This window comes from Pristiophorus japonicus, chromosome 12 (genome assembly GCF_044704955.1).
Source record: "Pristiophorus japonicus isolate sPriJap1 chromosome 12, sPriJap1.hap1, whole genome shotgun sequence".
Lineage (NCBI taxonomy): Eukaryota > Metazoa > Chordata > Chondrichthyes > Pristiophoridae > Pristiophorus > Pristiophorus japonicus.
In genome coordinates, this window is record NC_091988.1 from 178,061,498 (window position 1) to 178,205,676 (window position 144,179).

The window sequence follows — 144,179 nt, forward strand, 5'->3', positions numbered from 1 at the left end:
TTAGTTTAACATCTGTAGTGGGGAAAATGCTTGAAGCTATCATTAAGGAAGAAATAGCAGGACATCTAGATAGGAATAGTGCAATCAAGCAGACGCAACATGGATTCATGAAGGGGAAATCATGTTTAACTAATTTACTGGAATTCTTTGAGGATATAACGAGCATGGTGGATAGAGGTGTACCGATGGATGTGGTGTATTTAGATTTACAAAAGGCATTCGATAAGGTGCCACACAAAAGGTTACTGCAGAAGATAAAGGTATGCGGAGTCAGAGGAAATGTATTAGCATGGATCGAGAATTGGCTGGCTAACAGAAAGCAGAGAGTCGCGATAAATAGGTCCTTTTCAGGTTGGAAATCGGTGGTTAGTGGTGTGCCACAGGGATCAGTGCTGCTACCACAACTGTTTATAATATACATAGATGACCTGGAAGAGGGGACAGAGTGTAGTGTAACAAAATTTGCAGATGACACAAAGATTAGTGGGAAAGCGGTTGTGTAGAGGACACAGAGAGGCTGCAAAGAGATTTAGATAGGTTAAGCGAATGGGCTAAGGTTTGGCAGATGGAATACAATGTCGGAAAATGTGAGGTCATCCACCTTGGAAAAAAACACAGTAAAAGGGAATATTATTTGAATGAGGAGAAATTACAACATGCTGCAGTGCAGAGGGACCTGGGGGTCCTTGTGCATGAATCCCAAAAAGTTAGTTTGCAGGTGCAGCAGGTAATCAGGAAGGCGAATGGAATGTTGGCCTTCATTGTGAGAGGGATGGAATACAAAAGCAGGGAGGTCCTGCTGCAACTGAATAGGGCATTGGTGAGGCCGCACCTGGAGTACTGCGTGCAGTTTTGGTCACCTTACTTAAGGAAGGATATACTAACTTTGGAGGGGGTACAGAGACAATTCACTAGGCTGATTCCGGAGATGAGAGGGTTACCTTATGATGATAGATTGAGTAGACTGGGTCTTTACTCGGAGTTCAGAAGGATGAGGGGTGATCTTATGGAAACATTTAAAATAATGAAAGGGATAGACAAGATCGAGGCAGAGAGGTTGTTTCCACTGGTCGGGGAGACTAGAACTAGGGGGCACATCCTCAAAATACGGGGGAGCCAATTTAAAACCGAGTTGAGAAGGAATTTCTTCTCCCAGAGGGTTTTGAATCTGTGGAATTCTCTGCCCAAGGAAGCAGTTGAGGCTAGCTCATTGAATGTATTCAAGTCACAGATAAATAGATTTTTAACCAATAAGGGAATTAAGGGTTATGGGGAGCGGGCGGGTAAGTGGAGCCGAGTCCACGGCCAGATCAGCCATGATCTTGTTGAATGGCGGAGCAGGCTCAAGGGGCTAGATGGCCTACTCCTGTTCCTAATTCTTATGTTCTTATGTTTGTCCTGGACAATATTTATCCCTCAATCAACATCACTAAAAAAAGATTCTCTTTATTACATTGCTGTTTGTGGGAGCTTGCTGTGTGCAATTTGGCTGCCCGGTTTCCTACATTACAACAATGACTACACTTCAGAAAGTACTTCACTAGCTATGAAGCACTTTGGGATGTCTGTTGGTCATGAATGACACTATATTAAATGCAAGGCTTTCTTTTTACTGCACCTGTACTATGTTCTTGTGTGATATTTTTGTGCAAATGTTAACAGGGATGTAGCACAAAGGAGCTGGAAATTCATCAACCTTCCGTTGTATTTTTCGGCGGTATTTCGTCGTTTTGGGCGGAAAATGGTGCAGCGGGAAATTCATTGAAGTCTTCCGCCGCCGGTTTTGAAATACCACTGGGGAGCGGACTGCCGGCGTGCAAGACTGGAAAAAGCACTTCCGTCCGAGTTTGGCCACAGCGGTGACCCGTAGATGGGAAAAACAAACCGAGGAAAAACCTGTCGGAGCAGCCCTTGGAACGACGGTAGGTATGAAAACCTATAAAAGAGTAAGTTAAAGTTTTTATTTTTAAATTCTTTTGCAGCTATTCACGAGAAAAGGGTTTTGTGAATGTTTTGCGATTGAAAAAATTTTTTGGAACAATATTTTCTGAGTTTTTCACCCTCCCTAGGCCCAACTCGCAGCAGTAATCGGCCTCGGACTAAAGTTGGCGAGGATTGCAGTTCCCGCTGCGAATCATCGTGCAATGCCGATTTTTCCCGCTGGGCGAATTTTTTCCCATTTTTTTCATGAATTTTCTGCCTCGAAATCATAGTGGAGTCATAGCGTTGTTTTTGGCAGTAAGCCGGTGGTAGCGGTTTTTCATGAATTTCCAGCCGATTAAGCAGTCATATGTGAACTTTGTCAATTGGAATTTCTACTCTGATACCAATTAGGATACAATATGCTAATTATGGATTGTGGCATACTTTATTATTCAACATCCGATTAAAAAAAAAAAAATTTACACGAAACGTAAAACTTTTTATTTTGTTTTTAAGTACAAAAATAATACTAGGAATTGACATACTCGTGTAGAGCTTTAACTGCCGGAAACATATGTCGGGAATTCAGGCAAGTACACCCCACAATCCTCCATCAATTAAAATGAATGGATCAAAATAGTTTTTGTCCGCATGTGTATGGGGGGGGGGGGGTAGAAGCATCGGTTCTGTACGTATTTACAGCCATGCAATCCTTGGATTACTGCATCAGCCTAGATTTGTGTGCTCAGGTCTCTGGAGTGGGACTTGAACCCACAATCTTCTGACTGAGAGATGAGAATGCTACCAACTGAGCCAACACCTTTTTTACATTTTACAAAATGATTTTCTAACTGCATCAGTTGACGATAACTCCCATTTATTTTCCTGTATTTTACATCTGGTTTTGACCATAAAGGTTATTATACATGTGAGAACCTCATTAGGCTGTGGGCTATATGCCATTGTAACAACACTGTCAAGCCTGACCCAATTCTCATTTCACATCTACATTTCAAGTGATGGGGAGCAGAAAATGTTGGCTCAATGTTCCCTTGCAATAGCCCAGGGCCACTGAGCCCAATTGCACTGCTGTAGATGCATTGATGGAAGAGGGAAAACCAAACTCGATTACAGAGCAACCCAGAGCATATGAAGGAGTCTCAGTGCCTTTTGCTTCTCAATTAAATAAGACTCTCAGATTATGTCAGTGAATCTGTGTGATGTGCTCATGTCCTAAATGATAATAAATGTCTTTTTAGAAATTAAATGATCTCACACACAGGAACTGGGAGATATGACGAGTTAACACTTCGGGCTTCCGTTTCTGGGACCTGGCTTGGAATCAGCCTGGATCGAGTGGACAACAGTTCTTTATCTTGGTTGGCTGTAAGAGCCCTGTGCTAAATGAGCAGCCCTGCACAACTTTGCAGTCTCTAAGGCCCCCAATTTTGCCCAGCACTGGGCACCGTTTTTTTCGGGGCCCAGTGAATTTTTTGGCGTCGAAGCTCAGTTCAAAGATTCCAGTGTCGGGGCGCCGGTGTCTACTACCAACACCAGAATGTTTGGCGCCAAACATTCTGCCGTTGGTGTACCTGTAAAAGGTTCCGTGCCATTTCTTCACATAAGGCAAACTTTCCCCACCACCAAAATTTGAAAAACCAGCGCAGAGACCCGAGAAACACCGTAGGGAAAACCCTTACCTGCAGTTAGAGAATCGATGCTGGCCCACTCCTATCTCTGGCCAAAGGGATTCCCTGACTCTTACAAATAAACTTTAAGGTAATTTAAAAACCAAATACTAACTATATGCAGGTATAAAATTAAAAATAAATATAAACTTACCAATATTGATGCTACTGCGATGAAAAATGAATGGCATAAAAAATAATAAATCTTTACCTTTTTCTATTGATGTTCTCACTGCCCAAAATACTCCAAATAATTAAGGGAAACCTTCAATAATGAAAAATCAGCATACCAATCGAAGTCGGCTTCTTCTGGTATCCAGTGCAACCTTCTCCCCACTCTCCTGGATGTCGAATGCAGCCGCTGCTAGCCCAGGCCGAAGGTCCTCCACCCACACGGTCCACTGCTAGCCCAGGCCCAAGGTCTGCACACAAAAGACAGTGCAAGACACGACAGGCTCAAAGGGAAGCAGCAGTGATCTCTAATAAAGGTGCAGCATTACATTCAATAAAAAAAATAAACCCACCACAAATCTTATGTTTTTATGGAGTATTGGCGTGCTTAGGTGGAAAATACATAATTTATATTAAATATTCCCACCACAAATCTTGTATGTTTTTGATGGGAATTGCTTGGGGACATGTCCTAGAAAAAAGTCCATGCAGCGCCTGTTTATAAGGCGGGAAGGAAGTGTGCACACAATTCTTTCTGGAAGTATGCTGCCCGCTATATTGGGTAGGGAAAAAAAAAGACTGAAGCGGGTGTTAAGCATATTATTTGCATATGCAGATGGCCTATTGGAGGCCCCCTCTCAAAGATTGCCCTCGGGGACACCAGACATAGGGATTGCCTGTTAGACCCAGCCAAGAAGGAAAGTAACTTAAATAACACAAAATGCTGGAAATCTCAGCAGGTCAAGTAGCATCAAGGAGGAACAGAGTTAATGATTCGGGTCTGTGACTTCGCCAGAACTGGACAAGTTTGAGATGTAACATATTGCTAAAGAAGTACAGAGGCAGTGAAAGGAGGGGAAAGAACAAAAGGGAAGGTCAGTGATAGGGTGGAAGGCAGAAAAGATTAAAAGACAAAAGGGATGATGGGCAAAAATGAGATGGTAATGGTACAAGTTAAGAAACAAAAGATGAGTAGATGGGGTGTGAATGGCGCAATCTTAACCGCACCAGCCACGATCTCCCTGCGTTCCCCAGCCCTATTCCCTAGAACCCCGATCCTGGGCTCCATTTGCTTGAGGGCCGATGTAACACCAGCAGCACTCCTCTTCACTGACAAACTCTCATTAATAAGCTGGCTCCATTATAATGTGGTCCAAGGCCCAATATCTGGGGAGGTGTGGGTCTCACCATTCAGATGCACCTGAATTTCTGGGCCCTTTGAGAGTTAAGGAATTATATAAATACAAGTTTTTTTTTCTGACTGGACCAGCAATTGCTTTCTCTACCCTCAGCTTTAGCCTCACAAATAAAACTTACTTTTCCATCAATCTCAGAGGGAATCTTGTGCTGCCAATTTCTAACGCGTGGGTCTTACACATTTGAGGGCAACTCCAAAGTAAGCTTCTCAGATTCTGGTAAACACGTTTTCCTGGCTGCCAGCCTTAAAAAAATCTGGTCGGTTTATTTGGACGCATAAGGTGCCTGCTCCAGGAGCCAGTCATGGAAGACAAACATCGAGGCAACTTAAATATTGAGATGCCATTTTTCCCAGCAGTCACACAATATCACATCTTGTTCTTCTCTAGCTTGTGTTTGGTAGCAGCTTTACTGAATTACAAATGAAGAAAATAATTTCAACGTGTTTCTATACAGAGGCACAAATTTAAGATACTATTGAACTAAAATGGTCTAAATGGATAGTTTCATCCCACTGTATTTATAATTACATCACTTGGCAGTTTTTGATTAAAAAATTCAGTCGATAAAGCACAACTGTTGTTAGCCAAGATTCTATATAAATAAATTGGATCACTTTTTATATACATCTGTTCTATTTCTTAATTTAGTGCTTAAACTACTAAAAACAAGGTAATGTCAATTGGGTATCCTTACAGCCAACAAATTAAAAAATGCATGTAAAATATCAGTGAAATAAAAATATATTTTAGGAAACTTTGCCAAGCCGCCTGCTGATTAACAGGCATCTGTGTCAGAGACAGGGATACTTAACACAATTCATTCGAACGTCTTAAAAAAATGATTCTCTGTTATTAAGAGGTTAATGTGCTTTAAAAACACTACTTGGAGCCCCAGCCCTATTACCAAAATAACAGGAAGGAACATCAAACTATTTAGAAGAGGCGGCTTGTGGGTTGCTATGGTGACATCATCTGGATGAGTTCATTTCCTAAGGAAAGACTCAGCTGTATCTTTGTGCCTTTAGTTTGGTTTTTGCAGTTGAAGGACATTTTGGATCGTGTTCAGAAATGTGCTGAAGCCCTGCGCTTGTTGATTGAGGCACATGAAACAATTCTTTTGTTGTAAAGCCCCATTTCCAATGGCAGCAGTAATTGCATCATACATAACACACAAGCAGCCTTCATTAAAAAAAATGTGCTTTATTCTGAGATTTGTGAAAGCATTTCCGTTACGTGGCATTTTCCATTTCAAACCACAAGATCCATTTCCAGGGCCACCATTTTACAGTGAAGCCAGAGTCAAATTCTGTTTTTATTACACAGAGTTGCCTGGTTCTGACTGGTGCTCTCAGGATCATATTCCACAATACTGTTTATAAGTTGGCCCATTGGTTTATGTTGCTGAAACAAGTCCTCATGCCTTTATTACACAGAAGTAGGGGATTTTCTGTGATTATTTTTATTGGCGTTGTGGCTAACTGGCATATAAATAGCAAGCAAATAAAAGAATGAGGGAGGAGTAGTGGCTTGCCTTTGAAATGGGTGAAAAGGCATTTCTGGTGGACTTTCCATTAGTTTTGGTGTAACAGAGCAAAGCGCAAAGAGCATTCTCTTGTGTTATAAAACAATTCCACACTCTCTGTTACATTTCCTGGCTCTGCTTTTAGCCTACTGAATAAGTGAGCTGTGGTGACAGAACAATGTGTTGTTAGATGGGGCATTGCTCAGACCCCAGTTGATTTTTGACTCCCAAGATCCATAATTTAGATCAGAAAATAATGGTGACTAAAAATCAGCCTGCCAATGCACTGAGAAATATCTAAATATATGTTTTAGGAGGTGAACGGAGAATGATGCAATAGTAATTAAAATTATGGGCACAGCATATTTACAGTATCCAAGATTCTAGCAAATTCGGGATGAGCTAAAGGTTGAATTTTGGAAATCCCCCTTTAAAGGGGCATTTCCTGTCTACAGATTTACTGAGACCAGTAATTTCTGGAAGAGAAACATCTGAATCCTGCTGACAGGACACAGGCTCCATTAATGTGTGGAGATAATATTCCAGCATTCCTAACAAAAAAAATAATTTCATAAAAACAAACACTTAAATTTCAACAGGAATATTTTATTAAAAAAACACATTACATCGGTATAAGTTCTTGTACTGTGAACTCCTTGAATTGAGCAACCTTTTCTTTATGTAACCAGAAATATCTATGGCTATAAAGCAGCTGCCTTAAAATTCTACTCCAAAATACCCGAATGAAAAGCTTTCTTTCCTTTGTAAAGAATGCTTCTTCAATGTTTTTCCAAGACATCAAAATAACATTAACCACAAGTTTCACAAAGAGAACACAACAATTAATACATAATAAACAAATTGTAAACACTTCATTGTTATGTTGCACGGTTTTCTTGAGATTACAGCAAAAATGTTAAATTAGTTTTAACTTGTTTCTGTAAACAAGCCTCATTCTGTTTGAAATTTACAGGCAGTTTAAATAATTTACCACAAATTGACATGTCTTGGAAATCACTAATAACAGCTTCAAATTAACCATATTGTTTGGTTCAATGTTGTTTCAAGGAGGTGACAGGCTTTAGGTACTGTGGACATGGCGCAAGCAAAAACATGCAGGTGAAGTATTATGCCATCATACAAAGACTGTTAAAATCTGGCATGGCCAGAATGACCTTTGGGTGGATCTTTAAATCATCTTCAGGTATAATGCCTCCAATTCTTTTTGGCATTACTTTAGAACCAATTACAATAATGATTCTTCCACAATTACAACAAATATTACCTAGCTGTCCTTTTGGGGTAAACTCTGCTACAAACAAGAGGTCTGTACAAATCGTCACTCCATTTTTTTTCTTTCAACATATACAGAGATAGTAAGCTCTTAAAACGGTTTTTAACGCAGATTAAAAGTCACAGTTTGTACTATACAGTTTCAAAAAAACAAAGTTTTGTGCATAGAATGTAAACTCAGAAAAATGTATAGAAAAGAGCAATTCATAATATTTCATATTCCTCAGCAAATGCTACATAAAATAAAAATAATCGGTACATATTTCTACAATGATTTCCAATAATTTAGAGTTTGAACACTGTCCACCCAAAAGCCATTGTATCTATGCCAACACTCAGTCCTTTATCTGCCCTGCATTCTCTAATGCATAAACTAAGTACAAATACCTAGATATATGTTTTTCTTCAGTTATTATACACAATTTATTTTTCTATGAACAGTATAAATAATTAAAAGGCATTTTTACAAACATATGCTGAACTTTTTATATTAAAAGGTCACCTAAAAACAAACATTTAAAAATCTAATCTTACATTACAAAAATTAAAAAATACTAATGTTAAAAAACTTAAATATATCAAGGATTGAAAATGACCATCAGATATTTGAGGATTTAAATAGTTTTCATATATACACACGACAAAGACGTAGAAAACAATGAAGCTTATAAAACTGATATACATTAATAACTTATCAAGTGAAGCATGGAAAGAGCAGGTAACTCAATGTTGTCTCACTGCTTTGAGAAGAGCATTTGTAACTACAGCCTTCCCAACTTAGTCACTTAAATCACAGCTCGATAATCCAACAATATTCTTGACTACGCGCAGTCACTGGACAATTAAAGTAAAATCTAAAACAGATACAGTATATGCAAAATGTGCCAGATTGATTGGTAAAGGCTGTTGGATTATTAATCCTGATTTAATTGGGTGAAATTGTCTTAAAATGCAGTGGTTGTCAAAATTAACTGACCTTTTTTTTCCCTAAACTTTGAACATCTCTGTCCTTAAAAGCTATCCAAAACTCTAAAATAAAGTTTGAACATAATGAAAACCTTCCCTGTGTGACTATGTATAAATACAATTCTACATTGGATGCAGCAGCATCCAACTAAAAATATGGCCTTTGATTTTTTATTGAACATCTGGTAAACTTATGAACAGTGGTTGTCCATGTTCTACTCATGCATGATATTTTTAATATCTAATGTATCGACTGTAACTAGACTAGACAATGCCAAGTCTCTCAGAAATTATATGAAATCACACATAATTGAATCATTTCTCTCAGAAGACGATGATGTAGAAAGCAAATAGTGAAGAGAATGTTCACCACCAGTTGTAGATGTGCATTAAATAAATATATCAAAAGGGAAAAGTAAAGTGACTAACCTTAACTGTAACACTATCTGGGCATTAATTACTTACACTGGCAGTTAGAAGATAGACAACGGAGACAGATATATTGGGGCGGGAGATTGACTGAGAAGGAAACAAATTCGGGTAGGAAGCGTATTGGGAGGCAGGCAGATTGAGTTGGAAAAGGGAAGAGAAGCTAAATAAGGGGAGTAATGGAAAACAGAGCCAGACTGACATGGATAAGGGAAAGTGCAGCCAAAGGGAAGAGGGAAGAAATGGAAAGGGAACCAAGAAAGGGCCAGGTTAGGAGGGATTGTGATGAGGATAGTTAAATTAGAAGGGAGAGTATGGAGCAGTGTTTAAATAGGAGGGTCAATAGGAAGATGGAGCAGGGGGAGACAGAAGCCCTAATATTAACTCGGAGCAGGAGTCGAGCAGAATGGGATCGAGGCAGGTGGTAAACCATCCTATTCAGCAGTGAGAGGCCTGGGAGATTCTAACTCCTGGGTCTCATCTGCATAGCCCATCAGTCACCTGTCTACAACTGGCAAGAGGCAGTAACTAACCGGAGCATGGGAGCACAATGTCAGGTGGCAGGAGGCCGCCGCTGGAGACCGAAGAACAGGCCTTGACATTCAGGGAAGTCACGGGGAGGCAGTTTGGGAGGGCCTCGCATTCGGGTAGTGGGGGGGGGGAAAGGGTGAACCTCAGGGCAGGGAAGGCCTAAACTTTCCATGTTGGGCCTGAAGAAGCAATCCTGCTCCTCCGGCCCCACAAGGTAAGTCATAAAAAGCAAAAGGATTTACTTTTTGGGTCTCTTCTGGACCCGAATGTGGGGAAAGCCACGACTTTCTCCTGCAGGTGTCTGGTTAAATTAGCAGTGGGCGCCGATGATGTCATTAGAGCTTAATCTGCATATTTAAAGAAAGACCCTGCCAATTTCCAGCAGGTGTCCCTGTTTGCTCAGGAGAACCTGTGGGATGTGTTTGGGATGTCAGTGGGAGAGTCCCATGGCGATTTTAACTGCCTGCCTGGCAATGTTCCCTTTAAGCAGCGTGGCTACACCGCTCCCGGGTCCTCCCGCGCAGACAGCTTGCCGGATTTCCAACGTGAAAAACTGTGCATGTGTAATGGTAAGGGTAGCCAAAATAAAACCGATTGGGATGGGAAACTGGAAAAACAGCCAGATTGAGAGGGGTGAGCATAATGAAAAACCAGAGGGAGAAAGATAATGGCGAGGGAAGTTAGCAGGAGATAGAGTGGGAGGGATAACAGCAAGGGAAGACAGATTTAGAGAGCTAATTCAAAGGGAAGCCAGAGGAAGATGGATTAGTGGGAGTAAGTACCATGGAAAGCTGAGGGGAATAGACTGGTAGGGATGAACATCATGGGAAGCCAGGAAAGGTCACACTGAAAGGGATAATGGTAAAGGGAGCCAGATTTATAAAAGAGAAGGATCACGAGATGCCAGATTGAATAGAGTAAGGATCATGGGAAGGCAGAGGGAGAGAGGAAACGATGAGTGCCAAAATGAGTTAGAATGGGAAGGGAAGAAAGATTGGGCGTGGTAACAGGAAGTACAGCAGCATAAAACAGATTGGGAAGGGCAGCAGCAAAAGAAACCAGCAGAAAACAGGGGAAGTAGTCAGAAAATTGACGGGTTAATAGTAAGAAAACCAGCGGAAGAAATAAAAGGAAGCCAGAGCGGAAGTAGTAACGGGTACCAGAAAAAGACAGATGGTTAGTATCATCAGAACCAGAGAGTGTCAGACTGGAAGGGGCAATGATCAGGGCAGCTAAAATGGGAGAAGTAATAGGGGATGGGAACCGAGCTGATTGGTAGGAATAAACATCATGGTAATAGAAAGGGGAGACAGATTGGTAAAATAAGCATTACGGGAAGCCAGAGGGACTACTGCATGATTACAATGGGGACTACTGTACTATACTATTACTATAGTAAGGGATGTCAGAGGGAAATAGAGTGGGAGGGTAAGTGTCAATGGGAGCCAGGGAAAGAGAGATTGGCACAGTAAAGGCACATGGAGCCAGACACGGAGTGGAACTAATAAGGGAAGCCAGAAACAGTTTGAGGGAGAATGGAAAGGAGGCCAGACTACAAGGGGTAATGGCAATGGCCACCAGAGGAAGACGGACTATTCTGGTAAGGAGCAAGGGAACACTGGGTGGAGTAATGACGAGGGGAGCCAGATGGGGATGTGTAATGGGAAGGAAAGTCATATTGAGATGGGCAAAGGGAGGAGAGCTAAATTTAAGTGGCCAAGGGATGGAGAAACAGAGTGAGTAGAGGCAACAGACTAGGAACCAGAGCTACATTTGTAAGAGGTATGGGGAAGGAGTGCTAGGTTGAAAAGGGACATGGGAAAGGTAGCCAGACTGGGAGGGTAACAACAAGTAGAAACAAATTGGAGGACGCAAGAGCATAAAACTTCCGGAAGAATTCTAGTTTGGGGGGGGGGGGTTGTAATTTGGTTCCATCAGGTCTCCACCACTCTTAAGGTTTCCTTCTGATGCAGCAAAGGTAGATATTTCTGCCTGCCCCAATTACATCACTCCAGCAGTTTAGGAATGTTTCTGGAAGTGTTCCAGGGCTACCCCAGGAATTCTGCCTGAAGAGCCTCCGCTAGGCCCAGCAGAACCTATGTTTGCTGAGAGCAGGTGTAGGTCCCATTCTGGGCAGACAGTGGAGAAGGCAATTGGCAATCAATCCCAGCAGGAAGCCACTCCTAGTTTCCTGTGGCAAAGTGGAGCAAACACCTCTGCAAGTGCAGAGTAAACATCCCAGATACTTCAATGATCCAATTTCTGGTATTTGGGATAGGATCATGAGGAAGCCCAAGTTGAAGTCCTGCTCCATTGCACTGACGTTAAGGCCCACGGAAGTTTTAAGCTGAAATGTGCTGCCAGATTGGGATGAACAATAGGAGTGAAGCCGATGGAAGAGTGTATGTGATGAGGAGTGTGGAAGGGGAGACAAATTAATAGGAGAAATGGGCAGCCAGATTGGGATGGACAATTGAAAAGATGCCAGAGTGGGAGTAGTGAGAAGGGAAGCCAAATAGGGCAAAAAAGTAACAGAAGCTAGATTGGGTGGAGAAGTGGGAAGGGAGCCAACTTGGTATATGAACCAAACTGGGAGAAGTAAGTGAAGACAGACAAGTGAGAGACAGATTGAGAAGGAACATTGGCAGGAGAAGCAAACAGAAGGGCCATGATAGGGGAAGCAAATAGAAGGGCAGTGTGATGGAGCCAGAGGTTGGCGCTGTGGGGAGGGGGAGGAAATGGAGCAGACCATTTGGTAAGGACAGTAACAAAGGGAGTGAGAGGGATAGGGGGAAGAGACATGCACATTCAAACAAGGACTAAGAGGGGAATCAGATTGGAAGGGTTAATGGGAATGGAAATAAGGGGAAAACATATTGGGAGCTAGAAGGCAGGACAGACCAAAAATGTGAAATAGGCTGGTAAAGGGAAGGAAAACAAAGCAGCAATAAGACTGTGAGAAATTAAAAAGGAATCTAAAACAGCTGGACTGAAAGGGACAATGGAAATGCAAATTAATCTTCTAGGAGTAATTACAGGGCAGGGGGTGTAAGGGGCAATGAGAAAGAAAGCCAGAAAAAGACAGTGATTGAGGGAATCAAAAGGGAAGACAGGCAGGAAATGGGAGACAGATGAAAAGGGGCAATGGCAAGGAGAACCAGGGAGAAATAGACTGGCAGAGAGTGTAGGTAGAAAGATTGCTAAGGATAATGACAAAGGTAGCCAGGGAAAGGGCGGTTGGAAGGCAAAATGGTAACTGGAAATAGGAAGGGAAGCCAGACAGTAAGGGAAGCGCAACTGAATAGTGAATGAGAACGGGAGAGGTAATGACAACACAAGCCTGATTGAGAGGGCCAACGCAAAAGTCAGACATAGGTAGCTAGATATGGAAGGGGCTTGACTGGGAAGGTGGGTGGGAATGGGAGCCAGACTGGGAGGCATTTTGGGAAGGAAAGAAAAATGAGGAAATGTGTTGGAAAGGGGAAACAAACTGGGAAAGATGATGAGAGAACATTTAAACTGCGCCAATCAGAAGGGGGACCAGTTGGGAGAGTTAATATGAAAGGGACAAGAAATGTGAAGAGGAGCCAAAGAATGCAGATGAGGAGGAATAATAAGCAAGACTGGCAGACTGGAGGGGGAAATGTTCAGGAAAGTCACAGTAAATGAGAAGAAATTACATATGGAGGGGTAAATGGAAAAGGAATACCAGAGGGACACAGATTGGGAAAAAAGTGGGAGCTACAAAAAGTGGGATGGGGAATGAAATGAAAATAATTTGGGAGAAATGGAAGGCAGTTTGGGAGAGGAGAATGGAAAGGGTGGTCTGAGGAAGCTAGTGTGGATGGGATCATGAGAGGCAGACAGGTTGAGATGAGCAACAGGAATGGGGAATATAGCTGAAGACAGAAAGGAATGGAGTTGGAAGGCACAAAGTGATGTGACAGAAAAGGTAAGGTAATCTAGGGGAAAGGAAGGGCAGACAAGTCTGAGGGAATAGGAGAAGAGGGAGGAGGGGGCAGGATGCTGGGCGGGCCACACATAGCCCAGTCGCAGGCTGGAGTATTTTTATGAGGACAAGAGGATCATTCCTGCTTCTCCCGATCGCACAAAAATAAGAGATATAAAGGGCTTTGGGCTGTTTTATGAATTAACACCAGTGGCCCCTATAAGACCCACTGGTTAGGCCGCTCACTGCATCAGGTGAATGCTGGACGTCTAACAGGAGGTAAAGGTGCCCCCCTATCCCACCCAGATATTCAAATGCCGACAGCTGGTTTTTTCAGTTGAGAAATGGGCAGGCAGCAGTTGAAAAATCGCCCACCTTGTTTCTCTGGGCAACCCTGTGCTGTGACACTCAACAGTTGGACAATCAGGAAAATGAAGTCCCTTCTTGCCTCACTCGGATGGTTATGCTGGGCCTAGGCCTACTTCAGGCACAGACCCTTGTGGGATGTTGAGCGAATGCGTAGTGTGGCAGGTCATCTGATGCAACAGATATGTATAGGGAAAAGTAACATTTCCCTCCTAATTCAACAATGCCGAAATGCAGTATTCTGTACAATCTATTATAAAGGTTCTGCAATAATCTCCCTTAGATCTTTTTTTTTTTTAAGACTACATCCAGGGTAATAAACAACGAGAAAAAAAGACCAGCAACAATGGCCTAGAAATTCTAGCGCGCCCATAAAACGGGTACACTCCTCGCTCTTGAGCAGAGAGGCCTGAGGCGCACATGATAGTGGGCCTCATACCTCAAGATCATTGAGCTGGCGAGCTGTGGACACCTAATAAGCTTTCTCAGGCAGCTCACAAGCAGAGTGGACTCAGAGCGGTGGCCAGCAGTGGCCACACGTGGTTTTAATGTGGGGTATGGGGGAGCACTCCTGCCCCTCACGGCTCCACATTAAAGTGTGTATATTTGAAACGCCTACTTTTTTGTCCCTTTAAGAACCGCCCATTAGGCCGCATATAGGCCTGGTTTTCCTGAACATAACTGGCTTGGTATTGCAGAGGGGGCCTCAAACAGGTCATAGGCCCCTGATTTGAATATGCAAAGAGTCTAACACCTGTTGCAGGCGTAGGTCCTTGATGTCAATGTTTTTTGTCTATACCAATATGACATGGCATGGTTGTGGTGGATATTGAGCATTCACACTGTGCCCACTATATTGTAGACTTAGGAGGCCGTTTAGTGTCTGAAAAGCGGCACTGTGTGGTCAAATTTCTAGGCCGTAGTCTTCACTGGTCATTTCCCCTCCCCGCCCCACCGCCCCCAAAGTACTTATCTGCCACTAATCTCTGATTATTGCACAGCCTACAGTGCAATTCATTTGGAACATATATAGAACTCATAACATGCAGTATGTCACAAAGCAAGACGTGGCTCTGATACTGTAAGTTATGAAAGTGAAGCTCAAGTGGTGTCTTTACACTATTTCAACTTCAAGAAGCGTTCCTGCTCTGTAACACACAGCTGACTGTTTCATTCTTTATAATATATAGAATATTGATTTAGTCTTTTCCAGTTTAGTGATTTCCATTAAAAAATATGTGTTACTAATACAGTGCTTCATCAGGATCAGCAATGAACGACTGGTCCTGTTTGTGTACCAAGCTCTTAGGCCAGATGTAACGTGGGGATTTATTTCATTACCGCAATCAATATATTATCCACCAGACAAATTACTTTTGCAAAACAATTCTGAAAATGGGAGCGAAAGGTAATCAATGATTGGAGCCTGCAACTTACAAGTACTTTCCAGTCTGCCAAGCTCCCTATTGAACTATGATTACACCCATGTTTAACTGACAATTACAAGTCTGTTTCCTTAAAAGGGACACACTGTTAGCTTCTCAAACAGTATGGGGTAAAAATCTGTTTTGAGCAATAGTTGAAAACAGGCGGTACTGAATCGGCCACCTATTATACTCACCATTGCCTTCAATCGAACTGAATATGAAGCAGGGCATATAACCCTCTATCACTCTCTCCCTGCCCAGGTCGAATGTCTTCCTTCATATTCTCTGACTCACTGACAGCAATGCCACAGGAGATCTAGCAGTTTATAATAATCTTTATACATATTAACATGTTGCACCTAAATCTAAGGCGATTGGTGGATGGAATCGCTCCAGGTTTCCAAATGTGCAATTTGAAATGTGGGTCATCAATATTTATTCCTTCTTGGTTAAATATATTTGTGGAGCGGGGCAATAGTGATCGAGGCCCGAAGCACCTCCCTTGCCTCAGACACATCTATAGATCACAAATGAGAGTCGGGCAAAAGCAGCACACAGATGGGAGGATATGTTTGCCAAAAGAAGTAGAGACTGTCATTTGTCATAATCTAGCTAAACAGTCTTGCTGTTGTATGAATATCTGTGCACTGCCACTACAGAAATGACTCAACCATTGTAACCTAGATCTCTCGGATTTTCTTGAAAAAAAAAATCAATAGGTTGCTTTCCCTCCACAGTTTGTATTTTGCAATCTACAGTGACCACGACACTAAAACCCGAATACTTTTTCTAAACATCTCCTAGAATTTCACTTATGCCGTCAGATAAAGCGAAAGTTGCAGAGATTATTTTAGCACACAGAGCCGTCTCCTTGCCCCGAAACATGGCACAGTTCACTGCTCAGCCTGATTTTTCATCCGCCATGCTGGGATCTGAAGGCAAAGATCGCGATTTACACTGCGATAATGAATGGCGAGCCGATGATCTGGACGGAAAGCAGGAGGTGAGTGACTGAGATGTACAATCACATGATGCTTCCTGCACAAGAACATGAATGAAATTCAATATCAGTATTTACACGCCGAACAAAGGTAAATCTTGCATAATAAACACCTTTGGAATCAGGATAGAAATTTCTTAAATGTTAATTCAAAATCTACGCCTAGAAACTAACATTGGTGATAGCAGACGAAGCGCTTTAACAAGCGGACATGACATTTCTACAGCTGCTATTTTAGCAGAGGTATTAACCCATTCAAAACAAATGTGTTTATGCTGGTTTTAAACTAGCAGAGAAACGCCACACAAGTGATGCGAAGATCACCAACACCAATTTTATCAGGCAAAAATGTAGTGCTCATTCAGATGAGGGATGTTATTGCTGGGGAAAGGAAAACCTCCCATTTCAGGGACTCATTGACAGCATCATAGATCCCGAGGTGAGAAACAGTCCGCCAGGTGAAGAATAAAGTTCCCTCCACTCTGCTCCACAACGTACCTCAAACTCGGAAGAATACGCCCCAAAAATGTAACATGTTTTTCACTTCCCACACCAACCACCCCATGTCCTCTCCGTGATTATGCCAATTAGTGCTGAAGTAGGAACAGTTTCTGGGTTACAGGCTCATAGCCATTTGGAATGGGTTTGAGAGTGACTGTCTAAATTCATTGCCCATAGGACTCTTATAGTCACCAGACAGAGGAGCCTTTTATCACTTCTGAACATCATTAATTTCTACCCAAGATCCAGAGAGGAAAAGCACAGAGGTCAGTGTGTCGAAATCACAGAGCTCCTGATTTTCTCCACCAGATCCATGCTCGTGAGCAAGATTCCACATCGGAAGCCTCGACTCGCTTAATTTACTCTTCAATATTTTTACACCCATTCCAATTTTCATTAATTCAATTTAATCTGTATAGTAACAAACAACATGCAGTTTATTTACAACATGCGTGTATTAAAAGGTATATTCAGCTAGCTTAGTTTATTTGTGGGTAATAGTTAATTAATAGATGACTTTTGACTTTTATAAATCCATAAAAAGTACTAATTGGATAGCCCTTCCACAGAGTCGGTATAGGCAGTGGGCAGATGGCCTTCTGTGCTGGAACATTCTATGATTCTATACTCGTCTAGAAATCTCATTCATTTTAGAAAAAAACAGGAGCACTTCTGTTTAATACTAGTGGTTGTGGAGCAGAGTTTAAGAAATAATTTAATGACATATTTTAATGAGATGGAACTCCTACGAAAACGCTTACCTCTAACAGACCAGAAGCTCCACAAGCATCCCGTGTGTCTGGATCTTTAGCTCCCTGGGCTGGAAAGGGTGGTGGCGGTTTTTGGTCCTCCTTGTTTGGCTGCTTGGGAAGCCTTTTGTTTATAATTCGGGAAACACTGTCTACCTGTGCATGGCCCGGTGGAGCAGACAAATCGATCTTTCGGACACATTCTTCAGAGACTGGATCTTTTGCTGCTTTGTCAGTGCCATTTGTTGGACTCTGGGACCTGCCACACACATTCCTGAAAAACTCCTGAACAATCCCATACCTTGATGTATCGCCTTTTGCTTTTGTTTCATGTTGGCTTGATTTCCAGACCGAGTCGACACTTCCAGCTGTGTGCTCAACAACATTAAACAAACTGGACAGTCCATCATTGATTGAGCTAAGCACTGGACTATCCCTTGTAGTAGTTGACCGAGCCCAAGCTGACTCATTCTGTCCTCTATGAGACATGGCCCATGGACTTCGCTCCCTTGTATGGTCGATTTTTGACGAGCTTCTTCTTTGCAGCTTTGGCGAGCCATATTTAGGTGAACAGCAAGGACGCTCAAACTTAGTCGGCACCTTTTCCAAAGATGAAGAGAGTTGTTTGCTACGGGAACTCTGGGTTGGCATCAGTAAGGAGCCTCTTGATGCCCACGAGCGGTGCAGACTACTCGAGATCGATCTTGGACTGTCCGTCTGCAACCCAACACTAATACTCCGGGCGGTCTGAGTGCCCACACTGATAACTCCAACAGTCTGGCTTGCAGTATCATTAACCTTCCTTTCCATTGAGCTCGTACAAATAACATTTCTGACACAATTGGCCACCTCCTTCATGTCGTCACTCATGTTACCTGATATTTGCAGATCACGCAGAGCAGACGGAAACCCAGTACCAGCAGCAGTAGCAGAAACGGAAACAGGATGCTCTCCCGCATCACTTTCCAGCAGGTCCCCGTGTTTGGAAAAGTTATTAAACCACCTGTTGCACATGTTCTCCGAATGGAGCTCTGTATCCCCAGTTTGTTTGGGTTTTGCCATGGTGAACAGAAAGCCTGGTTCAATCATAATCTTTCCTTCATTGTTTTGAACCAAAGAACCATCCATCCTGCGCACTACTGGTGGACTGTAGTAAATCCGAATGCCGGTCCTGTCTGGTGCGGTGTAACTCCTCTGCATTTGTTTTGTGTTGAGATGCGGGTTAACCAGATTTGCTGCCATGGTGAAGTCCCAAGATGAAATCACAGGCATTTCCACATTTGACTTCTCGATTAATGATCTTTCCGATTTCTCGTGTAAGAATTCACCATCATTATTCATGTGCGCCCAATTTTTCTTGTTCAGCTCCTCAAGATCCGTTAAACTTTTTGGCAAGGGTTCAGTGGTGGGAGGTAAATAGGGAGATGTGTCCAACAAGCTCTCAAACTCAGACATGGAAGAAACTGATTTGGCCCTAAAAATAATGCGTTGGAAAATATGAGTTATATTTTCCCTTTGTGAAATAAAGAAAGGGCTAAAGCCACATCACCCACTGGAACAAACCAGAGTGCCAACCCAACTTATTTTCTAGCTAGGGTGGTAATATTTTAATATACCAGGAGAATTCAGACATTCACAGCTTCGGAAAAATACATATCCACTGGCTCAATCATGCAGGGGCTTCTTGACCAATAATCAATCATGGATGACAAGTTTTTCCATTCTTAGAAAAGGGAATGAGTCATAAATAGCCCCATCAACTGTGAATCCCAAACAAGGGTTGACACCTATGCCAGTGAAGACCAGGTGTAAATTGAAGGGCATGCAGTATATATGAGGGGAATAGAGGATAGACTGCTGTACCAATGAAGGCCGGTGTAAATTAACTGAAGGGGATGAAGTATGTATGTGGGGAAGAGAAAACAAATTCATCTACATGTGTGTGGGGTTGATGGTGATGGAGGGAATGAATTACCGGGAAATGTATTGTGTTTGGGTCAATGTTAAGGGTTGCTTCAGTCTCATTACTATCACTCCTCAATCCAGGACAATGACTAGCCCACTGCCTTTAATTAACACAAAGGAGGACCACTATTATTCCTGTGACAGGTTGAGGGGTGATCTAATTGAGCTGGTTAAAATATAGAGAAACAAATTCTGCTGATAGGGGAATCCAGAACAAGGAGGTATAATCTTAAAATGAGAATTAGGCCATTTAGAAACGAAATCAGGAAGCACTTTTTCTCACAAATAGTAGTAGAAATCTAGAACATTCTCCACCAAAAGGCTGTGGATGCTGTGTGAACTGAATTTTTCAAGTCAAAGATTGATAGATTTTGGTTAGGTTCACAGGGTTGGGGCTAATCTATTAGCATGGATACAGGATTGGCTGACTAACAGAAAACAGAGAGTCTGGATAAATGGTTCATTCTCTGGTTGGCAACCAATTACAAGTGGGGTGCCGCAGGGATCAGTGCTGGGACCCCAACTATTTTATAATCTATATTAACGACTTGGAAGAAGGGACTAAGTGTAACGTAGCCAAGTTTGCTGACGATACAAAGGTGGGAGGAAAAGCAATGTGTGAGGAAATCACAAAAAAGGACATAGACAGGTTAAGTGAGTGGGCAAAAATTTGGCAGATGGAGTATAATATTGGAAAGTGTGAAGTCATGCACTTTGGCAGAAAAAAAATCAAAGAGCAAGTTATGACTTAAATGGAGAAAGATTGCAAAGTGCTGCAGTACAGCGAGACCGGGGGAGGTACTTGTGCATGAAACACAAAAGGATAGTATGCAGGTACAGCAAGTGATCAGGAAGGCCAATGGAATCTTGGCCTTTATTGCAAAGGGGATGGAGTATAAAAGCAGGGAAGTCTTGCTACAACTATACAGGATATTGGTGAGACCACACCTGGAATACTGCGTTCCATATTTACGAAAGGATATACTTGCTTTGGAGGCAGTTCACTAGGTTGATTCTGGAGATGAGGGGGTTGACTTATGAGGAAAGGTTGAGTAGGTTGGGCCTCTACTCATTGGAATTCAGAAGAATGAGAGGTGATCTTATTGAAACGTATAAGATTATGAGGGGGCTTGACAAGGTGGATGCAGAGAGGATGTTTCCACTGATGGGGGAGACTAGAACTAGAGATCTTAGAATAAAGGGCTGCCCATTTAAAACAGAGATGAGGAGGGATTTCTTCTCTTGTTGTAAATCTGTGGAATTTGCTGCCTTGGAGAGCTGTGGAAGCTGGGACATTGAATAAATTTAAGACAGAAATAGACAGTTTCGTAAATGATAAGGGGATAAGGGGTATGGGGAGCGGGTGTGGAAGTGGAGCCGAGTCCATGATCAGATCAGCCATGATCTTATTGAATGGCAGTGCAGGCTCGAGGGGCCGTATGGCCTACTCCTGTTCCTATTTCTTATGTTCTTATATAAAGATATTAAGGAATATAGAGCAAAGGTGGGTAAATGGAGTTGAGGTACAGATCATCCATGATCCAACGGAGGGAATTGAACAGCCTACTCCTGTTCCTATGCATCGGAAATGTCAATTTTTTGTCCAAGAACCAGCTCAACAGAAATAAAATGTGGCTAAAAGGTAGTTAACCGTTTCTGTGACAAAATTCAACACTTACTATAGCGGAAAACTGGAAAATTAGAAGAGAATCTATCAACTGGGGCCTATTTTATACTAAATTTGACTATAATTACAAGTTAATTCCTTGCTTGGCAACAGATACTTCACACAAATATAGATAAGCCCATTTTTACCGTTGCAAATTAGTTCCCTTAGCCTCTAATTCATCAGAAGTTTCCTTTTCATTATTACTGTGTTGCAGCAGCTGAAAAATATAAAGAATGTGACTCGTAAACAATTGTGTGGGAATTTGCAGGGTCTGCTGAATCCGTTTTAATTTGCTCATAAATATACGGACTGTCTCTGCAAGTCACTCTAGCTTAACGTCGGAGAAAAACCACCCCCTCCCTGTGCCAGCTTGACAATAGCACCCTTCTTTGTACCAACGTCACCAGGACCCTGCAGGTCTTTGATCTTCTGCCTGATGTCGACGCTGTGACAATTACATGCAGCAGAGGGTGGGGGAAAGATTTCGCTCATATGCTATGTGCAATTAAATTGTAAACCCATTTGAAAAATGCAGAGGCAATTTTCCACCACTATTTCATTATTTTTTAAAATCCCGTTTAAAAAGGAAAAATATGCAAATTATGGTACGAACTGTAAACACACCAAGGTTCTGCGGGAATTTAATTTATCCAAAATCATGTGACTTTGGGAAAGGGGGGGGGCGGGGGAGGGATTTAATTCCTCTTTTAATTATAAACAAGACAATGTCTGTTTTTCGCCATCATTAATGAGCCACTAACAAAACTGCATTCTCCGAAATCTCTCAGTTGTTAATGACAGAGAAAAACAATCTCATTTGTTATTACAAGAAAACATTCTCAAAATGTATTGTATCTAGCAGAACCACATTTACATTCTCTCCATCTACATTGTAATCTTGAGTCTTAAATTCAAATTTCCATTCTCCGAATCAATAACTTGCATTTATATAGCATCTTTAATGTGGTAAAACACCCCAAGGCTGTGTCACAATTTTACTCCTTTTTCCACACAATTTCTCCAAATCCTTTAGATAGGAGGAGAGATTTTTCTTGTTGCATCACCTAGGTAAAGCTCAGTCCCCAGGCACGGTGAAGAGGAAAATAAGGCAGGGGCCCATTACACCAGGTCTCTGCCCCCACTAATCTACGTTGGGATTCCCTTTGCATTCCCAGAAATACGATAAGTGAGTATGTGTCTAGAGTAAGCGGCGGCTCAACATAATTAAATAAATCTGGATCAGCAATGGTAACCATGAAATTACCGGATTGTCATTAAAAACCCATCTGGTTCCCTATTGTCCTTTAGGGAAGGAAATCTGCCATCTTTACTTGGTCTGGCCTACATGTGACTCCAGACACACAGCAATGTGGTTTGACTCTCTACTGCCCTCTGAAATGGCCTAGCAAGCCACTCAGTTGTCAAGAAGCTGGCTCACACCACCTTCGCAATTAGGGATGGGCAATAAATGCTGGCCTTGCCAGCGATGCCCACATCCCGTGAATGAATAAATCAAAAATCAAAAATCATGGATACGAGGTGGGAGGGATATTCCCAGCCTCTCAGCTGACTGTTGGGTACCATAGGAAGAAAAGCTGGCCCCAGGAGAAACAAGGCACTGGGGCAGCTCAAAGATTGAAACTCAGACTCGGGCCATTTGATAATTAAGAGTTTCTAGCCTTGCCTTCATGACAATCTTTAGGCCTCAGGGCCTTCTAATTGCTTCTTTCTGGCAGAAGCTGGAAGGACCCGATTCCAATGGCCAGGAGCAGAGATGATTTCCTGCTTTCAGCCCCAACTTCACAGCATGTCTGTTTGTATGTCTTTATATAAAAGTGGTATATGTGGGAAGTATTTCTGGTTCAGAGCAGGAACGTCGTTACAGGCTGTCAAGTGGCACGCAAAGTATACCATCATCTCTTACAGCTCATCATCATAGGTAGTCCCTCGGAATCAAGGATGACTTGCTTCCACTCTAAAAGTGAGTTCTCAGATAACTGAAGAGTCCAATGCGGGACCTACAGTCTCTGTCACAGGTGGGGCGGACAGTGGTTAAAGGAAAAGGTGGGTGGGGAACCTGGTTTGCCGCACGCTCCTTCCGCTGTCTATGCTTGGTTTCTGCATGCTCTCGGCGACGAGACTAGAGGTGCTCAGCGCCCTCCCGGTTGCTCTTCCTCCACTTTGGGCAGTCTTAGGCCAGGGATTCCCAGGTATCGATGGGGATGTTGTATTTTATCAAGGAAGCTTTGAGGGTGTCCTTGAACCGTTTCCTTTGCTCATCTGGGGTTCGCTTGCTGTGTCGAAGTTCCGAGTAGAGCGCTTGCTTTGGGAGTCTCGTGTCGGGCATGCGGATGATGTGGCCCGCCCAACGGAGCTGATCGAAGGTGGTTAGTGCTTCGATGCTGGGGATGTTGGCCTGAGTGAGAACACGGACGCCAGTGCGTCCATCCTCACAGCTTCACATACATAGGTCTACTGTACCATGCACAGCTATCTGGGAAGGATAGTAGAACGTGCCTAAGAAGGCTGATGTTTAGCAGAGAGACTGTGAGACCTATGCCATCTCTTTCAGGAAGATCTCCAGATAACACCCAACAGCCAAATGACCATGAGATTCACCTTGGCCCTTATTATTCGAAATAATTATAAATAAATATGCTGAGCAATGTTCAAATTAATTGCAATGCAATTATTTCATCCATTGCTTGGCGTGTGAATGCTGTCAGCTTGATTATAACACGGTGCTGCCCCTTTGTGACTTGTTTCAGACATGTGGCATCTAACCTATCACTTGTAATTAATTCCTTGTGGAAGGGTAAGTGTGCTGCTGGCTGCAGGATCTCGCGAGTCTGTTGGGACTTTGGTGACCTTGGACCTCCTTGGGCTGTACAATGGGAAAGCTCTGCATCTCAATCAGCTACATCCACTGGTGTCCCTCCTTGTACCTCCACCTCCTCCCACACCTGCTGCACCAGGCACTTCCAGGGAGGCGGCAATTAGAGGTTGCATGTGCTTAAACCTGGAACTTGCAATCTGTCAAAATGTCTTCTGACAGATCGCACGCATCCTGGGAGAAGGGCCTTCGTGGGAAGCGATTTGGACTATTTGCCCAACTCCTGCCCAGTGAATGTCCTTCAAACTCTTACGCCTGGTAAAAGCAGGTGTAAGGCTTGTCCATTAAGGTCAATTTATTTTTACCCCGATTAAAACATATTAAAAACATTTCAAAAAAATAAATGTGTCTAAAACATTCAATTTCAATTAATTTTAAATATGTGAAGTATTTTTCTTATTTATTTAAAATGTGTGTGTTTTGGGAGTATCCCCATTCATAGAAATGTGGGGGCCAAGTTTCGGCCTGAGTTGCTCCTGTTTTTTTGGAGCAACTGGTTTAGAATGGAGTATCTTAGAAATTTGAATTCTCGGCATTTAGTTTGCTCCAGTTCTAGTCAGTTAGAACAGTTTCACTTTGGAACAGAATTTTTGTTTCCAAAAGGGGGCGTGTCCGGCCACTTGAGCCTGTTTTCAAAGTTTCGGCAGTGAAAACTTACTCCAAACTAACTTAGAATGGAGTAAGTGAAGATTTTTGTACGTTCGAAAAAAACCTCGTCTACACTTTAGAAAATCAGGCGTAGGTTACAAATCAGGCGTAGGGAATGGGGGGGTGGGGCAGCGGTGGTTGATAGAGTATTCAAACAGGCTCATTTAGACAGACTGTGAAAATTCACAGATCCCCAAGTCAAGGCTGCTACATGCAGTTCGGCATGTTGCATTAACTCATCAATCAACTTGACATTTTCGGACCTTGGGTAGTGAGCCAATAAGGTCAAAGAAGGCGAGTTTTTTTCTGTAAATTGATCCAGGTATAAAATACAGCCATTTTGACCATGTGTCTCAGTAAGAACAAAGACCTGGCTTGAAGCTAAGTAGTTTGTTGCTCTCTGCCAAGATTAAAAAGTTAAAACTACCATCGGAGTTTGTATTTCATTGGAAATTAAGAGATCTAGCAGTGGTTTAAAGGGAAGTTTACAAACATTAAACACTTCAGTTTTACAAATAAAGAGCCATCATCAATAATAAATACATCAATAAATCAACCAAAAATTAATTAAAAAAATCAATAAATAAAACAAGAGAGTGTGTTGCGGAGGTCCGGGGGGAGGGCGCGGAGGTCGGGTCCGGGGGGGGGGGGGGGGGAAGAAAGAGAGCGGAGGTTGGGTCGCCGGTGGGGGGGGGGGGGGGGGAGGAGGAGGAGAAGAGCGGGGGTCGGGTCGGGTGGGAGGAGCCTTATCCACGCAGCCCCAGTGAGGCCATTCGGCCAGGACTAGTGGCTGCGTGCTTCGGGCCCCTCCCTGCATGTGCAGAGGTCCCGGCACTGTTTTCAGCACAGGGACCTGACTCCGCCCCCTACAGCTCCTGCTGCACTGCACCGAGGGCCAGAGGACCTGCAGGGAGGTGGAGAATACGGAGGGTTTTTTTTAGGCGCACTTTGTGGCGCGGAAAACGGCCGTCCAGGTCCGGGCTGCGCCGTTTTAGGCGCGGCCCGAAACTTGGGCCCGTGGTCTCCGTAGAAACGGAACTCACCCTTACTGTGAATGGGGATACGCCATTTTCATTGGTTGGTCCATCCCACGTGATCCCAGGATGCACATACGCTCCTGGAATATGTGTGCCTCTGCGCTGGGCTGTGAATGGGGGCCTCGAAGGGCAAGTCTTCGTTCCTCCGGGACCACGGAGTACATTCGTAAATATTTTTGTGGTCGGAGGCAACCACCCGCAGGAAGCCTCCGACCGCAATTTCAGGGCCAATGTGTGTCCTCCAGTAACCACTCTGCAGCATAGCTCGCAGGGCCTGGACAGTAAAGCTGTCTATTCGTAAGCTATAACATGCCATTCTTCAGTAAATTTGCTTAAATAATTTGGCCAGGACTACACAGTGCTTGTTCAACTATTTAAGTACCTCGTAATTGCAGATAAAAATTAGGATTATTGCCAAAAATAAATGTGGCTGATCTGCTGCGACTCAATGTAGCAGTTCTCATCCTATCCAAACTGCCATCGCCCCACAAAACAATGAGCACGGAGAACAGAGATAGTTTTTAATGATGCTACAAGTGTGGAGAATGCTGAATACATTAATGGACAGACTTTATAAACTAAGTGCTCTCCATGCAGAGCTTCACACAATGGCAGTGCCTTTCAGCAGCAAGTGCATCCCACATGATTTTCTCTCCATTAATTGTAATGGATGGAAAATTGTGCGGCCCACACTGACCTTCACGCTGATTTCGGATACGTGCTCGGTGTCGGGAGCACTAATTCCGAAAGTCTACACCCATAGTAATTGTTCTAATGAATTAGAAATTGATTTGCTTTAACAAAATATTTTCTTACAAGAAATGAAACTAAATCTACGACAAAGAATTGGCAGAGTACTGGTCCATCACACCAGAAGAGCAGTGAAAGCACAATTAATTAGCTCTTCCTTGAGATGAAATTAAGATTATGAGGATAAATATATGTATAGTAGATCAAATGACATATGGGACACAACATAAATAAAGTCTGTGGATACAACCGGCCGGCCACGGCTGAATAACCAGAATTATAATGTCACATTAATATCCCAGCTTTTTTACCTCGGGAGACATTTCACAAAGCTTTATTTTCTTGGAAGGCTCATCTCTCTCAGGAGTAAACTAATAAGGACAGGTCCGTGATACACTGCGCAAGGTTACAGAAGAAATTAGCTTGGGGGACTGTGACCGTTTATTCATTCCAGTTTTAAATGTTCCTCCAATAAATGTGGATAATGCTGAATATATTCCATTTGTGACACCATAATAAATCAGTGACTAGAAATAGGGAAACCACCAATCTTTCTGTTTGTACAATTAAAAACAGATTTTTGAACGATAAGGGAGTCGAGCATTATGGACAGTGGGCAGGGAAGTGGAGTTGAGGCCAAGATTAGATCAGCCATGATCTTATTGAATGGCAGTCTCGAGGGGCCAAAGTTTGAGGCTATGAAAAAGATACACTCTCATAACTGCCTGGTGTTGGATTGTGACGGTGTTCTTGCAAACTGTTTTATAAGGCTGTAGGGCACAGCTGTGCACTCTCAATTGCATGGCACTTATGCCATGCAGCCAAGGAGCAGAAAAACGGCATTCTCCAGGGGAGGCAAAATGTGGGAGTTAAGGGATGCTCCTGGCCAAAACTTTTCTTTTCTTCAATACTGCCTCATGGAGAGCACTGGCACAGGCATGCTCCCTCAGTGTCGAATAAATAAAGGGGATCAAAATAAGACACTAGGGGGCCGAAATTCGGTGTCGCCCGCATTGAGGCGGTGACACCGCCTGGTCGCTAACACTGCCTTAAAGTACGATATTCAGTTGTTTCACCTGAAGAGGAGAGTGGAGTGCTGAGAGAGGGGTTCCACACTCCTCTGCGGGCTCTAACGGAGTGATAGCGCAGGAGGCCAACTCACTTTTTTGGCGATAGGATGGCGGCATCCTAGCGCATGAGGAAGGGAAAAAAAAGCTTGTGGAAAATATCAGTGACCTACACCCACCCACTTCTGCCACAAATAAATAGTAGTTAAAAAAAAAAAAATGTTTCACCACCACCTCCTACGTTGCTCATCGGACAATGCCACCCCGGATCATCGATATACCGACTGCTTTCCCCTGCTGGTCACAGCGCCAGGCGCTACGGTAGGGAAAAGAGTGAAGTTTGCGAATGGAGCAATACGGGACGTTGCACACTCGGGGATGTCACCGAGTGGGCTGCTCTAGAGAGCGCAAACGGTCAGCGCTGCCACAAAAACTTCACTGAAGTTTGCGGCAGGCGCCGACAGCATGGCGCTCGCGCGAGATCCATAACGCCCCATTAACACCCCTCCGGGGCGCTAACAGGTGGTGCTAACCCAATAAATTTCACCCCCTAGATTTTTTTGAAAGAAGTTAGGGAGACAAACAAAATTTTAAAATTGCAGAATTCCCTGTAATGTAATTGAGCAGGTTAAAAAAAGGTTTCTTTGAATGGTGACAATAAAAAGCACGAAGCATATCTGATATTGTCATTATTATTTATCTCCATACAGTACTACTGGGACAAATATGATAAGTGGCGGAATACATAGGCCGCAAGAATCCTTGGGACGTGACTCTGTCGCAGTTCGCGGGGTCAGCGAAAGGGCACCTAATGTGTATGGGGCAGGAGGGCGTATCATCATTACTCATCTGCTCCATGCAGCCAGAAAATCTGACACCTCCCCTCCATTGAGGAGGGGTTGCCTGGCCTCCTCACGGGTCCCCCATGGCCCCTGGGGGACGAACAAGATGTTTTAAAAAAAGCTCCTTGCTGTGAAGATCCAGGCTGTTGGCTCAGTGGGTAGTACTCTCGCCTCGAGTCAGAAGGTTATGGGTACAAGTCCCACTCCAGAGGCTCGAGCACAAAATCCAGGCTGACACTCCAGTGCAGTGTCGAGGGAGTGCTGCACTGTTAGAGGTGCCGTCTTTCGGGTGAGTCGTTAAACCGAGGCCCCGTCTGTTCTCACAGGAGGACATAAAAGACTATTTCAAAGCAGAGCAGGGGAATTATCCCCGGTGTCCTGGCCAATATTCATACCTCAATCAACATAACAAAAACAGATTATCTGGTCATTACCACACTGCTGTTTGTGGGAGCTTGCTGTGCGCAAATTCACTGCCGCGTTTCCTACATTATAACATGGACTACACTTCAAAAGTACTTCATTGGCTGTAAAGCGCTTTCGGACGTCCGGTGGTCGTGAAAGGCGCTATATAAATGAAAATGCAAGCCTTTCTTTAAATGCCCTACACCCACCTACTCCTGCCATTCTGAGGTGGGTACATCCTATCTCAATCAGTATACCAGCCACCAGCCCAACACTGGGTCCCAAGTGAGCCAGAGAAATCCTGTCCCTTGCTCCGCCCTCCTCCACACCAATATTTGTCTTTTAAGGGGCGGGTAGAGACTCTTACTCGGCATACATGCCGGAAAATTCCAGAAACCTGCCGCAATCGGGTACCTTGTGTTTTCTGGGGAGTTCCGCTGTCAAAGCTAGCGAACCCACTTGTATTTTTTGGGGGCCATAACATTTACACAGGTTTAGAGACACCTTAAAAACGTTAAGATTTTTAGGACACATTAAGAAGCTGTTTTGCACAGACCTGATTAATCTTGTGCTGCATATCCTTCAGACGCTGCTCGCTGCGGCTCTGCTCATCGTTAAATCGGTCCAGTAACTCTAACTTCTCTTGACTCCAGTTCTTTTCACTGGTTTGAAGCTGCTGTGTTAGATCCATAACGGCAGTGTAGGACTCTGCCAGGAGCTGCTGATGTTCTTCCCTCTCCCATTCCAAGGCAGTCTTCAGATCACTGGGAGCTTTCTCAGAGGCCAGTTTGCCAGCCCTACCTTCCAGCTGTTGGGGGACACAGATACATATTCAGTATCATAGATTGAATTTCCAGCAATTTTTGCACATTTTTCTATCCCCTGATTTTGAGGCTTAATAATACAATGATATTTAAAAAGCTAGGTCTGTGCAATTGGATGGAAAATAGTTTATCTCTAGTTCGAGTTCCAGTGCTTCTTTTCCTGTATTGTATTTTTGGAAAATGTATAATAAAAACACATTCTTCAGTTTACATTTCTGAAATGACTTTAACTCAACTTTTTTAAACATTTAGCTGCAGTTCCTATAAAAATATACTTCAAGCGGTCTACTTCATTGATTCCCACAAGTCTGATGTGCACATGCTAGATAAGGAACTGAGGGGTTAATTCGGTGAATGTGCTCCCAGCCAGAAAGCTACAAGGTAGCAGCGATAGCGCTGTGACATTGTGGCTTCACAATTCTCTGTCCTATGCTCCCCAAAGGGAATAAATTGTTTTCACAATGATGCAGTCAAACATCACTTGGTTGTCATGGTAGCCAAAAATGAGAAATCCTAGATTATTTTACCTTCTGATAATTGTATTCCACCACCAACCGCCATTAAACCACACTGCAGATAATGGGGCCAGATTTTGATGCCAAAATAACAGTGAGGCTAACGGCGCTCGCCGTTATTTAAGTGCAAATGGTACAGGAATTTTAGGTGAGGGCAGATGCGCAGTTAACTGCGCTTACCCAAAGGTTGCTGTCCGAGATGCACTGCTCCGCCATTGGCTCGCAAAAACAACATCCCGCTGTCTGCCTCACCAGCGAGAAGCATTGAATGTCGTGAAGTTGCTGTATTGGTGCGGTAGATACGAACTAAACTTGCCACAGAAAGCTAAGTTTTGTCCATTCCGGTCTAAATAACCTTTCAACTATATGATAAGTGTTATACACTGCCAAACAACTGGCACTAAAGATTTGCTATTGTGTAGAGTCTTATTCTTTCCGGTTTTAATTGTTGTTGGAGATTTTAAAAATGTCAACAATTTTTTTTTTTTTACTTCTTTCTGTCTCTTTTTCTTTCTCTCTTAATCCAATCTTTCTTTTCCTCTCTATTTTTTTTCTATGCCTGATTTGACATTGAATTCACCCACTTGAATTTACACTTCCTTCTCAGACCTTGTGCTGTTAATTTCACAATCCTGCAATCTGATTGGTTCAGGAGATGCACAGTTGCTTGCCCCAGATGCCCGGTTTCCCTCAATGCGACATTATCAGCTTGCACCTTTCAGCAACTTGACACCCGCAGAATTTAAAAACCTAAACGGACAAGGACAAGTCTCACTAACGGCAAATTTTGAATTAGCGCTCCCAGATGGACATAACTATTGGAAAGCGGTGATCAGGCACTATATAAATGCAAGTTTTTTTTTTCTATTTTTATTTCTACCCAATACGAGTTAAAAATTCCAAAATATTAATGCAATTCTGTAAAAATGAACACAATCCGTCCCTAGGGGTTTATTTCTCACAAGAAAGTTCGCCAGACAGTACACAGCATAAAATTTCCATTCCCAGGGTGGATACATGCAGCTGTGTCTCTCGGTCAGCCTAATGAAGGAAGCTGTGGTCTGCTGAGCTAAACACTTGTAACAGTATGCTTTAGTTACATCAGCCAACATCTGCATGTCACTTTGTAAATCAGTACAGCTATTACTAGGAAAATGAAGGGGGGGTGGGTTGGGAGAGGTGTGGTGCCAAAAAATCCAGCATTTCTCTTAAAGTCAACAATTTGCAGAGATATGCAAGTGTTTTGCAACTTTAGATTTAAACAAACATCTTTAACATTGGCCCTGAAATTGCGGCCTCCCCAGGTGAGTACAACGGGCGCACGCGCCCGAAGAGGCCCCTCAAGTTACGGGTTTTAGGAGCGCGAAGCGCATGCGCCTGAAACTGGCACTTACGATCTGTCAAAATTTCTTTTGATAGATTGTGCGCCTCCCTGAGAGAAGGGCCTTCGCGGGCAGGGATTTGAGCTATTTGTCCAACTCATGCCCAGCGAATGTCCTTCAAACTCTTACGCCCGACTTTTAGCACCACCGCTCTGCCTCCCCCTTCATTTTCCTACTAATAGCTGTACTGATTTACAAAGTGACATGCAGATGTTGGCCTGCTTTTACCAGCAGAAGAGGTTTAATAGATAGAAAAAAATAAATGTTATTATTTATTTTTATATTAAAAACCCTGTCTACGAATACAAGTTTATTTTTGACACTATTAAAACATTTTTTAATTCAAAAAAATAAATTTTTCTCAAATATTTAATTTAATGCAATTTCTAAAATTATGTTTGTGTTTTATTTAATTTTAGAGATATTCTTATTGATCTTAATGAGAGCTATTACTGTGAATGAGAATACCTCATTGTGATTGGTGGTCTGGCCCACGTGATCCCAGGATGCCTGTACGTTCCAGGAACACATAAGCCTCTGCGCTGGGCTGCGCCTCTAGGCCTCGGAACACAAGTATTCGTTTCTCCGGGACCACCAGGTACTTTCGTGAAAAAAATGTTGGTTGGAGGCATCCGACTGCAATTTTTGGCCCATTATTGATAACTGTCATAAATGCTGCACTCGTCAAATGTCCGCATTGACAGTGATATTAAACTGTCACTATTTAAGTTATCCCATCATTCTATGGTATTTGACAAAATCAATTTGCTACATACCAGGCTGCAGCAAAATTGTGATGGTCTGAGAAACATGGGGCCTGATTTTGATCTCAAAATAACAGGGAGGCTAATGGCGCACGCCATTATTTATATGTAAATGGTACAGCAACTTTAGGCAAGGGGCAGACCTGCAGTTAAATGTAAACATTCAAAAGCAGCTGTCTGAGTTGCGCTACTCCACTTTTAACTTCACGAAAATGGCATCTCGCTGCCTGTCTCACCATTGAATTGCACGGGATAACGGGAAGTTACTGCATTTGCGCAGTAGATACAAACTAAACTTGTCACACAAAGTTAAGTCTTTGGCATTTCAAGTCTAAGCACCCTTTAACGATGTGATAAGTGTTAATTAATGCCAAACTTTGGCCTCTAGCCAACCTGCTCCAGTACAGCTACAACATTGGCATCTACCCAATAATGTGGAAAACTACCCAGGTATGTCCTGTTCACAAAAAGCAGGACAAATCCAATCCGGTCAATTACCGCTTCATCAGTCTACTCTCAATTATCAGCAAAGTGATGGAAGGTGTTGTCGACAGTGCAATCAAACGGCACTTACTCAACAATAACCTGCTCACCAATGCTTAGTTTGGGTTCCTCCAGGACCACCCGACTCCACATCTCATTACAGCCTTGATCCAAACATGGACAAAAGAGATGAATTCCAGAGGTGAGGTGAGAGTGACCGCCCTTGAGATCAAGGCAGCATTTGACTGAGTGTGGCATCAAGGAGTCCTAGTAAAATTGAAGTCAATGGGAATCAGGGGAAAAACTCTCCACTGGCTGGAGTCATACCTAGCACAAAGGAAGACGGTTGTGGCGGTTGGAGACCAATCATCTCAGACTTAGATTTGCATTTAGACTTGCATTTCTTATACAGCGCCTTTCACGCCCACCGAATGTCTCAAAGCGCTTTACAGCAAATAAGTACTTTTGAAGTGTAGTCACTGTGGTCATGTGGGAAAACACCAGGACATCGCAGGAGTTCCTCAGGGCAGTGTCCTAGGTCCAACCATCTTCAGTTGCTTCATCAATTACCTTCCCTCGTTCATAAGGTCAGAAGTGGGGATTGTTCACTGATGATTGAACAGTGCTCAGTTCCATTCGCAACTCCTCAGATAATGAAACAGTCCATGCCCGCATGCAGCAAGACCTGGACGACATTCAGCTTGGGCTGATAAGTGGCAAGTAACATTAACACACAAGTGCCAGGCAATGACCATCTCCAACAAGAGAGCGTCTAACTCAGCACCCCATGATATTCAATGGCATTACTTTCGCCGAATCCCCCATCATCAACATCCTGCGGGTCACCATTGACCAGAAACTTAACTGGCCCAGCCACATAAATAGTGGCTACAAGAGCAGGTCAGAGGCTGGGAATTCTGCGGCGAGTGTCACCTCCAGACTCCCCAAAGCCTTTCCGCCATCTACAAGGCACAAGTCAGGAGTGTGATGGAATACTCTCCACTTGCCTGGATGTGTGCAACTCCAACAACACTCAAGAAGCTCGATGCCATACAGATCAAAGCAGCCCACTTGATTGGCACCTTAAACAAACACTGACTCTCTCCACCACTGGCGCAATGTGGCTGCAGTGTGTACCATCTACAAGATGCACTACAGCAACTTGCCAAAGCTTCTTCAACAGCATCTGCCAAACCTGTGACTTCTACCATCTGGAAGGATAAGAGCAGCAGGCGCATGGGAACACCATCACCTGCAAGTTCCCCTCCAAGTCGCACACCATCCTGACTTGGAAATATATTGCTGCTCCGCCATCATCGCTGGGTCAAAATCTTGGAGCTCCCTCCTTAATAGTACTATGGGAGCACCTTCACCACATGGACTGCAGCGGTTCAAGAAGGTGGCTTACCACCATTTTCTCAAGGGCAATTAGGAATGGGCAATAAATGCTGGCCTTGCCAGCGACACTCACATCCCAGGAACGAATTTTTAAAAAACCTCTCAGTCACTAAAAATTTACGGTTACTCATGTGGAGTCTCATTCCTTCAGATTTTAATTGTTGTTGGAGATTTAAAAAATGTCAAATTTAAAATGTAAGCTTTTTTGAACTTTTACTTTTTTGTCTCTTTTTCTCACTATCTGAATCCAATTTTCCTTTCCCTCTTTATTTCTCTTTCTGTATTTGATTTGACATTGAATTCACCCACTCTAATTTATATTTCCTTTTCAGTCTTTGTACTGTTTATTTCACAATCCATCAATCTGATTGGTTAAGGAGATACACAGTTGCTTGTCCTGTTTACTTGGGTTCCAGAATCCCTGTTTTGCTCGCTGTGCCATCATCAGCTCACACCTTCACCAACTTGCCTCAAAAAAATTAAAAAACCTAAACAAGTCTAACTCACGGCAGAATCCGTTAGATGCCCTGCTACAGCAAAATCTGGGCTATGGAATCAGTACCTTAGCATGTCAGCAAGTGCAGCTCAATAATATTTAAATCTTATTTTGCGAAAAAAGGGTCTATAGAGCTCGCAGAGAAGACTGCTCAAAATGGCACTTTAAGAGTCATATTACAGTCATCTTTAGCAACTTAACAGAGCAGATTGCAAATGAAACAAATGAAATTAAGTTAAATATTCTTTAACCTCACAAACCTATACTAATATTGAAGTAACATCTGTTGACTTGCATGGATGTACATTTGTTTAAAAATGTTCCGAATGTAATAGACTTTGCCGCATAAAAATGACCTGAAAAAGTAATGTCATTGGTTGGGAAGTGCTTTGGAATGCTCGAAGGATATGACAAATCATTACACAGATCCCAAAAATTCTTTCTAGAAATTACTATTGGCAATATTAGTGAATGGTACTTACTTAATGGGGTTACGTGATGTTGCTCTACCTGCTATTTTAACACGGATGTGGACCTGTACATTTTAAATGGGTTAATGCCACAGCTGAAATGGAGGGCAAAGGAATATTGCACGAGCACATTACACGTCCATTAAAATCACTAAGCAGTTTCTTGGCTACAGCTATTTGTGAAGAGTCACTGAAAGGAACTAGAGACTTGAAGAATGAATCTACATTGAAGATTTAAAAAAAAGCTGAAATACTGATTCAGGTTTCAAGAATAACCCCAAAATATACAAATTAAAAATATATGATTATAGAGCAAAATTCAAGTGTAGTGGTTATGTTGCTGGAATCATAATACAGAGAACACAAGTTCAAATCCCACCATGGCAGTTGGAGAATTTGAATTCAGTTTAAAAAATTTGGAAATAAAAAGCTTAGAAAAGTGACCATGAAACTGTCAGATTGTTGTAAAAAGCTCAACTGGTTCACTCGTCCCTCAGGGAAGAAAACCTGCCGTTTTTACCCAGTCTGGCATATGAGACTCCAGTCCCACACTGGAAGCTCTTAACTGGCCTCAGAAGTGGTCTAATAAGTCACTGTATTAAAGCAGGGAAACTACCGTTGGACAATAAATGTCGGCCTTGCAACATTCTCGAGAATGAACATAAAAAAATGATGGACAGCAAATAAAAACTTCACAAAACAGAAGAAAAGCCTGGAGCCTCTTTCATCACAGTGGATACAACTGCTTACTGTAAAACGTATGTGTCAGATCCACTGAGAGTTTCCCCCACATTCATTTTACGCAGGCGGGAAAAATCTCAGATCACACCATTGTGCTAGTTTCACCTTGAGATTTGAAGGTCATGAAAGCTTGAACTATATCAGATTTGATGGTAATCATCTAAAGGATTGTTACCAACCTCTCAGCATTCTGATCTATGCTATAGAATGGGATGTGTCAAAGGGATACAATGGCCTCTATATCTCGAGAGAACTATCCTCAACACTGAAGTCTCAAGATTCAAACATCCACCATCAATAATAGTCTCTGAAGGACTGTGGAGTGTTATCCCCAAGTTTGAGTTTAGTGTCTCGTCCAATTATAATTACAACTGTCCAATGTGAAGTACTGCACAGGAATTACTATTTCAGCTTCTAAGGGAGGCATTTTCCAAGTTCATGCTAAAGGTCGCCAGCTTCGTCTGTTGGCTGTGTACATCAGAAAACTTTCACAAAGCTATGAAGCAAGTTTACTCTGTGTTGAAGGGCACAGAAAACAGCACTTTAATCACTCACAAAGCTCAGATCCTACATAGGCGCCATAACCTTTTGCCAATAGATTAAACTGATAATCCAGCATCACAAATGAAGCAGTGAATCAACAATCAATGCATGAAAATGTGGATAGGCCGCCCATATTAAGAAACTAACAAGTTGTTCAAGATGGCGAAGAAACTTCCTGGTCCTGGCAGCACACCAGCAGAGGCTCAGAAACATGGGGAATGTGTTCTCCCCAAGCAGCTTCATTCATTCTTTTAGTTAATCTGGCTAGAACCTATCATGCAGTTGTGATCTCGACTCACCTTTACATGCAATCTGGCTTTAATAGTGTCAGCACGTGAAAACCTTTGACTAGTTTCATGTGCACCAACTCAAACATGTAAATGGAAGGACCATGTACTAATTAAGTGATTAGTGTGGAAAGTCAATTCACATGCATGCAGCTGTAATTTTTGCTTTCCTTTAAGTTAAGCTCGATCCATTTGTTAACATCCATCACAACTCATTCGATTTTAAAGGCCCCCTTTAGAAATAGTTATGGCAACTATCAATAGTATATATACTTGATATTCAGAATTATGTTCATTCAAATGAACTCTTTGAATGAGTTCTTTCTCAGTGAAACAAGGGACATATCATAGTTCGGTGTCCAAGCTTGCTAATTTTCTATTATCATAGTAAAGCTTCGAATGGGCCAAGCACGAGACTGACCTGCTTAAATAAAAGCAGATAGAAGGGCAAATGTACCTTAATGCCCCTGCATAGTAAAAAGAGAGTACACAAACCTTGGGACTGTTGACATTGAATGCAATAAGAATGACCGTGGATTACTGCCAACACAGGGTAACTATCTCAAATGCTGTTCTCAATTTCTGCTTACCTGTGCAACAAGACTTTTGAGCTCCACCTTTTCTATCTCCCAGGCTGATTTGGCATTTGCGAACTGTAGCTGGAGCTCATTTGTTCGCCTCCTTTCCTCTTTTAACTCTGTGCAAAGGTCCTTTAAAATCATTTTAATGTCTCCCACAACTCTACTATATTCATTTGACTGGAAAATATAAAAGCTTAAAATATTATTCCTGTTAAAAAAAAACATCTTTGCTATAATGTACATGATCTTGACAAAACTGACAATTATTAATATAGCTACATTTTAGTTTAACAAATGTTAACATTAGCAAAACTGGTTGCCTTTATCAAACTTAATGATGCTAAGATTGCTGTAAATTGGCCTGTATCACAGACCTATTCTAAGTTACAATAACTTAATAAACAACATCCCGAATGACCATTTATGAGTGGATCCTTCTCGGCATCTTTTGAAAATTTTACAGATAAAAGAGTGATATTCCATAGTTTATTTGGACTTCTAGAAAGCTTTTGATAAAGTTCCACATGCAAGACTTCCAAATTTAGCTAAAAAAAAACCCACAGGAATCCAGGGTAGAATAAGGGAGGGGATAAAGAAGTCTGCTTAAAAAATAGAAAAAACTGTTCCTACAAGTCTATCACTATAGAAACTGAATTTAACAGCATAAATGTTGGAGAATGGTCATAGAATCCAAATGAAAAAAAGCAATGTAAAAATGGCTATGGAGTACTTGTGAAAGGTGCAACATCAGACTGGGCGAATGGACAGACTACCCCAGGAATCAACGTTTCTAATCCATACACGTAATCAGGATTCCAAAATTAAATGCAATTGTGTCAAATTTGCTGACAACGTTGAAAGAGAAAGAGGTAGCAGTGAAAGACACGCATGACGATTTAGACTGATTAAGCAAATGATAAATGAAATTTATCATCCTGCCAGCTCAGTAATCCACCATACAGTGCAGTCACGCAGATGATGCAATGATCCAGCGCTCTGCAGCTAAGAATGTTAGAGCACCAGTATGCCCTTGTAGGACATTTTTCAACACAGCTATAACCTCTTAAAAATGAACCTATTAACACAATGATAGACGATGCTTTAGTATACAGTATGAAAATTGGAATGGTGATAATGAACTATATTGTTACTTAATTCACAAAACCCGTGGGTCAAACCCTCTTGAGTAGAGTCTATAATTGAAATCAACTGTGTATTTTCAATAGAAAGAAGCTCAAGTATTTAATTTTGGATAGTGTGGCACAGATAGTGAACATCCCTTTGCGTTGCTGTAAGTGGTTACTTAAACATTGGTGTACCTGCTTTGGGCGTGATGAAAGAACAGATTTCTCCACTGGGAAAGTCAAAGCCTCTTCCAAGGTTTTCTGAGATTGATCATCTGTTGTCATGGTCTTATTGTCCACTTGGCAAGGGGTCAGCTCCTCTTCTTCAATCAGCAAATATAAATCTTTCACACTGTTGACCTGCCAAGTGCATCGAAGCACAGGGATTGTTTGACTGAACGGCATCAACAGACATGAACCACACAGCACAGTGCAATGTGACACACTGACAATAGTAGTTAAGCTTTTGTTATGGTACACAAATGTGAGATTTTAAACAATCAATTTTAAAGGAATGGAGGACACAACTTAAAAAAGGGGTAACTTTCTGATTTTACGCTTCTCGGTGGCTACGCTCTCTTGCCAAAAGTGCACATCAGAAATTTCAATGCACATAATTATTCACCCATTCTGGTCTGAAGATTGTGCACTGTACACACAGGACTTTCTGAGGTGTGCTTCCCACTGGGAGCATGATTGGGTTTTTCTTGTTCAATTTGCTATATGTAGACTATGAGCCCAATAGACACATTCTATACACTGTTCCTCTAATTTATTCTAAGATTTACTTTGCATAAACATATCCTTACTATTTGGATGAGTTGATCCTAAATTATATTAATATAAAATTACATCTGTGTTTATTGCATGTATTTTATAGGTTTAATATTGCACTGTAATTGCATTGTAATGGCATGGGACTTTACAAGAGTATAATCTCTGGAAGAGCAGATAATTAATTTTTTGAAAAATTTCAAATATTGCACCTCTAGTAAATCATCCCCATCATTGTCCATCTTCTTGCCACATTTCCAGTGTTTCAAGAACCATTTCAGCTTCATGTAGAGCAGGAAAAGGTTTTGTTTGAACTGATCAGCTTCCTTCACAAACAGGTTTTTCTCCTGGCTCCAGAATTTCTGCTCAAGTCTGGTCTGCAAATTCAGGCTCTGCAGCTCAAAATCTCTTCGCACAAGTGCTTTTTGTTGCTCCTCTTTGAGCTATGGAAAGCAGTTAAAGAACCAGTGAAAATAAAAACTTCAATTTGATTATCAGTGAAGCAGACCATGTATGTCTCCTACCAGCAACTTGTATGTTTGTGTCATGGTTCACTGTGCACTCACCCACAGCATACAAAACAGCTGTGAAAGTTGATGTGCCTCATTAGTCTCATCAAATTCCATAGTACTTCTTTAAGTAGCTCAAAAAACATTTTTTTTCTTTGAAAAACAAGCATTTCCAGTTCCTCCTTTTAATCCCCAGATACTGTGTTGAATTTGCCAGTTTTGAGCTGTGAATGTGACATGTGCCCCAAGGCTCGGTTAATGGCTCCATGTAATTGGCAACTAGGAAAATCAGCAAGGTGACTCTTCCTCTAACTTCCCTAGCTTCTCCCTGAAGACCTGACTGCACAAAACCTACACACCGTGCAACTGCATAAATACGGTATCTTTTCTATGATTTTCTTTCTCACTTTCCTAACTCATTGTTCAGTGGGTGCTCACTGCCCTGTGGTACCTGAACCAAATGCCCATGCTTTATAAATGAGCTTCGATGGAGAGTGAAGGACATTCAAGTGGGGTCACTGGATAAGAGTTCCGGCTTGCTTTATCCAACTATAGCACCCATACTGCTATCTTAACAGAGACCAGTGAATTCAGCAGAGACCAGATATTGAACCTTCTTGTTCTGTACCACATCAGTCATTATTTCTGTCTCTTTTGTATGCAGCAGAATCATAGACAGGCACAGCACAGGAGGCTGCCATTCAGCTCATTGTGCCTGTGCAGGCTCTTTGAAAGAGCTATCAATTAGCCCCACACCCCTGCCTTTTCCTCATAGACCTGCAAATTTCTCCCCTGCCAGTGTTTATCAAATTCCCTTTATGAAAAGGGGTTAGAAAAGCTCAGACTCTTTAGTCTTAAAAGAAAGGCGAATGTGAGGGGATCTTATAGGAGGTATTCAAAATACTAAGTGGAATCAAAATTACTAGGCAATATTCTAAAGCACGATAGCAGGAAAAAGGTACATAGGTACAAACTGGTAGACTGATTTCTAAAGAAATATATGAGCTAACTGGCATTACTTATCCTTATTTATGTCTGTGATCTTTGTTTTTAAATAGTGCTGGATGGTCCAAACTACAATTGCTGAATTCCAGATCCTACAGGGACTAGGGTTGATCAATAGAAAAATGTCAAGATTTCTTGTATTGGAGTCCAATTTGCCAAAGCAAAATGTTCCATATAAACAGAATTGAATTCAAGCAGGAGACTCCAGTTCCAAACCCTCGAGGGTTCTCTGCATTCCTCAGCTGACCATCTGCGTCTCTGCTCCTTTTGCTGGAAAATATTATTGCTGATGACAGGGTTCAGTAATGCTCCTGCCCCTCACTATCAAACCAAATTGCTCGGAACTGGCACTTTCCCTGCCTTCATCCAATTTTTATCTGCCTCTATAGTGACAAGGTTCCAGTGACACCATGGTGTTAAATGAACCGTTTCACTGGAAGCTGGGGCAGCATTTTCTTCTACCAGCATTCTCTAGCTTTCTTTCACAGGAGGAAGAGAAAGAGACAGAGACAGGCAGAGAGAGACCAGAGGCACACAAATAGTGGCAACTGATATTTTATAACCAGTAGTGCAAGCGAATCACGTATCCTGTGTATCCTGAATAAAAAATGGAAGACAAATGCACTTTACCTGCATATGATTGTAGGGCTGATCAGTGTATCTATTTAGCCCACAGCTGACAACAAGCATTTAACATGGACAATCAAAGTGGTAGATATGTATGTTTTTAAATGTAGAACTGTCTAACAAAATTCCCTGCAGTGTGTGGTTTTGGACTTGAAAATGAGGAAAACAGGAAAGTGTTCAATTTGTGACCGTGCACGTTCCACAACTGAATACCTATGAAACTAGCACTTTGCTGAATAGCTGTTACAATGATTAACTGGGAGATGAGAATTTCTCTGAAAATGACCTTTCCCCTTGGTTGCATGTTGTATCTACACGAGAAAATTAATTGAATGAATTACTAAACAACTCTAGAATTTGAACAGTTGCAATTTTCAAATGGTAACATTTTATTTCCTTCAGCATTTCTTTTTTGAATTTCACTTTAAAGCTCAAATTCCAGTGTGCAAAATTCATAATTGTTCCTTTTAAAACTGACCTGTGACATTTTCTGTTGAAATCTCTCCGCATCTTCATTCCGAAGCTCCCTTTCCTGAACAAGCTGCTCCTGCAGTCCTCGGATAGTTTCTTTGGCTTCAGATAAATCAAGTTGGAGTTCCTTGACCTGCTTAAACAAGGAATCATAGAACAGTGAGTTACAGTAGGTCTAAGGATATTTTGAGAATTACTTTTCCCCCACAATTTTCTCACACTGTCACATAACCTCGCTCAGCAAAGAGGACACGGTAGTGTCGGTTACAAGAGTTGCCACAGCGACTGCAAAGAGGTTCTCGGATTATACAAACGAGTGATGACACTTGTGCTGAGATAAACCTTCCCATTTAATGACCAGCTGGGAACGAATGGCAGCTCCCGCAGTATAGTGCGATACGAGAGTTGGAATGTGAACCTATGAACATCTGGTAAAATACACAAAAGGTATAGAGAACAAAATACATTCAAACAATTGCCTGCAAAATCGTGGAAATGGAACTTGGATCCTTTTAAATGATGCAAGTCTCCACATAAAGGATAGAAGCTAAAATCAGCACGATCATCATTCAAACGCTTAGGGAATGACTTGCCGAGTATGAATTGAGAGCTGAAAACCTCATCCACCAGCCGCACATAACAAAAATCACTGAGCAGCGCACATGCTTTCTCAATACAAAGCTGCTGGATAGTACTTGGAAAATTCCCGTTTTATACACTTATTATCGAGTTCTTCCCTCCATTATTTTAACAGTGTCATTTACCCATTATATTAAATGTTTTAGCGCCTCTATTGAAATAGAGGGAAGTAATTTGAATAACTGCATCAAACGTTTGTACACAAACAACAAAGGCAATGAATTCTATCCTTTTAATGTTTCCATAATAAACCCGAATACACACCATGGATCTGTGCAATGTGAGTTTCCCCCCTGATATTTTTAACTTTTACACATCTGTTTGGATACTTTCCCCCCCCCCCCCCCCCAGAGATTAGTCCATTTCCCTAAAATCAATGCTCTCGACTCAACAAATTCAGGAATATTCAAAACAATGGAAAATATGCATCATTTTATTTAAAAATTTGATGGAAAGGTTTTAGATAGCAAAATTTAAAATTAATTTTACCATGCAAAACAGAATGAATTGTACATACTGCCCCTTGGCGACATCATCAGAAAACAGTTTCCACAGTTACATTGACAACATCCAACTCTGCCTCACCATCACCTCTCGCAACCCGTCCACTGTCTCTAAATTGTCAGACTGCTTGTCCGACATCCAGTTCTGGATGAGCAGAAATTTTCCTCCAACTAAATATTGGGAAGACTGAAGCCATTGTTTTCAGTTCCTACCACAAGCTCCGGTCCCTAGCCACCAACTCCACTCCTGTCCGTAGCAACTGTCTGAGGCTGAACCAGACTGTTCGCAACCTTGGTGTCTTATTTGACCCGAGATGAGCTTCCGACCACATATCTGTGTCATCACTAACACCGCAATTTCCATCTCCAGACATTGCTCCACTCCGCCCCTGCCTCAACCTATCTGCTGCTGAAACCCTCATCCATACTTTTGTTACCTCCAGACTTGACTATTCCAACGCACCGCTGGTCGCCTCTCACGTTCTACCCAAGTAAACTTGTGGTCATCCAAAACTCTACTGCCCGTATTCTAACTCGCACCAACTCCCATTCACCCATCACCCCTGTGCTCATTGACCTACATTGGCTCCCAGTTAAGCAACACCTTGATTTTAAAATTCACATCCTTATTTTCAAACCCCTCCATGTCCTCGCCCCTCCCTATCTCTGTAATAATCTCCTTCAGCCCCACAAACTCCCGAAATGTCTACGCTCTATTTCTGCCCTCTTAAGCATCCCTGATTTTAATCGCTCCACCATTGGTGGCCGTGCCTTCAGATGCCAAGGCCCTAAGCTCTGGAATTCCCTGCCTAAATCCTTCTACTGCTCTTTCTTCCTTTAAGACGCTCATTAAAATCTACATCTTTGACCATCTGCCCATATATTTCCTTATGTGGCTCGGTTTCAAATTTTGTTATAGAATACTCCTGTGAAGCGCCTTAGGGAGTTTTACTACATTAAAGGCGTGATATAAATACAAGTTATTGTTGAAATACAAATGAAAAATAGATCTAATTTTCTGGTCTGCATCGCTGCTGATGCCAGCACGGATTGGGCAAGTGGCAGCCTTCAAATTGTCTAAAAGGCTTTCTGCCCATTCCTTGACTTGGTGGTGTAAGTGCAATTTCTGTCTGAACCATATTGGGCTCAGAAATGCTCTGGCATAAAATAGCAAAGGTCTTCAATAAGAACCACAACATTATTATAATGTATTCAAAATACCTTAAAGTGTAATTTTCCGAGTTTTTCATTGTGAAAGTAGAGTGCAATGACTGAGCCCATGTAATGTGGCTACAGTTGGGAAGGCTTGTTCTGGACTTCAAAAAATTGTGATCCTAAACACGTGTTAGACTATTTCTTGCTGTACTTTCAATTCTTACATTTATGCATTAATCTTTGTGCAATTTTTGATTATGCCTTAGTTTCTTGGGGTTTTATTTGGTAATATTTTTCATGTTTTCATTTCTGGGTGCTGCAATTTTACCTGCTGCTACCCAAGTTCAGACCATGTGGATTCCTCTGGGTTTTCTTCTCTCTCAGCTTGTTTTGGAGGAGTGAGAAGAGGATTTGAGGACAGATGAGAGGCAGGTCTGGTTACAGCTGAAGTGTGGTGGAATACTCTCCAACTGCCTGGAACGCAGTTGCAACTTGATCGAAACCATTGCTACTGGACTCAATATCCACCCCCTCCACCACCAGTGTAATGTGGCTGTGGTACGTACTATTTACAGATGAACTCAGCAACTTGCCACGCTGACATCTGTGAGCTCCACTACGGAGAAAGGCCAGTGCAGCAATGCCAAAGGAACACCATTACATCCAAATTCCCCTAAAATTCGCAGACTCTCCTGGCTGGACATTTACCACCATTGCTTCATTGGTGATGGGCCAATATCCAGGAATTCCCCTCCTAACACAATTGTGGGAGTGCCAACAGCACAAGCAAGGACTGCAACAGTTCAAGGTGAAATCTCACCACCACCATCTCAGGAGAATTAGGGATAGGCAATAAATCTGGGTACACCTGAGAAGATTGTGTTTTGGTTGCTCTATTTCAGTAGGGAGACAATCATTGAGTTATACCATATCCCCCCAGTTTGACATTTGGAAAGGAATATCTCTGCTGGTGGCTGCGAAGCCCCTAAAGGTCTTGACCAATCCAAGCCATGTCAGAGATGTATGCCAACGTTGGTCAATCAACATTGCACCAAAGCATATAATGGACAACAGATGTGTTGTCACTCAGAAATGTTCCCATGGAAAGGCAGCACCAACAAGATGGAGTCCTGCACTTTATCCATATGGCAGATTTCTCCAAAGTGCAGGATATTATAGATATCATGCATTTGGCTATCCAGGGTCCCAATGATCATGAACAGAAAGAGGAACCATGGGATTAATGTGCAGGCGATCTGTGGAACTTGCACACAAAATTAAACAGTATATATCTGTTACCCTGATAGCAGTCATAATGCCCTCATTTTAAGACAATCTACTGTGTTACCATTATTTGAAGGAGAAGAAAAACTATGGATGACTCCTAAGTGATCATAAGCACCCTGTTCAATCCTGGGTATTGACCTTAATGATATGGTCAGAAACCAGAGTTGAACAGTAATATAATGAAATACATGCTGCCACCAAAATCATTATGGAACAAATGCTTGATTAGGGACTGTTTGTATTATAGGGTCGCTTAGATGTCAAAGATCGTGTTGTACAACTTCTTATAAAGAGAGGAGATCCTATGGAACAAATAGACAAGTGCCTTGGCTGCAACCAGTGGTAAAACAAGCCACCTAGCCCAAGTCCAAAGATCAGTTGCAGCCAGGAAAAGTCATGACAGGCTCCATCAGATGACATACTCGATACATGGGAGGAGTAAATGAGCTGGCTTGCTGCTGGGTTTCAACCCACTTGTAAAATTAGTTGGCGTGCTAAATGGATGGAATTCTGGTCTAATGCATCTCCACCCAGTTTTCCAACACTTGCATCCACTTTACATGTTAATTGGGCATATCCGACAAGAATGGCTACCTTGTGTGTTGTGTTGCAGAATGTGACTGTGTGACAGCGAGTAACTAAGGGGAGAAAGAACAGGAACAGGAATATGCCAGCTCTATGCTTGGGGGAGGCCACCCTCATGTTGTCTATGGCCTCTGGTCCCAGGATTTGTTGAATGGCTTTCGCAAATCTGTTCAAGGGCGTGAAGTTGTGGGCCTTCCTCCTGTATAAATTTATTCCCTCTTGTTATGTGAAGCCTTGTCCTGCAAGTAGATAAACAGTGTTGAGATTTAGAGGTTTGAAGAAGACAGACATTGAATACCCACCACCCAACCTCCCATCCCCACTCGTATGGGAGTCAACAAATGTGCATTAAGCACCTAACTTTTGTTGGAAGCTTGCTTTGGGCTGGAACTTTACAGATACAAGATTAACAATAGTTCCAGTTTTCACAATAGTAGTTACAAAATTTGCCTTACAGCATCATGTGAAAGCACCTTGGGTTTGTTGGAATGCTTTGCGTGTAGCCTTAGTCAAGCGGTGACATGCGGAGAGGAAGCTCTTTGTGGTAGGCATACTTTGTCTGTTTACTTTATCTAGATAGATGCTGGATAGTCTTACCTTGGTGCTTCTCCCGAGGCTGCCACACTTGCTCCTCATCTGTTCCCCGCTCTTGTGGATGTTGGGAGACCACATTCACCCTTTTGGTCACCTCCTCTCGCGCAACGGACGATAGGCAAACATGGCAAAACTCCCTTCCTTCTCTTGCTCCAGCAGCACCTCCAATGCCGTGTCCAAGAACGGGACAGTCCTTTTCCTTTCTTTCCTCCATGAAACTGAATAAAATACCAAGATTTGCTGCAACAGATTTTGTGGCTGCCCAGAAGAAAATAATCTGCCCTTTAAATAGCAGCAGCAGCCCTTGAAGAACTACTGTTGGGGAAGAAATCCAGCTGCCTTAGCTTCCAGTACCAGGTTCAATCAGCACTGGGTACTCATAATAAGTACTTCATTAGGACAGCCTCAGAAAATTGCGCGAACTTTACACAAACTGCGGAGTGTAAACTTGCTGCAACCTGGTCCAGCACTGGAAATTCTATCCTCATAGCCATGATGTGCAACCACCATATATCACACCTACAATTTCATCCGCCTAATTTTCACAACTCTACTGAAGGAGGTGATTCATGATGGATATAGTTCAATGGTCACAGAGCTCTCCAGATCCTTGCCCAACTAGCTATTTTTCATACATGAGGCTATTCAACTATGAGTGGTATCACAGGTTGGCACGATCCCAACGTGCCCATTGTGAGTCACTGTATAGTAATCAGGAGTGGCTCGTTTTATTCCTTTTCTGTAACATTACCAGTGCTTCTCTACAAGAGATCCTCTAAGCCAGCATAACCAGGGCATGAAACTGGGATCTACCAAGTCTGAATGGTACAGGCACGGTAACATTCCTGAAATCTGAGGTTCCTTCTAGACACTTCCATTTTAACAAAGTTTTATTCCACACCATAGGAAATGGATCATTGCTGAATGTTACAGTAATCACCTGAAATTTCAAAACGCTGCAATGCTTACAATGCTCCATTCCAGGAATATAATATACTAGCAGATCTCCCATGACATTGTTCATGGATGGCGTTGAGGATTGTGATATTTAGCTGCTAACCTAACCCGTCCTTTAAGGCCATTGTGCAGTCATGTTCTTAAGTGAATTAGAGGATAATTCTGCTTACATGTTCAACTAGAGGATAATTATTTTCTGGAGATTTTCTGAATGTAAATTCTTCGTTCGTGCTCCATGTCAGAAAGAACAGCAAAAATAACTTGCTTTACTTCTCTTTTATAAAAACAGATTGTTTTGCATCTGTAACAAAGTGTGATCTCTGAAGTGTGGACTCGTCAAGCCTTACATCTGTCTGTGTCTATGTAATACATTAAAAGTCTTGCCTATAGTGCATGCTATTGCATATAGTGTACACCTTCTGTAACACTGGTGTAATGCTACTGTGTCACTTTTAATCACAGAAAAATGTATTCAAACCTTGGCAATATTACTGTACCACAACTGTTCTGTACCACATTGATTGACTCCCAAACCTCACACCCAGTTTCCCCAGAGAACAGCAATCAATATGTTAAAAAACATTAAAAACCACAAGCAACTCCAAATTAGGTGTAAATGCAGGAAAGTTTAAATTTATTTTAAAATAACAATTCTTGCAATTAGGATAATTTACAGTTTCTGCCTCTTAAACTTAGTTTTCTTTCTCACTGTTGCAAAGCAATGTAAAAATACTATTTGTGTCAGCTTTCTTTCCTTACAAAACATACTATTTCCACACTGTCTCAATTTATTAATTAACCCATCAATCAAATAAACCTCAGTTTCTCATCTGTAACCAGAACTCTAATTACATAGAAACATAGAAAATAGGTGCAGGAGTAGGCCATTCGGCCCTTCTAGCCTGCACCACCATTCAATGAGTTCATGGCTGAACATGCAACTTCAGTACCCCATTCCTGCTTTCTCGTCATACCCCATGATTCCCCTAGTAGTAAGGACTTCATCTAACTCCTTCTTGAATATATTTAATGAATTGGCCTCAACAACTTTCTGTGGTAGAGAATTCCACAGGTTCACCACTCTCTGGGTAAAGAAGTTTCTCCTCATCTCGGTCCTAAATGGCTTACCCCTCATCCTTAGACTGTGACCCTTGGTTCTGGACTTCCCCAACATTGGGAACATTACACAAATTAGGGTCGCATTCCCTAGAATTTCGAAGGTTCGAAGGTACTCAAAGTTTTCAAGATATTTAGGGGAACAGATAGGTAGAGAGAGAGAAATTACTTCTGCCGGTTGGGGATTCTAGGACTAGGGGGCATAGTCTATAAATTAGAGCCAGAACTTTTAGGAGAGATATTAGGAAACATTTCTACACACAAAGGGTAGTCGACGTTTGGAATTCTCTTCCGCAAACGGCAATTGATGCAAGATCAATTATTAATTTAAAATCTGAGATTGATAGCTTTCTGTTAACCAAAGGTATTAAGGGATATGGGCCAAAGGAGGGTATATGGAGTTAGGTTGCAGATCAGCCATGATCTCACTGAATTGTGGAACAGCTCGATGGGCTGAACGGCCTACTCCTGTTGCTATGTTCCTAAGTGAACCCAGCATTCATTTCAAGAGCAATTACATCTTTCAGCCTGAAAAGAATAAAATTCTATTTTATATGGTAAATGGTTCTGTCCTCATAAAAAAGTGAATCCCCAACTTACTTTGAGATGTGCCACAATAGATTCACTAGTACAGGTTGAACCTCTCTTATCCGGCACCACCCCTCGTCTGGCACCATTCCTGGCTGCCGGGTGGCGTATACGCAGATACATTTTTATTGGACTCACCAATATTTTCTCCTCCCCTGAAGACGGAGACTCCTTCTCGGTCCGATTCTGAAGACACTGATTGCCGAAATGGCCTTGAGGGTGGGTATTCAAATTGGTTGAGGGGGGGGGGCAGGGGGAAAGAGGGGTTCAACCTGTACTACAGTACAGTAATTATATTTTGAATGAAATTATAAATAAAAGCTTGATCGGTTATTTTATTCCCTGCTGACATCGGGGATATCTGTATCGGGGCTGGCTGGGGCTGGGGGCTGGCAGTTGTAAAAGACGATAGAACATGTGACCTCCCCTCATCCGGCAAAATCCCTTATCCGGCACAGGCCAGGTCCCGAGGGTGCCGGACAAGGGAGGTTCAACCTGCACTATTACAAAGGTGATCCATTACACTTCCGACACATTTTAATTGTTACTCAAATTTCTCGGTCGCTTCAATAAAACTTAGGACACAAAATGCCTGAACCAGAATGTCTCTCAATTAATTACTGGAGAAATTCATTCTGTTTTACTTACCAGGAATTACACTTTTTAACCTTAAAACATACACACACACACACTTTGAGAAGAATAAACATCCTCTCACTTACCATGAGTAGCTCCATGAGAGATTTTCTTTTTATATATTTGCACTAATGATGGTGGATGTTGAGAATAGTTATTTCATATTTTCCATTATTAACTAGTAATTTTATTATAGACATAGATGATGTTATAAATTTACCTCTGTAGCGTAGGAGTTACTTTCCTCACGGCTGTAGATGTTATACTCCTTGGCATTTTCCTGATACTCCTCGGTGTCGGCACTGGTTACACAGATCTCCGGCGTAAGGCTCCCATCTTGCGGCCAGTCCACTTGATCCCTAAATTCAGGCTGCTGCATGCATGGGCAAGTTAATGAAAACAAAACAAAGGATAGGGAAGGAACAAAGAAACAAAAACTGGGTATAGTAAACATTGAAAAAACTACAAGACAAAGAAAAGTATGAAAAGGAAAAACATCTTTATTACAGTGGCATATGAGAGTGTTGTAAACAAAATTAAAAAGACAATGAGCAAAATTATGGGCTGATTTGTTTGAAAAAAAGAGAAGAGAGAAGAAAAAGTGTGCAAACACCAGTCACGGTGCACATGCAGTGAATGATGCAGGGATTAAACCAGCAACATGCAGGCAATATAGAGCTCTGATTCAATCAAGGGTGTGCATGCACTTCTAGGAAACATTCTCGGAAGCAATAAAAAGTCGTGAACCCAAATCGACTAACTACAAAAGCATCAGACTGATAAAGCAAAAAAGCCAATATCCAGCTTACGCTACTTGTGTGATAGTCAAATTGTGAGATAACAAACCCAATTAACACAAATATTCCATTGCAAGTGTTTCATTTGCACTTAATGAAGTGTCATTGTAGAGTACAGAAACCTTGGTAAGATGCAGTTTACTCAAATGTTTTGTGCTAAAAATTTGAATTATTCAAACATTTGAATGAAACAACATAAACACAGTGGCGTGGGAATTTATTACAAAACTGAATTCAGATTTGAATTAAGTGACTTTGAATTAAAAGAAGTAGACTGAAAATCTCATTAACAGCATCTGCTAGTCTCTACCATTTTGTTTATTTTAATGGGTAAATCTAAATGACCATAAAGAGAGCTATAATGATTAGAACAGCCATAACCTCAGCTATTTTGTTTTACAGATTTTTTGGAAGCTAATATACATTTGGTCACACAATGATCGCAGGAGGAATAGAGTATTTTGTACACAAGGTTTGTACTTTAGTTTCTAAGGTTACATTGATTTTAGCATTTCTTCACTAAAATCAAAAATGTTATTTAAAACTCCCTTTATCTCTACCAACATTCTTCTGTGCTCTTCTGAAGGCACTGACTCTTTGCTGTGATACAATTACATGGGTGCCATTCACCCTCAACTACCTTGCTCAAATGACTATTATCCATCTGTGGGTCTTGACAGTCAATGTTAAGTCAGGCTATTTGAACATGAGGGTGGTTCTGTCCTCACTCAATGTCCACACATGTGGACTTCCAGCACAGGCCACTAGATAGTGATCAACAGCATGAACCATAGGTGATTTACCATCCTTAACCAATCACGATGCCTCACTATAGTGCTCGCTAAATTCAGTTAACTCACAAAGACCATAGACAAACTTGGACTTTTCTACTCTGTCTCATTCAAAGTAAACCTACGGAGATACTGTGGAGCCATGAGACTTTTCTGGAATTTTCCTAAATTTTACTTTAGGACACTTTCAAAATTTGAAGTTCTGAAGAGAAAGGAAGCCTTTCAAAGAGTGAGGTTGAGGCAGGATATTGTGTAGAGGCAATATTTTGCACGCCACCAATGTGCGGTTTAGGTTTTGAGTGCCATGATTCTTAAGAAAACTCATCAAATAAAGTGCACCTTTGAAAAAATATGGGATCCCTGGTCTGCACTGAGTTAATTAATCGCAATGGTGGAGACACTAAACTTCCACTTAAGCTAGATACTGCCTTTTAAGTGCAGTGACATATGCGTGTCTCAACTGTTATTCTGCACAAGTTAACTATTTCATTTCTATGGGGCACAATTAAAAATGTGGCCGAATTTCCCTTCGTGTCCTAGTTTGTCAATGATATAATAGGAGTAATGTTCTGGGACTTTCCATTTCACTCTACTGACCAGTGCAAAAAAGTCAGAGCAGGGGTCCTTTAAATTAATTCTCTGCTTCCATAGGGACTGATTATATTTCAGCTAATTGTAACAAATATACTTTTCTTTTGTGCCAGGACTTTGCTGGGTAGAGCCTGAGAATTCTAATCCCAGCCTAATGATAAAGGACACAAATAATGACTGCATTTATTTTCAACAACCAAGACTGTTTTGGTTCATTAAACAAAAATAACAACTTTTTTGCCAAATTGATAATGTAAAAAATCATCTTTATTTGTACAATATTTTCTGAAAAATACATTAAAATTTAACCTCTTTGGGCTTACAAAGACAAGTGCTGACTGAAACACCATTCCTAATCCCATGCCAGATATTAAGTACTGGTCTGTGTTCCCACTTCCTATGCTCATGGTTGATCGGGAAGCTTCAGGACCCAATTTATGAAAACACAAACTTAAATGCAGGATGTGCACAGGTATGAAATAAACGTGATGTACATCAAGGGAATTCAGGTTTTGATGTACAAACACAGGAGCTCACTTTACAAGTCTGCAGTCCTGTTATAGAGCTTTGCCTGGTGGGAGTGTGCATCAGGAATTCAGGCATGAAGGACAATGCGCGCAAATTCCAGACCTGCACTCCTGTCGTGCGGAGCTTTGCAACACAAGCACAAACCTGTAAAATGACACTAGCACATTCTACAAGCAAGAAACTTACAACTTTACAGCAACAGGGTTCAGATCAATCCATTTGATATCAAACTGCTGGTAACTCAAATAAATTACCATCTAAAGCAAAAGCTCTAATAATTAAAACAATTTTTAATTTAACAGTAACATTGGACCTCAAATGTTATTTTGCCAACTACAATCATTACATCTGTCAAAAGTTTACTGACAATTCCTGGCAGGCCACTAGAAATGCACACCTTTCATGTTCAAACACATGCATCATTTTCTTGTACCTTGCACATTTCATTGGTACAAAGCTCTATGCTGATAAAAGGTGTTTGTTGCATGCAATGAGTTGTTAGCTTTTCTGTTGTTAATGTTACTAAAATTTAAAGTGAGGAGTAGTATTAGAAGACTTATTACTTTGTTACTACAACTGTGTAGCATGACAAACCAGGATGTTGTCACAGGGAGCAAGGAGAACTGCGAGGAAAAAGATTCTCTTACCTTTAAATCGGCTGCAAATTCTTTTCCCACAGAATCCATGGGCAAGTCCTGAGACATTGATGTCATTGTGGACAAGAAGCTCGCTGACTCGGTTAGATGGGGCAAAGGGGACAAGCTCCTGCTTTCTTCTCTGATGCTCTCACCAAGGCGATCAATTTTCTCGGTAACAGAAGCCAGCTCGGTCTTTAAGCCAAGAAGTCTTGAATTAATGGCGCTCATTAAATTAGGATCATTGACATTCGCGGCTTCATCATTGCTTTCACTGAGGGACTGCTTTGGTAAATCGATGGTTGAACAAAGTTTGGCATCAGAAATTAAGCCACTTGTGTCAGAAATTAAGAGATCAATGACTTCACTAACAAGTTCGGCTTGATCTTTAATGCTGAACAGAATCTCAAGATCTTTTGTTCCCAACAACCTAGCAGTAACATCATCGTTATCAGTGATTCTGCTGCTCCCACTTCCAGAGGTTCTCTCTTGGGTTTCCTTCAAATCATTTTCACCTCCAACTGGTACTTCTCTCCTGGGCTGTGGTGACGAGATATCGGCAGAGTCACTAACCTCAGTGTCAAGCTCTCTGCAGCATTTTTGGCACTGGTAGGATGCCAAGTCATAACGCTGAAGGTTTGAAACAAGCACACGATTCTCATATTCCAGCTTCTTGACTTTCCCATTGAGGTCACTGATTTGGAGTCTTGCTGCCATGAGCTCTTCCTGGGAAGGTTCGTTTAATGACGGACAACTATCTGACCATGTTGACTCCTGATTGGACTCAGATTTGTATCTATTTAGTTCATTCATGAGGTGCTTATTTTGGTCCTCTAATTCAATTAAGGATCGCCTTAGAAGCTCCGCCTCCTCTTCCACAAACTGGAGGTGACGCCTGAGTTCCCCAACATTCTCCCCAAACTCGCCGTAGCTTGTGCTGGTAATTCCCAGTCTAATATCCTGGCTGGAGGGTTCTTTCTCACAGTGACCTTTCAGATCGTCCATTTCAGCTTTTAGGCCACGGTTTTCAACCTCCAGTTCCACTGTCCTTCTGCTCAAAATGTTGGCTTCCTCCTCCACCAGCTTTAGGTGCAATTTTAGCTCAGCTTCTCTTACATGAGGAGACTCACCGATTTCACCAATGGACACTGCATTGTCCAAATCACCATAGAGAGAGCTGTATTTCACCAGCTCTTCCCTCATGCTTTCATTCTCCTTTACTAACTTAGTCAGCTTTTTGCACATCACAGCGGCTTCCTCTTTAGCAAAATGGAGCTGGCATTTCAAATCAGCACTGTCCTCCTATTTTGAATGAAAAAGAATGAATATAAATGTACATAGTCAGAAAGGATGCTAAAGAACAGTAGTTCAGAATATGCGGTCACACTCTACTATTTAAATTGCGAAGCAAGTTTGATGGCAAACAAGAGCAGCAACAAGCTACTTCGAGCAATGTTGCAACATGAAATGCACCGCTGCCATTCGCATTTTGCAGTTTCCTGCTATTATCAAATAAGTGCAGGCTAGGTGCTTTCTGGCCAACAGGCGGGGAGGTGGGGAATGAATCAGAGGGCAAATCATTCCCTGGATACTGTTCCACACGTTCTACTAGCTGGTTTCAAACCAACAATGGCAGGAGAAACAGAACTGGGGTAAGAAGGAAGGTAACAGAGCAAGTACCACCCTCAAACGAAAACACAAAAGGAGCATTGTGCAAAACCTTAGCTGCAGTATTCTTAAAAGGATAAAAAATAAATCTGTGTAATCATGTATCCAAGGAACAGTAAGCTATAATCCAAGGATCATGGGCTTGTTTTAACATGCTAAACCGAAGAGAGGAGGCTGAAAGCACTGCCAGCCAGTTACAGATCGCACAACATCTCCAATAACGTCTGACTTTCTAGTGTGAGAAATGACTCCTTTTTAAATCTGAAGGTATGATTTATTTTCCAAAAGACCCCTGGCACTTTCTAGAGTCTCCCTACATCAATTATCATCTTCCACTAATAGGATGGACAGATTACCTACATTGCCACCAATGCTGTAAATCTTAATGAGGTGCAGACTGTTGTCAAAGGGCCATGGTTGCATTTTAAGGACGTTTTCAAACAGCTTGCTGCTCCAGAAACCGCTGCTTTGGAGCCATCTGACTTGCCACCAGCAAGTTTTGAACTGCAGCAACACAGCCGTTATACTCGTAGTCAAAACCTTTGTTATGTGGTATTCATAAGAACATTATTTCCAAATATGCACACACAGGCCATGCCTATCATGTCTGCGCATTTCAGTTTGAAGTCGGCCATTTTACCAGGATGACAATGACACTTAAAGCTCCATGAAATAGCAACCTGCCATTGAAGAAAATACCTCAGACAACCGTTGCATTATACTTCTGTTACACTGGCCTGAATTGTAAAGGAGAGGTTGGTTGGGCGCGGGTGTGGGGGTTCGGGAGCAGTCAGGAAACCCAGGAGAACGGGTTTCCTGCAGGCCATGCCGAATTTAACGGCAGGGCTTGATTTGCATAGGAGGCCTCTGTTTCCCACCTGCAGCCAGCCTGACTCAGAGTCCGCAGAGAGGAAAGAGGGAAGGATCGCATGGGGGGGGGGGGGGGGGGGGGAGCACTGGCCAGAGGAGTGGAGGGGGGTGGGGGGGGTGAGGTGTTGGGAACAATTGGGGGACTGGAGTGGAACAAAGGGGGGGGGGGGCTGGAGGAGGTCTGGAACGATCGAGGTTTCACGAGGCCTGCAAAATTCAACCAGCCAGAATCAAATTTAAAATGGAGGTTAAATCTGAGGCATGCGAGCCTCATAATATTTAAATGGAAGACCCGCATCCTGGGAGCAAGTTGGCTACCTGCCCCTTGTCCCGCCTCCGCTAAATCCGGTGGTGAGCAGGTTCTGGTCGGGATTTAGACTTTTAACACTTTAACTTCCCACCCGACCCAAACCCACGTTTTTGGGGGTTTAATTTTTCCCCCCCATTACCTTATTCCGCAGAGGTTTTCTCTGCTATTTTACTCCCATTTGAATTCAAAACAGATAAACTTACTAGCTTTCCGAATGAGCTTGTACACATCTACAAACAGAAAGGAGGACACCCAAAGCATTGGTGGTGTCTCTTATCCACTGAACAGTTAAACATTTCCACTCTGATTTTATACAACTGCAACAACTTGCAAAAAGCCACTGCTATCAAATCACAGAACTCCCGCTGTACCTGTGGTATGGGCTTCTTTTCTGGTTTTGTAGCAACACGACTAGTTCTTTTCTTCAGGGAGCTCTGAAAGAACAATAAAGGAGGTGTTTTTATTACATTTGTAACCATTTGAGTATAGGCTCATTTCACAATATGCAATCTGTGCCAACACCACGGAACCAGTGGGCATTGCTAGCTTTCCACAGCACACATTTCAGAAAATAGCTGGCAATCACACGCTGAGTAATTAATTAAGTCACACATCCTATTCCCTTCTTTCATTAAATCCTAACTTTTTAATATCATGTGCATGCAATTATATGCAACACACAAAACCACTTGGAGAATACCAGCCAGTTGTAAACTGCATTGTTTATGCTATTGAACATAGAGGAGATGGAAAGACTGAAGGGCTGAGAACTTTATTTATAAAGCATTCACTCATCACACTCCTGAAAGAAAAAAGACCACCATCATTTATCTCAGGTTGTTTATTTGGTTCTCCGATTTATGGAACCCTTACTATGGTGCATTGATCATGTTGGATACAAGGGCACAAGTGTGCACGGGAGCCGGCAATTTGGACTGACTCAGGGTCAATCCAGACCCATTTGACCCTGGAGAAACCACAATCGTCTGACTTGGCCGCCAAACTGGCCTGAATTGCTAGCTGTTCTCACTGAAATCCATAAAGCCGTGCTGGGAAGCATCAGGCTGCTCCTGTAACCTGTCAGAGTACTGCAGAAAAAAAAGTCAGTGACTAAAACAAAAGTCTCCTTAAACCTAAAAATATATTATAATAAATGTAAGATAGTGTGGTTATTTAAAAAAAATGGAGGTCTATGTTGTGCTGATAGCATACACCTTTCCCTTTCCGGTTTATTATTATTTCACCTACTGGGAATTTTACTGATTTATAATGGAAGGAAAAGTCATTTCAAATGTGTTGCAGGTAGCATCTGTTCATGTGTTTGATGCCCGACTGTAAAGTGACACATTATCTGTATAGTATTGAATAGCTTTATGCCCAGTACTGCAACAAGGCCATCAATCATAGTTTTCTGATCAATGGATCAAGCTGTTTATGAAGAATGCTCGTTTCAGTTATCAGTGGGAAAATTATAGTATTTTATTGTTATTCAAACAAAACAATATTCTACACATAGCCAAGTTTTCTCACTTGACTACCCATCACCCCAGTGCTTGATGATATACATTGGCTCTTGGCCCACCAATGCCTCAATTTTAAAATCCTCATTTTCATGTTCAAATCCCTCCACAGCCGCACCCCTCTGCATCTCTGTAACCTCCTCCAGCCCTACAACGCTCCAAGAACTCTGTGTGCCTTCAATTCTGGACTCTTGTGCATCTCCCATTAAATTCACCACACCATTGAAGTCCGTGCCTTCAGCCGTCCAGGCTCCAAGTTCCGAAATTATCTCCCCAATCTTCTCCACCTGTCTCTCTCTCTCCTCCTTTAAGATGCTGCTTAAAACCTACCACCTGTCCTAATGTTTTCTTCTTTGGCTCAGTGTCAAATTTTGTCTGATTACACTCCTGTGAAGCGCCTTGGGATGCTTTACTATGTTAAAGGCGCTATATAAATACAAGTCACTGTTGGTCAGAGGATTGTTAATAGGCTTCGTACTGTTAACTAAAGTAGCCTAGAAATAGTAATACCAACTGTTATATATGTAAACTTGTAAATACCATGTTCAACCACCAGTGGGCTCATCCCCTGGAGTTCCAAGGGATCCCACAATCCCTTGGGAGCACCTGTACATAAGGAAGCCTCAGACTGGAGGGGCATTCAGATCTGTAATAAAGAACTACGGTCACACCTTACTTTGAGTTTGCAGTATCTGGTCTGACTCTTTGTTCAAGACATAACACCAACCAAGAAAGGAAACCATAGCCATTTATCTGTTTTATTTTGAAGCTTCACTGACAATTAAAAAGAACAAATTAACCAACAGAACATATACTATTACAAAAGCCAGAAAAATCGTCACACCCTGAGAAATACATGATGAAAATCTAGGACAATTCACAATGGACACAACATTTGATGCATTTTGCCAGATGCTAAATGACCATCTCATCTCGCTGGTTACATGGCAACATTTTTAAGATGTCAGCTGGCTCAAATCCCAGTAATTGCTCAGCTTTCCCCACGCATTCTTATGCAATGATGTTAAAGTGATGCAGGCAATAATTTCAAGCTGAAATCTATTTGCTTGGTCTCTGTTTAACATCGAGTTGCACACATAGGAACTAGTCATGCAGCAGAAAATATGATACAACCAGATTAGGAAGTCTACTTCAACAAATAGAAAAATTGTACCACTTGCTATTTTACATTATACTTCCAGAATGTTTTTTATTTTAATTTTTTTTTAAAAAAGGTACACAACCAACATTTTTTAGTGGTTTTAAAACATTAAAAGGGTTTGAAAGAATAATGCTTCATGACTTTGTTTGAGGATGTTAGTGATAAATTAGTTAGTGGCACCCCCTATAATTTAATTAGATATTCTGAACGTTTGTGACAACGTTTTATATGAAAGACTGCCAATTTAAGCAAAAAGCTATAGGAATCCTCCCGACTGCCTTCCTGCTAGGTTTCCCATTGGATTACCCGAGAGTCTCCTGGAAAGGAGCGTGGATATCCTGAGTGCTGTTGCTAGCAGTTTGGGTGATCTTTGCACTTTAAGTTTCCTTCTACAACAGCGCCCTCACCCCGCTCTGTGACATCACTGGCTGCCACTGCAGACAGCGCTCCGGCTCGGTGACGTCACTGCCCTCCCCCTCCCCACAGTTGGGACCAGTTGGTGTGCCAGGAACAGTCAGGAGTTAGGGGAAGAAGGGAGTGCTCGGGAGACTGTGGGATGCGTTCTGGAATGAAGGGTAAAAAGACAGATGGGAGATTGGAAGAGAGAGGGAGACTGGAGGTAGGGGAGAGAGAGAGAGAGAGAGAGAGAGAGAGAGAGAGAGAGAGAGAGAGAGAGAGAGAGAGAGACTGGGGTCAGGATGGGGAAGAAAGGCAGAATGGGGGCTTAGGCAGAGAAGAATATTGACACCCAAAGCAGGCTTGATCCAATTTCTAGACCAGTATCAAGGAAAAGATCTGAAGCAAATATGTTTTGCAAAGAGACAGGGGTTAGGATTGAGGGAGGGGGTAAACTTGCAGCTAAAACTTTAACAGCATGAAATGGTGGGTTTATTCTCAAAACATCAATGCTTGCCAACCAATGATGTGACACACAATACAAAATGAAAAATTATTTTACACAGCACAATTGCCCTGACAAAGATGAATGAAATGAATAATCCTCTTACAGATGTTTGCACTGCTAAACAGTCAGTTGTCGTCCTCCCAGCATGTGCTATTCTCTCAGAAGATAGTAACGTAACACGCTCCATCATTCAAAGATCCATTTATTTTGTGGTCTCCAATGCTAGAGAATTTTTTATCTAACTAATTAAGGGCAAGTCCATTGGCCCACAGCAATCAATTGTGTCATTTACAGATGCAGATTTGTAAAGAAGCAACAATACTTTTGCTTCACATTAACCATCTGGCTCTTGCAGAGCAGGCAACTCAGCTTCATCTGAACATAATCAAATTTCAATCATTAAAATACTACAAGATTACCAGACCCCAGAGAGACAGATATGGAAGATCTCTGCACAGCCACCAGTACTAATGGACAGAATCAGCTGCATATCCTAATATGGAGGATGCTGACATTTTGCTGGAACATATGCCCTATTAGTATAACATTAATGCCCAGAGCTGAACAAGAAAATGGCACAGTATCAGTTTCCAGCTGCAAAGCCCAAGTTGAAGACTACAAAATCTGCATGTGGTGACTTGAAGTTCAGTCTGCAATTACAACGTAAATTCGGCATGAAGTCTTTTTGGCTGAATTTATCTTGCCTCTTTTGCACTGATGCACAGTGGTTTGGGGGTCCGTGGCGACAGGAATGTGGCAGTGTAACTCAATAGTCTGTCAAATGTCCTTAAACCGTGGAGTGATTTTAAACCAGGTGAGGGAACAATTAAAAACCACCCAGCGTGGTCCTTTTGTTTTAAACATAAAATGTTGTCAGGACCCAACTGAAATGTTGACTCTGCAGCCTGAATGGGAAGCGGCTTCCTTCCAGGCCGCTCAGATTGTGGCCAGAAGAGGCCCCAAAAAGTTAACACAAATGAGTTAAAATGTTTTCCTTGTGAGCCCAGGAGGAGAAGTGCTTCTTCGCTCCCCTCGCCTCCCTTGCTGCAACCCTCGCCTACCCACTGCCTGCCCAACAACCCTCCCGACCCACTGCCTGCCCAACAACCCTCCCGACCCACTGCCTGCCCAACAACCCTCCCGACCCACTGCCTGCCCAACAACCCTCGCCTACCCACTGCCTGCCCAACAACCCTCGCCTACCCACTGCCTGCCCAACAACCCTCCCGACCCACTGCCTGCCCAACAACCCTCCCGACCCACTGCCTGCCCAACAACCCTCGCCTACCCACTGCCTGCCCAACAACCCTCCCGACCCACTGCCTGCCCAACAACCCTCGCCTACCCACTACCTGCCCAACAACCCTCGCCTACCCAACAACCCTCCCGACCCAGACTGCACGACTGTCACGGGTCAACCTCAGCAGCTGATTCCACCACTAACCCGGTCGTGGTTGGTGGCCTCCCGGATACATGACTTTCCGCCAGTTGGCCAGTGGCATTTAATTGAAGCCCAGGGGTTAAAATACCCCGGGCCTCATTTCTGGAGCAGCGGGTGAGTTTTTAAAACTCACACTGGTGCTCACCTGCCAAAAACTGGGCCGGAGTTAAAATCAGTGCCTTTGAGAACTCAAAACAATATGGCTCTGTGGAAGGAGTATTGCATTTCTTGTGTTAAATAAGAAAAGGCGGGAGAACTGCAAATTAAAGCACCATCACATTTCTACATCACAGTAACATCAAACAGTCAGAATATAAAGTAATGGAAATGTCAGATGTTAAGGACAATGCATTAAAAATACTTTGCTGTATAAAACTTTGCTACATAGCAGTTACCTTCAATCATAATTCATTGTGTGCTTTGGGATGTTGTGATGACGTGCAGTAGTGCTATACAGATGCAAGTTCTTTTGTTCTTATCCTTACAATAAGCCTATGCAGCACAAAGCTTTAGCTTTAATACAACATCGACACCTACCTTCTCGAATAAAGCATTTCAAAGGGCATTATCTTGAATTCTGGATTCTTGCTTCACTTTAGATCCAGACCGCTGACATTGGGGGGGGAAGGGGGGGGGGAGGGTTAGACCCCTGCTGAGAGGGAGGGGGGAGGTTATTCCACTGCTGAGGTGGGGGGGGGTGGGGGGTGGGTGGTTATACCCCTGCTGCGAGGGAGGGGGGGGGGGGCGGTTCTACTCCCGCTGAGAGGATATGCTAATGAACATCAAGCACTGCTGCTATCATGTAAACTTGATGGGAACTCGATTCAATTTAGAATTACAGCTTCTAGATTGGGGTGTGCACAGAATAACCGTGTGACACTCAATGAGAGCAGTCAGACATGTCATACATGACCTCTCACCTAATGTTGGTGCACACATCCACTTTAGTTAAATGTCAGGCAGTTGGGTACTATGCTGGGCACAGGACTTTTATACTATGGCCGTGAGACACACAGGGGAATACGCATAACATTCAATGCATTTCTGACTGTTGCTTTTTTTTTTAATTCAAATTTTTATTGAAAAGGCGTAAAGTTTATCTGCTTTTTATCGATACCACCTTTGCCTTCCACTGGAACTTGGTGAGGTTTTGTAAAGATAAAAGGCAAGGGATGCACTGAGGAATGCAACGCTTTGCTAATTCAGGAAACCAATATCAGCATTTACTACTTCCGGGTCAGGATTCAAACTCAAGCCCCAAATTGTAAAAGCTAAACAACCTAGGATCAAGTTAAACATTCTTTCATTTTTTTTCCCAATCTACCTGTTCTATTTTAGGAACAGAGTCAGCTGTTTGGCACATCAACTCTTCAATGTATTTTTCACTGTATAAACCAGTGAGTGGTGATGACATTTTGGGAACGGTCTGGAATAGAGTAATGAGCTCAACGGAGTAAGGTAGACAGATTAACATCCGTGGATAGTCACTATCCTGGGGCGTTTCGCTGATCTCGTTATTTCCACTGTGCTGGTCAGTTGAGCTCCTTCCCACCTCAGGAATCAGACACTTCTCCAAGCCAATCCCTGGTGAAGTCATGAAGAGTTATTGTAAAAGCAAAACTATTCCTCAGGCATTAGTCTTGTGGTGCTTGGTACCAGTCTTAAATCGAAGGCTGCACAACATTCACTTTGACGGTCGTATGTTCCACGGGCTTGTGGCAGAAAAAAGTGGCTTCACCACAACTGAGAAACAAATCTTGCTGGTGCTATGAACAAACATTGTGCCAGTATGCCTACTGAAGAGGGCCCACAAGCCCTTAGGGACATCCCCGGGAGCCAGAAGAGTAAGTCTGAGGGGACATCAGTATTTGCCATGGCCAATGTTCCTCCTATGGCCGCACACCAATCAGGGGGTCCCGTGCAGGCTGCTCACCAGCTGCTGCTGATAGATATCGCGCATGCACGGCTGCGCAGCAAATTTAAAGGGGCCACACACTTAGACTGCAAATTAGAGGGAACATTGGCCACGGCCCTTGTAAACTGCTACCCAGACAAAGTAAGACAAGCCACAGTTAGTCACCCTTATGTGCAACATTACTGTACCAACATGCATCTCTATGCTGACAGACTTACTATATCGATGTGCGCTCCTGTAGTTACCCTGTAAACGAAACATGCTAAGTGCACTAATACCGGTATATAAAGCAGTGTTTGAATTAAAAGAGACAGCTAACAATTCCAAAGGGTATTAAAGTTATAAAAATTTAAAGTCGTTTTAATATTCAAATCTTTTGAGTGATGCTCAAACAGTGAATTTCCCTATTTAAAAAAAAGGTACAATACTGAGCTTACAGGAATTTCAAACATTTGATCAGTCAATGGGTTGAAATCCTAAGTATATTTTGAGGGTGCATCATGTTCTGGTTTTCTCTCCTGGTCCCCTTCACCTCCTGCAGCCAATAGAGTGGCCCAAAGATGTTCTTCTACATTTCCACCAATGCCTGTTCTGTGGTGACTGGCAGGAAGGACACAATGGCCCAGTGAGCATTTCAACCTCTAACCGTCTCTCTCTCTCTCTCTTGCTGTGGGGAAGTCCCTGGCTTCTGCTGAATGGCTCATTTAGTAAGCCAACAATGTCGATTTTTCAAAGAGTATAGTCAGATGTGCTTTTTTAAAAATTCTCTCCGTTCAAATAATGACTTTGCCAAGCCTCAACGTTATCACCGAAGCAGGAAAAAAAATCTCTTCAAAATAAAACGCAAGTCAGAAAGATGTAAATGAGATAAAGTATGTGAAAGCTTTCAGAGAACAACCCCTCATGGGGTTAGTTAAGATTATCAAAATTGCACTGAATTGAGCCAGGAAGTGGTGTTAATCAGGCATGTTTTGTTAGAATAGTGCACCGAGCCAGAATGGGTGTTGGACTGGAAAGTTCGAGGAAGTTCCATTGATTTGCAGCCTGTTTATTAAACACAGGAGATTTCCTTTAAACTGCAAAGGCCATTTCCTGCCACAAAAACAATTCAGTGTTGCTTCCAACCTGATCACTGCTTGAGGCGACAATTAGATAACTTTTGTTTCAAAAGAGGGGAATATTATAAACATCCTCTTGTTGTAGTTTTCTTATTTTCTACTCCAATGACAGTACTGTCTGTCCCATGGTTGCTGCTTTAAACAATGCTGTTTGGAGAAAGTAATTCCACAAGTAAACACCAGTCTGTGCACAGAAATTATATCACACTCATTACAATGAGCTGAATATTCTACTGGCATATAGTAAAGGCTGGTGATAAAAGTCATTGGACATCTAGGGCCCAAGTTTCCACACGATAAAAAATGGGCGCCCCTCCGAGCTGGGCGCCCGTTTTTCGCACCTAAAACGGCGCTGGAAAAAAAACTCGCGATTCTGGAGAGCCCTGCAGCTCCTTGTCTGTTTGGCGCGCGCCCGGGGGGGGCGGAGCCTACACTCACGTCGATTTTGTAAGTGGGAGGGGGCGGGTACTATTTAAATTAGTTTTTTTCCTGCCGGCAACGCTGCGCGTGCGCGTTGAAGCGTTCGCGCACGCGCAGTGTGAAGGAAACATTGGCACTCGGCCATTTTTGTAGCTCTTTGTAGCTGTTTAATTTTTGAACATTTTTTAATAAAAGCACATTGCCATCAGCACCGAGGCTTCCCTTCTCACTGCCTCCTTCCCGCCCGCCGTCTGGAACGGCTTCCTCCTCCCCCCCCTGCCGTCGGGAACGAACGAACGAACTTGAGGCTGCCTGAAGCACTTTCACACAGGTAGGAAGATGGTTTATTTAATCTTTTCTTTGCTTATAAATGTTTATTCAGGTTGGATTTATTTGTATAATATTTGTAGAAGTAGAAATAAGGATTTATTGTAGAATTTAATGACTTCCCTTCCCCCCACCTCGTTCTGGACGCCTAATTTGTAACCTGCGCCTGATTTTTTAATGTGTAGAAAAGTTTTTTCAGTTCTACAAAAATCTTCACTTGCTCCATTCTAAGTTAGTTTGGAGTACGTTTTCACTGTGGAAACTTTGAAATCAGGCGTCAGTGGCCGGACACGCCCCCTTTTGAAGAAAAAATTCTGTTCCAAAGTAGAACTGTTCTACCTGACTAGAACTGCAGAAAAAAAAATGTGGAGAATTGCGATTTCTAAGATAGTCCGTTCTCCACCAGTTGCTCCTAAAAATCAGGCGCAAATCATGTGGAAACTTGGGCCCTTAATGTGGTCCTGTGACAATTTTCCTTTCACTACGTTAACGGGGATGTTAAATGAGTTAACCTCTCAAATAAAATGTTGCATACATGAGGGAGAAGTGACTGGAAGGATAAGGGGGTAGGATGGACGAGGTCATTAGAGTGGGAGGAAACTCATGGAGTATAAACACTGGCATTCACCAGCTGAATAGCCTGTTTCTACGATTATTAAAATCGGGCCACCACCAGGGAAATGATGTCCAGCACAAGTTAAGTGGTGGGAAAGAAGTGGATAAGCCCCCCATTCTATTTTAACTGCCCCCTTGCCTAGTTTCCATCATAGTGTAATAGCCACAACGCTGGATAAAATGTCTGATTTTCTTTTAAAGTGAAATTATTCCAGTTATTATTTTTTTTTAAGTTACAGACATTCTGACTCCAGTGTTAACAAGGTATTTTCTGTTGGTGGGGAAGGCTCTCTGTACATTACAAAATTACTAGCTTTTTTCAGTTTAAAAAAAATTGTTGGACTGAATTTATATACAAGCCAATCAGCTGGAACATATTTGCGTAGAAGAAATGTATCTATAACCGGAAATGCATTCATGAGTACCATTTTTATATTGAAAGTAATAGATTATATAGAATAATCAAGAAACATTTGTGTTCGTACAGTAGCACAGGATACTGCAGTATGAACACATGACAACAGAGTGGCAGGATGTAAATTTAACTTCTCCTAACCCTTCTCACACTCTCTTGATCTCCCAGTGTCATCTGCACTACGACAAGTATCCCTGAGCAGGCATCAAGCCTGTTGTAAAAGGGAAGGGGTTGGAACAAAAGCAGAGACAGGGAGTTTTGTTTTGGATTGTACTTCTAAATCTACTGACAGGTGGCCAAAAGCAACACTGGTGGAGGGTGGAGAGTTGGCTACCAGACTTGCCCAATTGGACATGGGGAGGTACATGCCGAAGGGACCAGCAAAGGAAAAAAAAAATCGGAGGGGTCGAGAGCAAGTAATGGGCACAAAGAGAAGGGAGTGCAGCTGCTCAAAAATGAAGCAATGCTCAAGTTATGCAGCATACAAATTAGGCTTTACAGTGCATTGTGATATCCAAGAATTTCAACCAGAAGGAAAAAAAAAAAGAGTATGAAACATATGCCTTTTGGATCTCACTCAGTCACGGAGAAGGCTCATTCATTTTTGCATACCAACAGGTCATATAAACAAGAGCTGTGTTGTAACAATAGGACTCATCTGCATAGAAGGTGGCACTAAATGTACAACCTGCTCGTGGTCCTGTGTGCCACCAGGCAAGGGGCAATGTTCAATTTGGTAATGCGTAACGTACTTCATTCACTGGGATTTTCCTGTCTTTTTTTCCTCTGTTGCAACCCAGGAAATCCTGCATTGCTGGCAATGCAAGGGAAATTTAAACATGGCATTTTGTTTTACTCCTGCTGAATAACAATCCTTTTGCACATTATGCCACAAATGTTACATTAGTTTCAACAAACGTTGATAAAAATGTTGTATTTCTATTGCATGGATGAAGTGATGGAAAACATATTCTTAAACTGTATATGATGAGAAAGAAATTCATTGCAAGAGGTTAGACTGTATACGGGAGGGATGGGGAGGGGAGCAGGATATTTTATGGTAACATATAATCTGAGAAATAAATGTATAGTTAATTCCGGATTAATGCGTGCCTGATCCAAGCATCATATTTCAATTCGCTAAATTGTTTTCCATTTACTCTTGCAATAACAAATTTCTGACCAAAGTCGAAGATTTTTTCCAACCATCAGTTTCTAAAGTTCAACATAACAAGTTACTGTTGACAGTGTGATCCCACAAATGCTTAATGCATTTGGACTCAATTCATCCCTTTGCTATTTTAACTCATTCATTTTAAGTAGGATCACATCTCTGTTTAAATAGCAGGGACAGAAATTTGGTACAGCAAGTTAAGGATATGCATGAAAACATTGCCAGCAGTAACTTCCACAATTGTATTGTGATATTTAAACTGCAGGCAGTAGCACTATTTTCTAAACCTTATCACTTGACATCCTAGAATTTTTGGTCATTTTTCGACAGACTGAATTGTTGATTGACTATTTATAAAGACTGTGGTCGAAGGGTTTGCAATTGGTTATTTTTATCTGCTGTTTACAGAATCCAGAGTTAAACCATACAATTACATGGCAAACCAATCATGTGTTTGTCAGGAATTGACTGCACTGCTAGTCCTGTGACTTACATCACAAAGCTTGTATTCTTGATCAGCTCCGCTGGGCAGACCACATTGTCCGCATGCCAGACACGAGACTCCCAAAGCAAGCGCTCTACTCGGCTCCGCTGGGCAGGCCACATAGTTCGCATGCCAGACACGAGACTCCCAAAGCAAGCGCTTTACTCGGAACTCGTTCATGACAAACAAGCCAAAGGCAGGCACAGGAAAGGTTACAAGGACACCCTTAAAGCCTCCCTGATAAAATGCGACATCCCCACTTACACCTTGGAGTCCCTGGCCAAAGACCGCCCTAAGTGGAGGAAGTGCATCCGGGAGGGCGCTGAGCGCCTCGAGTATCGTCGCCGAGAGCGTGCAGAAATCAAGCACAGGCACCGGAAAGAGCGTGCGGCAAACCAGACACCCCACCCATACCCTCAACGACTATCTGTCCAACCTGTGACAGGGACTGTGGCTCTCGTATTGGACTGTCCAGCCACCTAAGGACACATTTTAAGAGTGGAAGCAAGTCTTCCGCGATTCCGAGGGACTGCCTATGATGATGATGTATTCTGTACTCAATTTGTTGATGTAAAGATGAATGGAAGACAAGTATACTAGAAACTCACCAAATAAATATTTACAAATGATAAAAGTCCCGTTAAATAAACAATATATACCGAAGGATTATTAAGTTGGAGAAACAGAAGAGAATGTGCTGAAGTAGTACAGAAGTGATAGAAAGGCACAGAAGGGAGACAGAGAGGCAGAGTGGATTGAGGAGATAGAGAAAAGAGGAGAAAGGACAGGAGAGGGGGAAGAGAAAAGAGGGAGGGAGGAAAAATAAAATATAAGGGAGGGATGTGAGAAAGAGAAGACAAGGCTGAGAAAGAGAACAGAAAGAGAATGAGAAAAAACAATGATGAGCGAGAGAGGTGAGGAAACAGAGAGCGAGAGGAACACAGAGGGAGAGATGAGAGAGACAAACATAACTTATATTTATAGAACGCCTTTAACATCCCAAGGGATGATGATGATAGAGAAATGCAGACACCGAAGGGAAGGAGTTGAGCGAATAGAAGAAAAAGGATGAGATAGTGACACACACGGAAAAGAGGAGTGAGACACACACAGAACGGAATGACAAAGTTGTTTTTCAGACTTACTAGTATCAGTGCCTTTAGTCATGGGGGCATGAGAGGCTAAGAATATTTTGGTGGAATTGGTTGGAAAAAAAATTGAATCATTTTTTTTATTTGTTTTGATTGTTAAGGATGACAAGTTGCATGAATGATCTGCAAGAAAACAGCTTATAAACACAAGAGTAAAATCCATTTTTGCCTCAGGATTTTGCTCCAACAAAATTAGATGTACAAGTCATTGAAAGTAGGCATGCAGGTACAGCAGGTAGTTAAGAAAGCAAATGGCATGTTGGCCTTCATGGCGAGAGGATTTGAGTATAGGAGCAGGGAGGTTTTGCTGCAGTTGCACAGGGCCTTGGTGAGACCACACCTTGAGTATTGTGTGCAGTTTTGGTCTCCTAATCTGAGGAAGGACATTCTTGCTATTGATGGAATGCAGCGAAGGTTCACCAGACTGATTCCCGGGATGGCAGGACTGACATATGAAGAAAGACTGGATCGACTAGGCTTATATTCACTGGAATTTAGAAGAATGAGAGGGGATCTCAAAGAAGCATATAAAATTCTGACGGAATGGAACAGGTTAGATGCAGGAAGAATGTTCCCGATGTTGGAGATGTCCAGAACCAGTCTAAGGATAAGAGGTAAGCCATATAGGACCGAGGTGAGGAGAAACTTTTTCACGCGGAGAATTGTGAACCTGTGGAATTCTCTACCACAAAGTTGTTGAGTCCAGTTCGTTTGATATATTGAAAAGGGAGTTAGATGTGGCTAAAGGGATCAGGGGGTATGGAGAGAAGGCAGGAGTGGGGTATGGAAGTTGCATGATCAGCTATGATCATATTGAATGGTGGTGCAGGCTCGAAGGGCCGAATGGCCTACTGCTGCCCTATTTTCTATGTTTCTAAAACCCTGTGTAATCTCAATTGGAACAGGCAGATCCAGCCTTGGTTTAATTTCTCATCTAAGGAATAGCACCTCCAAGAATACAGCAGTGCTACAATATTGCCATGGTGTATCAATCCAGAATACTTACTCAACTAAAGAAAACAAGTTCCAAGTCTCTATGCAGCAGACACCAAGATCACATCTTGTTATAATTAAACTGCTACCTGATCATGAGAAACTGACCCTTCTTATTTGGCTCATGAAAAGAAGATTGCAGCACAGTCATGTTGAGGTGCAATAAACAGTCCACTTAAATGGTTGAGATTAAGCATGCTTTCATGCAAGGCTGTGTGTAACTGCAGCTCCAGCCCATAGCAGCTGTAGCCCTTGTTATGCCCATAAGGCGAGAGTGTTTTTTTTTATAAAAGTGAAGATCTTTTTGTTAGTGCTATGGAATGAAATGGCAAGATGGTGCCCAGTGTGATTGGCACTGCATCGTGAGCAGGACAAGGGTGGCCCACTGTAATCCCCATGATCATCAGCTGGTAATTTCAGCTTTACAACATCTAGATGAAGCTCTGCTCTGAGAAGGGGAAGACAAATAAAAGGGAGAGTTAAGGTAATCTGCCGAGAATAATTAAACATTGGGGGCGATTTTCAACCGCCTACCAGTTTGCTGCCTGAAAAACGGGCTTGTAACAATGGACAGTGAGGGCGGGTGCACCTTGGGTGCCCAAGGCCTGCCTGATTTTGTTTTCAAAATAGAATCAGGCAAGCCTGTAAATGTGCTCACAACATTCCTGCTGGGGAGAATTCTGAGGTGCTAGGAGGACTGCTCTTCCTGATCCGACAAAAATACTGCAACTCACTGGTGGTCGCAGTGTGGAGCCTCATTGACCATCAGCGCACATTGAAAATTCACCCGCACACTGCACATGACTTTCTGACCAATCATTTTAATGGTCAGAAAATCGTGGGCAACACACACTCGAATTTCTGATATGTGCTTTTTCTCCCCCCCATGGGAGAAATGGTCTTGTCATTATTTATATAGAATAGTTGTAAACATGCTGTTTATAAAGCGAAGATGCAAAGTTGCAGCCAGAATCCAATTCATACCAAGGTAACCATGGCTACATTCTTTTGATATATTTTGATTACATTGTAACATCGTATGCATATTTTAGTGAACTGCCTTATAATTTTTATTTATATTGGACATATGCAACATGATTCTGCATCCATTCATCCTTCAATAGACTATAATTTAGGACAACAAATGCTACAGATGCCTGTACTGCCTCAATGATGGCTATTCTCTTCCTAAGATATTATTAGTCAAGAGACCAGTGGTCAAGTCGAAGTGCCAGTGGAAAAATTGCAGCACTTTTAAAAAAAAAATCATTCATGGGATGTGGGCGTCGCTGGCAAGGCCAGTATTTATTGCCCATCCCCAATTGCCCTCGAGAAAATGGCGGTGAGCCGCCTTTATGAACCACTGCAATCCATGAGGTGAAGGTTCTTCCACACTGCTGATAGGGAGGGAGTTCCAGGATTTTGACCCAGCAATGATGAAGGAACAGTGGTATATTTCCAAGTCAGGATAGTGTGTGACTTGGACTTTAAATACGAAATGAGCAGTTTTACAACAGACAGGAGTAAAATCTGCGGCTAGTAATCACCCTGCAAGGGCTTATAAACACCTTGATACATTATGCATGATGTGTGAACATAAATGAAAGAGGAACCTGCTGCTAAATGCATGAAAGATAAAAACCAACGGTCAGGTACCCAGGAGGGAAAAAAAACACTTGCCTCTAAAGGATTAAAGATATTGTATTTAAGAGCTATAATCCTCCATTTTTTTGATTTTATGACTCAGGCTTCTTGTTTAAATTAAAAGCTCCTGGAAAAAAATTATGCAGCCTATGTAAGATACAGAAAATTCTAAAATAAATAAGGACGAGACTGCTGCCATTGGCACGGAAGTAGTTGCGCATGCGTAGTTCCGCATGCGTAGTTCCAGTGGTTGGTTTGGTTTGGTTTGTTCTCCCACAGATTAGTGAGAAAGGAGTGGGTGGAAATTTCAGATATTCAGTCTGTGATATGACTTGAAGGTGATATTAGGATGTTATCAGCTTGCAAGAGTTTTATTCTAATCTCACAGAGTGTGTATATCGCTATCGGGTCCTCCGTCTGTTGTGGTTTGCACACGCGCCTGGTGAACAGAATGCAGGCGCAGGAGGTTGGGAATTAATCGGCTGGGAAAAGGATCACTGAAAAAGAGAGAGTAGAGTCAGTGCGGAGAGAGAGCGCGAGCAACGCTCGACAAAGAGACTGGGGAGGACAACGGGAGGGAGGGCAGAGAAAGAACGCGCGAAGGGAGAGAGTGGCAGTGGTGTGATTTATTCATCAGAATGAACTGTTAAAAACTTCCAGTACAGTTTAATGAGGATGTTGTCGGATTGAGAGTTTTATGTTACTCTCGCCGAGTGTGTTTATTGCTCTCGGGTCCTCCGTCTGTTACTCTCGCCGAGTGTGTTTATTGCTCTCGGGTCCTCCATCTGTTACTCGCGCAGAGTGTGTTTATTGCTCTCGGGTCCTCCATCTGTTACTCTCGCCGAGTGTGTTTATTGCTCTCGGGTCCTCCGTCTGTTGTGGGGACTGTTACTTTTTTTAATTTGGGGCCTGACATTTATGAGCAGCTTCTGGTGTCTTCCTGTTCATTGGTAGCAGTCACTCCGATAAACAATGGGGGCAGAGTCCCTCGAGTAAGATGCAAAACTGTTTCCGTCATTCTGAATCCTCATTACCCACTAGAACCACAAACTGTTCAAATTTTATTCAGCGCTACGACAGACTCCATTCTGAATTCGGCTGAAAGGTCTTGACCAAATACATTCCAGGGACTGTCGGAGGATAACTGTTGCCATCAATGATTAGTTGACAAAATGTTTTTATTTGGTGGCTTTCACCAAAGGCTTAAAATATGGTGGAAGAGGAAAAACAGGTACAAGCTGAATTATCGATGTTAGCTGGAAAGTTAGTACAGTAAAACGACTCCTGATACTTGAGTAAGTTTGTTATTGTAGGTTGAACCTCCCTTATCCGGAACCCTCAGGACCTGGTCTGTTCTGGATAAGGGATTTTTCCGGACGAGGGGTGGTCACATTAAATTGGATGGTACAGGTCCTGAGCAAGGGGATATCGGGGCTTAAAGATCATGGGGGGGGGGGGGGGGGGGCGTCGGCGGTGGATCGCAGGGTCAGGCCAGTGATTGCGGGAGTCGGCAGCAAGGAAGGACTTCAATTTGTTCATGTCGGAGTTCTGTGCATGCGCCACCCGGTGGCTGGGAATGGTTCTGGACGAGGGGTGGTACTGGTTGAGGGAGTTCTGGATAAAGGAGGTTCAACCTGTATTTGTTTTAGCATTATAGTGCAAGAGCTGAAAACTGATAAAACAACCATTTTTCTGGGCATGCCAGCAGTCAAAAGGATAGTAATACTTACGTTAATTAATGTTAAATGTATAATTACAGCCATTAGATCATAAATGATGAATATACATGGTCATCAGCCCAAGTTGTAAACATGTTTCCTTCTGGTTTCCCAAGCCTAACCAGCAGTACTTACACAAATGCTATCAGTGGATGGCATGAAATGAGGAGGATATGTGGACTTAAGCTTCTTTTTTAAATTTTTAGTTGGATCATGAATTAGCAGAAATCCTATCAGTCAACAATAGCAGAGAAAAGCCATGGGGAGCATCTACTCTTGCAGCATTTAAAAAGAGCTGGTACTTTTTAAATATAGAATTACATAGAATATACAACACAAACATGCATTCAGCCCAACTGCACCACATCGAGCCTCCTCCCATCCTTCCTGATCTAACTATCAGCATAACCCTCTATTCCCTTCCCTCTCTCATGCGTATCTAGCTTCCCCTTAAATGCATTTAATTCTAATAGTCGGGTTCTATTATATGTAAAATGGACATTATCAGGCAGATTCTACAAAATCACAGTCCTAGTGGGAGGCCTCGCTTATTGGAATGCACATTGGGATAGAAAATATTGGATTAAAGATCATGGGGAACGCGCCGGTGATTTCCCAATACACGTGCCCAGAGGGCAAGACCCCAAGCAGTGGGATTTTGAAAAAAATCAGTCTGTACAGGTCTATATGATCATGTGCTGCATTTCAAAATGTCCTGTGTCAACAAAGAACAGCGTTACCTCTTTCATTTTGTCCACTTCACTCTGCAACACCTGCTTGGTGACGTCCATTTCAATTAGCGTCTGCCGAAGATCTTCATTTTCTCCTTCTAGCTTTATTCTTTTCTTCTCTATAGCTTCCAGTTCATTGTGAAGCCTTACAGACACGTCTTTTGAAACCTGTATAGAAAGTCAATACAGTATTCAGAACATGCACTGGCATCCTGCCTTTTAAAAAAAAATAATGCCTCATAAAGCCACACTTGTTTATTGCAGAGCAATTAGTCTTAAACCCTTCGAGCCCCCTAATTGAATTTCATGAGGCATGCTGTCAATGCAGGCATTTTTGAAGTTCTCATACACATACTGAAATTATTTGTTCCAAAAGGTTCATTCGAAGGATTTTTATTCTAATGCCAAAAACTTGTTGGAAAGGTGTGTTGTTGCATTTAAATAGCACTACAAAGATATGCATTTAAAAATTTATTTCAGGGAGACATTGAGAACTTCATGACATCATTCAAAATCATTCTAACTACGTGAGTTGGCCAAGCTGAGTGGCATGTTTGACATGTAAAGAATCAGACCCATGCCATACTGATCTTTCACATGTTCCATCCTAAGATATGATGGACCAACAGTCATTCCTGCTGCACCATCCAGCAGTCACCAGCTAAACCCTTATGCTACTCAAACACTCTGTTATGCTGGTCAGTTCTTACTCTCTCTGGTCACTGGAACGTTTTGAGGTAGAAATGTGCTCTGTGTCAGTGGAGACAGAAGGCATTGCTCATTTCCTCTTGTGGAGCATAAATTTAGCTGCCACAGAGAAATCCAGACTGAACCACCGTAACCACCCACTTGAAATGGGGTGGGGTAATTAGGAAGCTGGGAAAGTCTGCAATTAGAATAGGATGATAAAACGTGGCAAGAAATCGGTCACATGCACAGAAGTTAAAGTAAACAATACCAGTAAAGTCTAGCAATTCTAGTGAGTTTCAAAAGGTTTTGGGTGGTAATATTGAAAATCAGGATCAAAGTCAAACTAAGTTGGGCTCTGTTCCTAGAAAATGTAATGTACAAGACTTCTGCAATGCTCTGTACACTGACATCCTTTTTAAGAGTTAAATGGAGCAATAAACTGTACAGGTACTGTATCAGACCATTGTAAAAGCAGATGAACATTGTGATTTGATCCTGTTAACATTTCAGATATATCGTTTTGTGTCAACTCAACAAAGTTAAGTTATGAGTAATAGAAGATCATCCAGCTCATACCATCCTTAAGCTGAAGTAATGCATTGGAAGTTGTATCTTCAAATAATGGAAGTGCTGAGCCACCACAGTTCCATGCGGAGTTGGTCGAACTAAAAAAAAAACCTTCTATGACCAGTAAATGATGCATCGCATGGCCAAGGGCCGAATGATGACATATGCACTCAAGTTGAAACATTAACGATTGTACAGAAAGTGTTCCTTTCATCATGCAATATGCAGAAAGTCACATATCAATACCAGTAACTGTAGTAAATGAAATGCCGTTGTGAAAACCTCACTAATTTCTAGCGTGGAATTATGAAACTGGAAAATGAACCAGCTCTTTTCCGATATATAAATGATTGTGCTTGCCAAAACTCATAAAATTGTACAACACATCCTTGATCCTCCAAGTTGCATTTTGGCTTCAGATTTTAGATGTTATTTCATTGGTATTATTGATAGACACGTCTATTGTTTTCCACAACTACACAATCTCATCTGCAATCAGTCGGCTAGCCTGAAACATTCCAAAATAATCTAAAATATACAGCTGAATGACTTGCAAAAAAAGTAATGGATCAGTGTGCTGGAATGGATACCTAGGCCCCAAGTTTCCAAACGCGGTGAAAAAGGCGCACCTCAGAGCTGGGCGCCTGTTTTTCGCGCCGAAAACAGCGCCGGAAATAAAATGCGGTATTCTCGAGCTCGATGTCTGCTTGGCGCGGCGCACAGGGGGCGGAGCCTACCACTCGCGCCGATTTTGTAAGTAGGAGGGGGCGGGTACAATTTAAATGAGGCTTCTTGGTGCCGGCAACCCTGCGCGTGCGCGTTGGAGCGTTCACGTATGCGCAGTCTGAAGTAAACATCGGCACTCGGCCATTTTTAAAAGTGCTGCAGAAAAAGTGAAGATTTGTTTCTTGGACCCCTGCAAAGGCTTGTATTTTAATTTTCTTGATATTTCTGTGTGTGAGGGAGTGCTTTTAGCAGCACTGCTGAATAAATCACCTGCTGAAATCAGTGAGTTCAGCTTTTCACTGCTAAACTTGCAGAACCGGTGCCTGCAAATTAAGGACTGTGTGTTTGGAGAAATAAAAGTGCCAATTCAACTTTGCAATGGATCAACTTCCACCAAGAACAAAGAATTTCTTGCATGAGGAAGCAAACCATTGCATAATATGTGGTGCACCCATTCTGCAAATTTAAATATAAAGATGTCGATGTGGCTGCCTCTCCCTGTCCAAATGGCCTCAGTCAGTCCCCCTCACAGCTCGAAGGCTGCTGTTGCTCCCGACCAGCCACTGACGCCGCTGCAATCCCATGGCCGAATGGCCTCAAGTCCGTCCGGGTGCTGCATCTTTGCGGGGAATGAAGGCCTGCCTCAAGCACCGCAGCTCAGCTCGAAGGCTGCTTGCTGCCTGCCCCTGCCGTCGAAAGACACTGACGCCACACCGCTGCCTGAAAGGCCTGCCTGAAGCACTTTCACACAGGTAGGAACATGGTTTATTTAATCTTTTCTTTGCTTATAAATTTTTATTCAGGTTGGATTTATTTGTATAATATTTGTATAAGTATAACTAAGGATTGATTGTAGAATTTAATGACTTCCCTTCCCCCCACCCCCCTCCACCTCGTTCCCTACGCCTAATTTGTAACCAGCGCCTGATTTTTTAAAGTGTAGACTAGGTTTTTTTCAAGCGTACAAAAATCTTCACTTGCTCCATTCTAAGTTAGTTTGGAGTACGTTTTCACTGTGGAAACTTTCAAATCAGACGTCAGTGGCCGGACATGCCCCCTTTTGAAAAAAAAATTCTGTTCCAAAGTGAAACTGTTCTACCTGACTAGAACTACAGAAAACTAAATGTGGAGAATTCCGATTTCTAAGATACTCCGTTCTACACCAGTTGCTCCTAAAAATCACGAGCAAATCATGTGGAAACTTGGGGCCCTAGTCTCCAGCATCAAACCAGACAGAGCGGCAATCGTCTCCACTTGAAAGTTTATGAATGCCTTAAAGCTGAGTGACACTGTGTTTGAAAGCTAACCCTTCACCTCTAATAAATCAAGATGTTTGTAGGTCTGATGCTGTGTTGCAAAAAGAAATGCAGGTATTATATTTTGCATTCTCTCCCAACACATTTTGTGCTTATGGCAAAGAGGCAGTTTCCATGAGCAGACCTATCAACCAGAGTAATTGAATAGGTCTTTTTCAAGGTCTGATAATCCGCATATGGTAACATTTAAAACACTATTTCTAGCCTCAAACTACTTTGGATTTAATTTACGCTCCACCCTACCTCACCTCACAGGAGTTGACTTCAAAGTTATGGCTGAAACTTGAAAAGATTCCATGGCATATAATTTTAATTCGGTCTAGAGCTCTAAACACCATAGATTGAAAATGCATGTCATTCATGTCTAACACCACATAATACAGATTTGATAAAGAAGTCATAATAGTTCTTAATACAGTTTGATTGTTTCATCCTAAAGTTTTGCAGATTATCAAACTGTATTAAGAGCTATTACTTATTGGTAGAGTGGTTTGATCTTTGTTTTCTAAGTAATGCGCCCCCATTATATTTTGCTCTGTATCAGTGCTTGTGTGTGAATAAACCTATTGATTTCAGTTTGGGTACTTGGGTTTAATAATGTGGTATTTACCACCTTTCAAAGGGAAATGGGATGAAATGATGGGCATCCAATGTGATCTCCAGTATAACTAGGGAATAACTGTTAACCCACGGCATGCTATCCCATTTATGGCATGGGCAATGGCGCAGATTTTTAGTTCATAAGAAACTTGTTTTACTTCAACTCATAGGTTCCCTAAATGCAGTAATTGTGTTTTAACATAAATCAACACAGGGGGCGTGACTCCACTACGTAAACTGCCCATCATTAGAAGCTAATCGATGGCCTCAGAAGGGCCAAAAGTTGTTGGAAACAGACCTCAGGTTGTGTGTATTTGCATCATTAAGATTTTCTCACTTAAAACGGTCAGATCAGTTTAAATGCATCTCTATTTTAACAAATATATTATGTTACACATCAATAACGTCTCGGTCACTATAAAGCAGAAAGTTATCCAAATTACTCTGAGCAACATGAGAGATTCATTCGTTTTAATAAAATGTGTTGACATTAGGTGAGTTAGTTAGAAAACTTCCTGGGAACTAAGGTTTAGAGTCATTGTGGCACATTTGGAGGCCATTTGGCCCATCGAGTCGATATATTTTTTTAACCAAAAAAACATCCGATTTATCAAAGACAGTAACCACACAAAAGGGATACACACACACACACACAAAATTTTATTCTAAGTGAAACCCTTTTTACCCCAATTACCTAACCTAAACTCAACTTTTCCCAACAAGGGAATCATTGGGATAAAAAGTATTTGAAAGCTGCTGAATTCAATTAGACAAACACACAAGGAATTTGAAGCTGCAGGAACAATGCACTGACCGGCTGCAACATGCAAAATTGTTTTTTTATTATTCACGGTGCTAACATTAACACACGCGATTGATATAAAGCACCCTTGATAATTAATCCCTGGAGAGCTGCCACCCACATGATGTAGCTTCACATGTACAAAGCCAAATTAAAGCTGGCAAGATTCAGTGAACACTACAGAGCGGACGGTAATGCAATTCATATACCTGTCACTCCATGTTCAATCAAAAACAGTTTTTGCAAATCTCACTTCCACTCTTTGCAGCGTGAATGTGCAAACAAGCACCACAAGATGTACAGCAAGATATTAATAAACTTACACCAGAATTTGTTTCACATTTAAGGTCAAGTTTCATGATGCTTACTGTTACTTCAAAGTATCAAATAAATCATTGTCCCAGAATTTCCTGGAACTTTCGGCATCACTGCAGCACAAGAGTGGCATAGCATGTTTTTCAGTGAGAAAAGTTTGTGCATTACTGTTTTACACTTAAACATTGGATAACATTCGTGCCACACAAGTGCCAGACAACAACCATCTCCAACAAAAGAAAGTCTAACCACTTCCCCATGACATTCAATGGCACTATCATCACAGAATACCCCACCATCAACATCCGGGGGGGTCACCATTGACCAGAAACCTAACTGAACCAGCCACATAAATACTGTGACTACAAGAGCAAGTCAGAGGCTGGGTATTCTGCCACAAGTCACTCATCTCCTGACTCCCCAAAGCCTTTTCACCATCTACAAGACACGAGTCAGGAGTGTGATGGAATACTGTCCACTTGCCTGAATGAGTGCTACTCCAGCAACACTCAAGAAGCTCAACACCATCCAGGACAAAGCAGCCCGCTTGATTGGCACCCCATTCACCAACATAAATCATTCAATCCCTCCATCATCGGTGCACTGTGCATCATCTACAAGATGCACTGGAGGGGGAGCCTGACCCATGTGGGTACTTTCCTTTGCTAGAGCCCAATACTGGAGGACTTGGATTGAGCAGTTGGTGACAATTAAATCCTGTATGTAACAATGCATTTGACCGGCTTGAGCATCATGGAAGCTGAAATGTCTCAAGTTGTCCTGAATCGATGTTTGCTCCACAATGAAGGCAGATATATGTCCCAAATTCAGTGAGGAAACACTAGCTGCTGGGAGGCATTACCTGGAGTCCAGTATGTGACCATGAGATGCAGGGTTTGGTGCTTCCTGTGATTGGCTGCATGGTAAGCAGTTGCTTTGAAAGCTCACCTTCAGTTGGTGACGGCAGATATTGTGCATCCCTGTTGTGCCGAGAAGAATGGCGGCAATGCACGAACAGATTTTATTTGAGGAGTTGTGGCCATCATACGACTCAGGAAGAATTCTGGGTGCCTACTGACCATCCAGTGAGAGCGGAACCCCGCAGCAGTCTAATGACCAACTAGTGGCTATTCGCCTTGCATGAGAGCATTTTCAATTGTTTATGTGAACACAATTTAATTACCAAAGGGTTGTGCAATATTGCCCAATAGTTGTGGTATGGTAGAATCTGTCCTATTTACTTTGCTGGAAGAATTCCACAGAACTAAAATATTTTTTTTAAATGGGCATGCATATGCTTGCAATGGTTTTAATGCTATTGTACCATCTTGGTGGCTGGAGAAAGTACTTAGATGCTAGTGAGCACAAAGCATCACAGGTTTGAATGAGTGGGTGGAGATGCTGAGACAGCCTATGGTCACTGCCTTTAAAAGTGCCCCAAAAAGTTGTTTTTTTACATGGGTCTTCGACCCTCTGGGGCAACAGTTCCACTTTTATGTTGGTAGCCTCCACTTCAGTAGCAGCTCTAACAGCAACAGTGATGTAGAATAAAAATTATGCTGATTTTTCTTTTTAATTTAAATTCATGTCAAAATTTGGTTTCCAGGCAACTGGCTTCCAAGAGGAACCTGACAGCTGCTAAAAAAAAAAGCATGAAACCCATTCTCAGTGAGTTAATCATATCCAACATTTTTGAAAGGAGGGTTAGACACTTCAATGCACAATGTTATCAGTCACACCCAGTAAATATTCCTGAGAACTTATTTATCACAATGCAACTTCCTGATCAAGCTCATTCAACCATTCTTCGGTCAGCAAACATTGCACAGGAAGACAGTCGATAAAATGATTACTTCATGACAAGATGTGACACTTAAAACATGACAAATTAATCTGACAGAACGTTGTAGTGAGGTACTGTACAGATGGCAGTCCCTTTAATATAGCCCAAGAATATTCAGGGAAAAATGCTGAACAAAACTATATATATGATATAAAATAAATAAATAAATACCTTCACATCTTGCTCTAAACTTCGGATTAGTTCTCCATCAACGTGGCCTGTCTGAGCTACTCTTAGGCTTCTTCGTTCAGTCTTTCGCAGGCGGTACTGAAGGATCCGGCAAGTCTTGTTTGCTCGGTCTAGTTCTTGACGAAGTTCCTGCAACTGGTAAACATCTTCTTCCAAATAGATATCCCTCATTTCCAGCATTTCAGCTCGAAGTTCCTCAATTTCATCCTAACATCAGGAAATATTGACAAATGTCATTAATTTTTCGCACCAGGTCTTTTAAAACAGCAGGGCAGCAAATGAAAAGTAAGTAATAAATGCCATTACACTCCACATAACAATGAGTTTGACAATGAATGTTATGCAGTATATTATTATTTTACATCGGTTGTCAATTTCATTGTTCAAGTGAAGTATACTCAGTATTTCTGATGAAAGAAATAAACAAAATCTTATAAATAAAACATTCAGTCCTTTTGTGAATGGGAATGAAACATCCAAGTAACATTAAATTTATTATCACTCAAATAACTGATCCTTCTTAATTGTTTAAGTTATTATAGTGTTTTAACAGTTGAATTTGCAGAGCACAATTGTAAAGAAAGGGATACTCCAATACATTCAGAAGTAACTGCAGCATTTTGTAATTGTCCTTTGAGATTTTAGTGCAAGATTTAATAAGTTTTACTAATTTTGACATTTTAAAAAATAACTTCAGAACTCAAGGCCCCGTCACTTATTTGCAAAATCCACAGCTGGGTAAACAGCTATGAGGAGGATAGATCAGGAACTTAGGAGGTATCATTCATCATGCATCAAGCTCCCTTCCCCATCATTCCATAGTTTTCTCCCCTGTGATATACCACTAAATAAACAAGCACATACACCGCTAACACAGTGCATACAAAAAGCATGGGCAGATAATTTAGTGGGATGGAACTGCTTTAGTACCCGTTTCAGAATGGGCTAACTGAAAATCTGTCATTCTGGAAATGCAACAATACATAAAATGAGCGTTTGCTTTTGGAAAGCATTTCGAACAGTTAACCTATTGATTGCACTTGCCAATTTTCTATGTGCTGGATGGAAAGATGAATAGCAATGTAATCAATTTTAATAAAGTAGGCAAATAACCATGATAGGTTGTAGCTGCCCGAGTCTTAATTACATGATTGTGCAGCGTGTGTCTTTTACAAAGTGTTATTAATGCACTGATGAACAACAAGCAAGTATGAGCATTACATGCACAAAGTCCCACTGAGAAAAGTGCCCCATGAGAATGGATGTCACTGCCTCCTGTGATTTTCCCAGCTGTAGTCAGAAAGCAAGTCAGCAAACTAGAATTTATTCGGAAAAAAATCATAATTATTTTCAGCCTCTTCTGTTTTATATTAAAAGGTGTAATCATAATCTAACTATGGCTGCAACACAAGTGAGTTTTACTGTTTTTGAAATGAATTCTGAAGAGAACAGAGAAGTGTTATGCACTGAATTCCTCCAAATGACAGGAATTCACTATTACACATTATGCAAACAGTCCTGAAGTGTAGATTTTCCAGCTGCTTGGTGATGCCAGCTGTACATACATTTAGGCTGTGTGTTGGGAGCAGACGGGATATAAATGACCATGGGGGAAGGATCAAATGACTCGTCCATGTCACTTCCTGTGGGTGCAAGGTGGGATTTCAATAACGAGTGCAGGGTTAATTGATGAGGGCTGTCCCACACTAAGCTGTAAGTTTGGCAAAGATAGATTTCATATGATTAGTCGGTGAAGACTGCATTTAGGTTTTATCCTTCAGTTTTAGATAAATTAAACAGCCCTGATCCTTTAAATTGTGTATGGATGCTAGAATTAAATTTCGGATTTTAGAAAAAAGTCATCTTCACAAACATGCTTTAAAATAGTAATTTGCATCTTTTTTAAAGCCTTGCTCTCTTCTGAGTAGCACATTAAATTGACATAAGCTCATCATTCTGTGTTTTTTTTGGCTCTCTGAGGATGTGGGCAATGCTGGCAGACTGCATTTATTATTCATCCCGAATTCCCTGGAGACACTGGTAGTGGGTCTTCTCCTTGACTGCAGCCCTTGTAGTAATGGAGCTCCCACAATGGTGTAAGGTTCCCCCCTTGACAATGAAGAAACAGCAATATGTGTCTTAAATCAGGATGCTGAGAGACTTGGACATATTCGGCAAGATTGCTGGCAGTGAGAGCTGATAGCATCGCAGCGAGGGCAACGGGGCATCTGGGACCTCGAGGAAAAACAGGACAAACAGTGTAGCTCCTTAACCAATGAGATTTAAGGATTGAGAAATAAACAGAGGACTAAGAAGGAGAGTGAATTAGAGCCCAAAATTGCCCAGGAGTTGCTCCATTTCTTTTGGGAGCAACTTAATTTTTCTGGAGTATCTTAAAAATCCCCATTTGGCACATTCAATTTGTGCCAGTGTAAATGAGTTAGTTAGGATTTTTTTTAGTTTTGTTTCATTCAAAAAGGGACGTTGCCACTCACCTATGTCCGTTTTAGTTATTTAAGCCAGTTTGGACAGCTAATAGTTGCTCCAAACTAACTTAGGCCAGCGTATGTGGCCACTTGTGGCCGCACAGAAAACCCTTGAGAGTTAAGAAATTAGCGCAGGTAGGTACATAATGACTTGACTAAAGAATGTGAATAGGATCAAACAGCTACACAGGACTGACAAACTTCGCAAAGTTAATTTACTATACAACAGAAGCATTCATGGAAGCTTAAACTACAAAAAAAAAGTGAAGAAACAAAACATATTTACATAATGTTTTCAAAATATCCAAATAAAAAATAGAAGTATCTCCTGCTCGTAGGAAAGTATTTATCAACAGGGTTAAGGAAAGTCTTGAGTAAGCTCATTAAAATGACTGGCTACAGTTATCACCGCGCCGCCCCCCCTCATCAAAACTCTCCTCCCTCCCCTCCCCTCACCTCCCTCCCCCACTCCCCTCCCCTCACCTCCCCCCCCCACCTCACCTCTTCCCCCCCCACCTCACCTCTTACCCCCTCCACTCCCCTCCCCTCACCTCTTCCCCCCGCCACTCCCCTCCCCCACCCCACACCTCACTCCCCCACTCCCCTCCCCTACTCCCCTCACCCACTCCCCTCACCTCACCTCTTACCCCCCCAGCTCACCTCTTACCCCCCCACCTCACCTCCCCCTCACTCCTCTCCCCACTCCCCCCACTCCCCTCTCCCCCCACACCTCCCCCCCACTCCCCTCACCTCCCTCCCGCCACTCCCCTCACCTCCCCCCCCCCCACACTCTTTCCCCCCCCCCACACTCCCCTCACCTCCCCCCCCCCACACTCCCCTCACCCCCCACACCTCCCCCCCACTCCCCTCACCTCCCCCCCCCACTCCCCTCCCCCCTCCCCCTCACTCCTCTCCCCACTCCCCTCTCCCCCCCCCCACTCCCCTCTCCCCCCACACCTCCCCCCCACTCCCCTCACCTCCCCCCCCACACTCTTCCCCCCCCCCACACTCCCCTCACCCCCCACACCTCCCCCCCACCTCTCACCTCCCCCACCCCCCACTCCCCTCACCTCCCCCACTCCCCTCACCTCCCCCCCCCACTCCCCTCACCTCTCCCCCCCACACCCCTCACCTCTCCCCCCCACACCCCTCACCTCTCCCCCCCACACTCTTTCCCCCCCCCCCCACCTCTCACCTCCCCCCCCCACTCCCCTCACCTCCCCCCCCCCACTCCCCACACCTCCCCCCCACCTCTCACCTCCCCCCCCCCACTCCCCTCACCTCCCCCCCCCCACTCCCCTCACCTCCCCCCCCCACTCCCCTCACCTCCCCCCCCCCCCCCACCCCCCCCACTCCCCTCACCTCCCCCCCCCCCCACTCCCCTCACCTCCCCACTCCCCTCACCTCCCCCACTCCCCTCACCCCCCCTCCCCACTCCCCTCACCTCCCCTATCAAAACTCTCCTTCTTCTCCACCCCCCCTCCCGCCCCCGATAAAAAGTCTCCCCGCATCAACCTGTTTCTTGTAGCCTCAGCGCAGGAAGGCTGCGTGCCAGCCTGTGCGGCAGGCCACTCAGCCCGGGATAGGGGCGGGAAGCATCGGGTCCCACACTGCAGCATGCATCATCATCATCATCATCATCATAGGAGGAGGAGCTACTGCGCACGCGCGAACGCTCTACTGCACATGTGGACAGCTGCCGGCACTCTTTTAGGCGCAGGGCCCTAGCTCCGCCCCCCGCAATGGAATCGCCACGTTGCGCCAAGCCCCGGGAGAGTCGACAGAGGGGTCAGAATCCGGGGACATCTTTTTGGCGCCGTTTTGATCCTAGGAAGTCGGCGCATCTCACGTGAGTGCGCTGGAAAAACGGGTGGGCCAAATTTGGGCCCATAGAGTGAGCGAATTCAATATCAAATCATGTACGGAAGGCGAAAGAAAGATTGGATTAAAATAGACAGAAAGAGACAGACAGAACGGAAAAGTAATTTTTTGACATTTTTAAAATCACTTTAAACAATTTATAACCTGAAACAATGATACTCTACACTGATAATTGTTCACTTTTTGGGCAAGAGTGTTGATTGGTAGTAAGTAACAATTATCATGTCATTAACTGGGTGCTTGTACTATTAATTACTAGACTTAACTTTCTGTGACGCATTTAATGGGAAATTAATGTGAAAATGCAGCAACTTAATTAAAATCTCGGGGAGGTTCAGCATGAAATGCTGTTTGTTGTGGAGCTAACGGCAGAAATCGGTCAGCACTTTGTGGTGATTTGCAATTCATGGGGTACCTTTTCCTCACTACAAGTTGCTGGTCGATTTGTGCATTAACAACAGCATGCGTCATTCAGACAATGTTAGTTTTTCAGCAAAATCTGGCCCAATGACCTAGCCCAACGAATGGAAAATCTAGCCCAATGTTTCCACTAATTTGCATATATCTCATGCTATGGATAATAACCAATCTTAATGTTTTGATTTAGGATTTAACCTCCAATGAGATAACAATGCTAAAGATAGTCCCACCAAATTTAAACAGGTCAAACCAGCAAGCAAGACATATAAACACAATTAGAATGGAATTTTAGCCTAAACTTTGTGGGTTAGGGACCATGTAACACCTGAAGACTTTTGATGTATGGTACTAATTTAGGGAGCTGGAACTACTTTCTGACCAGTCCTATAATTAAACAGCTCACCTTCATTTCCCCCAGCTTCTTAATTGTAATAGGTGGATCTTCTGTTGCCTCAGTTGTTATAAAGAAATAAAATACTTGCTTATCACTCCAAATTGTGTGCAGCGAGCCTTAAGGGCAGTACTGCAGATTTACGATGTGTTAAATGAAGTTCAAGTGGCAAGCTCAAATTTCATTTCTGTGCAACAGACAACTGGGAATTTTAATAGATGTTTTATTTTGGTATACTATCAAAGAAAGAAATATGCATATAGATTCTATGTTCTATTTTGGTTAAAAAAAGTGCAAAATATTCATTCAGTACATAATTCTTATTCTAGCTGCGGAGAAAAGTGTAAGGCAACTCATACAAAATGAAAATGATTTACTCCATTAAAAATATGAAGCATCAAAAAGTAAGATTTTTCTTGTGGGATAAAATAGAATGTTGCAGAAAATGGTTTGTATTGATGGAGTTGATCAGAATCAGATTTAGTTCTGTAAACAGAAATCACATTTTGAGCCAGTACTTTAAAAAAAATCTTGCCAATATTCTGTCAATCCCCACTCTCTAACCTTAGGACATTGAAACCAATAGTATGGGCTCAATTGAGATCAACTAATTAAGCATATGAGAGATCAGAGATTGAATCTAGGATGCTCTAGTCTATATCGCTCAGCTGTTCATTGGATAAGACTACTCAGCCAGCATGGAAGCTGCTGAGGCTGGATTTCTGTACTCTCCAGTTTCTTTCCATAGAATTAACATTTTATCTCGAATAAAACTGCTTTTCGATTTAAAAGTTTTGCCGTGTAAAATTAGAAGCAAACACATTAATGAATTGTGTTCACATGTTCAAAAGAATTTTATCTGACTGCGCTGATGTGTTTGTTACTAATGCTGCATAGTACCACTTCAATCCCACATCTGGGGCTTTCTGAACACTTCGCCCATGTTGATCTATCATGCTGGTGTTTTCTGATTTTGTGGTAACAGTTAATATTTAAAACTTAGATTTAAAGTTGCAGGGCCTATATGGTCCTTTCTTCCACTGAAAAAGTCATTCTTCCTGATTTAATATTATTTATGATACATCTATCCCATTTTTGGCACTGTTACATTATTTTATAATTGTTTTCTCACAGTGACACGTAGGTCTTAGGCTTGGGCACTTTGAAGGAAAGTAGATTATTCAGATTGGCAAGTAGCTCGGAAAGACTCTTTTAAAACAGCTAAATGGTACATACAAGACAAGATCTGCTGCACACCAATTATTTTTTGAGCAGGGAGCAAATAGTCAAGGAAGGATTCTTGTCCATAATATGGAAAAGGTTGTTAAAGGAATTTTCCCATTTTTAAACAAGCAATGCTGTTTTAAGAATACTCGATTACCCATGGCGCTGCTTTCAATAATTTGTATGATATCGTTTTTAAAAAGAACAGGACTGTTACACAAAGTACCATGTACAGTGTATTATTCTGCTTCTGCTTCCCTTTAATTGTTGTTAAGTAAACATAAACCAGCTAATCTGGAGCTAATTGTTCGTGGGTCAGGGAATTTTTAGATTAGAATGTACTTGTTGGTTTCTGGCCGTAGCTCAAAAAAATAGCATTTCCAGACGGTATTGTATCTTTAATAAGGTGAAACATTTTTGCACTGTTAAAGAAGGACTGGTACATATAATGCACAATGTTGTTGCTTAAGTCTAGATGTGTTCCCTTTTAAGGCTACACAGTTTAATCGATGTGAAGTAAAATCTGGGTGAATCAATGGAGGGGCTATAGACAGTGTGCCTTTGCTAGTTTCTGTTTCTGGTTGAGTCATTCCAGAAGACTACATTGGGCCTAAAATTCCGGTCGGAGGCTTCTTTTGGACGAACACCTCGGACCTGAGAATCTTTATGAAATTATCTGCTGGTCCCGGAGGTGCCTGCGATTCCAGTGGGGAGGCCTTCTCTTCCTGCGCTTCAAAGCACGCCCCCATCTGAGGTTCGAACGCAGAAGGTGCGCACAACCAATCAGGTGCAGCATTCTCATTAATAACAATGAGAACTCTGTACCTACGAATTCTCATTGCTATTAATGAGAAAAAAAAACACACACACTAAACACAACATAAAAAAAAACACGCCCCACATAAAAGTAATTGAAATTAAAGTTAATAAAATGTGTTGGAAAAAAATATATTTTTCCGATTTTTAAAAAAGTTTTGTAATTAGGGTTTGAAATAAACTTACTTTAGTGGGCAGGGTTTTCAACATAAAAATGTGTTTTGAAATTTGATTTTTTTATATGTTTCTTATATGTTTAAAATCTCTTACCCTGGTAAAAGTAGGCTATGCGCCTGCTTTTACCAGCGTAAGAGTTTTAAGGGCATTCGCTGAGCAAGAGATGGGCAAATAATGCAATCTCGCCCATGCGAATGTCCTGGCTGCTGAGATGTGTTCGATCTGTCAAGCCAGAACTTGACAGATTGGAAAAGCTGTTTTTTGGCGCATGCACATCGCACACCGAAAACCGGCTTTTGCGATGCCTTCCCGGGTCCGTACAGACTCGGGGAGGCCAGAATTTCAGGCCCATTTTGTTTTTTTATACTCCCCAAATGTGACACAGAAATTCTCACTGCACAATGTGGGACATCTGAAGTGTGACAACAACAACTTGCACTTAACGTAGTTAATGTCCCAAGGCACTTCACAGGAGCGTTATCAAATAATATTTGACATTGAGCCACATAGAGATATTAAGATAGGCTTGGTCAAAGAGGTAGGTTTTAGGTCCAACTTAAAAGGAGGAGAGAGGAGGTAGGAAAGTGGAAAGGTTTAGGGAGTGAATTCCAGAACTTGGAGCCTAGACAGCTGAAAGAAAGGCCACCAATGGTGGGGCAAAGTAAATTGGGGATGCACAAGAGGCCAGACTTGGAGGAAAACAAAGTTCTCATAGGGTTGCAGGGCTGGAGGAGGTTACAGAGATAGGGAGGGATGAGGTCATGAGGGATGTGAACTCAATGGTGAGAATTTTTAATTTGAGGTTTTGCTGGATTGGGCACCAATGTAGATCAATGAGCACAGGGTGATAGGTGAATGGGAGTTGGTGCGAGTTAGAATACGGGCAACAGAGTTTTGGATGACCTCAAGTTTACAGAGAATGGAGGATGGGAGAGCAGTGGAATAATCGAGTCTGGGAGAAAGCAGAAGGGTTTCAGCAGCAGACCAAAGAGGAAGTGTACACATAAAGTTGTATATTATAGGTACATCAATGGAATACCAATAGAAATTTCTCTCAGCTTACATAGCCCATGGTAGCCACTTCGCTGATTACATTTCAAGGATGTCAATACATTTGCTCAAATATGAATAAACTGTCATAAAATGCATGGTACTAAAATTTGCTCTTCATGACAGATAGAATTGAGCAAAATTCCCCACAGCTCCTGAAAGAAATAGCAGAATTAAGACAAGTATCTGCAAAAAGTATATAATCAAGTATTGTGCAATTCAAATCCTTCAGGCTCTTTTGAGTGCTTTAGTGAACTCCATATTTCTCAATAGTGTCTTAAGAATTTCAGCTACACAATATTTGATATTTTTTTGGATTTTTGCAGATGCATGTTTTAAAATAGATTATACTTCAAGAATATTAAGAGATACCAGCATCCTCTACTCTTAATATTCTTGAAGCATAATCTATCTTGTTTGCTTTCACCAAGCCCGTACACTATTATGGCAGCTTGCAGTGCCAGCTTATCTCGCTGTGCCAACAGCAAAATCCACTGATCACATGTTTGGATGTGGACGATCCTGGGGTTCTGGCTACACCTCTCTGTACCAGTCGGATTAAACCCCGACAGGGGAGCGAGCTGGCAACACAAGCCATACCTCAACCATACGGTGCGCCTGAAGGTAGCTGAACCGCCCAATGCAGCGCATTCAATAGGCTGCAATTCCGTTCATTTCTGAATTCCCACCCAACTGAGTCACAACAAATGTGAACGGAGGCAACAGAAACAATACTGATAAACACCACCCCCCCCCCTCCCTCCTCTCTCTCTCTCTCTCTCTCTCTCTCCACCTAAAATAAAAATGAATGAGAGAGCCTCGCCTTACCTTCAGATAATCGTTCTCAGACCGCAGCTCGTCGATTTCTTTCAAGAATTCCTCCTGGATGCTGTCAACGAATTCTTCGCTGAAATCGGAAAAGGCCAGCGAGTTGCTGACGTGAAGCCGGCTGTCCAGCGACGGCGACTTGGCGCCGAACGGCCCGTCCGAGTGGCCACTGGCCGAAGCCAGAGAGCCGTCGTCGCCGCCGGGCCAGGTGGGCTGGTCCAGGGTGTGAGGGGCTGGGGCTGGGGGGGAGCCGGGACCCCCACCCTCACCCCCCGCCCGGGCCGCCTGGGGCTCCGGCTCGCTGTCGCTGGTGTCGGCCGACAGCAGGCGGGGGTCCTCGGACAGCTGGTCGGACGGGCAGTCGGACAGCTCGGAGCTGCTGTCGGTGGCGGGCGAGAGCTTGCCCGGGGCGCACTGGCCGCCTCCGCCCCGCTGGCCCTTCCTTTTCCCGGGAGCGCTGCCTTTACCGCCACCGCCAGCGCCGCCGCCTTGGTTGGGCTTCTTGGACCGCGAGTCTCCTTTGCCCGCCCGGGAAGAAGAAGAAGCCGCCGCCACCGCCGCCCCTTTGCCGGCTGGCATCTTACTCAGCTTGATGTCCTTGAGAGTCGGGCTGTGCCGGGAGAGCCGGCACTGGGCCAGCCCCGGGTTACATTTGGATTTCGCCACCGACCAGCCCCGGATCGCCTTGGGTCGAGCTGGAGAAGGAGCTCGGTGCAGCTTTTTCTTCTCCACTGGCTTCTGCTGCGGCTGTTGCTGAATGTCTGGAGTTCCGTTTACCGCCTCCATCCCTCACCCATCCACTCCCCGATCAAACGGATTTTTGTTCCAAGGCACACAAGCAGTCCTTGTGTTGAGCCCCCAGTATTCATCCCATCGCCGCTGGACGCTCATCCATTGGAGGCAAGATCGAGCCGAAATACTAAACACACCCACACTCCCCTCGGCCCGCACTCTTCTGTTTTCTGCTGTTAAAAATATGCTTATTTTTTTATAATCTCTCTCTGTTTTCAGTGAAACACGCTGCCGAATGCGCCACTCTGCTCCAGGGAAATAGCACCATACTCCGCCCAAGCTCCTGATCCAGTGACGCATGATAAGCACCAGGAGCCAACTTGCTCCCCCCTTGCATCAGACGTCCTTCGCTGGAATTGCTGCTGAGATGCCTCAGTCCAAAAACACACAAGAACCACTGTCACTGGGGTTTCACAATAGTCTTCGTTTTATCTTCAGTTATTCCATATAGTCATCTCTTTGTATCTCTTAAAGTCAGCACATTATCTATGCAACACTTTATACACTTTCAAAAAAACCCTAAATACTGCAAATCTGGAATAAAAAAACAGATTAGTGGCGGACACGAGAAAAACAGGTTCTTTCGTCACAATCTTTACACATTAATCCGTTGTTTTAAAAAAAATTCGTATGCTGTGAATTCTCAACATTCTCTGTTTTTAGATCCTCGCCCAATAGTGCTTTTTATGAGAATTAAAGCCAGTCAGACACCTATTACAATAAATAAAGGTCTTAATTTTTTTTAGAATGGAATGAGATGCACATTAAACAAGTTGCATCCTTACTACACAATCCTTATTTCACAAGAAGTGAGTATTTCTGAAAATAAAAGAAATTCAATGGATTTGGTCCCCAGTTTTTTCCCTCCCTAGGAGACAGTGGCTTATTCTGCATTATGGTTCCAGAGGCAACAGCAGTTCCCTGGCATTTTGTGAGCTGGCCATTTTTTATGTGCTTCTTTTGTCTTGGCCAATAGAGTGGCAAGTTACAGGGCCGAATGCTACGAGAACAAAAAATCACTATCATATTAAAAAGTCATCATCATCATCATCATCATCACAGGCTATCCCTCAGAATCGAGGAAGACTTGCTTCTACTCTAAAAGTGAGTTCTCAGGTGGCTGTACAATCCAATGTGGGAATTACAGTCTCTGCCACAGGTGGGGCAGATAGTGGTTGAAGGAAAGGGTAGGTGGGGGGCCTGGTTTGCCGCACGCTCCTTCCATTGTCTGCGCTTGGTTTCTGCATGCTCTTGGCAACAAGACTTAAGGTGCACAGCGCCCTCCTGGATGCTCTTCCTCCACTTAGGGTGGTCTTTGGCCAGGGATTCCCAGATGCCAGTGGGGATGTTGCACTTTATCAAGGAGGCTTTGAGAGTGTCCTTGAAACATTTCCTCTGCCCACCTGCGGCTCGCTTGCTGTGTAGGCGTTCCGAGTAGAGCACTTGCTTTGGGAGTCTTGTGTCGGGCATGTGGATGATGTGGCCCGCCCAACGGAGCTGGTTGAGCGTGGTCAGTACTTCAATGCTGGGGATTTTGGCCTGACGTTGATGCGTCTATCCTCCCAGTAGATTTGCAGGATCTTGTGGAGGCAGCGCTGGTGGTACTTCTCCAGCACTTTGAGATGTCTGCTGTATAGAGTCCACGTCTCTGAGCCATATAGAAGAGCAGGTATCACTACTGCCCTGTAGACCATAAGCTTGGTGCCAGATTTGAGGTCCTGGTCTTCAAACACTCTCTTCCTCAGGCAACCAAAGGCTGCGCTGGCACACTGGAGGCTGTGTTGGACCTTGTCATTGATGTCTGCCCTTGCTGATAGTAGGATTAAAAAGTAGCTCCCTCAAGAGGACAGCATCGCCAATACAAGTGGTCCAGTCAAACTAAAATGAATACATAAGTGTTAAAACAAGATCTGCTAATCTACGTTGACAAAGCATGGTATGTCCAGTGATGCCCACTGGTTGCAGAAAACTTCAAGTGAACCGATGGACGCTGTGATTCTGTTCCAAGCTCAACCATGCACGCACAGGCCTCGGAAGAGTGGCAAGCAGCAAGAGCAACCCATCCCACACATCCTGGACCTGTGGCTACTTTTTTATGTTTAAGCCTGGATAGTGTGAACAAGCTACTTAATCGAGAGGAGGGTGACACATCACAATCAAAGCTCCTCCTCTGTTCATCCAAGGTTCAAGCACTCTGATTTTCAATGCTTAACTAACAGGTGTTCTCCTTGTTCTTTTACTTTTTATAGATTATTTATACTATTTGTTACCTCTAGACTTGACTATTCTAATGCGCTCCTGGCTGGCCTCTCACATTCTACCCTACGTAAACTAGAGCTGATCCAAAACTCGGCCGCCTGTGTCCTAACTCGCACCAAGTTCCGCTCACCCATCACCTCTGTGCTTGCTGATCTACATTGGCTTCTGGTTAAGCAATGCCTCGACTTCAAAATTCTCATTCTTGTTTTCAAATCCTTCCATGTCCTTGCCCCTCCCTAGCTCTGTAATCTCTTTCAGCCTGACAACCCCCCCGAGATGTCTGCGTCCCTCTAATTCCGCCCTCTTGAGCATCCCTGATTATAATCGCTCAATCATTGGTGACCATGCCTTCTGTTGCTTAGGCTCCAAGCTCCAGAACTCCCTGCCTAAACCTCTCTGCCTCTCTACCTCTCTTTCCTCCTTCAAGACGCTTCTTAAAACATACCTCTTTGACCAAGCTTTTGGTCACCTGAGCTAATTTCTACTTATGCAGCTCGCTGTCAAATTTTCATCTCCTATTACTCCTGTGAAGCACTTTGGGATGTTTCACTACATTAAAAGCGCTATATAAATACAAGTTGTTGTTGTTGTTATAACATTTATAACAGACATTGTTCCAACTTTAAAATGTAACCACCAAATATTTTCCAATTAGCTGGTAGTTAATGTAATGATGTGTTGCTGTTACATAGAATTATAAGGATGTGGGTTCATACTAGAGATTTTCCATACAGGGAGATCCTGATCCAGTATACCATTCGGAAAGAATGTAAACAGAGAGCTGAATCTATTCTTGCATACCTTCTGATGATAATGTTTCTCAAGCACCTACCAGTAAGTGTTTGAGATGACCTTAGATTGACTTAGCCATTGATCATTATTCCTTGTCTGTGGAAAAGTAGCTTTTGAAAGATTTAACCCGCCTCTGAAGTGAGATCAGTAATTCATTGTGTGCTGAGCCTACATTATAATCACTGGGTGATCTACCACAATTTCCACCAAAGGCTTCCATTTTAAGAAATTACTCGTTGCCATAACAGTTACTGTAGGTGCAACATGTTTACATTCAGGAATATGTCCAACTTTTTTTATAATTTAATTGAATAATGTTACATGCTTAATAAAGTGAATGGTGTACGGTTATTTTGTCCTTTTCTACATTGGACAATACTGTGTATTGCTCTGTGGTAAACTGAATCTAATGTCTTACAGCAAATGCTGATATGAAATTATTCAAGCAAACTGATGTACCAGACATTAAACAATTGTTTGTAATCAATAATGTATGGAGCCTTTAGACCAATTAATTACTGCCATCTTAGATATGAACTATTTGTGAGTTGAATGCCATTACAAAAGTGATTCTTTTGTGCCCAAGAGCAAATATAGTCAGATTATGCAAACTTTATGTTAAATAAAGTTTCCTGTGTTTATTTTTTTATTTTTCAAGGAATGTTCACTGTATTGCCAATTTCAGATGTGTATGCTTGGAACAAGTGGGGCAAAATGACTCTTTTTTTATAGCCCCGTTAGCACCTCCGGGGTTGTCGTCCGGAGGAAAGAGTCGATAGCGCCTTCAGAGAAATTGTCCTTGAGGTTTGGGGGCTGGTGTGCCGTTAGCGCCATGCCCCATGATTTGCGCCCCGGGCTGACGCACGCACGGCGATGAACTCATGTGGGTCGCGAAGTCATCCGCTGTCGGGGCATCCCTTAAAGGGGAGGCGTTTGCGCCGTGGGCTGCCATATTTTTCGATCGGCCGACTCTTCTGTTCAGCCCGACAATGGCAGCCTCATCTCGAGCGAGCCGCCATCCAGCAGCCCGGCATTCCATTGTGGGTGCCGAGCTGCTGGCCTGGTCAACGGCATCCCTGGTGGCGCAGTGATGGCAGCCAAAGGGACTGCAGAGTGCGCAGCGGCTCTCCCCTTTAATTGAAGGGGAGAGACGTTCTCCCATGCCAGTGTTGCACGGAGCATCCATGTAGCACTGGACTCAGCGCTGCTCTACCGCCCCGGGAAACCCCTTCCACGGATGCAAATTCTGTGCCGGGGGTGGAACTTCTGAGCTAGGTGATAAATATCCCGGCCCCGGAAGGTTATTGCCTCCAAACAGGGTGTGGGGCAATTTTGCCCCCTAGTTATTTTGAGAGATAGGGCACTAGTGCTAATGCCCCGATGATAGTAGATAATCTCTGCTATGCCGCTTTCTTATGATTTATAGGCAGACAGCCAGTATGATGCTACATTGTTGGAGGTGTTGTCCTTTGAATGAAATGTGAAATCAAGGCATAATCTGCCTGTTTTTGTAGATTAGATAGAGATTAAAAATACTGTGGCACCATTTGAAGAAGAGCCAGGGAATTCTCTCAGATTCTTGGCTGATATTTTCCTCTCAACTAACACCAACAAAAACAAATGAACTAGTTGTGACAACAATCAAGGTTGCTGTTACGTTTAGAATAACTCCACAAGACTGTATATCTTAAGCTCAAACTGTTGTGACCTCGGTCTCTTTATTGTAACTCCAGAGTGAGGAGGCAGCATGGTATATTGCCTTTTATACCTGCTTGCCCAGAGTGTGCAGATGACCCTTGGGTCTCCCACAGGTGCGTCCCCTGGTGGCAAGTCTTGCACATTGGTAATGTTTACATACATAACATAATTTCCCTCCCAAAGTCTTATGTACAAGTTATTTACAAGTTGAGGTGAACCGGGGCTTTGCGTTCCTGGGTTGATCACCCGAGTTGAAGTCCTGACATGGGTGAGTCAGTCAGATCTTTGCTGCACTGCGATGTGGCCTGCCTGATCAGATTGTCGGGCATGGTGGGTTCATCCTCGTGGTTGACCGCGAGGTCAATTGCTGGTTGGGTGTGTGTAGGTCGATCAATGATGATAATGTCCTCATCAAACTGTTCTTGGTTGTCAGTGAACCGCAGTTTGGTCTGATCCAAGTGCTTTCTGCAGAGTTGTCCATTCAAAAGTTTGACAATAAACACTCTATTCCCCTCCTTGTCTAATATAGTGTCAGCAACCCATTTGGGACCATGACCATAATTAAGAACAAACACAGGGTCATTAACCTCAATGTCGCGTGACACAGCCGCACGATCGTGGTACATGTTATGCTGGTGACGCCGGGTTTCTACATGATCATTGAGATCCGGGTGGACTAAGGAGAGCCTGGGTTTGAGTATTCTCTTCATTAGCAATTCTGCAGGGGAACCACGGTAAGCGAGTGGGGTCGCGTGCGGTAGCTGAGCCGAATCCGAGATAACCGGGTCTGCAGGGAACCGTCCGTCATGCGTTTCAAGCTCTGCTTGATGGTTTGGACTGCCCGTTTCGCTTGACTATTGGATGCAGGGTTAAATGGCACAGACCTGACATGCTTGATGCCATTGTGGGTCATGAATTCGTTGAATTCCGAGCTAGTGATGCATGGTCTATTGTCACTAACAAGGACGTCGGGCAAACCATGGGTGGCAAACATGGCCCGGAGGCTTTCAATGCTGGCAGTGGACGTACATGACGACCACCCATTTAGGGTACGCATCCACTGCTACTAGGAACATCTTTCCGAGAAAGGGGCCAGCAATATCTACGTGGACCCTTGACCACGGTTTGGAGGGCCATGACCACAGACTCAGTGGGGCTTCCCTTGATGCATTGCTCAACTGTGAGCAAGTATTACATTGGTGTACGCATGACTCCAACTCCGAGTCAATGCCGGGCCAGCAAACGTGCGACCTGGAGATAGCCTTCATCATGACAATGCCTGGGTGAGTACTGTGAAGGTCGTGTATAAACGTTTTCCTGCATTTTTTTGGCAAAATTACACGATTCCTCCATAGGAGGCAGTCCGAAAGGATGGACATTTCATCCTTGTGTCGGTGGAACGGCTTAATTTCGATATGGATTTCCCTTGGGACCGCCGACCAGCTCCCATTGAGGACGCAGCTTTTTACTTGTGATAGCACCGGGTCCTGGCCAGTCCAGGTCCTGATCTGGCGAGCCATGATGGGTGACCCCTCACTCTCAAAAGCATCTATTACCAGGAGCAAGTCTGCGGGTTGCGCCATTTCCACCCCGGTAGTGGATAATGGTAGCCGACTGAGGGCATCCGCACAGTTCTCAGTACCTAGTCTGTGCGGATTACATAATCATACGCAGATAACGTTAGTTGCCCATCTTTGGATGCAGGACGAAGCATTGGTGTTAATACCTTTGCTTTCTGAGAACAACGAAATCGGCGGCTTATGGTCGGTTTCAAACTCGAACCGGAGCCCAAATTGGTATTGGTGTATTTTCTTAACCCCGTATATGCATGCTAATGCTTCTTTCTCAACCATACTGTAAGCTCTTTCAGCCTTAGATAAGCTTCTGGACGCATATGCAACCGGTTTCAGTTTGCCTGACACATTGGCTTGCTGTAACACACAACCGACCTCGTACGAAGATGCATCACAAGCTTGTACTAAATGTTTACACGGGTCATACAATACAAGTAAATTGTTAGAATATAGCAGGTTTCTGACCTTGTTAGAGATTGTCTCTTGAGCTTTACCCCAAACCCAGTCATCACCCTTGCGTAGCAATACATGCAATGGTTCCAGCAAAATACTCAACCCCGGTAGAAAATTACCAAAATAGCTGAGTCCCAGGAACGAACGCAGCTCTGTCACATTCTGTGGTCTGGGTGCATTCTTGATGGCCCCCGTCTTGGAGTCCGTGGGTCTGATGCTGTCTGCCGCAATCTTTCTCCCCAGAAATTCGACCTCTGGCGCCAGGAAAACACACTTGGAGCGTTTCAACCTGAGTCACACTCTGTCCAGTCACTTGAGAACCTCTTCCAGATTGTGCAAGTGATCGGTGGTGTCGTGGCCAGTGATCAAGATGTCGTCTTGGAACACCATGGTGCGCAGAACCGATTTCAGCAGACTCTCCATGTTCCTCTGGAAGATGGCCACCGCTGAGCGAATCCTAAAGGGGCATCTGTGGTATATGAACAGTCCTCTGTGCGTGTTGATGAACATCAATTTTTTCGAAGGTTCAGCCAGTTCCTGTGTCATGTAAGCAGAGGTTAGATCCAGCTTGGTGAATGACTTACATAAGAACATAAGAATTAGGAACAAGAGTAGGCTATCTAGCCCCTCGAGCCTGCTCCGCCATTCAATAAGATCATGGCTGATCTGGCCGTGGACTCAGCTCCACTTACCCGCTCGCTCTCCATAACCCTTAATTCCCTTATTGGTTAAAAATCTATATATCTGTGACTTAAATACATTCAATGAGCTAGCCTCAACTGCTTCCTTGGGCAGAGAATTCCACAGATTCACAACCCTCTGGGAGAAGAAATTCCTTCTCAACTCGGTTTTAAATTGGCTCCCCTGGATTTTGAGGCTGTGCCCCCTAGTTCTAGTCTCCCCTACCAGTGGAAACAACCTCTCTGCCTCTATCTTGTCTATCCCTTTCATTATTTTAAATGTTTCTATAAGATCACCCCTCATCCTTCTGAACTCCAACGAGTAAAGACCCAGTCTACTCAATCTATCATCATAAGGTAACCCCCTCATCTCCGGAATCAGCCTAGTAAATCGTCTCTGTACCCCCTCCAAAGCCAGTATATCCTTCCTTAAGTAAGGTGACCAAAACTGCACGCAGTACTCCAGGTGCGGCCTTACCAATATCCTATACAGGACCTCCCTACTTTTGTCTCTCGCAATGAAGGCCAACATTCCATTCGCCTTCCTGATTACCTGCTGCACCTGCAAACTAACTTTTTGGGATTCATGCACAAGGACCCCCAGGTCCCTCTGCACCTCAGCATGTTGTAATTTCTCCCCATTCAAATAATATTCCCTTTTACTGTTTTTTTTCCCAAGGTGGATGACCTCACACTTTCCGACATTGTATTCCATCTGCCAAACCTTAGCCCATTCGCTTAACCTATCTAAATCTCTTTGCAGCCTCTCTGTGTCCTCTACACAACCCGCTTTCCCACTAATCTTTGTGTCATCTGCAAATTTTGTTACACTACACTCTGTCCCCTATTCCAGGTCAACTATGTATATTGTAAACAGTTGTGGTCCCAGCACCGATCCCTGTGGCACACCACTAACCACCGATTTCTAACCCGAAAAGGACCCATTTATCCCGACTCTCTGCTTTCTGTTCGCCAGTCAATTCTCTATCCATGCTAATACATTTCCTCTGACTCCGCGTACCTCTATCTTCTGCAGTTCCTCTGACTCCGCGTACCTCTATCTCCTGCAGTAGCCTTTTGACTCCCCCCCCTGCTAGCATTGCAAACAGGTCATCCGTTTTGGGAAGTGGGTACTGGTCCTGTAATGAGACTCGGTTGATCGTTACCCTGTAGTCCCCGCAGATCGTTACCCTGTAGTCCCCGCAGCTTCTGACCGTCCCATCGCTCTTCAACACCGAAACAATTGGACTGGCCCACTCATTGAACTGGTGATATGATCCCCTCTCGTTGAAGTCTGTCCAGCTCGATCTCGACTTTCTCTCGCATCATGTATGGAACTGCTCGGGCCTTGTGATGAACAGGTCGTGCATCAGGGACTAGATGGATCTGCACTTTGGCGCCTGTGAAGTTGCCGATGCCTGGCTCGAATGACGACGGGAATTTGTTTAGCTCTTGGGCGCACGAGGCGTCACCCTCCAAAGACAGTGCTTTGATGTCATCCCAGTTCCATCAGATCTTTCCTAGCCAGCTTCTGCCGAACAGCGTTGGGCCATCGACTGGTACAATCCATAGTGGTAAATCATGCACAGTTCCATCATACGATATCTTAACTGCCGCACTGCCAATGACTGGTATGAGCTCTTTGGTGTAAGTGCGCAGCTTGGTGTGGATCGGGCTTAGTTTTGGCTTTTGTGCCTCGTTGCCCCACAGTTTCTCAAAAGCCTTCTGGCTCATAATTGACTGACTTGCCCCCGTGTCCAATTCCATGGAAACTGGAATGCCATTTAATTTGTTTTTTAACATTATCGGAGGGCTTTTGGTGGTGAAGGTGTGTACATCATACACTTCCTCTTCAGCCTCGGGTTGAGTTGCCTCTCTTACTCATTCAGCGTGATCCGCGCCGGATCGATCATTTTCTGCCGACTCTGCCACATGGTGAGCCACAACATGTCTACACATTCACTGGAGGTGCCCCATTGTTCCACAGCCTTTGCACACATAGTGCTTGAATCGACATTGATGGGCTTGTTGATTACCCCCACCGTGCCAACATGGTGTTAATGGATTCGCATTCACGCCACACGGTGGAATCTGAGTCATCCCAGGTCTGGCCTCTGCTGGCATGTAGGCCCTGCCATGTACAGTTTTGCCTGCTGAAGGCGTTATTTTATGCACAGTACTTGCCGGTGAGTTCCGATGCTGCAATGCTATCTGTTTCGTGTTATCGTTCATGGACATAAAACCCTGGGCTATCTTGATGGCCTTGCTCAGATCTAGGGAATCGGCAGACAGCAGTTTGCGAAGAATGACCTTGTAGCCGATTCCAAGCATGAAAAAGTCCTGCAACACTTCCCCCAAAAATCTAGCAAATATGCACGGTCCCACAAGGTGTCTTAGGTCGGCGACATAGCTCGCCATGTCCTGGCCCTCGGAATGATGGTGCGTATAAAAGCGATACCTGGCCATCAAGATGCTCTCCTTCGGCTTGAGGTGTTCCTGAACCAGCGTACACAACTCTTCATACGTCTTCTCTATTGGTTTTGTCGGTGCTAGCAGATTTTTGATGAGGCCATATATCGTGGACCCGCAAACGGTGAGGAGAATCGCCCTGTGCTTGATTGCAGTTCCTTCCTTTTACAGCTCATTGGCCATGAAGTACTGGTCAAGCCACTCAATAAAGGCTTCCCAATCATCACCCTCAAAAATCTCTCAAGAATACCAATGGCAGCCATAACTGCATAAAAGTTCGTGATCTGTTACTCATCATCAATTGTTACGTTTAGAATAACTCCACAAGACTGTATATCTTAAGCTCAAACTGTTGTGACCTTGGTCTCTTTATTGTAACTCCAGAGTGAGGAGGCAGCATGGTAGACTGCCTTTTATACCTGCTTGCCCAGGGTGTGCAGGTGACCCTTGGGTCTCCCACAGGTGCGCCCCCTGGTGGCAAGTCTTACACATTGGTAATGTTTACATACATAACAGTTGCACCCCATCTTCCACCGTCGAAAACTTTGGATGATCCAAAGCTTTGCCACCGCATCCTAATTCGCACCGTCCCATTCACCCATCACCATATGCACAGTATCATTTGGTTATTTGCTTCTTCATCTTTTGTAAAATAAACTCACTTAACAGTTTAACCTTAAAACAAGGGCTGAAATTGTCATGCTGTATTACTCCGAAGTTGGAGAGAAATCTTAAGCTTAGGATCATTCCAATAGCTACAAATAATCAATGGAATGGTTGTTTTGTTTGTTATCCTGGCTATAATACTAAAAGCTTATCTGAAGTGACGATCTTCTGACGGCATAGGGCATTGGGATGCACCTATGGGAGTGATCTAAAGTAGAGAAAACAAGTAAAGAAAAGAAGGGTAGAATACCTCTGCTGTGCACAAAATGGCTGCTGTGTTTTCCTGCATAAAAACAGTCACTGCATTTCAAAAGTAATGTACTATATTTGAAGTCCTTTGAAATGTTTCTGAGAGACATAATAGTGCACTAGGTAAATGCAAGTTTTTCTTTCCCCTTTTAACTGCATACAGAATCCTGTATGGTGTTTTACTGAGTAAATAATAAACTTCTTTATTTTACTCATGGCACATACTGTCCCAAATATTTATGCAGTCACTGTTTGGATGTCAACATTTGACAAAGGTTTGGGAAATGAATTATGAAAAGAAAATCCCAACATCCATGAATAACTTAATAGCCTTTGAGTACATGGAGTAACAACAGTCTCTTTACAAACAGTGCACGTATTCAGGACAGTGGAATTCTAGTTTTTAGACACATTGATAAACTGTCTCTGTACCATAAACTGCTTCTATGTTCTATTTTGTCTTCAATTTTGGCCACAGAAAGACATAATTAATAAAATTACATAATTATGATTCATACAGTATTTAGGAAGCTGGAGAACTTTATGATTATATTGACAGAGTGATTTGAGACATCGTTAAATAATCTGTGCTCTCTCCAACTGTTGTTTTATCATCTTGGAAACTCTTAAAGAAGTTATTATGCTGATGGAGACAAGATGGAGAATTTTAAAAATTGATTTCAATAGTGCTACTATACATTTTAAACTGCATATGGTGCAAAAGAGGCTTAAGTAAGCTCCACTTTGCCGGGTTCATTTATTTTTCCTTTCAAAATGGTGCAAAGTGATTGCTGTAAATAAAACTTCATATTAATACTTGTAAAGCTTGAGTTTAACTAGCATAGATGCATTTAAGGAGAAACTATGATAAACACATGAGGGAGGAAGGATTAGAAGGAAATACTGATGAAGAAGGGTGGGAAGAGGCTTGTGTGGAGAATAAACACTGGTTGGACCTGTTGGTCTCAATGACCTATTTCTGGGCCTTAGTCCTATGTAATACTATGTAATTGAAAAATGAATAGATTCCTGAATTTTCTGTTGCATTTTCCTGGTTTGTACGTGTGCCCTTTGGATTTGGTCAACATTTTTCGGTTTATTCTTCAGTTGTGTATTGGAAGGAGTGGTATCTATGTTTTCTAGTTAAAGCTATGTTTTCTGAGACACTTTTACATTATAAAAGTATAACCCTTGGCTATACTAAGAAATATTAAACAGTGAGTTATCTTGCTCCAGCGGCAATTAAGATCCGCTTTTTCATGGGACATTTGGATTGCCACTGGATTTGCCAGCTCATCTTCTTTATAGCACATGGAGGAGAAGAGCATGGTGGGAATGTAAACAAGAAAGAGCAATACAGATATTGGGTATCTGGTATAGTTTCACTGTCCTGAAATGAGATCTGCAAAGTGCAAGTTCCTTAAGGCTATCCTGTTACATCTTGCATCGTGTAGTTTAATGTGAGAGTTAGCCACGCTGCATTAATTAATGTTGATGGACGGCAATGACTCAACTGCCCATCCTCCGCCTGCTGCACGATGACATGCAGGCCATGATTCTTACCAACGGATCCATTACAGACCCAATCCACGTCCGGACCGGAGTCAAACAGGGCTGCGTCATCGCCCCAACCCTCTTCTCAATCTTCCTCGCTGCGATGCTCCACCTCACAGTCAACAAGCTCCCTGCTGGAGTGGAATTAAACTACAGAACCAGTGGGAAGCCTGTTCAACCTTCGCCGTCTCCAGGCCAGGTCGAAGGCCACCCCAACCTCTGTCATCGAGCTACAGTACGCGGACGACACCTGCGTCAGCGTACATACTGAGGCTGAACACCAGGACATAGTCAACGTATTTACTGAGGCGTACAAAAGCATGGGCCTTACGCTAAACATCCGTAAGACAAAGGTCCTCCACTAGCCTGTCCTCGCCGCACAGAACTGCCCCCCAGTCATCAAGGTTCACGACGCGGCCCTGGACAATGTGGACCATTTCCCATACCCCGGGAGCCTCTTATCAACAAGAGCAGACATTGATGACGAGATTCAACACCACCTCCAGTGCGCAAGTGCAGCCTTCGGCCGCCTGAGGAAAAGATGTTTGAAGACCAGGCCCTCAAATCTGCCACCAAACTCATGGTCTACAGGGCTGTAGCAATACCCGCCCTCCTGTATGGCTCAGAGATATGGAACATGTACAGTAGACACCTCAAGTTGCTGGAGAAATATCACCAACGATGTCACCGGAAGATCCTACAAATCCCCTGGGAGGACAGATGCACCATCATTAGTGGCCTCGACCAGGCCAACATCCCCAGCATTGAAGCACTGACCACACTTGATCAGTTCCGCTGGGCAGGCCACATTGTTCGCACACCAGACACAAGACTCCCAAAGCAAGCGCTCTATTCAGAGCTTCTTCACGACAAATGAGCCAAAGGTGGGCAGAGGAAACGTTACAAGAACACCTTCAAAGCCTCCCTGATAAAGTACAACATCCCCACTGACACCTGGGAGCCCCTGGCCAAAGATTGCCCTAAGTGGAGGAAGTGCATCCGGGAGGGCGCTGAGCACCTCGAGTCTCATCGCCGAGAGCATGCAAAAACCAAGCACTGGAAGAGGAAAGAGCGTGCAGCAAACCTGTCCCACGCTCCCTATCCCTCAACGACTGTCTGTCTCACCTGTGACAGGAACTGTGGCTCTCGTATTGGACTGTTCAGCCACCTAAGGACTCATTTTAAGTGGAAGCAAGTCTTCCTCGATTCTGAGGGACTGCCTATGATTTACTAGAGCTTGTTAATTATTTCATTTGTAACACTGTCTGCCTACTAGTACACAATCATACTTGTGAAGCTAGAGGTGTCTATTGATACTTGTAAATTTAAATACCAATGTGGAATCTTCAGATTTAGTTGCATCATTTTTGACTATCAAGCAATTTGTCAAAATTCTATTCAGTTGATCGGCAGTTGTTTTCTGTTTGTTACAAGAAAAACAAAATGCAGCCAAAAGCAACTATAGTGAAGACAGAAACTGCATGATTTTATCCTGGTGGTTGTTTCTGATCATATAAAGGTCTGAACAATATGAACAGGAGTATAAAGAAACACATCAGAGTTGTTCTCGGACCCAGTGTATGCTCCATCAACCCTAGTTCAGTATATATTAGTTAATTCTACATTTGAACTTTCACAAACAAGGAGCAGAGTTCGAGGAGACAATTCTACAGGTGGGAGAAGCAGTGATTAAAGCTTTGCTATTCCAGGTTTTTAATTTGCTAAGAAAGGATGTTGGGGTGCAATTTTCAATATTTTTGTTTCCCTAGCGACATCGGAGTATTGAGTTAACCGCCAACAACTCTTGTGGAGCAGCTCCGATTATGATCTTGTGGAGGGCTGGCAGTTCAGGCTACATAGTTGTAATGTTATGGAAAATGAACCCCAGCAAAAAGGATTTGGGCTGTACTAAAGGGCTTTTTATATTGGTCTTTTGTTTTGGATTATAAGGGCCCAGTGCTTATGAGCTAGTTCCTGGCCTTTGCACTGTTAAATCTGCCTTTGTTAGACTGGCAGCAGACTAATAGACACAGGTAAAATTGGATCTATAAGTGTGTCCCTGGTCGAAGGAATGACGTAAAGACTGGAAGCGGGCTCATGGGCCTCAAGAATCCAAATTAGGAGAAGACCAATAGAAGAAAGGCTAATGTCCAGAAAGCCAAGATCGGCTTTCTCTATGGCCTACAAAAGAGGACTACACTATTGTATCACTTGGCAGGTGTGTGTTTAATAAAAAAATTGAAGTTTGCTACATGGCAGGTAGCATCGAGCTTTCTTGAGCATTCTCACTCTTCCACCATCTAGTTTAGCCACTTTCATAACCTGCTTATCCCAGCATAGCTCAATTGTAATTCCCAAGCTGAGGAACGGAATCCTGAACAGATTCTCACAATATCCTCACAAAAGAGAGGAAGATGCACAAACTCAGGGTCTTGTCAGGTATCCAACTTATTCTCAATATTGAAGGTATTATACTAAGGGACAGGATTTTTTTTGTTTGCTTATGTTAACAAAAAAGCTGGTGTAAGTATGAAGCAAACAGTGAAAAATATCCTCTATGGCCGTGATCTTCCACCCTTCTTTGATTAAGGTGCAACTACAAGGTTAAGGTGGGCAGGTCTTCCGCCCGTCACAGAAAAATGCCTCTGACCCCAGTTGATCTTTGATCTCAGGGTCATTAGCATTTTAGATGTAGACTCCCTGACCTTTGCTGGGAAGTTGCACCAGACTAGGGTGGAATTTTGCTGGAGTAGGCTTTCACAGGAATGGGAAATGTGGCAGCTTAGAAAGAGAGAGGGGTGCAGTGGAATGCATTGCCATGCAATTTTCCAGCTCCAACCTCCCCAAATCTACCGTAAAACTGATGGAGGCAGGCAGGACATTTAAGGGTACAAGGCCTTCTACTATTTCATTGAGTCTATATTTGCCATCAAGGATTCAATCGCTGCTTTCCTAAGAACATAAGAACATAAAAACATAAGGAATAGGACCCTTTGAGTGAAGAAAATTCTCCTCATGTCAGTCCTAAATGGAAGCTCTGTACAGAATGATGTTATCAGTACAACAGCGCCATTTTTGATGGCATCTACAGATCTACTTTTGTCTGTAAATAAAGGAAAAAATTGTTCATTCAGTTTTGCTCTTTGGAGTGTTTAAGCTGCAATAAATAATAGCCCAGAATTTGTGGTCAGAGGCGAAGCAAAGCCGTTTGCTGCTGGCCCTGATTTTGCCATTTCTGTGTTGAGAAGTTCGTGTTTACCGACATTCAATTCAAATCAATGGGCATCCCCTTTTGCGAGCTGCTGTGACGTCAACAGCAGTTTAAGCAGCCAATCAAAGCGCATAATTCTCACAGACAGTGAACAAGGAAATGGGTAAGTTCCTAAAATTTTAACTTTTTAAGAGAGAGCAAAGCAAGGATTGGGGCCACGATTTTGCCTACTGAGGCAAGAGACATTAGTGGCGGATCCTGACCCCGCTGTTGTCTCCATTCCAGCTTCCCACACGACCTTTCCCTGATTGGGCTTGTTAAACCCAGCGAGGTCCCCGGCCAATTAAAAGGAAGTGGGTCTGATGATGTCATTTTATGACGCATCATTAGCCGGTTTTCTTAAAGGGACCATGTGCAAATTAATTTGACAGTTGTGCTATTAGTGTTCTACAGCATTGAGGTACTGCCAACACTGACAAGCACTGCACAAAGGTACACGACTACACCCGGGCTCTCCCATGATGGAGGGAGTCACAGCATGCAGGGAGGTTCTTTAACCTTCCAATGGGTGGAAGAGATCCATCCCTCTCTATCTACATTATCACTTCCCCATCTCACTAACCACCCCTAACTCTCATCCTACCGCAAGCCTACCAACTAACAACACTCAAAGGTAGGCACGTCGATGTTTTTGCCAATGTAAAGTTTCTGTTAATGTGTTGTCAAACATTGAAATCTCTATTTTCAACACTTTCTGACCGAAGCTTTGCTTTCTTGGACAGATTTGTGTGCATCTTTGGAAGTGGCTTAATGAGTTGCAGTGAATGGTGAGACATAACGGTACCCCCTGCAATGGTGATGAGTGTAAAAGGAATGGCTTAAGCATTGCAGGGACGGTTGGTATTGTTGTTGGTGTTGGTGTTGGTGTGGGGTGATGCTTCATGTGGCAGCCAGGGGCATCAAGTGAAGTAAATCTGGCCATGGTGAGGCCATCCCTGGCGTCCCGGGCAGCAATGTGGTCAGGTGATGATGCCCTCTGTCCTGTGTAGCATCAGGTGATTGCAGAGAAGGTTGGTGTTTTTGTTGGTGCTGGTGTGCCTGGTGATGCTGGTGTTGGGGTTCATCCTGGTCAGATTCTGAGGGTCAAGGTGACAGAGTGTAAATAGTTCCCATCCTGATGGAGTCATCATCATAGGCAGTCCCTCGGAATCGAGGAAGACTTGCTTCCACCCCTGAAGTGAGTTCTTTGGTGGCTGAACAGTCCAATATGAGAGCCACAAACTCTGTCACAGGTGGGACAGATAGTCATTGAGGGAAGGGGTGGGTGGAACTGGTTTGCCGCATGCTCTTTCCGCTGCCTGCGCTTGATTTCTGCATGCTCTCGGCGTTGAGACCTGGAGTGTCCAGTGCCCTCCCGGATGCACTTTCTCCATATAGGGCGGTCTTTGGCCAAGTAGTCTCAGGTGTCAGTGGGGATGTCGCACTTTATCAGGGAGGCTTTGAAGGTGTCGTTGTAACGTTTCTGCTGCCCACCTTTGTCTCATTTGCCATGAAGGAGCGCTGCATAGAGCACTTGCTTTGGAAGTCTCGTGTCTGGCATGCGAACAATGTGGCCTGCCCAGCGGAGCTGATCGAATGTGGTCAGTGCTTCAATGCTGGGGATGTTAGCCTGGATGAGGACACTGATGTTGGTGCGCCTGTCCTCCCGCGGGATTTGTAGGATCTTGCGGAGACATCATTGGTGATATATCTCCAGCGACTTGAGGTATCTATTGTACATGCTTCATGCCTCTGATCCATACAGGAGGGCAGGTATTACTACAGCCCTGTAGACCATGAGCTTGTGGTAGTTTTGAGTGCCTGGTCTTCGATCACTCTTTTCCTCAGGTGGCCAAAGGCTGCACTGGCGCACTGGAGGCGGTGTTGAATCTCCTCATCAATGCCTGCTTTTGTTAATAAGAGGCTCCCGAGGTACGGGAAATGCTCCACGTTGTCGAGGGCCACACCATGGATCTTGATGACTGGGGGGCAGTGCTGTGCGGTGAGGACAGGTTGGTGGAGGACCTTTGTCTTACGGATGTTTAGCGTAAGGCCCATGCTTTCGTATACCTCAGGAATGCCTCAAAATGTGCGCAGACGCAGGCGTCGTCCGCGTACTGTAGCTCAATGACAGAGGTTGGGGTGATCTTGGACCTGGCCTAGAGTCGGCGACGGTTAAACAGCTTCCCACTGGTTCTGTTGACTGTGAGGTGGAGCATGGTAGCGAGGAAGATTGAGAAGAGGGTTGGGGCGATGACGCAGCCCTGTTTGACCTTGGTCCGGACGTGGATTGGATCTGTAATGGATCCGTTGGTAAGGATCACGGCCTGCATGTCGTCGTGGAGCAGGCGAAGGATGTTGACAAGCTTTTGGGGGCATCCGAAACGGAGGAGAACGCTCCATAGACCCTCGCGGCTGACAGTGTCAAAGGCCTTTGTAAGGTCGAAGAAGGCCATGTATAAGAACTGGCGCTGCTCCCTGCATTTTTCCTGCAGCTGTCGCGCTGCAAAAATCGTGTCCGTTGTGCCTCGTAGGGGCTGAAATCTGCACCGCGACTCCGGGAGGAGCTCCTCGGCCATGGGGAGAAGACGGTTGAGGAGGACTCTAGCGACAGCTTTCCCAGTGGCTGATAGCAGGGAGATTCCCCTGTAATTGCTGCAGTCGGACTTGTCCTCTTTTTAAAAAGATGGTCATGATCACTGCATCTGTGAGATGCCAGTAGATACAAGTTGAAGGTGAGATGACAGAAGCACTCTGTCAAAGGTGAGAGAGGTTGCTGCAATGAGGTGAGTTTGCTACAAAGATTTGCAGCCTGCATAAAGCACAATCTGTCTTCCAAGAGGGTGAAATCAAAGAGTCTCTCGTTTTGGAAAGTGTACAAGTGTAAATTGTGAAGTTTTATACAAGTTTTAACACAGTCACCAATCAATCATCTACTTCAATGGCGACTCAACCTCCACCTCAGATGATCAGATGGGGTCCAGGAGCAGTGTGAAATCTGTGGGTGACCTGATAAAGTTAAACGGTGAGTAAAATATTACTCGTAAGGGCTTCTAAACAAGCTAATAATTGGCTCAATTACCGACCCGCTGTTAATCTTTGTCAATTTCCCAGTCGATCCGCTGCCAGTCCCGTCCACTGAGCACTGGCGAAATCGCGGCCTGGGGCTCTGATGTGGGGAAAAGGCAATCCTGAAATAAAGATGAACAAACTTTAAAAAAAATTAAGATTTGTTTTAAACTTTCTTAAAAATATTAATTTTATTAAAATGAATACATTTCACACTGCACAACATTAAAAATAGCTTTCCAGGCCTGAAACCTTTGTTTAGCAGTCAACACGATGTTAAAACCCCAGTTACACCTAATCCCTTTAGATCTAAGGGCTAGACTTTCCAATCGGTAGCTAAGGTCCCAAAAAATGGGCCTTATTCCAGCGATATGTGATGTATCGCCTGTGCTGATCGCCAGCATAAGGCCCATTTTTTTTCTCGCGATTTTCCACTCGGCCTTACCCCAGCGATGTCAAATGGGCAATCTAATTTCTCAGTGATCTCACAATCGCCCAAAAAAAGAGGAAGTTAAACGGATGTCCAAAAAAAAAAGCTTCCCTAGCAACGCTATTGTGCGCATGTGTGGGGTTTTTTTTGTGGTCTTTTTTTGCTGCGTTTGGAGAGTTCATGGGTCATCGCATATGCTCAGAAGAACAGGGAGGGTCGCACAGAGTGGGAGAGAGAGAAGGAGAGAGGCATCGAGGAAGCAGTGAGGAAGTAGTAGCTATTTTGCTAATTTGCTTTAACAATCAACAATGGAAACACCAAAAACAAGAGAGATGGAGAGGCAAAGGGCAAAAGCCTTTAATGAGGAGGCCAACGAGGCCCTTGTAAATGTGGTTTCTACAAGGTGGGAGGACTTGACACAGGGTGGCCTTGGGAAACCTCCACTCCATGCCTATAGACGGATCTGGCTGGAGATTGCCGATGTCGTTACATCGGCATCAAATGAGCTGCGGATGGCTGATCAGTGCCGCAAGAGATGGAACAGCCTGCTGGCAGCTGCCGGAGCAAGTTGGATTTTATGTCTTTAAAACATATTTAAAAGTCATATTTAAAATCACACATATGTATTATTTACTTGATGTTGATAAATTATTATTATGTATTATTCACTTGATGCTTATAAATTATTATTATGTATTATTTACTTGATGTTTATAAATTGCAAACAAAATCCTCAATGTTATTTATTTATAATGTGAAGTAATAACATTAATTTAAAAACTACATTAAATTAAAAATAAAATAACATTAACAATTACATTTATTCACCCTCATACTAAATTGCATGTTATAGTATTAAAAATTATTCATATGCAGCTACCAGAGTAAGCTGCATTTTAATATTAAAAGATATTTAAAAGTCATATTTAAAATCAAACATGTGTATTATTTACTTGCTGTTTATAATTAGAATAATATTAAAAATTATTCATATGGACTACGATGTTATGTAATAATTGAACATTTAAATCAGTCTTCAATGTTTATTGTCAAGTACAGTAGTTTATGCCGTGCAATGTTAAATGATCATTTACAGAAAAAGATCAGTATGAATCGCGTGGAGCAAAGGAGGATGGGTGGCGGCTCCGCGACAGTGCACACACTTAATTCGTACGAGGAGCTTGCGGTGGCCTTGGTGGGGCCTGAAAGCCGTTCGGTCACGACTCGTGGCGTGGCCGAGCCCACCCTTGAGTCTGGTGAGTAATGGGAAATGTGCAATGCATCAAACATTACTAAATACATGCGAAAAATATCGTAGTTACACATTTAATGTTATGCAATTATAATTCAATAATTTAGATGTAGTCTGATCTACGAATGAGGCCATGTTAACTCTGATGAACCCTTGTGCATATGTGGTTTTGCAAAGTATTGCAATGTTTTGGGTTATTGAAATATTGATATTGAAATATTGAAATACATTGATATGTATTGTTATGAGTTGTTTAGAAATTTCATTCATCTTTCTAAGGTCAAGTGTCTGTTGAGCAGTGCTCGGTAGCAGAGACATCTCAAAATGTAATAGACCCCTCAAACAGCTTGCAGGAGGGTGAGACGGCGGAGGACGAGGAGGAGGAGCAGGAGGAGGAGGAGGATGATGAGATTTTTTTTGTGGGGGGGTGGGGAACAACCTGCGGCCATCTCGATTGAGATGGAAGAAGCACCGGGACCAAGCGGTGTGCAGGTGGCGACGCCAAGGCACGTCATTTTGCAAACGCTGACCCCACGGAGGTCCGGTCAGCGTGGTAAGCAATCACCTACCATGGAGGGCCAGACAGAGAGCTTGATTTCCCTGTGCAGGGAGACGGTCCCGATTGGTTGCGACCTTATCCAGTGGTTTGCGGGATTCTCTGCGAACTGGAGCCAGTTTCCAGCATCCTGGAATGAGTTTTGCACGAACTTCTCCAATTGGTCTTCCGAGCAGGCACAGACTGCAAGGGAGACCTTGGAGGCCATTCGGCAGCAGACAGCCGCAACCAATGCCCTACGGCATGCATTGCTGACTGGACACGGCGATGCACCCCAAGGTATCGTGTCTGCTCGCAGTGAGACCCTGAGCACGCAAGCGAGTACAGAGGTTACAGTTCCTCCTGACTCGGAAGTGGAGCTTCAGGCTTCCGCTTCCGCTCCGTCACATCCACCACGGCAGGAAGTCTTGCCGTCCCACTCTGCACGACGTCTTGGCGTAGACCAAAACGGGCGGGTGGGGTACGAACACTGGGTGGGACTGGACCTGGAGGGAAATGTGGCCGCAGGTAGGGAGGGGGGCATTTTTTCACAAAGTTTGTTCACTTGTTCAATTGTTCTTGTTCCTGTTTTGTTACTTTTGTTAGTTGTTAATTGTTAATTGTTAACTGTTAAGATTTTTGTGTATTTGAGGGAAGGGTGTGTTGGTGCGTGGGGCGGGGGGTTGGAGGGATAGTTTTTCAATTTTTATTTTTATTTTTGTTGATAAAAATTTTTTTCTTTAATTCAATAAATTGTGTGTGTCTTCTCTCTTAGTTACATTAGTTATCAACTACACAGATGTTATTCCATATTTGTTTATTCTTTTAATATACGAGTACTTTAGTAACACTTCAGTAACACTAAACTTTATAAAATAAGCATAAATTCTGATGATAGGGCATTGCAGGCAAGACCTAAAGGACACCCCAAGCAATTGAAACTATTGATTAACCTGAACTGTAAATCAACATCTGAAATGTCCACATTTAGCGAGTGGAACCCCTTTCTGTTACGAAAGACCTCTGTGTTATTTCAGGGTGCTTTGAGGGCAATGTGCGTATAGTATATTGCTCCCTGGACCTTGGGGAAGTCTGCTATTCAATGGAAACCGAAAAGTACTCACGGTCTGTGCCTCCCTGGACATTGTGAAGCTCATAAAGTCCCCCCACAAGCGTAAAGAGCTTTAGTCACCTGTCAAATGCAGCTGTGTGTAGCGTGCTGATGTATGATTTTAATAATCTCTCAACAATATCTGATCACTGTACTCTGCATTCTGTACTCTATACGCTGTATACCAGTCAGTTTGATAGGCACCAACAATATCAGTAAATAACTTCACTATGTAAAAGCTATTTAATAAATTCAATATATAAAATAATATATATAAAACCTTCTAATAAATTCTATTATATAAAACCTATTTACTAAAAATAACATAATAATATCTATTTATATTACTTGTCCCAATATTCTGATTACAACCAGCTCTCTAATTAAATCACAACTAATCCTCCACCCTTCCATTGAAGTCAAAATAGCGTCCGTAGTGCCCATTTTCCTTCTCTTAGGCCCAGAAAAAGCAACGATTTCTCAGCTGTCTTTTGGGCCATGCATCGGCCCAGCGAAGTGCATGCTAGATGCTGAAACTTGGGATGGGCCTTCTGTGGGCTATAATTTCGGCGATCTTCTCGGCGATCAAAATGGAAACTTAGGCACCTGTTTTTCGGGCGACATTTTGGGCCTAGTTTCCACTTTTTGCTCAAAATGGGCGATAGAGGTCCATTTTGGGCGATGGATGGGCCATAAATGGGCATTGTGAAGTAGAAAATCTAGCCCTAACTTTTAGTGGTGCAGTTAACGATGTACTTACTGCGGAAGAGCCAAAGTTTTTGTCAGTTTCCCTGAGTTGAGTGATTTCACTGATTGCCGGCTCTGTCTGCGGTGGGGTGGGGGGGGAGGAGGTTGGGGGGTGGCAGTGGGCACAGTGCAACCTGTGTTAGAGCAGTGAATGACAGATCGCAATTTCAAGATTTCCGCCTGCACCTGGCCCCAACATTCCTGTAAAGTCCTGTCCCCTCAGTACAGATTCACACGAGGCATGTAGTGAAGTCAAGGTCACTCTGGACCTGCACCTTTATTTCACAGCTCTGGAATGCTGCACTTGCCTGAGACCTGTCCTTATATACCTGTCTCTTGCAAGTGCACCCCCGGTGGTAAGTTATGCTGGTGGTTACAGGTCATATCTTATTACAGTCATGTATAGCATGTTGGGATACAGTTATATATAATAATGTAAGATACATGACAATTCCCTATAAGCTGTGCGGCTGCGCACCACTTTGCTGGCTTTTGCAATAGTAAAGTTTGCACATGCGCGAATCTGTGAATGGGCCGCGCAGCCCCTTAAAAGAGCTGCACACCCGAATAAAACGTACAGGGAGCATTGGCGCAAGCGCCAAATCCTGAAGTTCCGGTACGTTCCAAAGGCGGAATAACGGCGAACGCTGCCAGTTCACCGTCATCCAGACAGCAAATTCTGGGCCATTAATACTTCAATTTACTTTTAGTGCCATATGTCAAAACATCTCGAATACTTCACTTACAATTAATTGTTTTTTGGTGGTCGGATTGTGCATATTTTCACCCATTAATAGTTTGAATAAAACCTGGTGATTGTAATACCTTGTGCGGTGGTGATTGTCCTCATTTTAGGTGTTAAGTAGCCTGCAGTTCATGTATTATACTGCATTCTATTTTTGAGTATTCGTGTGTCACTGCTGATATTTGTAGGTTTCTGTTCCTTGTCAGTGGGTTGCAGCATTTTACAGTCTGTGCACAGTCTTGTTTCACTTGCCGTACTGCCTGCAGTCATTGTGGAATCAGTAATAAATGTTGCTATGCAGTGAGTTTTTGAAATGTTGGGTGTGGGACTGTGAACGGCAATGTTGGTGGTGTGGTTTGTGGAGGGCTCAAGACATGGATAGGTTTTAAAAATATCTGTTCTGATTCATTTTAAAGCTTTCCTTGCTGCCAAATGGAGCTGTGCATTCATTTTATTTATGTAGCTGCACAAGCACTATACCATTATTATTGCAGTGTTTGTCTTGCAGTATTCAGTTGCTGTAGACCCATGAGATAGTCACAAGATTTCTGATGATGTTAGCAATAAGATCATGTTTATATAGCGCCTTTAACGTAGAAAAATTTCCCAAGGCACTTCACAACAGTGTTACAGACAAACAAATATATTTGACACCGAGCCACAGAAGAAATTAAGGCAGATAATCAAAAGCTTGTTTAAAGAGGTAGATTTGAACGAGCGTCTTAAAGGAGTAAAGAAAGGTAGAGAGGCGTAGAAGTTTAGGGAGGGAGTTCCAGAAAGCAGGGCCCAGACAGCTGAAGGCACGTCCACCGATGGTTGAGCAGTTATAATGAGGGATGTTCAAGACACGAGAATTTGAGGAGTGCAGACATCTTGTGGGATTGTGAGGCTGAAAAAGATTACAGAGATAGGGAGGGGCAAGTCCATGGAGTGATTTGTAAACAAGCAATCTTATAATATCAAAGGAATTCCATGATGGCACAGTGGAGGCAAAAACCATTGAGCACTGTTGAGCATGCAAAATGTAATTACTTTGCTTGAAGATGATGGGGTCAGGAAACTGTCTGCCAAAACCATAAGTGAGGATTTCTTTTGTGGGGGAGGAACTAACTAAAACCATTGGCCTTGAAGTTCCATAGCAATTTTGAAGTCCTCCTGCTTCAGTGGGATCATGCCAGAACAGCTGGAAACTCGGTTGGGACCTAGATTTAAGAAACCTTGTGCCACGTTGCCTTGATGGCCTTTTCGGGGAAGAACCTCTCTCTGTCTGCTGCAATGATGGCCATCCATGTACGAGGAGGAAGGGATTCCGAACAGCAGTGTTTTGATGTCCCAAACGTTCACTGGGACTCAGTATACGGTCAGTGGAGGGGCGCTTGGTCAAGCTAGGAGTACCTACCCAGCAGTTGTGGGGCCCACTCTCTGCAGGGAGTTCTATTGGAAGAACCAAAGCCCCATTCGTTTCTTATAAAAGAAACTTGTTAAAAACCAGGATAAGCCTTTGTCGAGTCATACGGCAGCAGCTTGACTCCAAACAGGGGAAAGGCTGCATATTTCAACATTCATCCACTCAGTTCCTCTTTCATCAGTTATTATTGACATTAAGGAAGACTGAGAAACACACCAGGTTCATGTAAACATGCATTTATTTGTCATGTATTGGGTTTTAAAAAATATTCCAAATCATTGAAGAACTTCTTAGAACTAAATAAGTTTAAAATCTAATAAAACTAAGCAAAATACGGCAGACATTGGAAATCTGAAAATAAAATCAGAAAAAGCTGGAAATACTCGGCAGGTCAGACAACGTCTCTGGAAAAACAGAAGTTAACTTTTCATGTTTTAAGACCCTTCCTTAGGACTGGAAGATATTAAAGATGAACAATTTTGAATGGGCTGTGCAGCCCGTAAAAGGGGCCACGCATCCCCCCCCCCAACCCCCGCAAAAAAATGAGAGGGAACATTGCATGGAAGGATTTGAAACAGGGATTAGATTTTTTAAATCAAGACGTTTGGATGAGCTCAAGGATGTATGTATGTTTATGTAGGGTGGAAGATAGGTGGCCAGCCAGATGTGCGTTGGCTTGGTCAAGTCAAGCAGTAACAAAGTCTTGGATGAGGGTTTCAGCAGCGGATGAGGCAGGGGCGGAGTCAGGCGATATTACAGAGGAAGAAGTAGGCGTTCTTGCTGATATATGGTCGGAAACACAGGAGAAGGCCATTTGACCCAGCACACCTGAGCAGGTGCTCATTCCATGTTACAGTCCTGTATATATGGTAAATCATATCATTTATAAATGTAAGCTAACTTTTCTAACCTTATGTTTTAACTGCAATAGATGCAAAAAGCACTGCAAGCCATTCATTGCTGTGTATATATTTAAATATTTGCACTTGAAACTCCATGCTTAGGTTAGTTACTCATCAAACAGTAATATATATATATATATATATATCATCACTAAAAATATGGAAAGCATGCTGGGAAGTAGACTTCAGGAGAGTATGTGTCCCATTTCATGGTGTGCTGCCTCTAAAGTAATTCTGACAGGAAACCTTTGTTGATAACTTGTGTTTGAGCCAGTGGTCAGTGGGTAGCACCCTGACTTCTGAGTCAGAAGGTTGTGGGTTCAAATCCCGCCCCAGCGACTTGAGCACCAAAATCTAGGCTGACACTCCAATGCAGTAGTGAGGGAGTGCTGCATTGTCAGAGGTGCCATCTTTCAGATGGGATGTGTAAAGTCCTGTCCCCTCAGTACAGATTCACACGAGGCATGTAGTGAAGTCAAGGTCACTCTGGACCTGCACCTTTTTATTTCACAGCTCTGGAATGCTGCACTTGCCTAAGACCTGTGCTTATATACCTGTCTCTTGCAAGTGCACCCCCGGTGGTAAGGTATGCTGGTGGTTACAGGTCATATCTTATTATAGTCATGTATAGCATGTTAGGATACAGTTATATATAATAATGTAAGATACATGATATCACCCTCCCCCAAGGTCTTATTCTCTTTATAGGTTCAGTCTCTCAGGTGGTCTACGCTCTCGCGTGGAGCGTTTGAGTTGTGGTTCAATTGTTTGCCTTGGTGTCTGTTTTTCTTTGGGTGTGGTTGCTGGTATCTCGCCTGGGCTGTCTGTTTCGATTGGTGTGATTGTTGTTGACTCGCCTGGGCTGTCTGTTGGGATTGCCCTTTCCTCAGGTTGTTCCCTCTGTCTGTCCACCAGGTGTGGTGCGAGTTCCACATTGTAATCTGCCGCTGGTTCCGCAGTGCTGTTGGTAAATCTGCTTTTGACTTGGTCTACATACCTCCGGCAGGTTTTGCCGTTGTCCATTTGTACTACCAGTAGCCTGTTTCCTTCCTTGCCCGTTACTGTCCCTGCAAGCCATTTGGGACCCCTGCCATAGTTTAGTACAAACACTTTGTCCCCTATCTCATTCCATCTACCCCTTTAATTTCTGTCATGGTACTCAGTCAGCTTACGGCGCTTTGCCTCACCGATTTCGTGCATGTCTGGGAGGATTAATGAGAGCCTTGCTTTTAAAGTCCTTTTCATCAACAGTTGCGCGGAGGGGATCCCAGTCAATGAGTGCGGACGAGATCTGTATGCCAACAGCAGCCCCTGCAGCGTGGGACCTTGGATTTTAAGCATGCCTTGTTTAATGATTTGCACTGCTCTCTCCGCCTGGCCGTTGGAGGCCGGCTTGAACGGTGCCGTCTTGACGTGATTTATGCCGTGGTCAATTATAAAGTCTTGGAATTCTGCGCTGGTGAAGCACGGACCATTGTCACTGACTAATATGTCAGGGATTCCGTGCGTTGCAAACATGGTTGCGAGGCTCTCCACAGTGGTGGAGGTTGTGCTCGAGTTTAAAATGGTGCATTCGATCCACTTTGAAAATGCATCTACAACTATGAGGAACATTTTGCCCATGAATTGTCCCGCATAGTCTATGTGCACCTGCGACCACGGTTTGGTAGGCCAGGGGCTCAGTGGAGCCTCCCTGGGGGCATTGCTGAGTTGGGCACAAATGGTGCACCTTCGGACGCAGAGCTTCAAGTCCGTGTCAATACCAGGCCACCAGACGTGGGATCTGGCTATGGCCTTCATGAGAACGATCCCCGGGTGCTCGCGGTGGAGCTCCCGGACAAATGCCTCTCTGCCTCGCAGAGGCATGACTACTCGGCTGACCCACATCAGGCAGTCTGCTTGTAGTGATAGCTCATGCATGCGCCTGTGAAAGGATTTTAATTCCTCGGGGCAGGCATCACAAGCCTCTGACCAGTCACCGGTTAGGACACATCTTTTTACTAAGGATAACGTGGGTCGCTGGCCGTCCAGGCTCTGATTTGGCGAGCCATCATAGGTGAACCTGTGGACTGATTATCTCACAGTCCTGTTCGTCAGACCCTTCTGTGGTCGCCAGGGGTAGCCTGCTGAGTGCGTCGGCATAGTTGTCTGTGCCTGGTCTGTGCCTTATGGTATAGCCGGCATGAGTGCCCACCATTGAATTCGCGTCGAGGCGTTGGCGTTTATTGCCTTGCTCTCGGATAGGAGGGACGTGACGGGCTTGTGGTCGGTTTCTAACGTGAACTTGGTCCCGAAAAGGTATTGGTGCATCTTTTTGACACCATACACGCACACGAGCGCCTCCTTCTCTACCATTCCGTACCTGTGCTCCGCCCGTGAAAGTGACCTGGAGGCATAAGCTATGGATTGTAATTTGCCCGCACTATTGACATGTTGCAAAACGCACCCGACCCCATACGCTGATGCATCGCATGTGAGAACTAGCTTTTTACCTGGGTCAAAGAAAGTCAAAACGCTGTTGGAACACAGAAGGTTGCGTGCCTTATTGAAGGCACGTTCCTGGGCGTCCCCCCAAAACCAATCGCACCCCTTTCCTGAGTAGCACATGGAGCGGCTTCAGCAGCGTGCTTAAGTTCTGCATAAAGTTCCCAAAGTAATTGAGTAGCCCGAGAAAGGCGCGCAGTTCTGAGACATTCCGGGGCCTGGGTGCCAGGCGAATTGCTTCTGTTTTGGATTCTGTTGGGCGGATTCCATCAGCGGCAATCCTTCTGCCCAAAAATTCAACCTCGGGTGCGAGAAACAGGCACTTGGATTTCTTGACTCGTAGGCCTACCCGATCCAACCGCTTTAGTACTTCCTCCAAATTACGGAGATGGGAGTCGGTGTCCCTGCCCGTGATAAGTAAGTCGTCTTGAAATACAACCGTCCCCGGGATGGACTTGAGCAGACTCTCCATGTTGTGCTGGAATATGGCAGCTGCCGACCTGCTGTCGTATGGGCATCGATTGTACATGAAAAGGCCTCGATGTGTGTTGATGATGGTGAGTAGCTTGGATTCCTCGGTCAATTCTTGCATCATATACGCAGATGTGAGGTCTAATTTTGAGAAAAGTTTACCTCCAGCCAATGTGGCAAATAAGTCCTCCGCTCTGGGCAGCGGGTACTGGTCTTGTAGGGAGACTCTGTTTATGGTAGATTTGTAGTCCCCACAGATTCGTACGGATCCATCAGGCTTCATGACTGGGACGATGGGACTTGCCCAGTCGCTAAATTCCACAGGTGATATAATGCCTTCCCACAGAAGCCTGTCTAGTTCGTGTCAATCTTTTCCCTCATCACATAGGGTACAGCTCTGGCCTTGTGATGGACCAGTCTAGCATCCTGTGTGATGTAGATTTTGACTTTGGCCCCTTTGAAAATGCCCACACCTGGCTGAAAGAGATGTTCAAATCGCTTTATAACTGTTGAGCAGGAGGTCCGTTCCTCTAATGACATGGCATGGACATCATCCCATTTCCAGTTTAGTTTTGCCAGCCAGCTTCTCCCCAGCAGTGCTGGGGGGTCTCCGGGGACAATGCACAGGGGAAGTCAGTTCACTGTCCCTTTGTGTGTGACAGAGAGCATGGCGCTGCCGAGGACTGGTACGATTTCTTTGGTATAGGTCCTTGGTTTGGTGTCGACCCTTGTGAGTTTTGGTCTGTCTCTTTTATGCGGCCACAGTTGTTCAAATTGCTGAGCGCCCATGAGAGATTGACTCGCTCCTGTATCCAGCTCCATGTTGACAGATATCCCGTTGAGTAGGACCCTCATCATTATAGGAGGCGTCCTGTCGTAGGAGCAGCAGCCATTGATCGTGTTGACCCGCTGTACATCGGTGTCCCGGGTACTGTCCCCACCGTCTTCTGGTCCGCTTTCCGACCCATCCGATTCGTATATCAGCTGAGCTGCTGTTTTTTTGCACATGCGGGCCAAATGCCCTGTATATTCACAGTTGCTGCAAACAGCCTGCTGAAATCGACATTCCCTTGACGAGTGCCCACCCCCTCACCTCCAGCACAGACTGCTTGCAAAGAATGAGCTGCGTCTGGCTGATCTCTCTTGAGCTTCTCTCAGTTTGTAGTTGATTGCTTGCATTATGGGTTGATGAGGTGTGAACGGCCGTTCCTGTGGCCCTTGATGGCTTCTGTTGCCACTGCTTGCTGTCGAAAGCCTGTTCTGCTGGTTTTGTCTGTGTGTGGGGGTAGCAGCTTTTCTAATGTTGTGAACTCCTTGTTCCATTATTTCGTTAGTTGTCGTACCTGCATTGTAAATCAACCTTATTTCTTCTTCCCCTACCAAGAATGTCTGTGCAACCAGTGCTGCTGCCTCTATGAGTTCTTGGTCTCTATGAGCTTTCGGAATATGCCTGTGTGGCCTATTCCTTCAATGAAAAAGTCTCTCAGCATTTCTCTCCTCAGTTCATCGGAGAACTCACATAAACTAGCCAACCTCTGAAGTTCCGCCACGAAGTCGGGTATGCTCTGGCCCACACAGCGTCTGTAGTTGTAGAACCTGTGTCTGGCCATGTGTAGGCTGCTCGCTGGCTTCAGGTGGTCTCTTACCAGTGTGCTCAATTCTTCAAACGACTTGCTTGCTGGTTTCTCAGGTGCCAACAGATACTTCATTAAAGCGTATGTTTTCGAGCCACAGCTGGTCAAGCGATGGGCTCCTCTCTTGTCTGCCTTATCGTCGCCTAAACGGTCTTTGGTTACAAAGCTTTGCTGGAGCCTTTCTATAAAGTCCTCCCAATTGTCTCCCGCATTGTACTTTTCATCTGATCCGTTGTTCGCCATTCTGTGGATTCTGTAATCCCGTAACCCGTCGCCACTGTAAAGTCCTGTCCCCTCAGTACAGAGTCACACGAGGCACGTAGTGAAGTCAAGGTCACTCTGGACCTGCACCTTTTTATTTCACAGCTCTGGAATGCTGCACTTGCCTGAGACCTGTGCTTATATACAAGTGCACCCCCGGTGGTAAGGTATGCTGGTGGTTACAGGTCATATCTTATTACAGTCATGTATAGCATGTTGGGATACAGTTATATGTAATAATGTAAGATACATGACAGGATGTTAAACTGAGATGGATGTAAAAGATCCTATGTCACTATTTTGAAGAAGAGCAGGGGAGCTATAGCCGGTGTCCTAGCCAATATTTATAATCTGGTCATTATCTCAAATCTGGCACCAAGCTTATGGTCTACAGGGCAGTAGTGATACACCCCTCCTATATGACTCAGAGACGTTGACTATATACAGCAGACACCTGAAAGCACTGGAGAAGTACCATCAGCGCTGTCTCTGCAAGATCCTGCAAATCCACTGGGAGGCTAGATGCACCACGTCAGTGTTCTCACTCAGGCCAACATCCCCAGCATCGAAGCACTGACCACACTTGACCAGCTCTGTTGGGCAGACCACATTGTCCGCATGCCTGACACGAGACTCCCAAAGCAAGCACTCTAATCGGAACTCCTACACGGCAAGCGTGCCCCAGGTGGGCAGAGGAAATGTTTCAAGGACACCCTCAAAGCCTCCTTGATAAAATAAAATATCCCCACCGGCAACTAGGAATCCCTGGCCCAAAACTGCCGTAAGTAGAGGAAAAGCATCCGGGTGGGCGTTGAGCACCTCGAGTTCTGTCGCCGAGAGCATGCAGAAATCAAGCACAGGCAGCGGAAGAAGCGTGCGGCAAACCGGATTCCCCACCCACCCCTTCCTTCAACCACTGTCTGTCCCACCTGTGACAAAGACTATAATTCCCATATGGGACTGTACAGCCACTGAGAATTCACTTATTGGCCCCAAGTTTCCCCAACCCCTTTTTCCAGCTCACTTACCCATGGTGCACCGACTTTCTACTCCAAAAACAGTGCCAAAAATGTAGCTGCTGATTCTCCCCGCTCCGTGGACAGTCCTAGGGTCTGGCGTGGCATGGCAATCACATTGGGGGGGCGGAGCTACAGCCCTGCGCCGAAAACAGTGCCGGCAGCTATGCGCATGTGCAGTGGAGTCTGCGCGGATGTGCAGTAGCTCCTCGCCCTCCCAGCACAACCCAATGCTCGCCGTCCCTATCCCGGGCCAAGTGGCCTGCTGCACAGACCGGCCGCTACCTTCCTGCCCCTTGTCTCTGCCCCCCCCACCCCGTGTCTCAGTTTAATATACAAACTAGTTAATGTAACTCTTTGGCAAAAGGAACACTTGTTCAATCACATGCTTACACATGAAAAAATAGCAGTTTCTAGGATCCGTTTTGGCTAAGGTTGCTACTACAAAGTAGACCAACATATTTATTTCTATTATATTGTTCAATAAGAATGAATTGACCCACTGCTTTAGTTAGATTTTGCAGTGCCTCAGGCTAGTGTCATATAATAGAGACAAAAGAAAGCCATAAATGCTGAAGCACCATCACCACAGCCATTCAAGAAGGCCCACCACCACTTTCTCACGGTAACCAGCCTGGAGGGCTCTCTTGCTGCTGGTTGTGAGCCTCCCGCCCCTAGCCCTGGCCGAAGGGCTTGCCGGTGCGTGATGCAGTCGGTGAGGTGAGACTTTTTATTTTTTAGTAATTGATTTATTTTTCATTTATTAATGATGATGGTTTTTATGCTTCTTTAATGTTGTTGTAAAGGTGTTTAGTGCTTTGCAAAATCCTCTCACTTCCCTTCCCCCCCCCCCCGCCCCCCCATCTCTGGCTACCTGCTCTGATTCCTTAATTCACCGCAAGGTTTTTCTGAGTGGACACAAGTGGCCAGATACGCTAGCCTAAGTTAGTTTCGAGTAACTTTTAGTTGGCTAAACTTGCTTAAATGGCCAAAACAAGCGTAAGTGGCTGCTAATGCCCACTTTTGGAAAAAAAACTAAACTAAAAAAAAACCTAACTAACTCACTTACACTGGAGCAAATTAAATGGGGAAAATTGCAATTTTTAAGTTACTCCAAAAAAATCTAGTTGCTCCAAAAAAATGGAGCAACTCCTGGGAAAACTTGGACCCTTAGAGTGGAAGCAAGTTTTCCTCGATTTCGAGGGACTGCCTATGATGATGATTATCACATTGCTGTTTGTGAGAGATTGCTGCACACAAATCGGCTACTGTGTTTCCTACAGAACAGTGACTTAAACTTCAAAAAATACCTCATTGGCTGTAAAGTGCTTTGGGACATCCGGTGGTTATGAAAGGTGCTATATAAATGCAATCTTTCTTTTTAACCTGTTGAGTTGTGCTGGGGTATAATTTGAGTGCAGAATTTGTCCAGTTATCGTGAGTAATGAAATTTGGATTGCATCATGCAGCTTCTTTCTCCAGCATCTGATTGACATTGTTCAACTGTTTTGAACAGTTACTCAAAGGGATGCAACTAGCCTCTCAGAAAGAATGCTTTACTTCACTCCACTTTGTGGTGAAAATTCAAAAAAGCAGAAAACTGATTGAATACACTGTAACTACTTGTTTTATGAGGTGGCACAACATAAGCTGCAGTCTCAGGCAGTTGTAACTAGGGCACGATAAAAAAAAAAGCAAAAAAAACGCAGATGCTGAAATTCTGAAACAGCACTCTCGTGGTGGATTCTACATCGGGAACATTAACAAATGTTTTCTTTCTATAGATACTGACTAGCCTACTGAAAGCTTCCAGTATTTTCTGCTTTTGTTTCAAGTATTTCACAAACTTTATGTTAATGGCTTCAGGGAGGATATTACGAATTCGGGAGTGGGAAACTGGAAGTTCAGCCTGTTCCTAATTCCTATCCAGTGACCTCTGCTGAAGACTAGGTGGGGACAGGATTGAGCTTCCTATAAACAAATATTGTGCCAACACTCGCTATCTAGGCTCATACATGAAGAATGGCAGAGAATATAAATAATAGCTCAATGTAAAAATAGATTGCGGCACTGAATGCTAGGGGAATGATTCATTCAGATTGCAAAATCCAGGATGGCATCTCTGAAAGGACGCTCAGCAAGGTGCCTGCAGAAATAATGAATGTGGCTGCTGAGGTCTTCACCAAGTTGTTTGTTCTGGGCCACTTCCCAAGATGATAGGAATCAGCTACGGCCACAATTATCCAATGTAATGTATTTGCTTCATGGATTCTTTGCTGAAGAATTCATAGCAACACATTGCTATTAAGAATTAGTTGGTTTATTAACAAAGGTTTAACAATCACACTACACATTACCAGTTCATCCACTAGGCTCACAACTGCACACCTCATTGTGGATGACCTAGACCCAACTGACTGGGGTTTTATTGAGTCTTGTGTACATTACGTGACTGGCTAAGCCACTCGCAATGCAACAGCTCTACAAACCTGTGAGCATACTCAAAGGCTTGGTCAAAGGAGCGTCTTGAAGGAAAGAGGTTGTGAGAGGAGAGGTGTAGGCAGGGAATTCCGGAGCTTGGGGCCAAGGCAACAGAAGGCATAGCTATCAATGGTCGAGCGATTATAATCAGGGATGCTCAAGAGGGCAGAATTAGAGGAGCGCAGACATCTCGGGGGGGTGGGGGGGGTTGTGGGGCTGGAGAAGATTATAGAGATAGGGAGGGGTGAGGCCATGGAGGGATTTGAAAATAAGGATGAAAATTTTTAAATCGAGGCATTGCTTAACCGGAGGCCAATGATATTAGGACAGAAGAGGTAGCTTTTAAGGAGCGCCTTACAGGAGGAGTGAAAGGTAGAGAGCTGGAGAGGATTAGAGAGGGAAATCCGAGCTTAGAGTCTAGGCAGCTGAATCAAGGGCCACCACATGCATGCTATTCTTCAACAGTAGAAAGCACTGAACAGGATGCAAGGATTGAGCTACTTTTAAAGCCAGTCAAGACTAGCAGATAACAGGTTCCTGGATATAGCTCTCCAGAGAAATGTGGCCTGGACACTGCCCATTTCAACATTAACCCCAGGCCATCAGCCAGGCTGGGTCAATTGTGAGTCATCTCTGAGTTCGCCCCAGAACTTTCCTCAAACTGTACAAAGCCTACTTTTGTCCCGTTATGGAATATAACCAAAAGCCTGGTTTACATTGAATTGGTTATAGATTAAGATCCACAGACATTTCAGATCTGAACAATAGGGTAATAGATCACTTCCCATTCTTTATTTCCTCTACCTATTTGTGCAACATTTGTGGACTAAATAATAGAAGAAAGGCTACTAGTACTTTGGCAGATGCACCTGCACAAGGCAAGGCCTAAACTGTCATTATAACAGCTAAAAGAGTAAAATGGGCAGCACCTAACCTAGTACGTTGACAACACTGCACAGTCTGTGGGTCAACAGTCGGAGGCAGACTTTGGCTGCGTTCAATCACAATCACAGATTATGGCGCAGGGGTCATCTGAGTGGCACTGATTTCCACACATCTGTTATAGTAATTAACACAAACTTTAGCTTACTCAATGTAAAAAAGGATGTGAATAGCATAATAAACCTTGAGCCATCCTTAGCTAGCTCCTAAGGTTACTAGTATGAAAATATTCAGATCTGGCTCCGTTTAATTATGCATGTGGAATTGCTTCTGTTTCTTGACAGCACAGACTGAATTCAACACACTAAATTACATTAGAGCTTTTAAAAGTTGCTTAACCTCAAATAATTTTATCCAAGATGTTTGCTCGATTCAAAGTATTTATTTTAACAGTTGGAACAACTTAGTTACTGCATTATATAACAAGTGAATTGGCGCATGCATTTGCTTTTAGGCATGTGTCACAAATGAATTGATTTCTGGCCAGGTTTGGTTGTTACCACAAGAATAGTACCCTGGGAATCCCTGGCCCAAGACCGCCCAAAGTGGAGGTAGAGCATCCGGGAGGGCACTGAGCACCTCGAGTCTCGTCGCCGAGAGCATGCAGAAACCAAGCGCAGACAGCAGAAGGAGCGTGCGGCAAACCAGGCTCCCCACCCACCCTTTCCTTCAACCACTGTCTGTCCCACCTGTGACAGAGACTGTAATTCCCGTATTGGACTATACAGCCACCTGAGCATCAAATATTACTTACAGGGGAGGTCAATGAATTTGACATTATACTACACTTTGAGAGAGGAAGCAAGTCTTCCTCGATTTCGAGGGACTGCCTATGATGATGATGATGATGAGTATTTTACTAGTGTTTAAATGTCCAAACTATTGCAATAAATCTAATGTAATGTTCTTGTAAACTTTCAATTAATATTTCACTGTTTACAAAGTACTATATTCCTTTTTCAGTTAGCACTCACGTATTTCCATTTCAGTTAATGCTCATTGGCGAAATGGCTTCAAACACTAAAGCGAGCAATGTCATCTCTTGGATGTTTTTTTTTAATGCAGTTGCAAATTTGACACACATACTGACTGGCTTTACCAAAAGCTGCATTGTCAGATATGTGCCATTGCCGCCGGCTCAAAATTCTGGGACTGCCCGCCCAGCATTGTCGGAACACCTTCATCACACACACTGCAGTGGTTCGAGTCGAAGGCCCAACACCGCCATCTCATGGGCAACTGAGGATGGGCAATAAATGCCGGCTTTGCCAGTGACGCCCACGTCCCGAGAATGAATAAAGCGAAATGTGTGAGTGCAGAAAGAGTGCTTCGCTTGTACTGAACTGTTCGACAAAGAGGCATATCTAGCATGGATATACATGTTCTCAATGACAAGTAGAAACCCCATAGTGAGAAGATGGAAAGTGTACCCAGAGGTCAATGGCACCGTGAGCTGAGCATCAAATGTTACTTACAGGGGAGGTTAATGAATTCGCCATTATAACACATTGGTTTCACTGACTAATTAATGCAATTCTGAATAACCTGTATTAAAAAGCCCTATCTTATGGAATAAAAGGAAGAAAATGCGAGAAATTCACAGCAGGTCCTTCAACATCTGAAAAGGGAGCGCAGGTTGGTAATACTTCAGTGGAAATGGATCTTTTTCTTTCGTCAAATGTTGACAGACTTGGTGTGTATTTCAAGCAATTTTTGTTGTGATTTCAGATTATCAACATTTGCAGTTTTTAGGCTAGAAATGAGTGTTGGTAATATTACCTGATGCAGGTCTAAGATTTCTTTGGCCATTATTTTAATGGAGTTGTTAACCCTTGTATTAAAATAGTAGACAGGAATGTCATATGAATGCAGTAAGTGTTTGTCTGCTAATATCACGAACAGTCAATCCTAGCCTTCAGCTTTTTAGTATAATCGCTCGGCTTGTATGGTCCTGGAGCAGAGCCTTAGCCACTAGACGCACACATTGCCAGGAGTACTTGTCAGGACCAACATCTCTTGTGGTTTGTTTGCTTTTCTTCTTATATCCTCCTCCAATATAAGATTTCAATTATAGTAATTGATTTGAAGGTACATAACCAGATATTTATTTTAAATGCTAAATTATCTCCCATCGGGCTGCACACAAAAGCTAGCTTTGCTATTGTAGTGTTGCTGTTCCTCTCTCTGTTTCACCTCTTCTGCTTCTGCCCTTCTTTCTCTTCTCTTGTAATTTCTCTCCCACTAAATCTTGGTTTTGCTTCCCTCTCTATTTCTCTTCTGCCACCTTTAAAATTTTTGAGTTTTCTTTTGGGTAAGGAAAGAAAGACTTGCATTTATATAGTGCCTTTCACGACCACCGGACGTTGCAATGCACTTTACAGTAATAGTGCCATGGGACTTTTTACGGCCAACTGAGAAAACAGACGGGGCCCCGGGTTGACGTCTCATCCAAAAGACAGCACCTCTGACAGTGCAGCACTCCCTCAGCACTGTAATGGAATGTCAGCCTACATTTTTGTGCTCAAGCCTCTGAAGTGGGACCTGAACCCACAACCTTCTGACTCAGAGGCAAGAGTGTTACCCACTGAGCCATAGGGTAAGAGATAGTGAGTGGTATGGCATGGTGTGGTGAGGAGAGGAGCTACTAATGGCTACAAGCTGCAATTGTAGTAGGACTGCAGAGAAAGTGTGGACCTGTGCAACTCTTTCCCCATTCCCTCTCTGTGCTTCTCCCCACTATCTTGCTTCCATTGTGTCCTCAACCACTTCAACTTCCCACCTCCCCTTCCCATCATGCCCTCATACCCACCATTACTCATACCTCTTCGCTTTGAATTACTGGGTCAACCCCTGTATTCTCCCCTCCTCCTCCTTCTGCTGTCACTCACCTTACTTTTAACCTTCCATCCCCTCCCACTAACTCCCCAATGGGCAGGTGGTGAGATTTGTGTAAGCAAAGTACTTTTGTAGGCTTTAGAATAAGGCTTTCTATATAAACATTGTATCATGAACAATTCTTCAACTAAAGAAATTAAAACTTATCTAGTTAGTCTGGTCTTGAAGCCTTCCAAGTAATGAGGCACCCATTCTTGATTCTTATCTTAGGTTTATACGATGGTTTTAAGGGAGGTCTGGAGAGTTAAGTAGTGTGTGTTATCCAGGATGAGGTAGTAAAAATAGATGGATGCTGGACTAGAGACAAAGAAGATGATTGATGGGCGGTCTCCAAGAGCACAAAACCCGTTAGGAATGAGGGTGTTATTTGTGTATATAAGGTGGACTTAGAGCATAGATTGATAGATTGTTAGAATGTTCTCGGAGTGGAAATGAACATGCGCAAATAAAAGCAAAGCAATCCGTGTGTCTGATAACCTTTGAGCCTTGTTGATGTTAGCAGATTGTATCTCAAAGTTTTATTCACTGTGTTATAAATATAATCTTTGTATTTTAACTTCTTTATTTCTTGTATAGCAGTTTCTTTTGTAACTGTAATAAACATATAATTTGGAACAAGGCTCCATCTAGTCTCTGCATATCAAAGACTGAATCTAATATAAATTACTTACACTACACTCAAATTAGAATGAAGAAAGACTTTATCTGCTGTTTTCTCTGACTCACTCTCTCATGCACAAACATATGTATGAGCAATAATTAGAGACTACCTTTTCCAACAGCTTCAAAAAGAAGCTGACACAATTTCTGAAAAGGTCAACTTGAGACCAGTTCTGATTGTAAGCCTTGGACATATGAAAACAAATAGTCTTTGTAACTTAAACTGCAGATATACTCAATAAGGCCTCATCACCTGAATTGGAGGGGGAAAAACAAAAGTATGAAAGCAAGAAGTGAGAAATCCAAATGTTGAAGCCACAGATTTGGTGTTGGATTTCTAAGGAGTTCTGAAGGCATCCTTCTTGAAAAAGTGCTAATTTTTATGTGAAAAATTATGCATTTGAGTTATTTTTGAACTACTATTGTACTTCACAACTGGTAGACTTTCAATCAAATTTTAAAAAGCACTACAAAATGATTTTCAACAGACTAACAACAACAACTTTAACGTTGTAAAACGTTCCACGGTGGTTCACAGGAGTACTATAAGACAAAACATTTGACATCGAGCCGGAGAAATTAGTGCAGGTAACCAAAAGATTGGTCAAAGAGGTAGGTTTTAAGGAGCGTCTTGAAGGAGGAAAGAGAGCTAGAGAGGCAGAAAGGTTTAAGCATGGAATTCCAGGGGTTAGGGCTTAGGCAACAGAAGGCACGGCCACCAATGGTTGAGCGATTATAATCAGGGATGCTCAAGAGGGCAGAAGTAGAGGAGTGCAGATATCTCAGGGGTTTGTGGGGCTGGATGAGATTACAGAGATAGGGAGGGGCGAGGCCGTGGAGGGATTTGAAAACAAAAATGAGAATTTTGAAATCGAGGCGTTGCTTAACCGGGAGCCAATATAGGTCAGCGAGCACAGGGTGATGGATGAAAGGGACTTGATGCGACCAACCATTTCACAAGAGTTACTTTAACAGTTACTACCCCACATCTAACTTAATTGCTGTAGTTCACTGCTCCCCACCAACTACACACCTTTTTACAGAGACATTATGGGATTGGCCGGCGTCATCAGTGTGCGGCAGTTGGAGGCCTCTCCATTCAGGAATCTTCAGAGGGCCTCCAATGCGCATGCGCGAGATCTCGAGATTTTTTTTATGCAGTTCTTGTCTTCTGACGTGTCGTAATTTCGGGGCCTTTTGAGGCTTATTGTTGTACTGCACATTTGAGAGGAGAGAGTTGGAGATTGGAGAGGAGAGAGTTGGAGGTTGGAGAGGGGAGAGTTGGAGGTTGGAGAGGACAGAGTTGGAGGTTGGAGAGGACAGAGTTGGAGGTTGGAGAGGACAGAGTTGGAGATTGGAGAGGGGGCAGTCAGAGAAATTGAGACCCACAAACTGTTGAGCAGCCATTCGTTTCATCATTGACGAGGAGTGGCCAGAAATCTGCCATGAAGACTGGCAAAACCAGGCCCAGAGCTCCCTGGTTTAATGAAGAGGAATTGGAGGAGCTAGTAACGGAGGTGGAGCGCAGGTACAAAGACCTCACCTGGGATGGTCATGCCAAGCCTCCACCACCCCAATACCGACACATTTGAAGGGAGATCGCTGAGATTGTGTCCGCAGTGGGCAACATTGAGCGGGATGGGGACCAATGCCGGAAACGTTGGAACGATTTGGTGGCGGCAACGAGAGTGAGTAAAAATGTATTCACCCCCTCCCGTCCAACGCCAAAAGGGTTGTGCACCAGATGTGTGTGTGTGTGTGTGTGGGAGTATGTGTGAGGGAGGCATCAGCAAAGAGGCTGCAACGTTTCTTTGTGCGGAAGAAAAACGCATCCAAGGCAGCAAGCCTGAGTGCCATGGGAGGGGGACCAGCAGAGGTGGTCTAATTGAGTAGGCTGGAGGAGCGTGCGTTGGCATTGGTGGGTGTCCGCCACTGTGCAACCACAATGGTTGATGCAGATCCGGTGCTACAAGGTTATACTAATCTCCAGAGTGAGCAACACTCTTGGCATGAAAGGTCATGCAATGTTAAGGCACTCGCAGTTTACCGCACACTTTGTTGCCGAGTATTGGTGGGGCAATGTAGAAATGGAACTCCTTGCTGGCAGAATGTGAGATGGCACCGCTCACATATCAGCTTGACCAGCACCACCGGCCTATCCCTCCGCCCCCCGCTACAGACTGAAATGTCGTCCTCGACTTGCAGATGTTGACTCGGACAGCATGGATCAAGGCACACCATCGACCTCTGGCCTTCAGAGAAGCCGTCAGACCCCAACGTCTCCTGTCCTGACGTTGCCCCAGCCCCAGATAGTGGATCCTTCCTCCACCCCCTCTCCAGATCATCCATCTCCACTGTTCCCACCTCCGTCACCCAGAGCCATGAAGAAGAAGAGAGAGAGAAGGGAGAAGGGCCCATCTTTGAGCCCCTTGAGCTCCAGGAGCAGGATCAGGATGGCAGCAGCCTCCTGCCATGTGAGCCATCTGTCCGCAGAACCTCGTTGTTGGCCTCCGAGTTCCTGGGGTTTGGAACGGACTCCACATTGGCAAGCTCTACCAAGCGTAGAGGCCGTGGCGCGAAGGCAAGTAAGGTGCCAGAACCCACCAGGAGCGAGCAACCACCTGAGGATCCACTATGGTTCTCTGCAATTCAGGAGATGGTCCAGCTATCATGGACGAGCGTGCAGGTAGGTCACGATATATGCTCCAGACCATAGCTGGGATAGCTGCCAGCATTGCCACCTTCACCCAGCATCATGATGACAGGATGGACCGGCTCATCACTGTGTTGGAGCACACAACCGAGAGCATTGACGTGATGAGGCAAGCGATGGCTTCTGGACGCGAAGTGCAAGTCTCCGAGCCCACACCCTCAAGGCAGACAGATCGGGAGGAGCAGGAGATCCCGATGCCTTCGGTCATGCTCCCTGCCTTCTCACCAAGATGCACACGTCCGCAGACATCCCGCTGTCCTCCTGCACAACCTCGTCAACCAGAGGCAGTGAGGGGCAGGGGAGCGGGATGCCGTGGTGTAGGCGGGGTGAGGAAAAGGGGCTTGGGCATCGCTTCAAGGCGGTGGGAAAGAAGTGCTGGTGCTGGGTAGAGGGGTGGGTATTGCTGGTGTAAATGTTTGTACATGTAATAATGTTATGTAACCTTTGTTATTGTGCACTTGTAAATACACTCACATTGTTGACCCTCTCTTGGTGAGTGTCTGATTTTAATGTCATGTGTGGTGCCTTGTGAGAAACACACATCTGTCCCTCAGGTCTTTATCAGGAATATCTTCCCATCCACATATGACTGCACTGTATAATGGATCCTGTCATCAGGCCATCGCAACACGACAAGGGTCATCAATGCAGGAAGGCTGCCATTCAATGACTCTCACTTTACCTACTTGCAGGGCAGACCTTAAGGCTTACACTTCAACTCATTTTTTCCGAGGCCAAACATGCCTGAGTGCTACCCCTGAGCTGACATGGTCATCAGTTACATTGCAGTACATTAAATGTCTTTTCCCGTGTTCCATACCTCATGTAATGCTCTTCTGACTATCAATTGCAGTGATGCGTCATTTCTTTACATCTTCTATCTCTCGTTTATTGAGCCTAACATAATCCCATACCCTCTCCGCAGTTGCAATATGCGCCTAAGTATGTTCCGTGTTAAATGCTCTCATAACTCTTGGGAGAAATCTCCACTGAGCCTTTACCATCTTTCGCTTCATCCACCACACCTTCCCTTCAATGGAGTCATGGGGAGAAACATATCTGAACTCCTTTTTGTGTGGGTTAAGGTCCATCACATTGCCCTTTATGTGCTGTGTGGGTTATTCGTTCTGTCAGATTAATTACATCTCTCAAAATAGACTTATGTCTGTCACCACAGCAAGGCATGCTGGGGATAGGTCTTTTGTGATGAATCAGAGCTGGTTTTATGAAGTAGTTTACTTGCAGTACAAAGAAAAACACATTAACAAGGCAATAGTGACAGTCTTGTCGTTGAAACCTCAACGGTAGGCTACTGAGTCAACGCCGCACTTGTCTCTTGCTGTGTTCGATTGACCGTAGTCCTTCCTCAGTTTGCTTTGTAATCGCGCTGCCCCTAAAGTTGAATAGCTGTAACTTTATACCCTTTTCCTTCCAGGCAAATGTTGTCAGAGTCTTCAGCTGTCTCAGGCTTACAATAGGTCATTCTAACCCTAACCCTCTCACCCTCTATGTGATATGTAGTGCTTCCCTGAGAGCTTCTTGAAGGACTGTGTCACAAAATTAATTAATCAGCTTGGCTGCACAAAATGTGACAATCTGAAGACTTTTCACTTATTCATAATTATTTTGCCTTCGCCATTGGACTTCTCAATGAAGGTCAAAGAGAAAAGTTTCCGTCAGCCCAGACACATTTCGGTCGCTTTTATCACATCCAAATTAAACATGACCATCAGCGATAAAGTAAAGCAACCTCCACCTAACGTTTTTCCAGCAGTGCCAGTGATGCTGGTCCAGCACCTGCACCATAGCCGCGATGTGCAGCGCTGCAGCTCTCGGAGCCCTTCTCCCTGCCGCTCGACTCACGGCCAGCTCACACCTGCTTTTGGCCAGCGGTCCTTCTGGCGGGCGGCAGGTCGATCTGAGGTCAGCATCCCTGACCAAAATGGCCGATTTGCAGCATCCGGCATGGGCGGGCAGCATGACGTCATGCCGGCGGATCCCTCCGCGACCAATCTCGGGCTGGGCAGAACGTGGACGGTAGATGGGCGGTTCCGGAGGAATCGCCCAGAAAAACTAAATTTCTGGCGGAACCTCGGCGGTGTGGGCGCAACCTGCACCAGATTCGGCCCCTTGAATTCTGCTCAAATTATTTTTCAATGTGTTACACATTTATAGATTTTCAGTGCTTGTATTAGGGACCATACGTGAGTTGTGTGGGATACCTGGAAGCCATATGTTTTAAAAACCTTTTGACATTATTTTAATGAAAGAGGAGGCTTGAACATCAAGGTCGCTAATTTGTACTTTTCACGGAATAATCAAAAACAATCCCCAAACCACTGGTGAACATCCTATAATCTCATTAACTAAAAAGCAGAATTTGTATTATTCAGTCATCATAAAACAATGGCAGTGCTGATCAGCATACAGCAACTGAAATTGTATATATTGAAATAGTTAAAGATGAAGCAGAAAGGGATTTGCTTACGATAGTAGATTTAATGCTTAATATGCCAAATCCCTTTGGAACAGCAACAAACAATGCAAATAGAATGCTTAATTAATTTGCTATGTCAGTTTGAGTATACGTTAGACTTCACCTTTGGATAAATTGTCTGATTGAACCTCCAACTGGGCATTGGTCCAGCAAAGCTGTTATTATCATTGATCCTACTATTAGTGTGCATCTTCTTTCTTATGGTAGTAGCAAAGCAAATCAACTGTCGATATCTAAGTCAGATATCCAGGCCAAAGCTTCCGGTGTAACAGCTGCCTACAAATTTCCTCTGAGGGCAGTGCTCAATGATGTGGTGGCTGGTGTGCAACGGCCACCACACGTTAAAAAAATCCATGCATAGGCATCATTCACCCTTCAGGATGTAGTTCAGGACCTGGAATATTAGATCCTTCATTGAAACACCTGTGAACTCATCCTTTTTTGGCGTGGAAGCAAGTCTTCCTCGTCTCGAGGAACTGCCTATGATGATGATGATGTGCTCCAGGGTCTGAATAGGAGTTGTTATGTATGTGTGTGAACCTTACCAAAATGTAAGATTTGCCACTAGGGGGCACACCTTTGGGAGACCTAAGGGTCACCTGTGCAACCTGGGGCAAGCAGGTATAAAAGGTGATTCACCATGCTGCTTCCTCACTCTGGAGTCTGAATAAAGAGACCAAGGTCACAACAGTTTGAGCTTGCGATATAGTCCTGTGGATTTATTCTGAACATAACAAATTGGCGATGAGGGTGGGATCACGAACTTTCACGCGGTAATGGCTGCCATTGGTATTCTTGAGAGATTTGCTGAGGGTGATGATTGGGAAGTCTTCATTGAGCACCTCGACCAGTACTTTGTGGCCAACGAATTGGACATGGGTGAAACAGAGATCAAGCACAGGGCGATTCTCCTCACCGTATGTGGGTCATCGGTATATGGCCTCCTTAAAAATTTGCTGGCACCGGTCAAACTAATGGACAAATCTTACGCAGAGCTGTGTACACTAGCTAGGGAACACCTCAAGCCAGAGGAGAGCATCCTGATGGTCATGTACTGCTTTTATATGCACCGTCGCTCTGAGGGACAGAACGTGGCGAGTTTTGTCGCCAACCTAAGACGCCTTGCGGGGCAGTGCGAATTTACAGGATCCTTGGGGGAAATGTTGTGGGACTTTTTCATGCTTAGAATTGGCCACTAGGTCATCCTTCGCAAACTGCTGTCTGCGAATCCCTAGATTTGAGCAAGGTCATCACGATAGGCCAAGCCTTCATATCCACGAGTGATAACACGAAACAGATATTTTCACCGAATCGAAGCTCACCAGCAAGCACTGTGCACAAAATAATGATTTCAGCAGGCAGAGTGGCACAGGGTAGGGCCCACACGATTACAGAGGCCAGACCTAGGCCTAGAGTGATTCAGAGTTTGCCATGGGGCGTGAAAGCGTATCCATTAGCACCATGTTGTTGGTGCGGGGGCAGCCATAGAGCTCATCAATGTCGATTCAAGCCCTATGTGTGGAAGCGCTGTAGACCAATGGGGCACCTCCAGTGAACGTGCAAACGATTTCTGACTCACCACGTGGCAGAGTCAGCAGAGGACGACCGATCCAGCGGGGATAACGATGAATGAGCAGGAGAGGCAACTGAACCTGAGGATGAAGGGGAAGTATATGGGATACACACCTTCACCACCAAAAGCCCTCCGATAATGTTAAAAGTTGAACTTAACGGCACTCCAGTCTCCATGGAACTAGAAACGGGGGCGAGTCAATCAGTTATGAGCCAGGAGCTTGTGGAGCGACGAAGCCCAGCGACCCAAGTTGATCCCGATTCAGACAAAGCTGTGCACCTACACCAAAGAATTGATACCAGTTATTGGTAGTGCGGACATAAGAGTATTCCATGAGGAAGCAGTGCACGATTTACCACTGTGGATTGTTTCAGGTGATGGGCCAACACTGCTTGGCAGGAGGTGGATGGGGAAGATTCGATGAAACTGCGAAGTCCACTGCGTACCTTCTCCGGCAAACGAGGTCTCCCCTTCTCAAAGGCTGAGCAAACCCCCACCTTCAGCTGAACCAGGCATCGAAGTGCAGATTCACTTGCAGATCCCCGAAGCACAGGCCGCTTATCATAACCACGAGGAGGTAAAGTTCAACTGAGCAGAGGTACAGGCGCGGCACCCACCACCCGAAGCCGACGACCTCCTCGCGACGATGGAAGAGGCTCCAGGTCGACCATGCGGAGTGGGACTCCAGCCGAAATGATCCGAATGCGTCTTCCCGACGCCAGAGGCAAAATACCTGGGGAAGAAGATCACGGCAGTCGGACACGGACGAGAGAGCATCCAGACCACGAGACAAAGGTGCGTCCAGATCACGGGATGAGAGTGTGTCCAGACCATGGGACGAAGGTGTGTCCAGACCATGGGACGAGAGAGCATCCAGACCACAGGAGGTCACCGCAACGGAACGGAGGAATGTGTCGCCCAGCAAGGAAGACGACTGGGTTTGGGACAAAGGTGAAGGGGTGGTCGCTGTGAAGGCCAGGAACCCAATACGCTCCAATAAATTGTGTGCACTATGTAACCCTTGTGAGCAGTCTTTCGCGGCCAATGATGTACCATTATATGGGGTTGGGGGTACCTTTCAACAAGCCAAAGTAGCGAGCGAACACCAACCGGTCGTATATGGAATTGACAAAGTACTTGTAACAAGTGATGTGTTATCACACGGGGTCGGGTGCATTGTACAGCAAGCCAAAATAGCGGGCGAACCCCAACCAGTTGTATATGTATCTAACAAAGTATTCGTAGCAAGTGAGATGTTACCGCACGGGGTCAGGAGTGTTGTGCAGCAAGCAAAAGTAGCGGGCGAGCCCCAAACGATTGAACATGTATCCAATAAGTTAAACAAAGCAGCAGCCTGTGTTCACGGGACTAAAGAGACGTATCAAAGAGTGTCCCAATATGTGCTCGAGTCAGACAAGCTGCTCATCACATAGGTTTGGGAGAGCAGAGGCACCATTATCGATGCGTTGTTTCGAGAATGTCTAACACTGTCTGTGCACTGTAACATGATCCGCCACGGGCCAGGCACTGATCGGCACTAATGCTCTCAGTTGGCTACCATTGCCCACCACCGGGGTGGAAACGGGCGCAGCCTGCAGACCCATCGCGGTTGTGAAAGTGCGAGAAAGCGAGGGGTCAACCGTAACGCCCCCCCAGCTTAGGACCTGGACCAGCCAGGATCCCATGTTACCACCTGCCAAAGGTGAAATGCTAGATGGGATGTGGCAACCTATTAGTCGCAGAGAGGAAAGACCCATCCCTACGTTGCAAAGTAAGGCAGGGCGGCTACACACAGCCAGTGGTCCGGGGCCCCCATACTATGGCCCAAAGTCCACGGGGACCACCAGGCCTCCAGCCACTACGGAAAGTCTCAAGGCCATTGCGGCCATCCTGGGCTTGCCAGACCTCAGGGTCAGCGACAATAGCCCGGAGTAGGCAGCCCAAATCACTAAACCTAGCACCACGCGTGTCACGGTAGACTCCCTACAGACCCGGCTATCCTCGGTGCTACGCAGTCACCAGACAGAATCACTCAGAACCGAGCCTTCCGTATGCCATCAGCAGAGAATGCACTATAATTGCACGGCCCTTCCACGTGACATTAGTATAAGTGATGTAGACCATGTTCAGGGCCCCAGTTGGGCTGCTAGTACCGCATTAGCCTAGGGGCGAATGGAGTGTATGTGATGAAAACGGAGCATTTGATTGTGAAACCATGCACCGGGCTAATGAGTAAAGCATTTAGGCAAAACCAAAGTGCGAACTACAGATACCAGAAACCACCGTGAAAGGACCTGGCCCCCAGCGACCCACTAACACAATCAACTTTGCCGTCAACCACGAGGATGAACCCACCACGTCAAGACTCCAACCCAGGCGATCGACCCGGGGACACGGCCCAACAGATCGCCTCAACTTGCAAATAACTTGCACATAAGACTTTGGAGGGGAGTGATGTTATGTATGTATGTAAATCTTACCAAAATATAAGACTTGCCACTAGGGGGCACACCTGTGGGAGATCTAAAGGTCACCTGTGCACCCTGGGGCAAGCAGGTATAAAAGGTGATTCACCATGCTGCTTCCTCACTCTGGAATCTAAATAAAAGACCAAGGTCACAACAGTTTGAGCTTGCGATATCGTCCTGTGGATTTATTCTGAACATAACAGGAGCTCCACAGTTGTATGATGGGGAAGCTTTAATCTTCCACTGATGGAGAAGGTGGCAGCATCTACCAGTTCTGAGGCGGTTGATAGTTGTCCACTGTTTGCGAAGAAGGTTTGATCCTTCAGGTTGTACTGTGGAGTCCTCTATAAGGAATCCATTCCGTATGTCACAGTTCTTCCAAACATTTCACCATCGGTCATCAAGGCTGAGGGGAGATCGCTGAAGGGCTTCGGCAAAGGTCCAAAATGGCCTTCTAGATTTGAGACAGGTTGGTGGCAGGTTGTTCAAGTCAGCCTGGATCGGCATGTCTTTGCTAGTACAGCAGTTGTATTCTCTGGAGACATATTCGCGGTGTAGGTGTGGTGGTGCGATGTTTGCAAGCACAGGCAGCCAAGGTGTTGGTGTTGATAAAAGTGTACTCAGATAATAATTTGATGATTCTCATAGTAGATTTCAGTTGGACATCAACGGATTTGACATACGGCCTTGATAGCTATGCCGGAGAGCAGTACTCCGCTGTAGAATAGTGTGCTGACCCTGCCTGATAGTGCAAGGTCAACTCCATGTAGACTATGACTCCAATAGGACCTGTCTTTGAAAGTTCATCAGAGGGGGAGCAGAACAATGCATATTAGCGTCCCTTAAAGAATACAAAGGATGATGGCTCAATTGAAAGGAACGTTTCTGCTTGAAGATGGCTGGTTATGGGTATAAAATTACTAGTAGGCTTTACAAAGGCTGCTAACGTTTTTAATTCACATTTCAACCATTGCAAATGTTAGGTAACAAAAATATTTTGTAAAATCAAATGTCATATAGAGACAGGAAACTGAGTCTGTGGTCAAATGATGAGAGGTGCAACATTCTAACAATTTATTGGCTAGCTGATGAAATGGAGCTGGTGCAGAGTGAGGTAGTAGATAGAATGGTCCTGCTTGCCATGACAGGGCCCCAGTAAATGGTACTGGAAGAAGACAGAGGAAGAGGACTTGAGAATGCAGCTCTCGTGAATGTTAGCTGCAGGTGTCCTTGTAGCAGATGATACAGCTTTGCATCTGGCTGTCTGCTGTTCCAGAACCTATGTAGCCAGTTCTGCAAAGCTATTATCAGGTAGGAGCACTTCTTTCTGTAAATCTGGGTGTGATGGGCGTAGTCTGCTTCTGGTATAGCCTAACTTGTTGAGTATTCCTCTATTCCTCTTCCTCTTCCTCCAAAAAAACATAAGCAAAAGCAGATTCTGATAGCGGAATCCATTATTCCAATATCGTGGACAGTTGGCAAAAATTCTCTCGACCAACTAAGTGGAAACAGTAAACAGAAAATAAAACAAGAGAATAGTTCAGAAATAGCTTCAAAATTCTGCTCCAAATCTTAGTACAGAGCTTCTATAAACAGCACACACTAGCATTTATTTTATGGCAGGTAGATGACCAGTTATGCCAGAGTAATTGCCAGGGAAATATGTAAATGTCTAAATGATGTAATTGGGCCAATTTTAGTATAATTAACTGCAAACTTTGGCAGCAGTACAAAAACACAACTGTAAATTTGGGACTGAGTGTTAAGTGAAAGGAAGTGCAGCCTCATGTATCTCTGTCCATTTTCCCAAACAATTACGACCACTGAGCATGTTAATTGGGTGTAAGTGATCAGAATACCTATCGTCCTGAGAACTGTGTTTGGTTTGGGTGACCAAATCATGAGGGAAACATTTAAATCATGGAGACAGTGTGGAGAAGAACAGCAATGTTGACCCTAGCTTCGAAGGAATAAATTAGAAGAAAAGATGGGGGAAACTGGAGCTCCTTGGCCTTGAAACGAAGCAACTAATAAGGAATGTTTTAGAAGTAAACAAAATGGCTCTGAAATTCCGATGTTCCGGGTCCACAAGAAGCTCCTACGGACCCGGGAAGGCATTGGATAGGCAATGCGCATGCGCTGGAAATTGACATTTCCGATCTGTCAAGTTTTTGGTCTTGACAGATGGCCGCATTTCAGGAGCTAGGTCACTTGCAGGGTAAGGTTTCCGATATTTACGAATATCTTGCCCTGCAAATGTCGTTTAAAATCCTTCGCCTGAAAAAGCAGGCGTATAGCTTATTTTTACAGGCGCAAGTGGTTAAAAATACACATACAAATAAAACATGAAGTTATAAAAGCACTTTTTATGTTTAAAAACCCTCCCCACTATGGTAAGTTTAAGTGTTAATAAAATTTTTTTTTTAAAGTCGGAGAACATTTTTTTTATAACAACTTTAATTTAAATGCATGTTAATTGTGTACTTTATTTTCTATTTTTTATTAGTTTTTAAATTGTTTGGGGAGGGGGGGGGGTTCTCATTCATAGCAATAGGAGTTCCGTAATGAGAAACTATACTGTACCTGATTGGCTGCTGTCACTAGATCCCAGCCTGCGCACATCCCCACGTGCACGAGCTGCGCATGCAGTCACCTCTGGGCCTCAGGCTCGGGAGTTCGGACAGTCGCAGCAGCAGCAGCAGGTAAGTGCGTATCTTTTTGCTTTTTTTTAGGTCGTTTCTCCATGGGAAGTGGTCGAACGGAATTTCAGAGCCAATATTAAAAGACATTGATAAGGCTAATCTGGAGCACTACTTCTAGAGGCTAGAACAAAGTGCAACTGGTGAAAGGACAGAGGTCAGGAATAATTTTTTGACACAACAACAACTTATAGTCATATAGTGCCTTTAACATAGTAAAACATCCCAAGGCGCTTCACAGGAGTGTTATCAAACAGAATTTGACACTGCGACACCAAAGGAGAAATTATGGGGTAGATTTTTAAGGAGCATCATAAAGGAGGAGAGAGAGGTAGAGAGGCAGAGAGGTATAGGAAGGGAATTCCAGAGCTTTGGGCCAAGGCAGCTGAAGGCATGGCCACCAATGGTGGAGAGATTCAAATTGGGGATACACATGAGGCTAGAATTGGAGGAGCGCAGAGGGTTGTAGGGCTAGAGGAGGTTACATAGATTGGGAGGGCGAGGCCATAGAGGGATTTGAAAACAAGGATGAGAATTTTTAGATCGAGGCATTGCCGGACCGGGAGCAAATGTAGGTTAGTAAGAACAGAGGTGATGAGTGAATGGGACAAAGATGATAAGAACCGTAGAATGATGTACCAGCTAGGATAGCGAAGATGTAAATATTACGCCTGGGTGTTTGGCTCATTTGCGCCCCGGTTAGCATCCCGGTGGGGCATTAAATGCTGTCTTTGGGCATTTTGCCGGGCATCCAGGATTTACCGCCTGGGTGGAAGATTCGGCTATTGGTTTGAGCTGGTGTAAAAACTTACCGCTCCACTCCTCCGTTTTTAGCGTGATGATGATGTCAATCGTCGTGCAATGCTGTGCTACTGCCCCGGATGGAACATTCGGTCTTAACGCTTCATTTAATGCCCGTCCCAGGGAAACGCCTGAAAAAAACAGCCGGTCCCAGGGTGCGGCAGGCGATATTGGCAGCGTTTTTAAATGGAGGGATGAGGATCCTACATCGCAGGTCATATTGACTACAATTGTTGCGCACATAAGGAAGCTCCAACTTGCAAACTTCTTTTATCTGCCATTACAGTGCCCTTACAACTTCAGTGGGAGAATTTAATGGGGGCGTTACTAGTTCACCAGCGCATCATGCTCCATGCTATTGCCAGGTGGTGTCAAGATGTCGGCCCACGGATGATGAGAGGCCGAAGACTTCCGGGGAGGAGGGCTTATCCCCCACGTGTTTACAGGCACCAACGCTCAGACCTCCAGCTCTCTGAGGAGCAATGTGTGGGAAGGTTGCGCTTCTGAAAGGAAGCGCTGACAGAGATATGCCATCTCCTACAGGCAGACCCATGCCTGCACTGTTCTGGAGACAGCGTTCAATACTCCCCTCAACAGGTTTCCGATTTATTGAGGTGTGCTGCATGTTGCACAGCTTGGCCATCATGAGGGGCTAGGCATTGCCAGTGGGGATTACATGCCCACCTCAGGAGGGGGAGGACGATGAAGAGGAGCCCGGCGAGGCCTACATTGGATAGCCACACCATCCACGGGGGAGGCAGCGTGGAGATGCTGCCAGACCAAGAGTCACACGTTGCCAGCTCGTAATGGACCGGTTCTCCTAAATGGAGAACATTGAGGGATGGAGTTAATACTGGACACGCATTGTGCCCCCATAAAGGCACATCTCCGTTGAACATTGGAATAATGCACAAGACACCAATGGCAAATTATGTCACACCTTTTACTGCAATAAAGTCACAAAAACACCAAAATAAAACCATACAATATCTAATGTAATGTTGCAGGGCGCTAAACAACAGTAACATATTTCTTTACCCTACAAATTTTGGCTCGGGTGCATAAAGTCCGTTGTGTAACGCCTAACTTAACGCCAACACTCCTCCAACTTACATTTTCATCAAAACTTGCAGTCTGAGGCGCAAACTATTTTCAGGCTCTAACGTTAATACCCCGCTGCGATTAACGCCCCAAAATCCAAAAAGCCCCAAAATCCAGCCTTTAGACTTACTAAAGAGTCATTTAGATGATGTGATGGGGCAATGTGGGCCTTTTATTCTACATGGGTGAGCCAAGACGAGAAAAATAACCCCCCTCATTCTGTGATCTTATAATTTATTTATTGTGTTCTTATTTTCGGGCAAAATCTGTCGTTAATCAGTTGGTTATTACTTCAGCCACCTCTTCTATGGATCATCTCACTGGGTGTTTGATACATTTATTGTTACAGCTCATTTCCATTATTCAGTAATCGAACACAGGAAGTTATGATGACTTATCACCTTGCTGCAAGTGGGATTGCAGCATTTGTTTAGCTGCAAGTGGGTGGAATGACCCCAGGACAAATCTGGTAGTGACAGACAATAACCTAAAGTGATTGCTTCATCCAACACCCATTGGTATGCAACATGTGGAAACAAATCACATTGTTCTCAACTGAAA

At 43.7% G+C, this 144,179-nt stretch overlaps 1 protein-coding gene across 2 annotated transcripts; it reads right to left on the reverse strand.

The window, feature by feature from the left end:
• Positions 1 to 14,975: 14,975 nt before the first annotated feature.
• mtcl2 (microtubule crosslinking factor 2) lies at positions 14,976 to 91,357 on the reverse strand. 2 transcript variants are annotated; one of them, XM_070896214.1, is made up of 14 exons: positions 90,288 to 91,357; positions 80,997 to 81,221; positions 73,976 to 74,134; positions 56,606 to 56,668; positions 53,399 to 54,688; positions 50,265 to 50,417; positions 41,992 to 42,117; positions 39,585 to 39,815; positions 38,794 to 38,958; positions 37,484 to 37,651; positions 29,547 to 29,798; positions 21,495 to 21,565; positions 17,727 to 19,188; positions 14,976 to 16,502 (listed from the first exon to the last, which is right to left on the reverse strand). In XM_070896214.1, exons 1-14 carry the CDS (start codon positions 91,071 to 91,073, stop codon positions 16,365 to 16,367), a joined length of 5,289 nt encoding a protein of 1,762 aa, XP_070752315.1. In that variant the 5' UTR covers positions 91,074 to 91,357; the 3' UTR covers positions 14,976 to 16,364. The 2 variants fall into 2 exon arrangements, with proteins under 2 accessions (XP_070752315.1, XP_070752314.1); XM_070896213.1 differs by having other exon boundaries at positions 41,992 to 42,120.
• Positions 91,358 to 144,179: the final 52,822 nt, after the last annotated feature.

What these genes read in the sequence shown, in the direction of transcription:
- mtcl2 (XM_070896213.1), bottom strand. Translation starts at nt 91,073, where the DNA reads ATGGAGGCGGTAAACGGAACTCCAGACATTCAGCAACAGCCGCAGCAG. An exon ending in CTGAGAACGATTATCTGAAG is followed by an intron (nt 81,222 to 90,287) that starts GTAAGGCGAGGC and finishes TCCTGATGTTAG; the next exon opens with GATGAAATTGAGGAACTTCG. An exon ending in GTTTAGAGCAAGATGTGAAG is followed by an intron (nt 74,135 to 80,996) that starts GTATTTATTTAT and finishes CTTTCTATACAG; the next exon opens with GTTTCAAAAGACGTGTCTGT.